General features: G+C 48.3%; 1 protein-coding gene across 5 annotated transcripts; it reads right to left on the bottom strand.

Annotated features, from left to right (window-relative positions):
• Window positions 1–51,148: 51,148 nt before the first annotated feature.
• DDX3X (DEAD-box helicase 3 X-linked) lies at window positions 51,149–140,356 on the bottom strand. Of its 5 annotated transcripts, none has more exons than XM_063955599.1 (19): window positions 140,052–140,356; window positions 138,259–138,310; window positions 117,080–117,130; window positions 116,391–116,462; window positions 115,673–115,795; window positions 77,269–77,395; window positions 76,031–76,189; window positions 75,855–75,954; window positions 75,361–75,496; window positions 68,982–69,067; window positions 68,671–68,769; window positions 61,870–62,030; window positions 61,549–61,693; window positions 55,662–55,806; window positions 55,236–55,417; window positions 55,045–55,162; window positions 54,500–54,653; window positions 54,269–54,390; window positions 51,149–53,626 (listed from the first exon to the last, which is right to left on the bottom strand). In XM_063955599.1, exons 1-19 carry the CDS (start codon window positions 140,094–140,096, stop codon window positions 53,544–53,546), a joined length of 2,160 nt encoding a protein of 719 aa, XP_063811669.1. In that variant the 5' UTR covers window positions 140,097–140,356; the 3' UTR covers window positions 51,149–53,543. The 5 variants fall into 5 exon arrangements, with proteins under 5 accessions (XP_063811669.1, XP_063811673.1, XP_063811674.1 ...); XM_063955603.1 differs by having other exon boundaries at window positions 54,311–54,390; window positions 140,052–140,354; XM_063955604.1 differs by lacking the exon at window positions 116,391–116,462 and having other exon boundaries at window positions 140,052–140,354.
• Window positions 140,357–144,179: the final 3,823 nt, after the last annotated feature.

Below are 144,179 nucleotides of genomic sequence, written 5' to 3'. Positions count from 1 at the left end.
CCTTTGCAGGAGATGGTCTCATCAAACAAACCTGATCGGATTTCGCACACAGACGAGTCTGAGATGGCATTTGAGAGACTTAAACAGTGCCTAACGCAGGCACCAGCATTAGGTATGCCAGATTATGGAAAACCCTTTGAGCTGTACGGAACAGAAAGTGCTGGGTGCGCGGCAGGTGTCTTAACCCAGAAGCATGGTGATGCCAGCAGGCCGGTAGCCTACTATAGCGCTCAGCTAGACACGGTAGCGCGATCCCTCCCCACGTGCTTGCGAAGTGTTGCAGCAATAGCATTGCTAGTAAGTAAAAGCGAAGATGTAGTGCTAGGACACAACCTCACAATTCATACACCACATGCAGTGTCAGCTTTACTGAATTCTGCTCAAACCAGACACGTCTCATCAGCGCGGTTTACAAGATGGGAATTGGCGTTGATGGCCCCCGTAAACATCACCATAAGGAGATGCAGCGCATTAAATCCTGCAACATATCTCCCAGGTGTGCCTGGACAGGCACAAAGGGTGGAGGATGAGAGTGATGGTGTAGGAGGATTTAGTAAGGAAAATGACACACATGATTGTATGGAATATTTGACCCAAAATTTCACGGCAAGGCCTGACATCAGTGACAAACCACTGGAAGATGTAGATTTCACTTTCTACACTGACGGCAGTTGTCACAGACAGACGGACTCGGGAGACTTGTGTACTGGATACGCAGTCGTAGATGATCAAGGTACCATAGAAGCGGAACCCCTAGGCCCACCACACTCAGCACAAGTTGCTGAACTGGTTGCCCTAACCAGAGCATGCGAATTGGCTAAAGGCAAGTCAGCCAATATCTACACAGATTCTAGGTACGCCTTCGGAGTAGTCCAAGATTTCGGAGCCCTATGGCGCCTCAGAAATTTCATGACGGCAGCTGGCACACCCGTAGCACATGCAGCCCACATCAAAAGACTTCCAACAGCGATACAAGAACCCGACAGAGTGGCTGTTATCAAGTGTAAAGCTCACACGTATAGCCAAGACCCGGTATCACTTGGTAACAGCCGAGCAGACGAAGCTGCTAAATCAGCAGCCAGTACCCCCATACAGACAGACAGCACACAACTGATGGTATTTAATACTGTAAACACACAGAAATTATATGAAATGCAAAATTTGTGTTCACCACAAGAAAAGGCAGTTTGGAGGTCAAAAGGATATGGCCAGGAGTCCTCAGGACTCTGGACAGATGGACAGGGTAAGCCAGTGGCACCCAGAGCATACCTTCCAAGTCTAGCGGAAGCGGCACATGGGCTGACTCATCTAGGCAAAGAAGGAATGTGTAAGTTGGTAAGAGCTTATTGGTGCGCCCCAGGATTTTCTTCCCATGCGGGTAAAAGAGCGATGACATGTCTCACCTGCTTGAGGAAGAATATCGGAAAGGCAATACCAACAGAGCCATCCCATATCCCTCCTACAGATGGTCCTTTCCAGGTAATACAAATTGATTTCATACAATTGCCACCTTGTAGAAATTTAAAGTATGTATTGGTTTGTATTGACGTGTTCTCAAATTGGGTTGAAGCATTTCCCGCGGCCACAAATACCGCTGTGTTTACTGCAAAGAAAATTGTGCAGGAATTTGTGTGTAGGTACGGTATCCCTAGAATCATTGAGAGTGATAGGGGTACCCATTTTACAGGTGAAGTTTTTCAAGCAATGTGTAAGTTGATGGGAATTAATAGTAAGCTGCACACTCTGTACCGCCCCCAGGCGAGTGCGAAAGTGGAAAGAGTAAACAGCACTATTAAAAACAAATTAAGCAAGGTAATGGCTGAAACAGGATTGTTGTGTCCCGAAGCTTTGCCAATCGTATTATACAGCATCAGAACAACTCCCAGGTCCCCTCATCATCTGTCTCCTTTTGAAATTCTGTTTGGTCGACAACCCCATGTTATGATTAACCCCCAGGATGATTTGAAATGTAACAATGAAGTAACTGTAAAGTATTTGGTTAAGATGAGTAAGCAATTGAGGAATCAGAATGATAATCTAAAGTTGGTGATTCCTGATTTGCCAGACAGTAATTGTCATGACATTGAACCTGGGAATTATGTAATGATACGGAATTTTCTACGCTCAGGTTGCCTTATTGACAGATGGGACCATATCAAGTCTTATTGACCAGCACGACAGCATTGAAGGTTGCCGAGAGAGAGACTTGGGTCCATTCGTCTCATTGTAAAAAGGTTGCTGACCCAGAGAGGTCCCGTGATAAAGAACAGACGGTAGAGGTTGTATCACTAGAGTGTCTGTTCCGGGAAGGTTGAGACGACACCTGAGCGCTGAGAATAATAAGACCGGAGGCGTTTGTCGAGCCAGATTTCTTTTTCCCTTTTGTTATTTTCTCCAGTTCCCATCTCCCTCCTATTCTCCTCCCCCCTTCTTATTTTTCTCCTTTTCCTCCTATAAGATGGACTTGCCCCAAGAGACTGTGATCCGGATTTTCCTGTTGACCATGATGTTGACCAGAGCAGTCTGTTTCGGTGAGAGTACCATGGAGGTCGAGAAAGGATCTGGAATGGGTTCTGATGACCAGGATGGAGGCGTAGTTTTCCAAGAGCAACATAATCACTGAGTAAAGGCGAGTATCAGAAAACGATCTGGTAGCATTGACAATAGAAGGAATTGTGAAGGATTGTTAGCTGAAGAGAACTGCATCTGTAGGCATTGTGACAATATAGTTGAGGATGGGTGCATCAAGAAATGTCAGTCCAGTTTTAATGTCCACATGGACCGGCATCCATTGAGTGACTATCACTCCTTAGTGGGTAAAGTGTTAAACCAGACAGACTGTTGGGTATGCTCTCAAGTACCTCAAGGTCATAGCAAATCAGGACTAGTACCATTCCCTTTAACTGAAGGAGAGGTACTTGAGTTAAGTGGTGGGAGGCCGGTGGACAAGAGGTTTAATATCTCTAGTCCTCCTAGTTTGAAGCTCCACCAGTATCATGTGGATAAGTCCTTAGTATGCTTTAACATTTCCAATCCCCGAAAGCCGGGAAATTGGGAAGTGTCATGGAGTAATCAAACCATGACATTTTCATATAGAGCCGATAGAATGCCCATAGACACAGAGCTTATACGCCAGATAGCCAACAGTGGAAGATATTTCCGGTATAGGTACACTCTAGGAAGTAGGACCATGCGAGTTGGAGAAATATCACCAGGATACTGTGCACATATCGTACAATCGGATACGTGTACTAGACAGATGGGAGAATTAGGGTTAGGAGATTTCACATGGAAAGTTTGTAACATGGTTATGTCATACTCCGTCCCATATGTTCTCCCCGATGATGCATATTTCATATGCGGGAGGAAGGCGTATAAGTGGCTTGCCCCAAACTCAGAGGGATTGTGTTACATTGGAAAAGTACTGCCTGAAGTAATGACTGTATCCCATATCAAAATGAAAGACATTCACCGCGGTGCCCAAGCTCCTTATACTCACACTCATTACGAGCACATTGTTAAAAGGCACCTGATAGAGAGGACAGAGCATCCGGCCTCTGATCTGATCCATGAATCCACCGGGATTCAATTCCTACTCGCGTTAGATATCACTCGTACCGCCAGAGGAGTGATAAATTATAGATATATATCTGCGCTAGCAAACTTGTTAGACAATATCACCGAAATGTATGACGACACGTTCAGGTACACTGGGAGAGAGTTACAAGCCTACAAAACAGAGCTGGTTCAGCATAGGATGATTCTCAATTATCTCACAGCAGTGACAGGCGGGTAATTGTGTTACCCTAGCAACTCAATATGGAGTAAAGTGCTGCACGTATATTACAAACAGCACTGAGGACCCGGCCGAGGTCATAGACCAAAAGATGGATGACATTTTGCAATTGAAGTGGGAGTTTCGAAGGAAACACAATCTCACACTCGCTGCTGTGGGTAATGAGCTGACCAGTTGGGTGTCATGGTTGAACCCACGAAATTGGTTCTCTGGTTTAGGAGAATGGGCCCAAGGTATTATAATGGATGTAGGGGAATTTCTCTTGTGTATTCTGGGAGTCGTCATATTGGTTGGTCTGATATTTAGATGCGTTCGGACTTTAACGAAGTGTAAAGGTAGTACCAGAGTGATGAGTCTGAGGAGCGAGGACACTGTAATAACAACAACTAATTTGATTTATGACCCAACAATAGAGACAATGTTGTGATGAAAATGTGATTCCATGGTCCGTTTCTTTCACCCGTTTCTCCTTTGTTTTCCTCCAAGGTACAAAGACATCCGCTTGGAAGAAGAATTTGACAACCTCTTCTATACAGACCATTGATTAACTATGTCACAGACCCCCAATATCCCTAGTGACTTTAACTTTTTACGAAAGCCCAATACTTTAGAGACTGTAATTTTATGGACACTGGAACAGCTTTTGCTCGCTATTTACAGCAAAAGCACCGAGAGACATCAGACAACATGTACATCAGACAAGACATCAGACAAGACCTCAATCGGCGACTGTTTATTTAAACTCACATAGTTTACGACTGCATTTATAACGATTGTTTCTTATCTTCATCTCTACAACCTCCAGGTAGTATCTCACATAGACGACAGGTGATTCTCACATATTAGCATTCACATGTTCCCCCCCTTCATGTATCATCAACTAAATGTGCTCCCCCATTTGTTGCAACCAAAAGCCGAAAAGAGCTCGGTAGAGTTTGACAGCCCATCCACAGACCCTTGATACGGGATAAGAAGGATTCAAATGTATACTTCGCAATACCTCGAAGCTTGATTTAGAACACGTACGGCACGATGATACATGACCCCTCAAACATGGATCTCATACACACATGCTTTTACTGTCTCACTAGGTCATACTTTTCCCACCTTCTCCTCTCCTCCCTTTACCCAATCGTAAAAAATAAGATTTTACTCACCGGTAAATCTATTTCTCGTAGTCCGTAGTGGATGCTGGGGACTCCGTAAGGACCATGGGGAATAGCGGCTCCGCAGGAGACTGGGCACAGCTAAGTAAGAATTAGGACTACCTGGTGTACACTGGCTCCTCCCACTATGACCCTCCTCCAGACTTCAGTAAGGATACTGTGCCCGGAAGAGCTGACACAATAAGGAAAGGATTTTGAATCCCGGGTAAGACTCATACCAGCCACACCAATCACACCGTATAACTCGTGATATTATACCCAGTTAACAGTATGAAATATAACTAAGCCTCTCAACAGATGGCTAAACCATAACCCTTTTAGTTAACAATAACTATATACAAGTATTGCAGACAGTCCGCACTTGGGACGGGCGCCCAGCATCCACTACGGACTACGAGAAATAGATTTACCGGTGAGTAAAATCTTATTTTCTCTAACGTCCTAGTGGATGCTGGGGACTCCGTAAGGACCATGGGGATTATACCAAAGCTCCCAAACGGGCGGGAGAGTGCGGATGACTCTGCAGCACCGAATGAGAGAACTCAAGGTCCTCCTCAGCCAGGGTATCAAATTTGTAGAATTTTGCAAACGTGTTTGCCCCTGACCAAGTAGCAGCTCGGCAAAGTTGTAAAGCCGAGACCCCTCGGGCAGCCGCCCAAGAAGAGCCCACTTTCCTCGTGGAATGGGCTTTTACAGATTTAGGCTGCGGCAGGCCAGCCACAGAATGCGCAAGCTGAATTGTGCTACAAATCCAGCGAGCAATAGTCTGCTTTGAAGCAGGAGCACCCATCTTGTTTGGTGCATACAGGATAAACAGCGAGTCAGTCTTCCTGACTCCAGCCGTCCTGGAAACATAAATTTTCAAGGCCCTGACTACGTCCAGTAACTTGGAGTCCTCCAAGTCCCTAGTAGCCGCAGGCACCACGATAGGTTGGTTCAAGTGAAAAGCTGATACTACCTTAGGAAGAAACTGGGGACTAGTCCTCAATTCTGCCCTATCCATATGGAAAATCCAATAGGGGCTTTTGCATGACAAAGCCGCCAATTTTGCCACCCGCCTTGCCGAAGCCAAGGCCAAAAGCATGACCACTTTCCACGTGAGATATTTTAAATCCACGGTTTTGAGTGGCTCAAACCAATGTGACTTTAGGAAACCCAACACCACGTTGAGGTCCCACGGTGCCACTGGAGGCACAAAAGGAGGCTGAATATGCAGCACTCCCTTGACAATGTCTGAACTTCAGGCAGTGAAGCCAGTTCCATTTTGGAAGAAAATCGATAGAGCCGAAATCTGGACCTTAATGGAACCCAATTGTAGGCCCATAGTCACCTCTGACTGTAGGAAGTGCAGAAATCGACCTAGCTGAAATTTCTCCTTTGGGGCCTTCCTGGCCTCACAGTACGCAACATATTTCCGCCATATGCGGTGATAATGGTTAGCGTTCACTTCTTTCCTAGCTTTAAATAGCGTAGGGATAACTTCCTCCGGAATTCCCTTTTCCTTCAGGATCCGGCGTTCAACCGCCATGCCATCAACGCAGCCGCGGTACGTCTTGAAACAGACAGGCCCACTGCTGCAGCAGGTCCTGTCTGAGCGGCAGAGGCCATAGGTCCTCTGAGATCATTTCTTGGAGTTCTGGTTACCAAGCTCTTCTTGGCCAACCCGGAACAATGAGTATAGTTCTTACTCCTCTCCTTCTTATTATTCTCATTACCCTGGGTAAGAGAGGCAGAGAAGGGAACACATACACCGACTGGTACACCCACGGGGTTACCAGAGCGTCCACAGCTATCGCCTGAGGGTCCTTGACCTGGCGCAATATCTTTGTAACTTTTAGTTGAGGCGGGACGCCATCATGTCCACCTGGGCCTTTCCCAACGGTGTACAATCATTTGGAAGACTTCTGGATGAAGTCCCCACTCTCCCGGGTGGAGGTCTGCTTCTCAGTTGTCCACTCCAGGAATGAACACTGCTGACAGTGCTAACACATGATTTTCCGCCCATCGGAGAATCCTTGTGGCTTCTGCCATCGCCATCCTGCTTCTTGTGCCGCCCTGTCGTGTACATGAGCGACCGCCGTGATGTTGTCTGACTGGATCAGCACCGGCCGGTGTTGAAGCAGGGGTCTAGCCTGACTTAGGGCATTGTAAATGGCCCTTAGTTCCAGAATATTTATGTGTAGGGAAGTCTCCTGACTTTTCCATAGCCTTGGTAGTTTCTTCCCTGTGTGACTGCCCCCCAGCCTCGAAGGCTGGCATCCGTGGTCACCAGGACCCAGTCCTGTATGCCGAATCTGCGGCCCCCTAGAAGATGAGCACTCTGCAGCCACCACAACAACGACACCCTGGCCCTTGGAGACAGGGTTATCCGCCGATGCATCTGAAGATGCGACCCGGACCACATGTCCAACAGATCCCACTGGAAAATCCTTGAATGGGACCTGGCGAATGGAATTTCTTCGTAAGAAGCTACCATCCTTCCCAGGGCTCGCGTGCATTGATGCACCGACACCTGTATACGTATTAGGAGATCTCTGTCTAGAGACGACAACTCCTTGGACTTCTCCTCCGGGAGAAACCCTTTTTATCCTGTTCTGTGTCCAGAACCATACTCAGGAACAGTAGACGCGTCGTAGGAACCAGCTGCGACTTTGGAATATTCAGAATTCAGCCGTGCTGTTGTAGCACTTCCCGAGATAGTGCTACTCCGCCGAACAACTGCTCCCTGGACCTCGCCTTTATAAGGAGATCGTCCAAGTACGGGATAATTATTTCGGCCATTACCTTGGTAAATACCTCGGTGCCGGGGACAGACCAACGGCAACGTCTGGAATTGGTAATGACAATCCTGTACCACAATTTTGAGGTACTCCTGGTGAAAAGGGTAAATAGGGACATGCAGGTAAGCATCCTTGATGTCCAGTGATACCCTCCAGGCTTGCAATAATCGCCCTGAGCGATTCCATTTCAAACTTGAACCTTCGTATATAAGTGTTCAAGGCTTTCAATTTTAGAATGGGTCTCACCGAACCGTCTGGTTTCGGTACCACAACATTTTGGAATAGTAACCCCGGCCTTGTTGAAGGAGGGGTACCTAGATTTCACCTGCTGGAAGTGCAGCTTGTGAATTGCCGCCAGTACTACCATTCTCCGAGGGCAGTAGGCAAGGCTGAGGTGAGGTAACGGCGAGGGGGAGTCGCCTCGAACTCCAGCCTGTATCCCTGTGATACTATTCGCAGAACCTAGGGATCCACCTGTGGGCAAGCCCTCTGGTCCCTGAAGTTCCCGAGACGCGCCCCTACCGCACACCTGTCTCCATGTGCCTTTTATAGGCAGCATCACCTGTCCACTGCCGGGTTTCTAATACCCTCCTGGCAGAATGGACATTGCATTAATTCTGGATGCCAGCCGGCAAATATCCCTCTGTGCATCCTTTATATATAAGACAACGTCTTTAATATGCTCTATGTTAGCAAACTATTTTCCCTGTCTTAGAGTATTAATATTATCTGACAGGGTATCAGACCACGCTGCAGCAGCACTATTTATGCTGAGGCGATTGCAGGTCTCAGTATATAACCTGAGTGTGTTTCAGGATAGTCTCCTGCTTTTTATCAGCAGGCTCCTTCAAGGTGGCCGTACCCTAAGATGGCAGTGCCACCTTTTTTGACAAACGTGTGAGCGCCTTATCCACCCTAAGGGATATCTCCCAACGTGACCTATCCTCTGACGGGAAAGGGTACGCCATCAGTAACTTTTTAGAAATTACCAGTTTCTTATTGGGGGAACCCACGCTACTTTACACACTTCATTCATTCATCTGATGGGGGAACAAAACACTGGCTGCTTTTTCTCCCCAAAAATAAAACCCCTTTTATGTGGTACTTGGGTTCATGTCAGAAATGTGTAACACATTTTTTATTGCCGAGATCATGTAACGGATGTTCCTAGTGGATTGTGTATATGTCTCAATCTCGTCGACACTGGAGTCAGACTCCGTGTCGACATCTGTGTCTGCCATCTGAGGTAACGGGCGCTTTTTTGAGCCCCTGATGGCCTTTGAGACGCCTGGGCAGGCGCGGGCTGAGAAGCCGGCTGTCCCACAGCTGTTTTACGTCATCCAGCCTTGTAAAGAGTTGATATTGTCGTTTAATACCTTCCACCTATCCATCCACTCTGGTGTCGGCCCCACAGGGGACGACATCCCATTTATCGGCCTCTGCTCCACCTCCACGTAACCTTCCTCATCCCACATGTCGACACAGCCGTACCGACACACAGCACACACACAGGGAATGCTCTGACTGAGGACAGGACCCCACAAAGTCCTTTGGGGAGACAGAGAGAGAGTATGCCAGCACACACCAGAGCGCTATATAATGCAGGGATTAACACTATAACTGAGTGATTTTTCCCCCAATAGCTGCTTGTATAAACAATATTGCACCTAAATTTAGTGCCCCCCCTCTCTTTTTAACCCTTTGAGCCTGAAAACTACAGGGGAGAGCCTGGGGAGCTGTCTTCCAGCTGCACTGTGAAGAGAAAATGGCGCCATTGTGCTGAGGGAGATAGCTCCGCCCCTTTTTCGCGGACTTTTCTCTCGTTTTTTTATGGATTCTGGCAGGGGTATTTATCACATATATAGCCTCTGGGGCTATATATTGTGATATATTTGCCAGCCAAGGTGTATTTATTGCTTCTCAGGGCGCCCCCCCCCGGCGCCCTGCACCCTCAGTGACCGGAGTGTGAAGTGTGTATGAGGAGCAATGGCGCACAGCTGCAGTGCTGTGCGCTACCTTGGTGAAGACTGATGTCTTCTGCCGCCGATTTTCCGGATTTCTTCTTGCTTCTGGCTCTGTAAGGGGGCCGGCGGCGCGGCTCCGGGACCGAACACCAATGGCCGGTTCCATGCGGTCGATCCCTCTGGAGCTAATGGTGTCCAGTAGCCTAAGAAGCCCAAGCTACCACCAGTTAGGTAGGTTCGCTTCTTCTCCCCTTAGTCCCTCGCTGCAGTGAGTCTGTTGCCAGCAGATCTCACTGTAAAATAAAAACGTATACTTTCTTTCTAGGAGCTCAGGAGAGCCCCTAGTGTGCATCCAGCTCGGCCGGGCACAGGATTCTAACTGAAGTCTGGAGGAGGGTCATAGTGGGAGGAGCCAGTGCACACCAGGTAGTCCTAATTCTTTCTTAGCTGTGCCCAGTCTCCTGCGGAGCCGCTATTCCCCATGGTCCTTACGGAGTCCCCAGCATCCACTAGGACATTAGAGAAATAAGATTTTACTCACCGGTAAATCTATTTCTCGTAGTCCGTAGTGGATGCTGGGAACTCCGAAAGGACCATGGGGAATAGCGGCTCCGCAGGAGTCTGGGCACAACTAAAAGAAAGCTTTTAGACTACCTGGTGTGCACTGGCTCCTCCCACTATGACCCTCCTCCAAGCCTCAGTTAGGACACTGTGCCCGGAAGAGCTGACACAATAAGGAAGGATTTTGAATCCCGGGTAAGACTCATACCAGCCACACCAATCACACCGTATAACACGTGATACCATATCCAGTTAACAGTATGAAACATAACTGAGCCTCTCAACAGATGGCTCATAACAATAACCCTTTAGTGAACAATAACTATGTACAAGTATTGCAGACAATCCGCACTTGGGACGGGCGCCCAGCATCCACTACGGACTACGAGAAATAGATTTACCGGTGAGTAAAATCTTATTTTCTCTAACGCCTAGTGGATGCTGGGAACTCCGAAAGGACCATGGGGATTATACCAAAGCTCCCAAACGGGCGGGAGAGTGTGGATGACTCTGCAGCACCGAATGAGAGAACTCAAGGTCCTCCTCAGCCAGGGTATCAAATTTGTAGAATTTTGCAAACGTGTTTGCCCCTGACCAAGTAGCAGCTCGGCAAAGTTGTAAAGCCGAGACCCCTCGGGCAGCCGCCCAAGATGAGCCCACCTTCCTTGTAGAATGGGCTTTAACTGATTTAGGATGCGGCAGTCCAGCCGCAGAATGCGCCAGCTGAATTGTGCTACAAATCCAGCGAGCAATAGTTTGCTTAGAAGCAGGAGCACCCAGTTTGTTGGGTGCATACAGGATAAATAGCGAGTCAGTTTTCCTGACTCCAGCCGTCCTGGAAACATAAATTTTTAAGGCCCTGACTACGTCCAGCAACTTGGAGTCCTCCAAGTCGCTAGTAGCCGCAGGCACTACAATAGGTTGGTTCAAGTGAAAAGCTGATACCACCTTAGGGAGAAACTGGGGACGAGTCCTCAATTCTGCCCTATCCATATGGAAAATCAGATAAGGGCTTTTAAATGACAAAGCCGCCAATTCTGATACACGCCTGGCCGAAGCCAAGGCCAATAACATGACCACTTTCCACGTGAGATATTTCAGATCCACGGTCTTTAGTGGCTCAAACCAATGTGATTTTAGAAAATTCAACACCACGTTGAGATCCCAGGGTGCCACTGGAGGCACAAAAGGGGGCTGAATATGCAGCACTCCTTTTACAAATGTCTGAACTTCAGGCAGTGAAGCTAGTTCTTTTTGGAAGAAAATCGACAGAGCCGATATCTGTACCTTAATGGAGCCTAATTTCAGGCCCATAGTCACTCCTGCCTGTAGGAAGTGCAGAAATCGACCCAGCTGAAATTCCTCTGTTGGGGCCTTATTGGCCTCACACCAAGCAACATATTTTCGCCATATGCGGTGATAATGTTTTACAGTTACATCTTTCCTGGCTTTAATCAGCGTAGGAATGACATCCTCCGGAATGCCCTTTTCCTTTAGGATCCGGCGTTCAACCGCCATGCCGTCAAACGCAGCCGCGGTAAGTCTTGGAACAGACAGGGCCCCTGCTGCAGCAGGTCCTGTCTGAGCGGCAGAGGCCATGGGTCCTCTGAGATCATCTCTTGAAGTTCCGGGTACCACGCTCTTCTTGGCCAATCCGGAACCACGAGTATTGTCCTTACTCCTCGTTTTCTTATTATTCTCAGTACCTTTGGTATGAGAGGCAGAGGAGGGAACACATAAACTGACTGGTACACCCACGGTGTCACTAGAGCGTCCACCGCTATCGCCTGAGGGTCCCTTGACCTGGCGCAATATCTCTCTAGTTTTTTGTTTAGGCGGGACGCCATCATGTCCACCTGTGGCGGTTCCCAACGATTTACAATCAGTGTGAAGACTTCTGGATGAAGTCCCCACTCTCCCGGGTGGAGGTCGTGTCTGCTGAGGAAGTCTGCTTCCCAGTTGTCCACTCCCGGAATGAACACTGCTGACAGTGCTAGCACGTGATTTTCCGCCCATTGGAGAATCCTTGTGGCTTCTGCCATTGCCGTCCTGCTCCTTGTGCCGCCCTGTCGGTTTACATGGGCGACCGCCGTGATGTTGTCTGACTGGATCAGTACCGGCTGGTTTTGAAGCAGGGGTTTTGCCTGACTTAGGGCATTGTAAATGGCCCTTAGTTCCAGAATATTTATGTGTAGGGAAGTCTCCTGACTCGACCATTGTCCTTGGAAGTTTCTTCCCTGTGTGACTGCCCCCCAGCCTCGAAGGCTGGCATCCGTGGTCACCAGGACCCAGTCCTGTATGCCGAATCTGCGTCCCTCTAGAAGATGAGCACTCTGCAGCCACCACAGCAGAGACACCCTGGTTCTTGGAGACAGGGTTATTAGCCGATGCATCTGAAGATGCGATCCGGACCATTGGTCCAACAGGTCCCACTGAAAGATTCTGGCATGGAACCTGCCGAAAGGAATTGCTTCGTAAGAAGCCACCATCTTTCCCAGGACTCGCGTGCAGTGATGCACCGACACCTGTTTTGGTTTCAGGAGGTCTCTGACTAGAGATGACAGCTCCGTGGCTTTCTCCTCCGGGAGAAACACTTTTTTCTGGACAGTGTCCAGAATCATTCCCAGGAACAGTAGACGTGTCGTCGGGACCAGCTGTGACTTTGGAATATTCAGAATCCAACCGTGCTGGTGTAGCACCTCCTGAGATAGTGCTACTCCTACCAACAACTGCTCCCTGGATCTCGCCTTTATTAGGAGATCGTCCAAGTACGGGATAATTAAAACTCCCTTTTTTCGAAGGAGTATCATCATTTCCGCCATTACCTTGGTAAACACCCTCGGTGCCGTGGACAGTCCAAACGGCAGCGTCTGGAATTGGTAATGGCAATTCTGTACCGCAAATCTGAGGTACTCCTGGTGAGGATGATAAATAGGGACATGCAGGTAAGCATCCTTGATGTCCAGGGATACCATGTAATCCCCCTCGTCCAGGCTTGCAATAACCGCCCTGAGCGATTCCATCTTGAACTTTAATTTTTTTATGTACGTGTTCAAGGATTTCAAATTTAAAATGGGTCTCACCGAACCGTCCGGTTTTGGTACCACAAACAGTGTGGAATAGTAACCCCGTCCTTGTTGAAGTAGGGGCACCTTGACTATCACCTGCTGGGAGTATAGCTTGTGAATTGCCTCTAGCACAGCCTCCCTGCTCGAGGGAGTTGTTGGCAAGGCCGATTTGAGGAAACGGCGGGGGGGAGACGCCTCGAATTCCAGCTTGTACCCCTGAGATACTACTTGAAAGATCCAGGGATCCACCCGTGAGCGAGCCCACTGATCGCTGAAATTTTTGAGGCGGCCCCCCACCGTACCTGGCTCCGCCTGTGGAGCCCCACCGTCATGCGGTGGACTTGGAAGAAGTGGGGGAGGACTTTTGCTCCTGGGAACCAGCTGTTTGTTGCAGCCTTTTTCCCCTACCTCTGCCTCTGGACAGAAAAGACCCGCCTTTTTCTCGCCTGTTTTTCTGGGTCCGAAAGGACTGTACCTGATAAAACGGCGCTTTTTTAGGCTGTGAGGGAACATGGGGTAAAAATGCTGACTTCCCAGCTGTTGCTGTGGAAACTAGGTCCGAGAGACCATCCCCGAATAACTCCTCACCCTTATAAGGCAAAACTTCCATGTGCCTTTTGGAATCTGCATCCCCTGTCCTCTGCCGAGTCCATAAGCCTCTCCTAGCAGAAATGGACAATGCACTTATTTTAGATGCCAGCCGGCAGATCTCCCTCTGTGCATCTCTCATGTATAAGACTGAGTCTTTAATATGCTCTATGGTTAGCAGAATAGTGTCCCTGTCTAGGGTGTCAATATTTTCTGACAGGGAATCTGACCATGCAGCGGCAGCACTGCACATCCATGCTGACGCAATAGCTGGTCTAAGAATAATGCCTGTGTGTGTATATATAGACTTCAGGATCGCCTCCTGCTTTCTATCCGCAGGCTCCTTCAGGGCGGCCGTATCCGGAGACGGAAGTGCCACCTTTTTAGACAAACGTGTGAGCGCTTTATCCACCCTAGGGGGTGTTTCCCAACGTGCCCTATCCTCTGGCGGGAAAGGGAACGCCATTAGTAATTTTTTTGAGATTATCAATCTTTTATCGGGGAAAGCCCACGCTTCTTCACACACTTCATTTAATTCTTCAGATGGGGGAAAAACTACGGGTAGTTTTTTCTCCCCAAACATAATACCCTTTTTAGTGGTACCTGGGTTTATATCCGAAATGTGTAACACCTCTTTCATTGCCTCAATCATGCAACGAATGGCCTTAGTGGACATTAGATGAGACTCATCGTCGTCGACACTGGTATCAGTATCCGTGTCGACATCTGCGTCTGCCATCTGAGGTAGCAAGCGTTTTAGAGCCCCTGATGGCCTTTGAGACACCTGGGCAGGCACGAGCTGAGAAGCTGGCTGTCCCGCATTTGGCATGTCGTCAAAATTTTTGTGTAAGGAGTCGACACTTGCACGTAATTCCTTCCATAAAACCATCCACTCAGGTGTCTGTCCCACAGGGGGTGACATCACTTCTATAGGCATCTGCTCCGCCTCCACATAATTTTCCTCCTCAAACATGTCGACCCAGCCGTACCGACACACCGCACACACACCGGGAATGCTCTAACAGAGGACAGGACCCCACAGAAGCCCTTTGGGGAGACAGAGAGAGAGTATGCCAGCACACACCAGAGCGCTATATAATGTAGGGACTAACTGAATTATGTCCCCTATAGCTGCTATAATATTTACTGCGCCTAAATTTAGTGCCCCCCCCTCTCTTTTTTACCCTTTTCTGTAGTGTAGACTGCAGGGGAGAGCCAGGGAGCTTCCTTCCAGCGGAACTGTGAGGGAAAAATGGCGCCAGTGTGCTGAGGGAGATAGCTCCGCCCCTTTTTCGCAGACTTTTCTCCCGCTTTTTTAAGGATTCTGGCAGGGGTAATTATCACATATATAGCCTCTGGGGCTATATATTGTGATTGTTTTGCCAGCCAAGGTGTTTTTATTGCTGCTCAGGGCGCCCCCCCGCAGCACCCTGCACCCTCAGTGACCGGAGTGTGAAGTGTGTATGAGGAGCAATGGCGCACAGCTGCAGTGCTGTGCGCTACCTTGGTGAAGACAGAAGTCTTCATGCCGCCGATTTTCCGGACTTCTTCTTGCTTCTGGCTCTGTAAGGGGGACGGCGGCGCGGCTCCGGGACCGAACACCAAGGCCAGTTCCATGCGGTCGATCCCTCTGGAGCTAATGGTGTCCAGTAGCCTAAGAAGCCCAAGCTAGCTGCAAGCAGGTAGGTTCGCTTCTTCTCCCCTTAGTCCCTCGTTGCAGTGAGCCTGTTGCCAGCAGGTCTCACTGTAAAATAAAAAACCTAAAATATACTTTCTTTCTAGGAGCTCAGAAGAGCCCCTAGTGTGCATCCAGCTCGGCCGGGCACAAAAATCTAACTGAGGCTTGGAGGAGGGTCATAGTGGGAGGAGCCAGTGCACACCAGGTAGTCTAAAAGCTTTCTTTTAGTTGTGCCCAGACTCCTGCGGAGCCGCTATTCCCCATGGTCCTTTCGGAGTTCCCAGCATCCACTAGGACGTTAGAGAAAAGGTATTTACATGATGACATATATTTTTCTGTTTGAATTGTTTAGGAAGTGGCAGTTATTGGTGACTGCCAAAGGGTGGACTGTCAAAGTCGAAAAATATAGCGACCTATGATGCCTTGTACTAACCCCATGCGCTTGCCCGCTGCACGTGCACATTCTCTCCCGTGCGTGCGCATATTTGCAGTTGCGTGACGGCGCCTCCACGGTCGTGCGCTCAGGCGCGTTATATGCGCATTTACGGTAGAGTTTGTGTGCGTCTGGCGGGCGACTCGATCGTTACATAGTTAATCTAAATAGTGTATTTTATAGGTTATGGTCCCCTTAATAATATCAGTGAGTTTGTTTAGTGTAACTGGTTCATGGACAGAGAGATCCCTCTTTACATGATACGAAGGGTCAGACAGGTTTTGAGCAGTGGTGTTTAGTATGCAACGGAAGAGTATATTATTAGTAACATTCCGGTGTTGGTTTAAATAAGATTTTACTTACCGATAAATCTATTTCTCGGAGTCCGTAGTGGATGCTGGGGTTCCTGAAAGGACCATGGGGAATAGCGGCTCCGCAGGAGACAGGGCACAAAAGGTAAAGCTTTTCCAGATCAGGTGGTGTGCACTGGCTCCTCCCCCTATGACCCTCCTCCAGACTCCAGTTAGGTACTGTGCCCGGACGAGCGTACACAATAAGGGAGGATTTTGAATCCCGGGTAAGACTCATACCAGCCACACCAATCACACCGTACAACTTGTGATCTAAACCCAGTTAACAGTATGATAACAGCGGAGCCTCTGAAAGATGGCTTCCTTCAACAATAACCCGAATTAGTTAACAATAACTATGTACAATTATTGCAGATAATCCGCACTTGGGATGGGCGCCCAGCATCCACTACGGACTCCGAGAAATAGATTTATCGGTAAGTAAAATCTTATTTTCTCTATCGTCCTAGTGGATGCTGGGGTTCCTGAAAGGACCATGGGGATTATACCAAAGCTCCCAAACGGGCGGGAGAGTGCGGATGACTCTGCAGCACCGAATGAGAGAACTCCAGGTCCTCCTTAGCCAGAGTATCAAATTTGTAAAATTTTACAAACGTGTTCTCCCCTGACCACGTAGCTGCTCGGCAAAGTTGTAATGCCGAGACCCCTCGGGCAGCCGCCCAAGATGAGCCCACCTTCCTTGTGGAGTGGGCCTTTACAGATTTAGGCTGTGGCAGGCCTGCCACAGAATGTGCAAGTTGGATTGTGCTACAGATCCAACGAGCAATCGTCTGCTTAGACGCAGGAGCACCCATCTTGTTGGGTGCATACAATATAAACAACGAGTCAGATTTTCTGACTCCAGCTGTCCTTGCAATATATATTTTTAATGCTCTGACAACGTCCAGTAACTTGGAGTCCTCCAAGTCACTTGTAGCCGCAGGCACTACAATAGGCTGGTTCAGATGAAATGCTGACACCACCTTAGGGAGAAAATGCGGACGAGTCCGCAGTTCTGCCCTGTCCGAATGGAAAATCAGATATGGGCTTTTGTAAGATAAAGCTGCCAGTTCTGACACTCTCCTGGCCGAAGCCAGGGCTAGAAGCATGGTCACTTTCCATGTGAGATATTTCAAATCCACCTTCTTTAGTGGTTCAAACCAATGAGATTTTAGAAAGTCCAAAACCACATTGAGATCCCACGGTGCCACTGGAGGCACCACAGGAGGCTGTATATGTAGCACTCCCTTAACAAAGGTCTGGACTTCAGGGACTGAAGCCAATTCTTTTTGAAAGAAAATCGACAGGGCCGAAATTTGAACCTTAATAGATCCCAATTTGAGACCCATAGACAATCCTGATTGCAGGAAATGTAGGAATCGACCCAGTTGAAATTCCTCCGTCGGAGCACTCCGATCTTCGCACCACGCAACATATTTTCGCCAAATTCGGTGATAATGTTGCACGGTTACTTCCTTCCTTGCTTTAATCAAAGTAGGAATGACTTCTTCCGGCATGCCTTTTTCCTTTAGGATCCGGCGTTCAACCGCCATGCCGTCAAACGCAGCCGCGGTAAGTCTTGAAACAGACAGGGACCCTGCTGAAGCAAGTCCCTCCTTAGAGGTAGAGGCCACGGATCTTCCGTGATCATCTCTTGAAGTTCCGGGTACCAAGTCCTTCTTGGCCAATCCGGAACCACTAGTATCGTCCTTACGCCTCTTTGCCGTATAATTCTCAATACTTTTGGTATGAGAGGCAGAGGAGGAAACACATACACCGACTGGTACACCCAAGGCGTTACCAGCGCGTCCACAGCTATTGCCTGCGGATCTCTTGACCTGGCGCAATACCTGTCCAGTTTTTTGTTGAGGCGAGACGCCATCATGTCCACCATTGGTCTTTCCCAACGGGTTACCAGCAAGTGGAAGACTTCTGGATGAAGTCCCCACTCTCCCGGGTGAAGATCGTGTCTGCTGAGGAAGTCTGCTTCCCAGTTGTCCACTCCCGGGATGAACACTGCTGACAGTGCTATCACATGATTCTCTGCCCAGCGAAGAATCCTTGCAGCTTCTGCCATTGCACTCCTGCTTCTTGTGCCGCCCTGTCTGTTCACATGGGCGACTGCCGTGATGTTGTCCGACTGGATCAACACCGGTTTTCCCTGAAGCAGAGGTTCTGCCTGGCTTAGAGCATTGTATATTGCTCTTAGTTCCAGAATGTTTATGTGAAGAGACGTTTCCAGGCTCGTCCATACTCCCTGGAAGTTTCTTCCTTGTGTGACTGCTCCCCAGCCTCTCAGGCTGGCGTCCGTGGTCACCAGGATCCAATCCTGTATGCCGAATCTGCGGCCCTCCAATAGATGAGCACTCTGCAACCACCACAGAAGAGACACCCTTGTCCTTGGAGACAGGGTTATCCGCAGGTGCATCTGAAGATGCGACCCTGACCATTTGTCCAACAGATCCCTTTGGAAAATTCTTGCGTGGAATCTGCCGAATGGAATTGCTTCGTAAGAAGCCACCATTTTTCCCAGGACTCTTGTGCATTGATGTACAGACACCTTTCCTGGTTTTAGGAGGTTCCTGACAAGCTCGGATAACTCCTTGGCTTTTTCCTCCGGGAGAAAAACCTTTTTCTGAACCGTGTCCAGAATCATCCCTAGGAACAGCAGACGAGTTGTCGGCATTAACTGGGATTTTGGAATATTCAGAATCCACCCGTGCTGTTTTAGCACTTCTTGAGACAGTGCTAATCCCATCTCTAGCTGTTCTCTGGACCTTGCCCTTATTAGGAGATCGTCCAAGTATGGGATAATTAATATGCCTTTTCTTCGAAGAAGAATCATCATCTCGGCCATTACCTTTGTAAAGACCCGAGGTGCCGTGGACAATCCGAACGGCAGCGTCTGAAACTGATAGTGACAGTTTTGTACAACGAACCTGAGGTACCCCTGGTGTGAGGGGTAAATTGGAACGTGGAGATACGCATCCTTGATGTCCAAGGATACCATAAAGTCCCCCTCTTCCAGGTTCGCTATCACTGCTCTGAGTGACTCCATCTTGAACTTGAACTTCTTTATGTACAGGTTCAAGGACTTCAGATTTAGAATAGGCCTTACCGAGCCATCCGGCTTCGGTACCACAAAAAGAGTGGAATAATACCCCTTCCCTTGTTGTAGAAGAGGTACCTTGACTATCACCTGCTGAGAGTACAGCTTGTGAATGGCTTCCAAAACCGTCTCCCTTTCGGAGGGGGACGTTGGTAAAGCAGACTTCAGGAAACGGCGAGGTGGATCTGTCTCTAATTCCAACCTGTACCCCTGAGATATTATCTGCAGGATCCAGGGATCTACCTGCGAGTGAGCCCACTGCGCGCTGTAATTTTTGAGACGACCACCCACCGTCCCCGAGTCCGCTTGAGAAGCCCCAGCGTCATGCTGAGGCTTTTGTAGAAGCCGGGGAAGGCTTCTGTTCCTGGGAAGGAGCTGCCTGTTGCTGTCTCTTCCCTCGACCTCTGCCTTGTGGCAGATATGAATAGCCCTTTGCTCTCTTATTTTTAAAGGAACGAAAGGGCTGCGGTTGAAAAGTCGGTGCCTTTTTCTGTTGGGGAGTGACTTGAGGTAGAAAGGTGGATTTCCCGGCTGTAGCCGTGGCCACCAAATCTGATAGACCGACTCCAAATAACTCCTCCCCTTTATACGGCAAAACTTCCATATGTCGTTTTGAATCCGCATCGCCTGTCCACTGTCGCGTCCATAAAGCTCTTCTGGCCGAAATGGACATAGCACTTACCCGTGATGCCAGTGTGCAGATATCCCTCTGTGCATCACGCATATAAAGAAATGCATCCTTTATTTGTTCTAACGACAGTAAAATATTGTCCCTGTCCAGGGTATCAATATTTTCAATCAGGGACTCTGACCAAACTACCCCAGCACTGCACATCCAGGCAGTCGCTATAGCTGGTCGTAGTATAACACCTGCATGTGTGTATATACTTTTTTGGATATTTTCCATCCTCCTATCTGATGGATCTTTAAGTGCGGCCGTCTCAGGAGAGGGTAACGCCACTTGTTTAGATAAGCGTGTTAGCGCCTTGTCCACCCTAGGAGGTGTTTCCCAGCGCTCCCTAACCTCTGGCGGGAAAGGGTATAATGCCAATAATTTCTTTGAAATTATCAGCTTTTTATCAGGGGCAACCCACGCTTCATTACACACGTCATTTAATTCTTCTGATTCAGGAAAAACTATAGGTAGTTTTTTCACACCCCACATAATACCCTGTTTAGTGGTACCTGTAGTATCAGCTAAATGTAACGCCTCCTTCATTGCCAAAATCATATAACGTGTGGCCCTACTGGAAAATACGGTTGATTCGTCACCGTCACCACTGGAGTCAGTGCCTGTGTCTGGGTCTGTGTCGACCGACTGAGGCAAAGGGCGTTTCACAGCCCCTGACGGTGTTTGAGTCGCCTGGACAGGCACTAATTGATTGTCCGGCCGTCTCATGTCGTCAAACGACAGCTTTAGCGTGTTGACACTATCCCGTAGTTCCATAAATAAAGGCATCCATTCTGGTGTCGACTCCCTAGGGGGTGACATCCTCATATTTGGCAATTGCTCCGCCTCCACACCAATATCGTCCTCATACATGTCGACACACACGTACCGACACACAGCAGACACACAGGGAATGCTCCTAACGAAGACAGGACCCACTAGCCCTTTGGGGAGACAGAGGGAGAGTTTGCCAGCACACACCAAAAGCGCTATATATAACAGGGATAGCCTTATAATAAGTGCTCCCTTATAGCTGCTTTATATATATCAAAATATCGCCATAAATTTGCCCCCCCTCTCTGTTTTACCCTGTTTCTGTAGTGCAGTGCAGGGGAGAGACCTGGGAGCCGTCCTGACCAGCGGAGCTGTGAGAGGAAATGGCGCCGTGTGCTGAGGAGATAGGCCCCGCCCCTTTTCCGGCGGGCTCGTCTCCCGCTATTTAGTGAATCCAGGCAGGGGTTAAATATCTCCATATAGCCTCTGGGGGCTATATGTGAGGTATTTTTAGCCTTTATATAGGTTACATTTGCCTCCCAGGGCGCCCCCCCCCAGCGCCCTGCACCCTCAGTGACTGCGTGTGAAGTGTGCTGAGAGGAAAATGGCGCACAGCTGCAGTGCTGTGCGCTACCTTTAGAAGACTGCAGGAGTCTTCAGCCGCCGATTCTGGACCTCTTCTGACTTCAGCATCTGCAAGGGGGCCGGCGGCGCGGCTCCGGTGACCATCCAGGCTGTACCTGTGATCGTCCCTCTGGAGCTGATGTCCAGTAGCCAAGAAGCCAATCCATCCTGCACGCAGGTGAGTTCACTTCTTCTCCCCTCAGTCCCTCGTTGCAGTGATCCTGTTGCCAGCAGGACTCACTGTAAAATAAAAAACCTAAGCTAAACTTTTTCTAAGCAGCTCTTTAGGAGAGCCACCTAGATTGCACCCTTCTCGGCCGGGCACAAAAATCTAACTGGAGTCTGGAGGAGGGTCATAGGGGGAGGAGCCAGTGCACACCACCTGATCTGGAAAAGCTTTACTTTTTGTGCCCTGTCTCCTGCGGAGCCGCTATTCCCCATGGTCCTTTCAGGAACCCCAGCATCCACTAGGACGATAGAGAAAAAGAGAGTAATCGCTCCTGCGTATAGTTATGTTCATAAGAAGTTTATGGACATTTACTGTATTTGCAGTTCATTATCCATGCGGCGGGAAACCTGAGATTCCCTCCCACCTGAGCAGTTTGAAATAGTCACAGCCCACCTGTTCGAATCAACCTATGACCTTTTGTTATAATGTGAAGACAGATTCCTGTGTCCAATGAACAATGAGATTGTAGGGCCCTTTGTAGTGTACTGTATGTAGTGTATATAAGAACAGCCAGCCTGGCCCAGCTCAGTCTACTCTCCACAACGGTTTTCATCATTGACTAACTAGAGAGCTGGTTCCAGGACTGCGCTAGCGATCATTCCCCACGTGTGTAAGTTCTCTGTGACAAACTTATTCTGTTTGTATTTGCCATACTCTCTCTCTCTCTCTCTCTCTCACTGTTATTGTTTAGGATTAAGACGCTGTTGTATATTTTCAGTTATTCTGTTTAGGTGTTTTATGTTAGTGCTGTAGTGTATAAGTTGTTAACTGTTTTCCCCTTTTTACATAGCTAAATCTCGTTAGTAAAAGTGTTGGAACCTCAGCAAGGTGTCTGTGTTTCACTAGCTAGTATAGAAGGTTTCTGAGCGTCTCAATCGCTCAAGCAGCTTTTATGTAATAGAGGTTAATCAGCGTTACATTGTGTTAACATTACAAGACCAAGGTTTACAGTATAAGCTCAGCCTTTCAGTGTGTTGCATACAAGGTTTACTGTGTGTCATCCTGTGAGCGTCTGCGCCGCTCGTGTTCCTCTCGTGGGCACAGCGTCCGCTACGCTAATAGCGTAGCATTACGGTGCTCGGGCGGCCTATAGCGTGCTCGATACCCAGCGTAAGCCGTGAGCGAACGTGCCGCTCGTGCGTCTCGACCACGGCCTAGCGTTTGCTACGCTAAGTGCGTACCATTACGGTACCCCATACGCCCATTGCGTACTGAGTCTCTTACCAATATATAGTGAATGTTATAAGATAAATAATTAGCTTTATCAAAACTTACCCGGTTAACAGTATGAACAACAACTGAGCATCTCTCAACCGATGCTACATAACCATAACCCTTTGTTAAGCAATAACTATATACACGTATTGCAGAAAGTCCGCACTTGGGACGGGCGCCCAGCATCCACTACGGACTACGAGAAATAGAATTACCGGTGAGTAAATTCTTATTTTCTCTAACGTCCTAGTGGATACTGGGGACTCCGTAAGGACCATGGGGATTATACCAAAGCTCCCAAACGGGTGGGAGAGTGCGGATGACTCTGCAGCACCGAATGGGCAAACACCAGGTCCTCCTCAGCCAGGGTATCAAACTTGTAGAACTTTGCAAATGTGTTTGAACCCGACCAAGTAGCAGCTCGGCAAAGCTGTAATGCCGAGACCCCTCGGGCAGCCGCCCAAGAAGAGCCCACCTTCCTTGTGGAATGGGCTTTCACTGATTTTGGATGCGGCAATCCAGCCGCAGAATGAGCCTGCTGAATCGTGTTACAGATCCAGCGAGCAATGGTTTGCTTTGAAGCAGGAGCACCCAGCTTGTTGGATGTATACAGGATAAACAGCGAGTCAGTTTTCCTGACTCCAGCTGTCCTGGCAACATAGATCTTCAAAGCCCTGACTACATCAAGCAACTTGGAATCCTCAAGTCACGAGTAGCCGCAGGCACTACAATGGGTTGGTTCAGATGAAAAGATGACACCACCTTTGGCAGAAACTGCGGACGAGTTCGCAATTCTGCCCTATCCATATGGAAAACCAGATAGGGGCTTTTACATGACAAAGCCGCCAATTCTGACACACGCCTAGCTGAGGCTAGGGCCAACAGCATGACCACTTTCCACGTGAGATACTTTAGCTCCACTGTCTTAAGTGGCTCAAACCAGTGGGATTTCGGGAAAGCCAAGACCACGTTAAGATCCCAAGGTGCCACTGGTGGCACAAAAGGAGGCTGAATATGCAGCACTCCCTTAACAAACGTCTGAACCTCAGGCAGTGAAGCCAGTTCTTTTTGAAAGAAAATGGATAGGGCCGAAATCTGGACCTCTATGGACCCTAATTTTAGGCCCATAGTCACACCTGACTGTAGGAAGAAGTGCAGGAATCGACCCAGCTGGAATTCCTCTGTAGGGGCCTTCCTGGCCTCACACCAAGCAACATATTTTCGCCATATACGGTGATAATGTTTTGCTGTCACGTCCTTCCTAGCCTTTATCAGCGTAGGAATAACTGCGTCCGGAATGCCCTTTTCTGCTAGGATCCGGCGTTCAACCGCCATGCCGTCAAACGCAGCCGCGGTAAGTCTTGGAACAGACAGGGCCCCTGTTGCAACAGGTCCTGTCTGAGAGGCAGAGGCCATGGGTCCTCTGTGAGCATTTCTTGCAGTTCCGGGTACCAAGTCCTTCTTGGCCAATCCGGAACACTAAGTATTGTTCTCACTCCTCTTTTTCTTACGATTCTCAGTACCCTGGGTATGAGAGGAAGAGGAGGAAACACATAGACCGACTGGAATACCCACGGTGTCACCAGTGCGTCCACAGCTATCGCCTGAGGGTCCCTTGACCTGGTGCAATACCTCTTTAATTTTTTGTTGAGGCGGGACGCCATCATGTCCACCTGTGGCAGATCCCATCGATTTACAATCTGCGTGAAGACTTCTTGATGAAGTCCCCACTCTCCCGGGTGGAGGTCGTGTCTGCTGAGGAAGTCTGCTTCCCAGTTGTCAACTCCCGGAATGAACACTGCTGACAGTGCTTGCACGTGATTCTCCGCCCAACGAAGAATCCTGGTGGCTTCCGCCATTGCCACCCTGCTTCTTGTGCCGCCCTGGCGGTTTACATGAGCGACTGCAGTGATGTTGTCTGACTGAATCAGCACTGGTTGGTCTCGAAGCAGAGGCTCCGCTTGACTCAGGGCGTTGTATATGGCCCGTAGCTCCAGGATATTTATGTGCAGACAAGTCTCCTGACTGTACCACAGCCCTTGGAAGTTTCTTCCTTGAGTGACTGCCCCCCACCCTCGGAGGCTTGCATCCGTGGTCACCAGGACCCAGTCCTGTATGCCGAATCTGCGGCCCTCGAGGAGGTAGCACTTTGTAGCCACCAAAGAAGAGACACCCTGGCCCTGCGGGACAGGGTGATCATCCGATGCATCTGAAGATGCGATCCGGACCACTTGTCTAGCAGATCCCACTGAAAGATCCTCGCATGGAACCTGCCGAAGGGAATGGCTTCGTATGACGCCACCATCTTTCTGAGGACTCGTGTGCAGTGATGCACCGACACCTGTTTTGGCTTTAGGAGGTCTCTGACCAGAGTCACGAGCTCCTGAGCCTTCTCCTCCGGGAGAAACACCTTCTTCTGGTCTGTGTCCAGAATCATGCCCAGGAAGGGCAGACGCGTCGCAGGAATCAGCTGCGACTTTGGAATGTTCAGAATCCAGCCGTGCTGACGCAACACTTCCTGAGAGCGTGCTACGCTGATCAGCAACTGCTCCCTGGACCTCGCCTTTATGAGGAGATCGTCCAAGTATGGGATAATTGTAACCCCTTGCTTCCGAAGGAGCACCATCATTTCCGCCATCACCTTGGTAAAAACTCTCGGTGCCGTGGACAGGCCAAGCGGCAACGTCTGGAATTGGTAATGACAGTCCCGTACCACAAACCTGAGGTACTCCTGATGAGGCGGATTCCATGGGGGAAGTTGGTAAGGCCGATTTTAGGTAACGGTGAGGGGGCGTCACCTCGAATTCCAGCTTGTATCCCTGAGACACAAACCCACTGGTGGCTGAAATGTCGGAGACGCGCCCCCACGGCTCCTGGCTCCGCCTGTGGAGCCCCAGCGTCATGCGGTGGATTTAGTGGAAGCCGGGGAAGACTTTTGTTCATGGGAACTAGCTGTATGGTGCAGCTTTTTTCCTCTACCCCTGTCTCTGGCAAGAAAGGACGCACCTCTGACCTTCTTGCTCTTCTGAAAATGAAAGGACTGCATTTGGTAATACGGTGCTTTCTTAGGCTGTGGAGGGACATAAGGCAAGAAATTTGACTTCCCAGCAGTAGCTGTGGAAACTAGGTTCGAGAGACCGTCCTCAAACAATTCCTCACCCTTATAAGGTAAAACCTCCATGTGTTTTTTAGAGTCAGTATCCCCTGTCCATTGCCGAGTCCATAAGACCCTTCTGGGAGAAATGGACATTGCGTTTACTCTAGAGCCCAGCAGGCAAATGTCCCTCTGGGCATCCCGCATATATAGGACCGCGTCCTTGATATGTGCCAGGGTCAGTAGAACAGTGTCCCTGTCCAGGGTATCTATCTCCTCAGACAGAGTATCCGTCCATGCAGCTACCGCACTACACATCCAGGCCGAAGCAATTGCTGGCCTCAGCAGTGTGCCAGAATGTGAATAAACAGACTTCAGGATAGCTTCCTGCTTTCTATCCGCAGGATCCTTTAGGGCGGCCATATCCTGAGATGGCAGGGCCACCTTCTTGGACAAGCGTGTCAACGCCTTGTCTACCCTAGGGGAGGATTCCCAGCGTAACCTGTCCGTTGGCGGGAAAGGATATGCCATAAGTAATCTCTTGGAAATTATCACCTTCCTGTCAGGGGAATCCCACGCTTTTTCACATAATTCATGTGAAAGGGGAAAAGTCACTTCATGCTTTTTCTCCCCATACATATAAATCCTCTTGTCAGGGACAGGATTTTCCTCAGAAATGTGTAATACATCCTTCATTGCTACAATCATGTAGCGGATGGCTTTAGTCATTTTAGGCTGCAACTTTGCCTCATCGTCATCGACACTGGAGTCCGATTCCGTGTCGACATCTGTGTCAACTATCTGTGATAGTGTGCGCTTTTGAGACCCTGACGGCCTCTGCGCTGTAGGATCAGGCAAGGGTTGAGACCCTGACTGTCCCAAGGTTATAGTTTTATCCAATCTGTTATGCAAGGAGTTTACATTATCATTTAACACCTTCCACATATCCATCCAATCAGGTGTCGGCACCGTCGGCGGCGACACCACACTCAGCTGCACTTGTTCTGCCTCCACGTATCCTTCCTCATCAAACATGTCGACACAGGCGTACCGACACACAGCACACACACAGGGAATGCTCCGACTGAGGACAGGACCCCACAAAGGCTTTTGGGGAGACAGAGAGAGAGTATGCCAGCATACACCCCAGCGCTATATAACCCAGGGATTACACTGTACCTTAGTGTTTACCCTGTAGCTGCTGTTAAATATATTTCTGCGCCTAAATTTATGTGCCCCCCCTCTCTTTTTTACCCTCTATTGCACCTGTATACTGCAGGGGAGAGCCTGGGGAGCGTCCTTTCAGCGGAGCTGTGAAGAGAAAATGGCGCTGGTGTGCTGAGGAAGAAGGCCCCGCCCCCTCAGCGGCGGGATTCTGTCCCGCTTTAATGTGTAAAAAATGGCGGGGGCTCGGGCATATATACAGTTCCAGACTGTATATATGTATATTTTTGCCAAAAAGGTAATTAATTGCTGCCCAGGGCACCCCCCCTGCGCCCTGCACCCTACAGTGACCGGAGTGTGCGGTGTGCTGTGGGAGCAATGGCGCACAGCTGCAGTGCTGTGCGCTACCTTAAGTAAAGACAGGAGTCTTCAGCCGCCGATTTCGATGTCTTCATGCTTCTGTTCTTCTGGCTCTGCGAGGGGGATGGCGGCGCGGCTCCGGGAACGAACGATCAAGGTTAGGTACCTGTGTTCGATCCCTCTGGAGATAATGGTGTCCAGTAGCCTAAGAAGCGCTACCTAGCTGCCGTGAGTAGGTTTGCTTCTCTCCCCTCAGTCCCTCGTAGCAGAGAGTCTGTTGCCAGCAGAAGCTCTCTGAAAATAAAAAACCTGACAAAATACTTTTTCTAGCAAGCTCAGGAGAGCCCACTAGGAGCACCCAGCTCTGGCCGGGCACAGATTCTAACTGGGGTCTGGAGGAGGGGCATAGAGGGAGGAGCCAGTGCACACCAGATAGTACTAAATCTTTCTTTAGAGTGCCCAGTCTCCTGCGGAGCCCGCTATTCCCCATGGTCCTTACGGAGTCCCCAGCTTCCACTAGGACGTTAGAGAAATTAATAATCTATTTCTTTTCCTTAAACATGTGTACCCTTGTGTCGGGGACCGAGGGTTCATCCTCAATATGCAAGACATCCCTAATAGCCACAATCATACACTGAATGGTTTTAGTCACCCTAGGGTGCAATTTTACTTCATCATAGTCGACACTGGAATCAGAGTCCGTGTCGGTAGTAGTATCTTATGTTAAGGGACGTTTTTGAGACCCCGACGGGCCCTGTGAATCGGTCCAATCCGAGGATTGACCCCCAGATGTTCCCCTTAATTCAGCCTTATCAAGCCTTTCATGTAAAGATGTCACACTTGCATTTAACCTATGCCACATGCTCATCCAATCCTGAGTCGGCACCAGCGACACACCACTCATTTGCTCCACCTCCTCCTTGGAGAAGCCTTCCGCTTCAGACATGTTGACACACACTTACCGACACCCCACACACACACACAGGGGGTTACCTATAAGGGGACAAAACCCCAACCAGGCCCTTAGGGGAGACAGAGAGATAGAATGCCAGCACACACCCAGCACCCAAACACTGGAATATATGACCAGATAGCGCTTTTATATATTTATAATGTTAATTTCCACTCACTGCGTCGCCACTGTGCCCCCCTTCTCTTTTTTTCCAGCCTGTGAAGCTCAGCAGGGGAGAGAACAGGGAGCCAGCGTTTTCTCATGCAGCCTCTGTGGAGAAAATGGCGCTGGTTAGTGCCGAGGATCAAGCCCCGCCCACCCAACGGCAGGCTTCGGTCCCCTCATGATATTGTAAGAAAATGGCGGGGGTCCGTGGATTTACTGTCCCACAGCCTAATCCAACATATTTATGCCCAAATAGAGGTTTATTGCTGCCCAGGGTGCCCCCCCCTGCGCCCTACAGTGCCTCTTGTGTGTGTGTGTCTGGGAGCAATGGCGCGCAGCTTACCGCTGCGCGCTTACCTCATGAAGATCTGATGTCTTCTGCCGCCTGAAGTCTTTTCCTCAATACTCACCCGGCTTCTATCTTCGGCATCTGTGAGGAGGACGGCGGCGCGGCTCCGGGACGAACCCCAGGTGAGACCTGTGTTCCGACTCCCTCTGGAGCTAATGGTGTCCAGTAGCCTAGAAGCAGTGCCCAACCTTACAAGCCAGCTCTGCTTCTCTCTCCTCAGTCCCACGATGCAGGGAACCTGTTGCCAACAGGACTCCCTGAAAATAAAAAACCTAACAAAATTATTTAAAACAGCAAACTCTTGAGAGCTCACTGCTTTGTACCCTTTCTCCTCTGGGCACAGAATCTAACTGAGGTCTGGAGGAGGGGCATAGAGGGAGGAGCCAGTGCACACCCCTAGTCAAAGTTCTTTTAGGTGCCCTATCTCCTGCAGAGCCTGTCTATACCCCATGGTCCTTACGGAGTCCCCAACATCCTCTAGGACGTAAGAGAAAAGGATTTACCGGTAGGTATTAAAATCCAGTTTTTTTTTCATACGTCCTAGAGGATGCTGGGGTCCACTTCATGACCATGGGTTTTATACCAAAGCTCCAGTACAGGCGGGAGAGTGCGGATGACCCTGCAGCACCAATTGACCGAACTTGAGGTCTTCATCGGCCAAGGTGTCAAACTTGTAGAACTTAGCAAATGTGTTTGACACTGACGAAGTAGCTGCTCTGCAAAGTTGTAATGCCGAGACCCCACCGGGCAGCCGCCCAGGATGATCCCACCTTCCTAGTAGAATGGGCCTTCACCGACGTAGGTAACAGCAATCCAGCCGTAGAATGTGCATGCTGAATCATACCTCTGACCCAGCGCGCAATAGTCTGCTTGGAAACAGGACACCCAACCTATTTGGGAGCAAACAGGACAAACAGAGCCTGTTTTCCGTATCCTAGCTGTTCTAGTGACATAAATCTTCAAAGCTCTAACCACATCTAGAGACTTTGACTCAGTGAAAGTGTCGGTAACTACTGGCACCACAATAGGTTGGTTTATGTGGAAAGATGAAACCACCTTTGGAAGAAAATGTTGGTGAGTTCTCAACTCTGCCCTATCTTCATAGAAGGCCAGGTAAGGGCTCTTGTGAGACAAGGTCCCCAATTCAGACACCCGCCTTCCGGATGCCAATGCCAAAAGCATCACCACTTTCCAAGTGAGAAACTTCCAACTCTATCTCCTGCAGAGGCTCAAACCAATCCGATTGAAGGAACTGCAACACCACATTAAGGTCCCGTGGTGCCACTGGAGGCTGAATGTGCAAAACCCCTTTCACAAAGGTCTGAACCTCTGGAAGAGCGGCCAATTGTTTTTGGAAGAAAATTGACACGGCCGAAATCTGGACCTTGACTGACCCCAATCGAAGGCCCGCCTCCACACCAGCCTGCAGAAAATGGAGAAAACGTCCCTACTGAAACTCTTCCGTAGGAGCCTTCTTGGATTCACACCAAGACACATTTTCTCCAAATACGGTGGTAATGTTTCGACGTTACTCCTTTCCTGGCCTGAATAAGTGTGGGAATGACTTCTTTTGGAATACCCTTTCGGGCTAAAATCCGGCGCTCAACAGCCATGCCATCAAACGTAGCCGCGGTAAGTCTTGATACATGCACGGCCCCTGCCGCAGCAGGTCGAGGTGTGTAGCCACCACAGGAGCAAGATCCTGGCTTTTGACGACAGGATTATCTTCCGGTGCATGTGTAGGTGGGATCACGACCACTTGTCCAACAGGTCCCACTGGAATACTCTGGCATGGAACCTGCCAAACTGTATGGCCTCGTAGGCCACCACCATCTTCCCCAACAACCGAATGCACTGATGGATCGACACTTGGTGGTTTCAATATCTGTTTTACCATTTTCTGGATTTCCAGAGCATTTTCCACCGGAAGAAATACTCTCTGAACTTCTGTGTCCAGAATCATCCCGAGAAAAGACAAATTTTGTCGTCGGTTCCAACTGTGACTTTTGAAAGTTTATGATCCAACCGTGTTGTTGGAGTATGGACAGGGAGAGCGTGATGTTCTGTAGCAACTGCTCCCTGGATCTCGCCTTTATCAGGAGATCGTCCAGATAAGGAATTATATTGACTCCTTTTTGACGGAGGACCATCATCTCTGCCATCACCTTGGTGAATACCCTCAGCGCCGTGGAGAGACAGAAAGGCAACGTCTGGAACTGGTAATGGCAATCCTGAACCACGAATCTCAGATAAGCCTGGTGAAGAGGATAAATGGGGACATGCAGGTAAGCATCCTTTCTCTAACGTCCTAGTGGATGCTGGGGACTCCGAAAGGACCATGGGGAATAGCGGCTCCGCAGGAGACTGGGCACAAAAGTAAAAAGCTTTAGGACTACCTGGTGTGCACTGGCTCCTCCCCCCATGACCCTCCTCCAAGCCTCAGTTAGATTTTTGTGCCCGAACGAGACGGGTGCAGGCTAAGGGGCTCTCCTGAGCTGCTTAGTGTAAAAGTTTAAAGTAGGTTTTTTATTTTCAGTGAGACCTGCTGGCAACAGGCTCACTGCACCGAGGGACTAAGGGGAGAAGAAGCGAACTCACCTGCGTGCAGAGTGGATTGGGCTTCTTAGGCTACTGGACATTAGCTCCAGAGGGACGATCACAGGCCCAGCCATGGATGGGTCCCAGAGCCGCGCCGCCGGCCCCCTTACAGAGCCAGAAGACTGAAGAGGTCCGGAAAATCGGCGGCAGAAGACGTCCTGTCTTCAATAAGGTAGCGCACAGCACCGCAGCTGTGCGCCATTGCTCTCAGCACACTTCACACTCCGGTCACTGAGGGTGCAGGGCGCTGGGGGGGGGGGGGGGGGGGGGGGCGCCCTGAGACGCAATAAAAACACCTTTTTTGGCAAAAAATACATCACATATAGCTCCTGGGCTATATGGATGCATTTAACCCCTGCCAATTTTTCCATAAAAAAGCGGGAGAAAGGCCGCCGAGAAGGGGGCGGAGCCTATCTCCTCAGCACACTGGCGCCATTTTTTCCTCACAGCTCCGTTGGAGGAAGGCTCCCTGACTCTCCCCTGCAGTCCTGCACTACAGAAACAGGGTAAAACAAGAGAGGGGGGGCACTAAATTGGCATATAAATATATACAGCAGCTATATTAGGGAAAAACACTTATATAAGGTTATCCCTATATATATATATATATATATAGCGCTCTGGTGTGTGCTGGCAATCTCTCCCTCTGTCTCCCCAAAGGGCTAGTGGGGTCCTGTCCTCTATCAGAGCATTCCCTGTGTGTGTGCTGTGTGTCGGTACGTTGTGTCGACATGTATGAGGAGGAAAATGGTGTGGAGGCGGAGCAATTGCCTGTGTTAGTGATGTCACCCCCTAGGGAGTCGACACCTGACTGGATGGTCTTATGGAAAGAATTACGTGATAGTGTCAGCACTTTACAAAAGACTGTTGACGACATGAGACAGCCGGCAAATCAGTTAATACCTGTACAGGCGTCTCAAACACCGTCAGGGGCTCTAAAGCGCCCGTTACCTCAGGTCGATACAGACACAGACACGGACACTGACTCCAGTGTCGACGGTGAGGAAACAAACGTATTTTCCAGTAGGGCCACACGTTACATGATCACGGCAATGAAGGAGGTTTTGAACATTTCTGATACTACAAGTACCACAAAAAAGGGTATTATGTGGGGTGTGAAAAAACTACCCGTAGTTTTTCCTGAATCAGATGAATTAAATGAGGTGTGTGATGAAGCGTGGGTTTCCCCCGATAAAAAACTGCTAATTTCTAAAAAGTTATTGGCATTATACCCTTTCCCGCCAGAGGTTAGGGCACGTTGGGAAACACCCCCTAGGGTAGATAAGGCGCTCACACGCTTAACAAAACAAGTGGCGTTACCGTCTCCTGATACGGCCGCCCTCAAGGAACCAGCTGATAGGAAGCTGGAAAATATCCTAAAAAGTATATACACACATACTGGTATTATACTGCGACCAGCAATCGCCTCAGCCTGGATGTGCAGTGCTGGGGTGGCTTGGTCGGATTCCCTGACTGAAAATATTGATACCCTGGACAGGGACAATATATTATTGACTATAGAGCATTTAAAGGATGCATTTCTATATATGCGAGATGCACAGAGGGATATTTGCACTCTGGCATCAAGAGTAAGTGCGATGTCCATTTCTGCCAGAAGAGGATTATGGACGCGACAGTGGTCAGGGGATGCGGATTCCAAACGGCATATGGAAGTATTGCCGTATAAAGGGGAGGAGTTATTTGGGGTCGGTCTATCGGACCTGGTGGCCACGGCAACGGCTGGGAAATCCACCTTTTTACCCCAAGTCACCTCGCAGCAGAAAAAGATACCGTCTTTTCAGGCTCAGTCCTTTCTTCCCCATAAGGGCAAGCGGGCAAAAGGCCACTCATATCTGCCCCGGGGCAGAGGAAGGGGAAAAAGACTGCAGCAGACAGCCTCTTCCCACGAGCAGAAGCCCTCCCCCGCTTCTGCCAAGTCCTCAGCATGACGCTGGGGCCTTACAAGCGGACTCAGGCACGGTGGGGGCCCGTCTCAAGAATTTCAGCGCGCAGTGGGCTCACTCGCAAGTGGACCCCTGGATCCTGCAGGTAGTATCTCAGGGGTACAAATTGGAATTCGAGACGTCTCCCCCTCGCCGGTTCCTGAAGTCTGCTTTACCAACGTCTCCCCCCGACAGGGAGGCGGTATTGGAAGCCATTCACAAGCTGTATTCCCAGCAGGTGATAATCAAGGTACCCCTCCTACAACAGGGAAAGGGGTATTATTCCACGCTGTTTGTGGTACCGAAGCCGGACGGCTCGGTGAGACCCATTTTAAATCTGAAATCCTTGAACACTTACATAAAAAGGTTCAAGTTCAAGATGGAGTCACTCAGAGCAGTGATAGCAAACCTGGAAGAAGGGGACTATATGGTGTCGCTGGACATCGAGGATGCTTACCTCCATGTCCCAATTTGCCCTTCTCACCAAGGGTACCTCAGGTTTGTGGTACAGAACTGTCACTATCAGTTTCAGACGCTGCCGTTTGGATTGTCCACGGCACCCCGGGTCTTTACCAAGGTAATGGCCGAAATGATGATTCTTCTTCGAAGAAAAGGCGTCTTAATTATCCCTTACTTGGACGATCTCCTGATAAGGGCAAGGTCCAGAGAACAGTTAGAGGTCGGAGTAGCACTATCTCAAGTAGTACTACGACAGCACGGATGGATTCTAAATATTCCAAAATCGCAGCTGATTCCGACGACACGTCTGCTGTTCCTAGGGATGATTCTGGACACAGTACAGAAAAAGGTGTTTCTCCCGGAAGAGAAAGCCAGGGAGTTATCCGACCTAGTCAGGAACCTCCTAAGACCAGGCCAAGTGTCAGTACATCAATGCACAAGGGTCCTGGGAAAGATGGTGGCTTCTTACGAAGCGATTCCATTCGGCAGATTCCACGCAAGAACTTTTCAGTGGGATCTGCTGGACAAATGGTCCGGATCGCATCTTCAAATGCATCAGCGGATAACCCTGTCTCCAAGGACAAGGGTGTCTCTCCTGTGGTGGTTACAGAGTGCTCATCTCCTAGAGGGCCGCAGATTCGGCATTCAGGATTGGGTCCTGGTGACCACGGATGCCAGCCTGAGAGGCTGGGGAGCAGTCACACAGGGAAGAAATTTCCAGGGCTTGTGGTCAAGCATGGAAACGTCACTTCACATAAATATCCTGGAACTAAGGGCCATTTACAATGCCCTAAGTCAGGCAAGACCTCTGCTTCAGGGTCAGCCGGTGTTGATACAGTCGGACAACATCACGGCAGTCGCCCACGTAAACAGAGAGGGCGGCACAAGAAGCAGGAGGGCAATGATGGAAGTGGCAAGGATTCTTCGCTGGGCGGAAAATCATGTGATAGCACTGTCAGCAGTGTTCATTCCGGGAGTGGACAACTGGGAAGCAGACTTCCTCAGCAGACACGATCTTCACCCGGGGGAGTGGGGACTTCACCCAGAAGTCTTCCACATGATTGTGAACCGTTGGGAAAAACCAAAGGTGGACATGATGGCGTCCCGCCTCAACAAAAAACTGGACAGATATTGCGCCAGGTCAAGGGACCCTCAGGCAATAGCTGTGGACGCTCTGGTAACACCGTGGGTGTACCAGTCGGTGTATGTGTTCCCTCCTCTTCCTCTCATACCAAAAGTACTGAGAATCATAAGAAGGAGAGGAGTAAAGACTATACTCGTGGCTCCGGATTGGCCAAGAAGGACTTGGTACCCGGAAATTCAAGAGATGCTCACGGAAGACCCGTGGCCTCTACCTCTAAGAAAGGACCTGCTCCAGCAGGGACCATGTCTGTTCCAAGACTTACCGCGGCTGCGTTTGACGGCATGGCGGTTGAACGCCGGATCCTGAAGGAAAAAGGCATTCCGGATGAAGTCATCCCTACCCTGATCAAAGCCAGGAAGGATGTAACCGTACAACATTATCACCGTATTTGGCGTAAATATGTTGCGTGGTGCGAGGCCAGGAAGGCCCCTACAGAGGAATTTCAACTGGGTCGATTCCTACATTTCCTGCAAACAGGACTGTCTATGGGCCTCAAATTAGGGTCCATTAAGGTTCAAATTTCGGCCCTGTCAATATTCTTCCAAAAAGAACTAGCTTCTGTTCCTGAAGTTCAGACGTTTGTCAAGGGAGTACTGCATATACAGCCTCCTTTTGTGCCTCCAGTGGCACCTTGGGATCTCAATGTAGTTTTGGGATTCCTAAAATCACATTGGTTTGAACCACTCACCACTGTGGACTTAAAATATCTCACATGGAAAGTGGTAATGCTGTTAGCCCTGGCTTCAGCCAGGCGTGTATCAGAATTGGCGGCTTTATCCTATAAAAGCCCTTACCTAATTTTTCATACGGACAGGGCAGAATTGAGGACTCGTCCTCAATTTCTCCCTAAGGTGGTTTCAGCCTTTCACTTAAACCAGCCTATTGTGGTGCCTGCGGCTACTAGGGACTTGGAGGATTCCAAGTTGCTGGACGTAGTCAGGGCCCTGAAAATATATGTTTCCAGGACGGCTGGAGTCAGAAAATCTGACTCGCTGTTTATCCTGTATGCACCCAACAAGCTGGGTGCTCCTGCTTCTAAGCAGACGATTGCTCGTTGGATTTGTAGTACAATTCAGCTTGCACATTCTGTGGCAGGCCTGCCACAGCCAAAATCTGTAAAAGCCCATTCCACACAGAAAGTGGGCTCATCTTGGGCGGCTGCCCGAGGGGTCTCGGCTTTACAACTTTGCCGAGCAGCTACTTGGTCAGGGGCAAACACGTTTGCTAAATTCTACAAATTTGATACCCTGGCTGAGGAGGACCTGGAGTTCTCTCATTCGGTGCTGCAGAGTCATCCGCACTCTCCCGCCCGTTTGGGAGCTTTGGTATAATCCCCATGGTCCTTTCGGAGTCCCCAGCATCCACTAGGACGTTAGAGAAAATAAGAATTTACTTACCGATAATTCTATTTCTCATAGTCCGTAGTGGATGCTGGGCGCCCATCCCAAGTGCGGATTGTCTGCATTACTTGTACATAGTTATTGTTACAAAAATCGGGTTATTGTTGTTGTGAGCCATCTTTTCAGAGGCTCCTTCTGTTATCATACTGTTAACTGGGTATAGTATCACGAGTTATATGGTGTGATTGGTGTGGCTGGTATGAGTCTTACCCGGGATTCAAAATCCTTCCTTATTGTGTACGCTCGTCCGGGCACAGTATCCTAACTGAGGCTTGGAGGAGGGTCATGGGGGGAGGAGCCAGTGCACACCAGGTAGTCCTAAAGCTTTTTACTTTTGTGCCAAGTCTCCTGCGGAGCCGCTATTCCCCATGGTCCTTTCGGAGTCCCCAGCATCCACTACGGACTATGAGAAATAGAATTATCGGTAAGTAAATTCTTATTTTATGTCTGACACCATGTAATCCCCCTCCTCCAGACTGGAAATCACTGCCCTGAGTGATTCCATCTTGAACCGTTTCAAGTAGAGATTCAGATTTTTTAGGTTTAGGATCAGTAACATAGTAACATAGTATCTGAGGTTGAAAAAAGACAATTGTCCATCGAGTTCAACCTATTTGTGGTCTCCTATGCATGATGATTTGACTAAAATTTCTGACTGATGCTGCTGTCACCCGTTGCATTTTATCCCTATTTATAGTAACTATAATGCATGACTATGCACCATACCCCTGGATATCCTTATCCATTAGGAATTTATCTAACCCATTCTTAAAGGTGTTGACAGATTCCGCCATTACAACTCCCTCGGGCAGGGAATTCCAAACACGTATTGTCCTTACCGTGAAAAAGCCTTTACGCCGTATTGTGCGGAATCTCCTCTCCTCTAACCTGAGCGAGTGTCCACGAGTCCTCTGTGTTGATCTAACCAAAAACAGGTCCCACGCAAGCTCTGTGTATTGTTCCCTTATATATTTGTAGATGTTGATCAGTATGACCGCGCCGTCCAGCTTCGGAACTACAAGGAGGCTGGAATAAAATTCCTCCCCTTGTTGTGACAAAAGGTACCAGGACTACAATCTGATCCCGACATAACTTTTGAATTACCGCTGTTCCTGCCTCTCATTCTGGAAGAGAAGCTGGCAAGGTCAATTTTAAAAATTGGCATGGGGGAACGTCTTGAAACTCCAGCTTGTACCCCTGGGATACTATCTGCAAAACCCAGGGGTCCAGGCCAGACTGAACACAACCTTGGCTGAACAGTTTGAGACGTGCCCCCACCCGAGCGGCCTCCCGCAAGCGAGCCCCAGAGTCATGCTGTAGATTTGGCAGAAGTAGGGGTAGACTTCAGCTCCTGGGAACCTGAAGCCGCTGCGGACTTCTTTCCCTTTCATGCAAAGAAGGGGGAACCTCTCGCTTTCTTGTATATATTGGGCCAAAAGGACTGCATGCGAGAGTGATATGTCTTTTTTCCCGGTGCAGGCGCAGAGGGCAAAAATGTCGACTTACCTGCGGTAGCCGCCGAGACTAACACATCCAATCCATCGCCAAATAAGGCCTCACCTTTATATGGGAGAGCCTCCATATTTCTTTTGGCATCTGCATCCGCGTTCCACTGGCGAATCCACAACGCCCTCCGAGCCAATACTGCCATAGTAGCTGCTTGTTAACTCGAGTCCAATATCTTTCATCGCCTCTAGCATGTATGCGGCAGCATCTTTGATATTCCCTAACTTGAGTATCTCCTCTTTATCAATCGTGTCAATTTCGGATGACACGCTGTCTGACCATTTCTCAATAGCACGATTCACCCATGCGCAAGCAATTGTGGGCCTGAGCAGTGTACCATTGGCAACGTAAAAGGATTTCAATGTAGTTTCCATTTTCCGGTCAGCCGGCTCCTTTAGTGAAGCCGTGCCAGGTGCAGGGAGAATTACCTTCTTTGTCAACCTGGACAGTGCACTGTCTAACACTGGGGGTGACTCCCATTTTTTTTATATCCTCTCCCGAGAAAGGATAAGCTATTTGAATTCTCTTGGGAATACAAAATTTTTCAGGATTCACCCACATCCCTTCAAAGAGTATTAAGCTCGTGGGAAGGAGGGAAAGGGACCTTAGATTTCTTTTCTTTATAGAAATAAACCTTCTCCTGAGGTACCGGAGTGGCTTCCGTGACTTCCAGAACTTTCCTTATAGCTACAATCATATATTGTATATTTTTTTCCAATTTATGATTTCCCTGGAGTCACTATCGTCGACACAGGAATCCGTGTCTGTGTCAGTATCATTATTCACAAATGGTCTCTTATGTGACCCAGAGGGGTCACCTGCGGATGGAAGAACAGAACCCTGAAAAATCACATCTTCCACAGATTTTCTCCAGCATTCAGCATGAGATTCAGACTTATCTAATCTCCTATTGATATAATGCATACTATCACGTATTTCTTACACCCATGCAGGCTCTTGGTGTGCCGGCAGCACAACACATCACAACTCTGTCTCCCTAAAAGTTTCCTCCGGGGAGGAACTCCCTGCCTCTGCCATGTCTTACACACATGTACAACAGACACACTGGGACTTCTAGGGGACAGACCCACAGTAAAATCAGTGTAGGAGCAGCCAGTTCACAACCCCAGCATCTAACGCCTGTGAACAGAATACCCACTGACATGCAGCGCTTTTTACACAGTAAAACACTTTTAAAGCACCAAATTCGCTTGTCCCCATCCCCCCCCCCCCATTTTGCACCCCAATACTTGTAGTCAGAAGTGAAGGACCAGCAATGTCTCTGCAGACTGAGGAGAGAAAATGGCGCTGAGCAGTGTGCTGGCGGGGGTAGGGCTGTGCCTGGGCATCTTATGCCCCCTTTCTCAGACGTCCTAGTGGATGCTGGGTACTCCGTAAGGACCATGGGGAATAGACAGGCTCCGCAGGAGACTGGGCCCTCTTAAAAGAAAGATTAGGTACTATATCTGGTGTGCACTGGCTCCTCCCTCTATGCTCCTCCCTCTATGCCCCTCCTCCAGACCTCAGTTAGAATCTGTGCCCGGCCCGAGCTGGATGCACCTAGTGGGCTCTCCTGAGCTTACTAGGAAAGAAAGTATTTGTTAGGTTTTTTATTTTCAGTGAGATCTGCTGGCAACAGACTCACTGCTACGAGGGACTGAGGGGAGAGAAGCAAACCTACCTGCTTGCAGCTAGCTTGTGCTTCTAAGGCTACTGGACACCATTAGCTCCAGAGGGATCGAACACAGGGCCCGACCTCGATCGTCCGTTCCCGGAGCCGCGCCGCCGTCCCCCTTGCAGAGCCAGAAGAACCAGGAGAAAATCGGCGGCTGAAGACTCCGGTCTTCAATAAGGTAGCGCACAGTACTGCAGCTGTGCGCCATTGCTCCCACAGCACACCACACGCTCCGGTCACTGGTGGGTGCAGGATGCTGGGGGGGGCGCCCTGGGCTGCAATAAGTATACCTTTTGGCAAATGTGCACATAATACAGTTATAAACTGTATATGTGCCTAATCCCCCGCCATTAACATTAAAAAAGTGGGAGAAGCCCGCCACAGAGGGGGCAGGGCTATCTCCCTCAGCACACCGGCGCCATTTTCTCTTCACAGCTCCGCTGGAAAGACGCTCCCCAGGCTCTCCCCTGCAGTATACACTACAAGAAGGGTAAAAAAGAGAGGGGGGGGCACATAAATTTAGGCGCAAAAGGTGATATAAGCAGCTATTGGGGGAAAATCCACTTTGTGTTAGTGTAAATCCCTCTGTTATATAGCGCTCTGGTGTGTGCTGGCATACTCTCTGTCTCCCCAAAGGACTTTGTGGGGTCCTGTCCTCAGTCAGAGAATTCCCTGTGTGTGTACGGTGTGTCGGTACAGCTGTATCAACATGTTTGATGAAGACGCTTACGCGGAGCAGGAGCCGATAAGTGTGATGTCGCCCCCTACGGGGCCGACAACAGAGTGGATGGATATGTGGAAGGTATTGACAGTGTCAACTCCTTGCATAAAAGGTTCGATGATGTAACAGCTTTGGGACAGCCGGCATCTCAGCCCGCGCCTGCCCAGGCATCTCAGAGGCCTTCAGGGGCTCAAAAACGCCCACTACCTCAGATGGCAGACACAGATGTCGACACGGAGTCTGACTCCAGTGTAGACAAGGATGAGACAAATGTACAGTCCACAATGGCCATCCGATGCATGATTACGGCAATGAAAAATGTGTTGCACATTTCTGACATTAACCCGGTTACCACTAAAAAGGGTATTATGTTTGGGGAGAAAAAGCAGCCAGTGACTTTTCCCCCATCTGATGAGTTAAATGAATTGTGTGAAGAAGCGTGGTGTTCCCCAGATAAGAAATTAGTGATTTCTAAGAGGTTACTAATGGCATACCCTTTCCCGCCAACAGACAGGTTACGTTGGGAAACATCCCCTAGGGTGGACAAGGCGCTCACACGCTTCTCAAAAAAGGCGGCACTGCCGTCTCAGGATACGGCCGCCTTAAAGGAGCCTGCAGGTAGAAAGCAGGAGGCTATCCTGAAGTCTGTGTATACACACTCAGGTACTATACTGAGACCTGCAATTGCTTCAGCATGGATGTGTAGTGCTGCAGCTGCTTGGTCTGATACCCTGTCAGATAACATTGATTCCCTTGACAGGGATACTATTTTGCTAACCATAGAGCATATTAAAGACGTCGTCTTATATATGAGGGATGCAGAGAGGGACATTTGCCGGCTGGCATCTAGAATTAATGCAATGTCCATTTCTGCCAGGAGAGTATTATGGACTCGGCAGTGGACAGGTGATGCTGATTCTAAAAAGGCACATAGAGGTTTTGCCTTATAAGGGTGAGGAATTGTTTGGGGACGGTCTCTCGGACCTCGTATCCACAGCAACAGCTGGGAAGTCGACTTTTATACCTCAGGTTCCCTCACAGCCTAAGAAAGCACCGTATTATCAAGTACAGTCCTTTCGGCCTCAGAAAAGCAAGCGGGTTAGAGACGCATCCTTTCTGCCCAGAGGCAGGGGTAGAGGGAAAAAGCTGCACCAGACAGCCAGTTCCCAGGAACAAAAATCCTCCCCTGCTTCCACTAAGTCCACAGCATGACGCTGGGGCTCCACGGGTGGAGCCAGGTGCGGTGGGGGCGCGTCTCCGGAACTTCAGCGACCAGTGGGTTCGCTCACAGGTAGATCTCTGGGTTCTACAAGTGGTATCTCAGGGATACAAGCTGGAGTTCGAGGCGTCTCCCCCTCGCCGTTACCTCAAATCAGCCTTGCCAGCTGCTCCCAAGGAAAGGGAGGTAGTACTGGCGGCAATTCACAAGCTGTACCTTCAGCAGGTGATAATCAAAGTTCTCCTCCTTCAACAGGGACGGGGTTACTATTCCACAATGTTAGTGGTAACGAAACCAGACGGTTCGGCGAGACCCATTCTAAATTTGAAATCCTTGAACACTTATATAAAGGAAGTTCAAAATGGAATCGCTCAGGGCGGTTATTGCAAGCCTGGAAGAGGGGGATTTTATGGTGTCACTGGACATCAAAGATGCTTACCTACATGTCCCCATTTACCCACCTCACCAGGAGTACCTCAGGTTTGTGGTACAGGACTGTCATTACCAATTCCAGACGTTGCCGTTTGGTCTGTCCACGGCCCCGAGGGTATTTACCAAGGTAATGGCCGAAATGATACTCCTTCGAAAGAAGGGAGTTATAATTATCCCGTACTTGGACGATCTCCTTATAAAGGCAAGGTCCAAAGAGCAGTTGTTAGTTGGAGTAGCACTATCTCGGGAAGTGCTACAACAGCACGGCTGGATTCTGAAAATCCCAAAGTCGCAGCTGATTCCTACGATGCGTCTGCTGTTCTTGGGCATGATTCTGAACACAGAACAGAAGAAGGTGTTTCTCCCGGAGGAGAAGGCCCAGGAATTGTCATCTCTGGTCAGGGACCTCCTGAAACCAAAACAGGTGTCTGTGCATCACTGCACGCGAGTCCTGGGAAAGATGGTAGCTTCTTACGAAGCAATTCCCTTCGGCAGGTTCCATGCAAGGATCTTTCAGTAGGATTTGTTAGAACTAACCGGTGCTGATTCAGTCAGACAACATCACGGCGGTCGCCCATGTAAACCGACAGGGCGGCACAAGAAGCAGGATGGCGATGGCAGAAGCCACAAGGATTCTTCGATGGGCGGAGAATCACGTGCTAGCACCATCAGCGGTGTTCATTCCGGGAGTGGACAACTGGGAAGCAGACTTCCTCAGCAGGCACGACCTCCACCCGGGAGAGTGGGGACTTCATCCAGAAGTCTTCAAGCCGATTGTAAATCGTTGGGAAAGGCCACAGGTGGACATGATGGCGTCCCGCCTCAACAAAAAGCTAAAAAGATATTGCACCAGGTCAAGGGACCCTCAGGCGATAGCTGTGGACGCTCTAGTGACACCGTGGGTGTACCAGTCGGTTTATGTGTTCCCTCCTCTTCCTCTCATACCAAAGGTACTGAGGATAATAAGAAAGAGGAGTAAGAACTATACTCATCGTTCCGGATTGGCCAAGAAGAACTTGGTGCCCGGAACTACAAGAAATGATCTCAGAGGACCCTTGGCCTCTGCCGCTCCGACAGGACCTGCTACAGCAGGGGCCCTGACTGTTCCAAGACTTACCGCGGCTGCGTTTGACGGCATGGCGATTGAACGCCGGATCCTAATGGAAAAGGGCATTCCAGATGAAGTCATTCCTACGCTGATAAAAGCTAGGAAGGATGCGACAGCAAAACATTATCACCGCATATGGCGGAAATATGTTGCTTGGTGTGAGGCCAGGAAGGCCCCAACAGAGGAATTTCAGCTGGGTCGATTTCTGCACTTCCTACAGTCAGGAGTGACTATGGGCCTAAAATTGGGATCCATTAAAGTCCAGATTTCGGCCCTGTCTGTTTTCTTTCAAAAAGAACTGGCTTCACTGCATGAAGTTCAGATGTTTGTTAAGGGAGTGCTGCATATTCAGCCCCCTTTTGTGCCTCCAGTGGCACCTTGGGATCTCAACGTTGTGTTGGATTTCCTAAAATCACATTGGTTTGAGCCACTTCAGACCGTGGAGTTGAAGTATCTCACGTGGAAGGTAGTCATGCTGTTGGCCTTGGCCTCAGCTAGGCGTGTGTCAGAATTGGCGGCTTTGTCCTGTAAAAGCCCATATCTGATTTTCCATATGGACAGGGCAGAATTGAGGACTCGTCCCCAATTTCTCACAAAGGTGGTATCAGCGTTTCATTTGAACCAACCTATTGTGGTGCCTGCGGCTACTCGGGACTTGAAGGATTCCAAGTTGCTGGACGTAGTCCAGCCCTGAAAATCTATGTTTCCAGGACGGCTAGAGTCAGGAAAACTGAATCGCTGTTTATCCTGCATGCACCCAACAAGCTGGGTGCTCCTGCTTCAAAGCAGACTATTGCTCGCTGGATCTGTAGCACGATTCAACTTGCACATTCTGCGGCTGGACTGCCGCATCCTAAATCAGTAAAAGCCCATTCCACGAGGAAGGTGGGCTCTTCTTGGGCGGCTGCCCGAGGGGTCTCGGCTTTACAACTTTGCCGAGCTGCTACTTGGTCGGGATCAAACACTTTTGCAAAATTCTACAAGTTTGATACCCTGGCTGAGGAGTACCTTGAGTTTGCTCATTCGGTGCTGCAGAGTCATCCGCACTCTCCCGCCCGTTTGGGAGCTTTGGTATAATCCCCATGGTCCTTACGGAGTACCCAGCATCCACTAAGACGTCAGAGAAAAATAAGATTTTACTCACCGGTAAATCTATTTCTCGTAGTCCGTAGTGGATGCTGGGAACTCCGAAAGGACCATGGGGAATAGCGGCTCCGCAGGAGACTGGGCACAACTAAAGAAAGCTTTTAGGCCACCTGGTGTGCACTGGCCCCTCCCACTATGACCCTCCTCCAAGCCTCAGTTAGGACACTGTGCCCGGACGAGCTGACATAAGGAAGGATTTTGAATCCCGGGTAAGACTCTTACCAGCCACACCAATCACACCGTATAACTCGTGATACTATACCCAGTTAACAGTATGAAACAACTGAGCCTCTCAACAGATGGCTCAACAATAACCCTTTAGTTAACAATAACTATGTACAAGTATTGCAGACAATCCGCACTTGGGACGGGCGCCCAGCATCCACTACGGACTACGAGAAATAGATTTACCGGTGAGTAAAATCTTATTTTCTCTGACGTCCTAGTGGATGCTGGGAACTCCAAAAGGACCATGGGGATTATACCAAAGCTCCCAAACGGGCGGGAGAGTGCGGATGACTCTGCAGCACCGAATGAGAGAACTCCAGGTCCTCCTCAGCCAGGGTATCAAATTTGTAGAATTTTGCAAACGTGTTTGCCCCTGACCAAGTAGCAGCTCGGCAAAGTTGTAAAGCCGAGACCCCCTCGGGCAGCCGCCCAAGATGAGTCCCCCTTCCTTATGGAATGGGCTTTTACCGATTTAGGATGCGGCAGTCCAGCCGCAGAATGCGCCAGCTGAATTGTGCTACAAATCCAGCGAGCAATAGTCTGCTTAGAAGCAGGAGCACCCAGCTTGTTGGGTGCATACAGGATAAATAGCGAGTCAGTTTTCCTGACTCTAGCCGTCCTGGAAACATAAATTTTCAAGGCCCTGACTACGTCCAGCAACTTGGAATCCTCCAAGTCCCTAGTAGCCGCAGGCACCACAATAGGTTGGGTCAAGTGAAAAGCTGATACCACCCTAGGGAGAAACTGGGGACGAGTCCTCAATTCTGCCCTAACCATATGGAAAATCAGATGAGGGCTTTTACAGCCGCCAATTCTGACACACGCCTGGCTGAAGCCAAGGCCAATAACATGACCACTTTCCACGTGAGATATTTTAGATCCACGGTTTTAAGTGGCTCAAACCAATGTGATTTTAAGAAACTCAACACCACGTTGAGATCCCAAGGTGCCACTGGAGGCACAAAAGGGGGCTGAATATGCAGCACTCCCTTAACAAACGTCTGAACTTCAGGTAGTGAAGCTAGTTCTTTCTGGAAGAAAATCGACAGAGCCGAGATCTGTACCTTAATGAAGCCTAATTTCAGGCCCATAGTCACTCCTGCTTGTAGGAAATGCAGAAATCGACCCAGTTGAAATTCCTCTGTTGGGGCCTTTTTTTGGCCTCACACCAAGCAACATCCATCCGCCATATGCGGTGATAATGCTTTGCAGTTACATCTTTCCTGGCTTTAATCAGCGTAGGAATGACTTCCTCCGGAATGCCCTTTTCCTTCAGGATCCGGCGTTCAACCGCCATGCCGTCAAACGCAGCCACGGTAAGTCTTGGAACAGACAGGGCCCCTGCTGTAGCAGATCCTGTCTGAGCGGCAGAGGCCATGGGTCCTCTGAGATCATCTCTTGAAGTTCCGGGTACCACGCTAGTCTTGGCCAATCCGGAACCACGAGTATTGTTCTTACTCCTCGTTTTCTTATTATTCTCAGTACCCTTGGTATGAGAGGCAGAGGAGGGAACACATAACTGACTGGTACACCCACGGTGTCACTAGAGCGTCCACAGCTATCGCCTGAGGGTCCCTTGACCTGGCGCAATATCTCTCTAGTTTTTTGTTTAGGCGGGACGCCATCATGTCCACCCGTGGCCTTTCCCAACGGTTTACCAAAAGTTGGAAGACTTCTGGATGAAGTCCCCACTCTCCCGGGTGTAGGTCGTGTCCGCTGAGGAAGTCTGCTTCCCAGTTGTCCACTCCCGGAACGAACACTGCTGACAGTGCTAAGACGTGATTTTCCGCCCATCGGAGAATCCTTGTGGCTTCTACCATCGCCATCCTGCTTCTTGTGTCGCCCTGTCGGTTTACATGGGCAACTGCCGTGATGTTGTCTGATTGGATCAGTACCGGCTGGTTTTGAAGCAGAGGCCTTGCCAGACTTAGGGCATTGTAAATGGCCCTCAGTTCCAGAATATTTATGTGTAGGGACGACTCCCGACTTGACCAAAGTCCTTGGAAATTTCTTCCCTGTGTGACTGCCCCCCAGCCTCGAAGGCTGGCATCCGTGGTTACCAGGACCCAGTCCTGTATGCCGAATCTGCGGCCCTCTTGAAGATGAGCACTCTGCAGCCACCACAGTAGAGATAACCCTGTCTCCAAGGACCAGGGTATCAGCCGATGCATCTGAAGATGCGATCCCGACCACTTCTCCAAGAGGTCCCACTGAAAGGTTCTTGCATGGAACCTGCCGAATGGAATTTTGCTTCGTAAGAAGCTACCATTTTTCCCAGGACTCGTGTGCAGTGATGCACCGATACCTGTTTTGGTTTCAGGAGGTCTCTGACTAGAGATGACAGCTCCTTGGCTTTCTCCTGCGGGAGAAACACTTTTTTCTGTTCTGTCCAGAACCATCCCCAGGAACAGTAGGCGTGTGGTAGGAACCAGCTGTGACTTTGGAATGTATAGAATCCATCCGTGCTGTTGTAGCACTTTGCTACTCCGACCAACAACTGCTCCTTGGACCTCGCCTTTATAAGGAGATCGTCCAAGTACGGGATAATTAAAACTTCCTTTCTCGAAGGAGTATAATCATTTCTGCCATTACCTTGGTAAAGACCCTCGGTGCCGTGGACAGTCCAAACGGCAGTGTTTGGAATTGGTAATGGCAATCCTGTACCACAAATCTGAGGTACTCCTGGTGAGGATGGTAAATGGGGACATGTAGGTAAGCCTCCTTGATGTCCAGGGATACCATGTAATCCCCCTCCTCCAGGCTTGCAATAATCGCCCTGAGCGATTACATCTTGAACTTGAATTTTTTTATGTATGTGTTCAAGGATTTCAAATATAAAATGGGTCTCACCGAACCGTCCGGTTTCGGTATGTGGAATAGTAACCCCGTCCTTGTTGAAGTAGGGGTACTTTGACTATCACCTGCTGGGAATACAGCTTGTGAATTGCCTCTAGCACAGTCTCCCTGCTTGAGGGAGTTGTCGGCAAGGCAGATTTGAGGAAACGGCGGGGGGGAGATGCCTCGAATTCCAGCTTGTACCCCTGAAATACTACTTGAAGGATCTAGGGATCCACCTGTGAGCGAGCCCACTGATCGCTGAAATTTTTGAGGCGGCCCCCCACCGTACCTGGCTACGCCTGTGGAGCCCCCGCGTCATGCGGTGGACTCAGAGGAAGCGGGGGAAGAATTTTGATTCTGGGAACTGGCTGACTGGTGCAGCTTTTTCCCTCTTCCCTCGTTTTACACGCTTGCATTTCTGAAGCCGAAAGGACTGTACCTGATAATAGTGCTTTCTGAGGCTGTGAGGAAACCTGAGGTAAAAAAATTTCTTCCCAGCTGTTGCTGTGGATAAGAGGTCCCAGAGACCATCCCCAAACAATTCCTCACCCTTATAAGGCTCTATGTGCCTTTTAAAGTCAGCATCACCTGTCCAGTGTCGGGTCTCTAATAACCTCCTGACCGAACGGACATTGCATTAATTCTGGATGCCAGCCGGCAAAATATCCCTCTGTGCATCCCTCATATATAAGACGACGTCTTATGTTCGCAAACTAGTATCCCTGTTTGACAGGGTTACAGACCACGCTGCAGCAGCACTATCTGCAGGTCTCAGTCTAGTACCTGAGTGTGTAAATACAGACTTCAGGATAGCCTCCTGCTTTTTTATCAGCAGGTACCTTCAAAGTGGCCGTATCCTAAGACGGCAGTGCCACCTTTTTTGACAAACGTGTGAGCGCCTTATCCACCCTAGGGGATATCTCCCAGCGTAACTTATCCTCTGGCGGGAAAGGGTACGCCATCAGTAACTTTTTAGAAATTACCAGTTTCTTATCGGGGGAACCCACGCTTTTTCACCCTTCATTCACTCATTTGATGGGGGAACAAAACACTGCCTGCTTTTTCTCCCCAAACATAAAACCCTTTTTTAGTGGTACTTGGGTTAATGTCAGAAATGTGTAACACATTTTTTATTGCCGGGATCATGTAACGGATGTTCCTAGTGGATTGTGTATATGTCTCAACCTCGTTGACACTGGAGTCAGACTCCGTGTCGACATCTGTGTCTGCCATCTGAGGGAGCGGGCGTTTTTGAGCCCCTGATGGCCTTTGAGACGCCTGGGCAGGCGCGGGCTGAGAAGCCGGCTGTCCCATAGCTGTTACGTCATCCAGCCTTTTATGTAAGGAGTTGACACTGTCGGTTTATACCTTCCACCTATCCATCCACTCTGGTGTCGGCCCCACAGGGGGCGACATCCCATTTATCGGCATCTGCTCTGCCATCACATAAGCCTCATCAAACGTGTCGACACAGCCGTACCGACACCGCACACACACACAGGGAATGCTCTGACTGAGGACAGGACCCCACACAGCCCTTTGGGGAGACAGAGAGAGAGAGTATGCCAGCACACACCAGAGCGCTATATAATTTAGGGATTAACACTATATTGAGTGAATTTTTCCCAATAGCTGCTTGTATATACAATATTGCGCCTAAATTTAGTGCCCCTCTCTCTTTTTAACCCTTTGAGCCTGAAAACTACAGGGGAGAGCCTGGGGAGCTGTCTTCCAGTTGCACTGTGAAGAGAAAATGGTGCCAGTGTGCTGAGAGCTCCGCCCCTTTTTCGCAGACTTTTCTCCCGCATTTTTATGGATTCTGGCAGGGGTATTTATCACATATATAGCCTCTGGGGCTATATATTGTGATATATATGCCAGCCAAGGTGTTTTTATTGCTGCTCAGGGCGCCCCCCCCCCCCAGCGCCCTGCACCCTCAGTGACCGGAGTGTGAAGTGTGCATGAGGAGCAATGGCGCACAGCTGCAGTGCTGTGCGCTACCTTGGTGAAGACTGATGTCTTCTGCCGCCGATTTTACGGACCTCTTCTTGTTTCTGGCTCTGTAAGGGGGACGGCGGCGCGGCTCCGGGACCGAACACCAAGGCCAGTTCCATGCGGTCGATCCCTCTGGAGCTAATGGTGTCCAGTAGCCTAAGAAGCCCAAGCTAGCTGCAAGCAGGTAGGTTCGCTTCTTCTCCCCTTAGTCCCTCGCTGCAGTGAGCCTGTTGCCAGCAGGTCTCACTGTAAAATAAAAAACCTAATTATATACTTTCTTTCTAGAAGCTCAGGAGAGCCCCTAGTGTGCATCCAACCTCGGCCGGGCACAAAATCTAACTGAGGCTTGGAGGAGGGTCATAGTGGGAGGGGCCAGTGCACACCAGGTGACCTAAAAGCTCTCTTTAGTTGTGCCCAGTCTCCTGCGGAGCCGCTATTCCCCATGGTCCTTTCGGAGTTCCCAGCATCCACTAGGACGTCAGAGAAATAAGAATTTACTCACCGGTAATTCTATTTCTCGTAGTTCATAGTGGATGCTGGGATCCCGTCCCAAGTGCGGACTTTCTGCAATACATGTATATAGTTATTGCTTAACTATAGGGTTATTGTTATGAGCCATCTGTTGAATGAGGCTCAGTTGTTCATACTGTTAACTGGGTATAGTTATCACAAGTTGTACGGTGTGATTGGTGTGGCTGGTATGAGTCTTACCCTGGATTCCAAATCCTTTCCTAGTAATGTCAGCTCTTCCGGGCACAGTTTCCCTAACTGAGGTCTGGAGGAGAGGCATAGAGGGAGGAGCCAGTGCACACCAGATATAGTACCTAATCTTTCTTTTAAGAGTGCCCAGTCTCCTGCGGAGCGTCTATTCCCCATGGTCCTTACGGAGTACCCAGCATCCGCTACGGACTACGAGAAATAGAATTACCGGTGAGTAAATTCTTATTTTTTGCCAGTTTATAGAGGTGTTTTAGCTGCCCCCCCCCCCCCCCCCCACCCTGCAGTGCCCGTGTGTGGGCAGCAATGGCATGCTGCGGTACCGCAGCCGTCACTTTACTTGATAGAAGATCTGTCTTCTACTCACCCGTCTTCTGGCTCTGAGATGGGCGACGGCGTGCTGTGGGAGCATATAGACACGGCTAGTGTTCAGTACCCTTCAGGAGCTAATGGTGTCCTGTCAGCCAGAAGCAGAGCCATGAAACTCTTCAGGAAGTTGGTTCCTACTTCTGCCCCCTCAGTCCCACGAAGCAGGGAGACTGTTGCCAGCAGTTCTCCCTGAAAATAAAAAACCTAACATAAAAGTCTTTTCAGAGAAGCTCAGTAGAGCTCCCCTGGAGTGCATCCAGTCTGCCTGGGGACATTTCTAAAACTGAGGTCTGGAGGAGAGGCATAGAGGAAGGAGCCAGTTCACACCCATTGGAAAGTCTTAAGAGTGCCCATGGCTCCAGCGGAACAGTCTATACCCCATGGTCATGAAGTGGACCCCAGCATCCTCTAGGAGGTATGAGAAATATGACTTCTCACTGCATGAAATCTTAAATACCTGCATTAATCCACTGCACAAATTATTTTCTAAATGGATTGATGCAGGCAACACATCCTCTCAATAACTATGCAACAGCCCAAAATAAAGCCAGAAGACCTTCATTGTTTGCCATTCAACTTTTATTTTAATAAAACCAGTAATGCACAGCACATGCAGTGCTAAGCATCTAAACTAGTACAATAAGCAATTACTAAACTAGAGCGACTTGAGGGTCAATTTTGACATATAGCAAGTTCAAATCTATTATTTGCATATAAATTTATGAACCTTATCTTGTTAAAAAGGTATTGCCAAAAAATACTTGCTAATATGTAATCATTGAATACACAAGTCACCAATTTTACCAGTATGACAAAGATAACCACATGTTTGAGGATTGCAATGTGCCAGACATTCACTGAAATAAAAATAAAAAAAATTTAAACCACACAACTAAACAAAACTCACGCAACAAACATCTGAGAATCTGGACACTTCACATCAATGTTCTGAAGTGTTTCATTAATATCTTAAGACAAGTGTATCAAAACCTTGGCATGTTTAATTTTAAATTGCCAATTTTATTTTAATTACACCAGAAAGTTATGGCTGCTCAGCCAATACTGGGTCTGCTTAATTTGACTTAAGAGTTTAATATGACTTAACATTAAAAGCTCACACTACCCCGAAATATATAATTTCACGCATACGTTGACATTCAACATTCAAGTGCCAGTGTTTTTGTACTGTCTTTTGGTCAAGTTTCTTTAAGCTTTCAAAGAATCACTTAGGCTTACAAAAATAAATATTTGTCAAAATGTTCAATAAATATTACACAAAACTAGCAGCAAAAAGTATCTAGAAATCCATTGTGTGCAAAATAGTTTGCTTCCCCATCTATCATTCCCATGGTCCCAATAAGTCTCAATCTTGCCCTAGACTCTAAGCAGTGTATTTGCCATTGCAAAGAGATAAAAATAAGATTTGAGGTTAAGGACACGTACACAAGACTTGTATAAAAATTCTTTGAATGTGCAATAAAAGACGTTTAGTATAAAGTTATGGGCAAAAATGTACAAGGGCCACCTATATTTTAAATAGCACCATAACAATGACCTCAATACTGTCAAGTGCACCTACAAAAAGCTTTAGAGCAAGGCACAACACTTGTGAAATCTATTGCACTTTAGATTTATACCATCCCTATGCCACATAAGTTGTTTAAATTCAACTACATCTAGAGTAAGCTAAATTTCAAGTGGCAGAGATGTTAGAAGGTGGGAATTACTCTTTGGCCAGATTTAGCATTGACATACTAAATACAATGGAAACCTATGCAACTAAAACTGACTAAACTGCACACGTTTACAGATATTACACCTTGTGCAGTCATGTACATTTTTTCCACCATTGATCTTAAGATTTAAATTTACTCATCTGGAGCCATTTTACAAAGTCTACTGTAAGCCAAGTATGTTTATATCCTTTCAACGCAGCTTGAACAGAGTAATGTGAATCTGCATTAAAATAAAGCCTGCTGCATAATTCTTTCTGTTCATACCCTCTTGACCAAAAAACATTAACACTAGCATGCGTTATTAGACCAAAATCAGCCAGGCCTGTCACAGAACCACATACTGCTGTGGTCAGCCATTCTGACATTATTCATGACAGGCGCAAGTAAATTTAATGATGATACCTCCTAAAAACTATTTCAAGTTTCAGATCGTTAACGTTCCCTGTAATGTTTGGCCCATTTGTGGCTAGCTCACAAGTTACTCTTCTGCCTAAACATTGTTAAAGGAATAGCTGTATTGCGTCCTCTGAAAACAGTGTTGTGTATGAATAATCTCATACACCTATGTGACTGGAATGGCTTATTGAAAAAGACTTCAGGTTCTAAGTACCTTTCCAGGATAGAGTGAGCAAATCAGAACTTAACTTTGTACAGTTTGCCACATTAGAACTATTCTGATATGCTTCAAGGTCTTGCCTCAAATGGCAAAGTTAACAGAAGCCCTAATGCAGGCTTACTGCACAAGTTTATTTTATGCTTATAATATTAATGCATGGATGAAACGATTCCTGTTTTGTGTTGTATCACACCTGTGTGCCAAGGTTTGATTCGCCCAAGTTCAATAGATTTATTTTCTCTTTGCATTTTATGTCTTGAGCAATACTGAGCCAACAGGACATCAAAATAAAACGTTGTCTAAAGTTAAAGGCACAGTACATAAACAAATTATCCTCAGTCAAAATAAATGCAGTTGTTGGGAGAGGGGTGGACTTGGGAAATAATCCAAAACTACAGCAATGAAATCTTCCAACATCTTCAGAGTAGGGCTCTCTTTTTCACGTCATTGTTTTCTTCATGGCCCAGAGCTCCCTTGAAAATAAAATTCAGTGGAGAATCACAGCTGGTAATGTACAAGTTCTTGAAGCTACACAAGGTATAGTCTGGCTAGGTTACATGTGGTTTCCATATTAGCTGTTGAGTCATTTCTGTTGCGGACAGTTTTAGTTGCCCCACCAATCCACACTGGAGCTGCCGCCATAGTTTCCTCCATAGCCATCACTGTTATAGAATCCACCGTATCCACCTGTAGGTACAAACACCAGTTAAATAAGCAGCAGAAAGAACTTGAGGTAAGCACCAGTAACGTCAGTTGCATCACAAGTATTCACGTAGTTCCTGTATCTTCATTTAAAACATGTACCTTAACTACAGTTGTGCATACAATCCATGTAATTCTGTGGCAAAATAACCTGAACAAGTTCTGATGATCATGTTACATCACTGGCACATGTAATATCATGCACAGCAGCACAGTACACCTGCATGAAAGTTTTTCCCTATGGAAGTTTAGTTTCCAGGGTATACATATAGCCTCAACAGGGCAAAGCTCCCAAAAAAGTTAAAAATGTGTGTGCGCTGCTGTAACAAGCAGCTTGCCATGTCACTTATAGCCAGTGGTTAAGCAGTCCGTACAATCAAAAACTGCAGAAAGATACTGTACCATGAACATTAGAACTTCATGCTTGTAAACAAGCCTTTGCAAAAGCCATCTTTTTAGCCACATTTAACAGAGAATACTGCACAGCAAGGACAAAACCACTGTAGAGAACAAACATTTTCCAAAACAACCCATAAGTGCCAATATGCTGCGGTATGCATTTCAAACCTGTCCTATTAATGGTCCATGGATACCATCTAGTCCAGTTGAGTATATGAAATGCCTTACCTCCGCCAAATCCCCTGCTGCCACCATGACCACTGCTCCTACCTCCACGGCTGCTACCAAAGCCGCTGCTAGCGCCACTGCTCTGCCTGTAGTCTCTGGCGCCAAACCCACCACTAAATCGACTGAAAGAAAAGAAAAAAAAAAAAAAAACACATTCAGTAGTGACAATCAAGCACACAGGACAGCTCATGGAATACAATATGTAGCTAGGGACTAATCCCGACAACATACCTCTTGGAACGGCCACGACTACTAGTCTTGTGATGTTGATCATAGGCCATGCCCTCCAGCCAAGAAGGTACTTCTTGCTTTGCTTCTACTAGTAGATCCAGTAAGTCTTTTGTTATATTTATATTCTTTTCATTGAAAAAGGACGTTGCAAGACCTAAAACCCACCAAAACAAAGTTAATATCCAAGTCTTAAACCATGATAAAGTGGTTAAGGGTTTTCATCAACGTGCAGCATATTAAAGCAGTGTTAAGAACTAGGCTACACATTGGTGCACGTAGTTTATATATATAAAAAAAAAAAAACACAAACGCCACACAGGTTTTTTGACCTTGGGGAGAATAATGCATGATATGTTTCCTGCAGTTATCAATAAAGCATACTGCGATAATACTTTTAATATTGAAGCATTTATGTGCAAGTGTGTAATTGTAAGACCCTTACTGACCATTTTTTTTATTCATTATATACATATATGAAAGTTAGATTCCAGTCTTAAACTATCCATTGCCAGGAGACAAAAAAGTTTGCATAAGGTAATGCTTACCCAAATTACCCACACGGCCTGTACGGCCAATTCGATGTACATATTCTTCAATGTCGCTAGGCAAGTCAAAATTTATAACATGCTTGACATTTGAAATATCAAGTCCTCTGGCTGCAACCTATATGAAAAAATTAAAAAAGTTTAACACAATAAAAAAAGAAAAAAGGACATACTGCTATGCAAATACGTACAGCAGTGGCAACAAGGATTGGGCTTTTTCCAGAACGGAACTGATGAAGTGCTTCTTCTCTGTCTCTTTGTGACCTATCTCCATGGATACTTGTGCAAGCATATCCTTCATGGTAGAGAAAGTCCTCAAGTGCATCAGCACCCTTTTTAGTTTCCACAAACACCAGCGTTAATGAATCTTTTCCTAAAATAAAAAAGTCGATAGTAGCATGTAGGAGTTAATACAGAATCCATGGAAAATCACGAATTCAGGTTAAACAATTGGTTGCGGCACCAATACACACTAGTTATCTGATTTTTCAAACCGCTGAGGCAGGTAAAACAAATATATTCCTTGCTTTGTAGCCAATTGGATAGGATCATGTGATCAGTTAGCTTTCAGTAATATAGCACAGCTAATTAAAATCCGGCCTTGGTGGATGAAATACCTGTTGCATTGAGAAGATCCAATAAAAATGAGCGTTTATCAGTTTCCTCCACCCAGACAACTTTTTGTGTTATATTTTCAGATGTGGAGCCAACTCTTCCTACTGCCAAGAATATGTATTCATCCAGGAAATCACGAGCAAGAATCTTAAAAAATAAAAAAATAAGATTTTACTTACCGATAAATCTATTTCTCGTAGTCCGTAGTGGATGCTGGGGACTCCGTCAGTACCATGGGGATTAGCGGCTCCGCAGGAGACAGGGCACAAAAATAAAGCTTTAGGATCAGGTGGTGTGCACTGGCTCCTCCCCCTATGACCCTCCTCCAAGCCTCAGTTAGGATACTGTGCCCGGACGAGCGTACACAATAAGGAAGGATTTTGAATCCCGGGTAAGACTCATACCAGCCACACCAATCACACCGTACAACTTGTGATCTGAACCCAGTTAACAGTATGACAACGTAGGAGCCTCTGAACAGACGGCTCACAACAAGAACCCGATTTTTTTGAAACAATAACTATGTACAAGTATTGCAGACAATCCGCACTTGGGATGGGCGCCCAGCATCCACTACGGACTACGAGAAATAGATTTATCGGTAAGTAAAATCTTATTTTCTCTAACGTCCTAGTGGATGCTGGGGACTCCGTCAGGACCATGGGGATTATACCAAAGCTCCCAAACGGGCGGGAGAGTGCGGATGACTCTGCAGCACTGAATGAGAGAACTCCAGGTCCTCTTTAGCCAGGGTATCAAATTTGTAGAATTTTACAAACGTGTTCTCCACCGACCACGTAGCTGCTCGGCAGAGTTGGAATGCCGAGACCCCTCGGGCAGCCGCCCAGGATGAGCCCACCTTCCTTGTGGAATGGGCCTTGACAGATTTAGGCTGTGGCAGGCCTGCCACAGAATGTGCAAGTTGAATTGTGCTACAAATCCAACGAGCAATCGTCTGCTTAGAAGCAGGAGCACCCAGCTTGTTGGGTGCATACAGTATAAACAGCGAGTCAGATTTTCTGACTCCAGCCGTCCTTGAAATATATATTTTCAGTGCCCTGACAACGTCCAGCAACTTGGAATCCTCCAAATCGCTAGTAGCCGCAGGCACCACAATAGGCTGGTTCAGGTGAAACGCTGACACCACCTTAGGCAGAAAATGAGGACGCGTCCGCAGTTCTGCCCTGTCCGAATGGAAAATCAGATATGGGCTTTTATACGATAAAGCCGCCAATTCTGACACTCTCCTGGCTGAAGCCAGGGCCAGTAGCATGGTTACTTTCCATGTAAGATATTTCAAATCCGCCGATTTGAGTGGCTCAAACCAATGGGATTTGAGAAAATCCAAAACTACATTAAGGTCCCACGGAGCCACTGGGGGCACAACCGGGGGCTGTATATGTAGTACTCCTTTTACAAAAGTCTGGACTTCAGGAACTGAAGCCAATTCTTTCTGGAAGAAAATCGACAGGGCCGAAATTTGAACCTTAATGGACCCCAACTTGAGGCCCATAGACAATCCTGTTTGCAGGAAATGTAGGAATCGACCCAATTGAAATTCCTCCGTGGGGGCCTTCCTGGCCTCGCACCACGCAACATATTTTCTCCAAATGCGGTGATAATGTTGTGCAGTCACCTCCTTCCTGGCTTTTACCAGTGTAGGAATGACCTCTTCCGGAATGCCTTTTTCCCTTAGAATTCGGCGTTCAACCGCCACGCCGTCAAACGCAGCCGCGGTAAGTCTTGGAATAGACACGGTCCCTGCTGAATCAGGTCCCGTCTTAGAGGTAGAGGTAGAGGCCACGGATTTTCCGTGAGCATCTCCTGAAGTTCCGGGTACCAAGTTCTTCTTGGCCAATCCGGAGCCACGAGTATCGTTCTTACTCCCCTTTGCCGTATAATTCTCAGTAACTTTGGGTATGAGAGGCAGAGGAGGAAACACATACACTGACTGGAACACCCACGGTGTTACCAGAGCGTCCACAGCTATTGCCTGAGGGACTCTTGACCTGGCGCAATACCTGTCCAGTTTTTTGTTGAGGCGAGACGCCATCATATCCACCTTTGGTTTTTCCCAACGGTTCACAATCATGTGGAAGACTTCTGGATGAAGTCCCCACTCTCCCGGGTGTAGATCGTGTCTGCTGAGGAAGTCTGCTTCCCAGTTGTCCACTCCCGGAATGAACACTGCTGACCGTGCTATCACATGATCTTCCGCCCAGCGAAGAATCCTTGCAGCTTCTGCCATTGCTCTCCTGCTTCTTGTGCCGCCCTGTCTGTTTACGTGGGCGACTGCCGTGATGTTGTCCGACTGGATCAACACCGGCTGACCCTGAAGCAGGTGTTTTGCCAGGCTTAGAGCATTGTAAATCGCTCTTAGCTCCAGTATATTTATGTGAAGAGACATCTCCAGGCTTGACCATACTCCCTGGAAGTTTCTTCCCTGTGTGACCGCTCCCCAGCCTCTCAGACTGGCATCCGTGGTCACCAGGACCCAGTCCTGTATGCCGAATCTGCGGCCTTCTAACAGATGAGCACTCTGCAACCACCACAGAAGAGACACCCTTGTCCGTGGCGATAAGGTTATCCGCTGATGCATCTGCAGATGCGATCCGGACCATTTGTCCAGCAGATCCCACTGAAAAGTTCGTGCGTGGAATCTGCCGAATGGGATTGCTTCGTAAGAAGCCACCATCTTTCCCAGGACTCTTGTGCATTGATGCACAGACACTTTTCCTGGTTTTAGGAGGTTCCTGACAAGTTCGGATAACTCCTTGGCTTTCTCCTCCGGAAGAAACACCTTTTTCTGAACCGTGTCCAGAATCATTCCCAGGAACAGCAGACGTGTTGTCGGGGTCAACTGAGATTTTGGGAAATTCAGAATCCACCCGTGTTGTTGCAGCACTACTTGGGTTAGTGCTACTCCGTCCTCCAGCTGTTCTCTGGACCTTGCCCTTATCAGGAGATCGTCCAAGTAAGGGATAATTAATACGCCTGTTCTTCGCAGAAGAATCATCATTTCGGCCATTACCTTGGTAAAGACCCGAGGTGCCGTGGACAATCCAAACGGCAGCGTCTGAAACTGATAATGACAGTTTTGCACCACGAACCTGAGGTACCCTTGATGTGAAGGGCAAATTGGGACATGCAGGTAAGCATCTTTTATGTCCAGGGACACCATAAAGTCCCCTTCTTCCAGATTCGCTATCACTGCTCTGAGTGATTCCATCTTGAACTTGAATTTTTGTATGTACAGGTTCAAAGATTTCAGATTTAGAATAGGTCTTACCGAGCCGTCCGGCTTCGGTACCACAAATAGCGTGGAGTAATACCCCTTTCCCTGTTGTAGGAGGGGTACCTTGACTATCACCTGCTGAGAAAACAGCTTGTGAATGGCTTCCAATACCGTCGCCCTGTCTGAGGGAGACGTTGGCAAAGCAGACTTTAGGAACCGGCGAGGGGGAGACTTCTCGAATTCCAACCTGTAACCCTGAGATACTACCTGCAGGATCCAGGGGTCCACCTGTGAGCAAGCCCACTGCGCGCTGAAATTCTTGAGTCGACCCCCCACCGCTCCTGAGTCCGCTTGTAAAGCCCCAGCGTCATGCTGAGGGCTTTGCAGAACCCGCGGAGGGCTTCTGTTCCTGGGAAGGAGCTGCTTGCTGCCCTCTCTTACCCTTTCCTCTGCCTCGGGGCAGATATGACTGTCCTTTTGCCCGCTTGTTCTTATAGGACCGAAAGGACTGCGGCTGAAAAGACGGTGTCTTTTTCTGTTGGGAGGGGGTCTGAGGTAAAAAGGTGGTTTTCCCGGCAGTTGCCGTGGCCACCAAATCCGATAGACCGACGCCAAATAATTCCTCCCCTTTATACGGCAATACTTCCATATGCAGTTTGGAATCCGCATCACCTGACCACTGTCGTGTCCATAAACTTCTTCTGGCAGATATGGACATCGCACTTACTCTCGATGCCAGAGTGCAAATATCCCTCTGAGCATCTCGCATATAAAGAAAAGCATCCTTTAATTGCTCTAAAGTCTGTAAAATACTGTCCCTATCCAGGGTATCAATATTTTCAGTCAGGGAATCCGACCAGACCACTCCAGCACTGCACATCCAGGCTGAGGCGATGGCTGGTCGCAGTATAACACCAGTATGTGTGTATATACTTTTTAGAGTAGTTTCCAGCCTCCTATCAGCTGGATCCTTGAGGTCGGCCGTATCAGGAGACGGTAACGCCACTTGTTTTGATAAGCGTGTGAGCCCCTTTTCCACCTTAGGGGGTGTTTCCCAGCGCGCCCTAACCTCTGGCGGGAAAGGGTATAATGCCAATAACTTTTTAGAAATTAGCACTTTTCTATCTGGGTTAACCCACGCTTCATCACATACATCATTCAATTCCTCTGATTCAGGAAAAACTACAGGTAGTTTTTTCACCCCCCACATAATACCCCTTTTTGTGGTACTTGTAGTATCAGAGATATGCAGTCTCCTTCATTGCCGTGATCATATAACGTGTGGCCCTACTGGAAAATACGTTTGTTTCTTCACCGTCGACACTAGATTCAGTGTCCGTGTCTGGGTCTGTATCGACCGACTGAGGTAAAGGGCGTTTTACAGCCCCTGACGGTGTCTGAGATGCCTGGGCAGGTACCAACTGGTTTGACGGCCGTCTCATGTCGTCAACTGATTTTTGTAATGTGCTGACATTATCACGTAATTCCATAAACAAAGCCATCCATTCCGGTGTCGACTCCCTAGGGGGTGACAGCACCATTACCGGCAATTGCTCTGCCTCCACACCAACATCGTCCTCATACATGTCGACACACACGTACCGACACACAGCAGACACACAGGGAATGCTCTATTGAAGACAGGACCCCACTAGCCCTTTGGGGAGACAGAGGGAGAGTTTGCCAGCACACACCCAAGCGCTATAATATATATGGGAACAACCCAATATAAGTGTTGTATCCTTATAGCAGCTTAAATATATTAATATCGCCAAAAAAAGTGCCCCCCCTCTGTTTTACCCTGTTTCTGTAGTGCAGTGCAGGGGAGAGTCCTGGGAGCCTACCTCACAGCGGAGCTGAGCAGGAAAATGGCGCTGTGTGCTGAGAATAAGCCCCGCCCCCTATTTCGGCGGGCTCTTCTCCGGAATCTGAGATCTGGCAGGGGTTAAATACATCCATATAGCCTCAAGGGCTATATGTGATGTATTTTTAGCCATAAAAAGGTATTATACATTGCTGCCCAGGGCGCCCCCCCCAACGCCCTGCACCCTCCGTGACCGCTGTGTGAAGTGTGCTGACAACAATGGCGCACAGCTGCAGTGCTGTGCGCTACCTCAGGAAGACTGAAAAGTCTTCTGCCGCCTGCATCTGGACCTCTTCCATCTTCGGCATCTGCAAGGGGGTCGGCGGCGCGGCTCCGGGACGAACCCCAGGGTGAGACCTGTGTTCCGACTCCCTCTGGAGCTAATGGTGTCCAGTAGCCTAAGAAGCCAATCCATCCTGCACGCAGGTGAGTTCACTTCTCTCCCCTAAGTCCCTCGATGCAGTGAGCCTGTTGCCAGCAGGACTCACTGAAAATAAAAAACCTAAAAAACTTTTTCTAAGCAGCTCTTTAGGAGAGCCACCTAGATTGCACCCTGCTCGGACGGGCACAAAAACCTAACTGAGGCTTGCAGGAGGGTCATAGGGGGAGGAGCCAGTGCACACCACCTGATCCTAAAGCTTTATTTTTGTGCCCTGTCTCCTGCGGAGCCGCTAATCCCCATGGTCCCGACGGAGTCCCCAGCATCCACTAGGACGTTAGAGAAATAAAGTAAGTATCTTGAGAGTCTATGGTATGTGATACTTAAGACCACACGTCAGCATTTCTCTACCTGGATTTCCTTGGGGAAGGTAGCACTAAACATCATGGTCTGACGAACACCCTTTGGAGGCATTGTGTCTTGCTCGACAATTCTCCTAATTTGAGGCTCAAACCCCATGTCAAGCATTCTGTCTGCTTCATCCAGCACTAGATATCTAAAAAGGATTCATTTAAATAATTTGAAAATTAAAACCATGAACCACCACAAGCAGTTTGTTGAAAGAAATTATTTTAATAACGCAAGTTACGTAATTTGAAGCAGTATACATGAAACGGTCAAAAAATATTGGATGTACATTGACCAGAAAAAGAAGCCCTACATTTCACTTACTTGCAACAGTCCAACCCAATTTTTCCCCGTTCCATCATGTCAACAAGGCGGCCAGGTGTGGCAACAAGCAAGTGGCAACCCCGTTCTAAGTCTCGAATCTGTTGCCCAATGTCTGCTCCACCATAAACAACGCATGGACGAACTTTGGATCTGTATGCAAACTAAGAAACAATGCATCTGAGTACCTCCAAAGTATTAAAAATAAGATTTTACTCACCGGTAAATCTATTTCTTGTAGTCCGTAGTGGATGCTGGGAACTCCGTAAGGACCATGGGGAATAGACGGGCTACGCAGGAGACTGGGCACTCTCAAAGAAAGATTAGGTACTATCTGGTGTGCACTGGCTCCTCCCACTATGACCCTCCTCCAGACCTCAGTTAGGATACTGTGCCCGGAAGAGCTGACACAATAAGGAAGGATTTTGAATCCCGGGTAAGACTCATACCAGCCACACCAATCACACCGTATAACTCGTGATACTATACCCAGTTAACAGTATGAAATATAACAGCCTCTCAACAATAACCCTTAGTTAGGCAACAACTACATACAAGTATTGCAGACAATCCGCACTTGGGATGGGCGCCCAGCATCCACTACGGACTACGAGAAATAGATTTACCGGTGAGTAAAATCTTACTTTCTGACGTCCTAGTGGATGCTGGGGACTCCGTAAGGACCATGGGGATTATACCAAAGCTCCCAAACGGGTGGGAGAGTGCGGATGACTCTGCAGCACCGAATGAGAGAACTCAAGGTCCTCCTCAGCCAGGGTATCAAATTTGTAGAATTTAGCAAACGTGTTTGCCCCTGACCAAGTTGCAAAGCCGAGACCCCTCGGGCAGCCGCCCAAGATGAGCCCACTTTCCTCGTGGAATGGGCTTTTACTGATTTAGGATGCGGCAATCCAGCTGCAGAATGCTCCAGCTGAATTGTGCTACAAATTCAGCGAGCAATAGTCTGCTTAGAAGCAGGAGCACCTATTTTGTTGGGTGCCTACAGGATAAAAAGCGGGTCAGTTTTCCTGACTCCAGCCGTCCTGGAAATATACATTTTTAAGGCCCTGACTACGTCCAGTAACTTAGAATCTTCCAAGTCCCTAGTAACCGCAGGCACTACAATAGGTTGGTTCAAGTGAAAAGCTGATACCACCTTAGGGAGAAACTGGGGACGAGTCCTCAATTCTGCCCTATCCATATGGAAAATCAGATAAGGGCTTTTACATGACAAAGCCGCCAATTCTGACACGCCTGGCCGAAGCCAAGGCCAATAACATGACCACTTTCCACGTGAGATATTTCAAATCCACAGTTTTAAGTGGCTCAAACCAATGTGATTTTAAGAAACTCAACACCACGTTGAGATCCCAAAGGTGCCACAGGAGGCACAAAAGGGGGCTGAATATGTAGCACTCCCTTTACAAATGTCTGAACTCCAGGCAGTGAAGCCAGTTCTTTCTGGAAGAAAAATCGACAGAGCCGAAATCTGGACCTTAATGGAACCCAAGTTTAGGCCCATAGTCACTCCTGACTGTAGGAAGTGCAGAAAACGACCCAGCTGAAATTCCTCTGTTGGGGCCTTCCTGGCCTCACACCACGCAACATATTTTCGCCAAATACGGTGATAATGGTTTGCGGTTACTTCTTTCCTGGCTTTTATCAGCGTAGGAATGACTTCCTCCGGAATGCCCTTTTCCTTTAGGATCCGGAATTCAACCGCCATGCCGTCAAACGCAGCCGCGGTAAGTCTTGGAACAGACAGGGCCCCTGCTGTAGCAGATCCTGTCTGAGCGGTAGAGGCCATGGTCCTCTGATATCATTTCTTGAAGTTCTGGGTACCAAGCTCTTCTTGGCCCATCCGGAACCACGAGTATCGTTCTTACTCCTCATTTTCTTATTATTCTCAGTACCTTTGGTATGAGAGGCAGAGGAGGGAATACATAAACCGACTGGTACACCCACGGTGTCACTAGAGCGTCCACAGCTATTGCCTGAGGGTCCCTTGACCTGGCGCAATATCTAGTTTTTTGTTTAGGCGGGACGCCATCATGTCCACCTGTGGCCTTTCCCAACGGTTTACCAACAGTTGGAAGACTTCTGGATGAAGTCCCCACTCTCCCGGGTGTCGGTCGTGTCTGCTGAGGAAGTCTGCTTCCCAGTTGTCCACTCCCGGAATGAACACTGCTGACAGTGCTAAGACGTGATTCTCCGCCCATCGGAGAATCCTTGTGGCTTCTGCCATCGCCATCCTGCTTCTTGTGCCGCCCTGTCTGTTTACAAGGGCGACTGCCGTGATGTTGTCTGATTGGATCAGTACCGGCTGGTTTTGAAGCAGAGGCCTTGCCAGACTTAGGGCATTGTAAATGGCCCTCAGTTCCAGAATATTTATGTGTAGGGACGACTCCTGACTTGACCAAAGTCCTTGGAAATTTCTTCCCTGTGTGACTGCCCCCCAGCCTCGAAGGCTGGCATCCGTGGTTACCAGGACCCAGTCCTGTATGCCGAATCTGCGGCCCTCTTGAAGATGAGCACTCTGCAGCCACCACAGTAGAGATACCCTGGTCCTTGGAGACAGGGTTATCAGCCGATGCATCTGAAGATGCGATCACGACCACTTGTCCAAGAGGTCCCACTGAAAGGTTCTTGCATGGAACCTGCCGAATGGAATTTTGCTTCGTAAGAAGCTACCATTTTTCCCAGGACTCGTGTGCAGTGATGCACCGATACCTGTTTTGGTTTCAGGAGGTCTCTGACTAGAGATGACAGCTCCTTGGCTTTCTCCTGCGGGAGAAACACTTTTTTCTGTTCTGTGTCGAGAACCATCCCCAGGAACAGTAGGCGTGTGGTAGGAACCAGCTGTGACTTTGGAATGTATAGAATCTATCCGTGCTGTTGTAGCACTTCCCGAGATAGTGCTACTCCGAACAACAACTGCTCCTTGGACCTCGCCTTTATAAGGAGATCGCCCAAGTACGGGATAATTAAAACTCCCTTTTTTCGAATGAGTATCATCATTTCTGCCATTACCTTGGTAAAGACCCTCGGTGCCGTGGACAGTCCAAACGGCAGTGTTTGGAATTGGTAATGGCAATCCTGTACCACAAATCTGAGGTACTCCTGGTGAGGATGGTAAATGGGGACATGTAGGTAAGCATCCTTGATGTCCAGGGATACCATGTAATCCATCTCCTCCAGGCTTGCAATAACCGCCCTGAGCGATTCCATCTTGAACTTGAATTTTTTTATGTATGTGTCCAAGGATTTCAAATTTAAAATGGGTCTCACTGAACCGTCCGGTTTCGGTACCACAAACAGTGTGGAATAGTAACCCCGTCCTTGTTGAAGTAGGGGCACCTCGACTATCACCTGCTGGGAATACAGCTTGTGAATTGCCTCTAGCACAGCCTCCCTGCCTGAGGGAGTTGTCGGCAAGGCAGATTTGAGGAATTCCAGCTTGTACCCCTGAGATACTACTTGAAGGATCCAGGGATCCACCTGTGAGCGAACCCACTGATCGCTGACATTTTTGAGGCGGCCCCCCACCGTACCTGGCTACGCCTGTGGAGCCCCCGCGTCCATGCGGTGGTCTCAGAGGAAGCGGGGGAAGAATTTTGATTCTGGGAACTGGCTGACTGGTGCAGCTTTTTCCCTCGTCTCTGTGCAGAAAGGAAGCGCCTTTGACCCGCTTGCTTTTCTGAAGCCGAAAGGACTGTACCTGATAATACAGTGCTTTCTTAGGCTGTGAGGAAACCTGAGGTAAAAAAATTTCTTCCCAGCTGTTGCTGTGGATACGAGGTCCCAGAGACCATCCCCAAACAATTCCTCACCCTTATAAGGCTCTATGTGCCTTTTAAAGTCAGCATCACCTGTCCAGTGTCGGGTCTCTAATACCCTCCTGACAGAATGGACATTGCATTAATTCTGGATGCCAGCCGGCAAAATATCCCTCTGTGCATCCCTCATATATAAGACGACGTCTTATGTTCGCAAAATAGTATCCCTGTTTGACAGGGTTACAGACCACGCTGCAGCAGCACTATCTGCAGGTCTCAGTCTAGTACCTGAGTGTGTAAATACAGACTTCAGGCTAGCCTCCTGCTTTTTATCAGCAGGTATCTTCAAAGTGGCCGTATCCTAAGACGGCAGTGCCACCTTTTTTGACAAACGTGTGAGCGCCTTATCCACCCTAGGGGATATCTCCCAGCGTAACTTATCCTCTGGCGGGAAAGGGTACGCCATCAGTAACTTTTTAGAAATTACCAGTTTCTTATCGGGGGAACCCACGCTTTTTCACACTTCATTCACTCATTTGATGGGGGAACAAAACACTGCCTGCTTTTTCTCCCCAAACATAAAACCCTTTTTTAGTGGTACTTGGGTTAATGTCAGAAATGTGTAACACATTTTTTATTGCCGGGATCATGTAACGGATGTTCCTAGTGGATTGTGTATATGTCTCAACCTCGTCGACACTGGAGTCAGACTCCGTGTCGACATCTGTGTCTGCCATCTGAGGGAGCGGGCGTTTTTGAGCCCCTGATGGCCTTTGAGACGCCTGGGCAGGCGCGGGCTGAGAAGCCGGCTGTCCCATAGCTGTTACGTCATCCAGCCTTTTATGTAAGGAGTTGACACTGTCGGTTTATACCTTCCACCTATCCATACACTCTGGTGTCGGCCCCACAGGGGGCGACATCACATTTATCGGCATCTGCTCTGCCATCACATAAGCCTCCTCATCAAACGTGTCGACACAGCTGTACCGACACACCGCACACACACAGGGAATGCTCTGACTGAGGACAGGACCCCACACAGCCCTTTGGGGAGACAGTATGCCAGCACACACCAGAGCGCTATATAATTTAGGGATTAACACTATATTGAGTGAATTTTTCCCAATAGCTGCTTGTATATACAATATTGCGCCTAAATTTAGTGCCCCCCCTCTCTTTTTAACCCTTTGAGCCTGAAAACTACAGGGGAGAGCCTGGGGAGCTGTCTTCCAGCTGCACTGTGAAGAGAAAATGGCGCCAGTGTGCTGAGGGAGATAGCTCCGCCCCTTTTTCGCAGACTTTTCTCCCGCTTTTTTATGGATTCTGGCAGGGGTATTTATCACATATATAGCCTCTGGGGCTATATATTGTGATATATTTGCCAGCCAAGGTGTTTTTATTGCTGCTCAGGGCGCCCCCCCCCCCCCCCCCCAGCGCCCTGCACCCTCAGTGACCGGAGTGTGAAGTGTGCATGAGGAGCAATGGCGCACAGCTGCAGTGCTGTGCGCTACCTTGGTGAAGACTGATGTCTTCTGCCGCCGATTTTCCGGACCTCTTCTTGCTTCTGGCTCTGTAAGGGGGACGGCGGCGCGGCTCCGGGAACGAACACCAAGGCCAGTTCCATGCGGTCGATCCCTCTGGAGCTAATGGTGTCCAGTAGCCTAAGAAGCCCAAGCTAGCTGCAAGCAGGTAGGTTCGCTTCTTCTCCCCTTAGTCCCTCGATGCAGTGAGCCTGTTGCCAGCAGGTCTCACTGTAAAATAAAAAACCTAAAATAAACTCTTTCTAGGAGCTCAGGAGAGCCCCTAGTGTGCATCCAGCTCGGCCGGGCACAGAAATCCAACCGAGGTCTGGAGGAGGGTCATAGTGGGAGGAGCCAGTGCACACCAGATAGTACCAAATCTTTCTTTTAGAGTGCCCAGTCTCCTGCGGAGCCCGTCTATTCCCCATGGTCCTTATGGAGTTCCCAGCATCCACTAGGACGTCAGAGAAATAGGAGTACAGATTGTATGATGCACTCAGCTGATTATGATCTACAGATCCTCTCTCCTCATATTACAACTGAACTTTTGTTGGATCTGCATTGAATTTGCTCACCATCACAGGCACTTAGCTAGCTGTAGGATCACTTTCTAGAATAAGCTCTTTATTGTAAAAGGTTAATACCAAACTAAAATTAACTAGCCTACACTTCAAAATAAAATTCTTAAGAGGGAATTCCACTTAATCCAATTGTTATAAATGCAGTTTTACATTTATAATTCTAGTCCAGAACCATTTTAGGGCAACCTTAAATGTTGAATTTTACATTTCCCTGGAATTAATGTTTTGGAATTTCTACTCTAACAAAGTGATACTCTAACGTTCTGAGACTTTGACTAAAGCTGCTGATGCAGCAAAGAGAATTATAGTAGTTGATTGCGCACCACGTGTATAGGGTGCTCATACACTTTGTGCGATTGGCTGCGATGAGATCTCGCTGCGATTTCCCCGGCAGGCAAGGCTGCAATAAATTGCATCTGAAGAGTTTTTTTTTTTTTTTTTACACTCGATGTGCATGCGAACGATAAATTGCATGCCCCTTGCGATCTGAAATCGGTGTAGCCTGCATACCTTGTTTATTGCAGAGCAGTGTGCTTCCTCACTTTTACTGAATCCTCAGCACAATGGGTGGAGGGGAATGTCCAAAAAGTGAGCTCAAAATACAGATCGCACATCGCAGGGCGATAAATCGCATGTGCTTAAAAACCACATGCAATGTAATAAATATCTTTCACCCCAAAAAGGGCATGCAACTATTGGCCAACTAAACTTCTAAGCCCATATTAGTCAGTCAATCTGGGGGGTGTCTCAGCGGTTCGGAACTAAATCACAACTTAATAGGGATTTCTCCTAACGTCATCTGCCCAGAGGTGGTGAATTGAAATTCAGGCTTTGTGGAGTAAAAAAAAACAACCCCCCCCCCCCCCCCCCAAAAGCCTGAATTCAACATAACATTACTTAAATTAGGTGTGGGAGACTCAAACACACCTTTCGTGCTTCCTCATAGATTTGAACTGCCAGCTCTCTTGTTGGAGCCAATACAAGAGATAGTGGAAACTGTTTGCGCCGTCCATATCTTCCATTATCCTGCAAAGAACAGGAAAGTTTATCAATTGCAAGATACCAAATGAAACTTGAAGAAAAAGTGAAAAAACAAACAAAAACCACACACCTTAAAGTTACTGGTAAAAACAATTGATGTTCTCATAATACAGGTGTACCCATACCAAACATCTAAGTAGATGCGCCCTTCTGAGGATCATTCAATGCCAAGTCAAAAGTTAGTTACAATGTAATACCTTTAAGTGCTTCATTGTGTCTCCAGGACCTTCTGCATATATCTGACTTAAAATGGGCAACAGAAATGCTGCAGTTTTTCCAGAACCTTAAAAACAAAAAAATTTAGTAAATGACCCAAACTAATGAAATGGCCTTAAGAAATAAACAAATTATAAGTACATGAAGTAGCCCTAAAATGCTGCTGTCAAATATTTCATATTGATCAAATTAGTTTATAAACAGATTTACCCAGCATACCAAGATCGTTTGCAAATGGTCTAGACCAGGCATTCCCAACCACGGTCCTCAAGGCACACCAACAGTGCAGGTTTTAGTGATATCCAGGCTTCAGCACAGATGATTAAAATAAGATTTTACTCACCGGTAAATCTATTTCTCGTAGTCCGTAGTGGATGCTGGGTACTCCGTAACGACCATGGGGAATAGACGGGCTCTGCAGGAGACTGGGCACTTCTTTAAAGAAAAGATTAGGTACTACATCTGGTGTGCACTGGCTCCTCCCTCTATGCCCCTCCTCCAGACCTAAGTTAGGGAAACTGTGCCCGGAAGAGCTGACATTACAAGGAAAGGATTTGGAATCCAGGGTAAGACTCATACCAGCCACACCGTACAACTCGTGATAACTATACCCAGTTAACAGTATGAACAACTGAGCCTCATTAAACTGATGGCTCAGAACAAAAAACCCTATAGTTAAGCAATAACTATATACAAGTATCGCAGAATTCCGCACTTGGGACGGGCTCCCAGCATCCACTACGGGACTACGAGAAATAGATTTACCGGTGAGTAAAATCTTATTTTCTCCGACGTCCTAGTGGATGCTGGGTACTCTGTAAGGACCATGGGGATTATACCAAAGCTCCCAAACGGGCGGGAGAGTGTGGATGACTCTGCAGCACCGAATGAGCAAAGGCAAGGTCCTCCTCAGCCAGGCTATCAAACTTGTAGAATTTTGCAAACGTGTTTGATCCCGACCAGGTAGCAGCTCGGCAAAGTTGTAAAGCCGAGACCCCTCGGGCAGCCGCCCAAGAAGAGCCCACCTTCCTCGTGGAGTGGGCTTTGACCGATTTAGGATGCGGCAGTCCAGCCGCAGAATGTGCAAGTTGAATCGTGCTACAGATCCAGCGAGCAATAGTCTGCTTAGAAGCAGGAGCACCCAGCTTGTTGGATGCATGCAGGATAAACAGCGAGTCAGTTTTTCTGACTCTAGCCGTCCTGGAAACATAGATTTTCAGGGCCCGGACTACATCCAGCAACTTGGAAGTAGAGATGAGCGGATTCGGTTTTACTCTGTTCTCAAAACGGCATCTTATTGGCTATCCAAAACACGTGACATCCGTGAGCCAATAAGATGCCGTTTTGAGAACCGAGTAAAACCGAATCCGCTCATCTCTACTTGGAAGCCTCCAAGTCCCGAGTAGCCGCAGGCACCACAATAGGTTGGTTCAAATGAAAAGCTGATACCACCTTAGGGAGAAATTGGGGACGAGTCCTCAATTCTGCCCTGTCCATATGGAAGATCAGATATGGGCTTTTACAGGATAAAGCCACCAATTCTGACACACGCCTAGCCGAAGCCAAAAGCATGACCACTTTCCACGTGAGATATTTCAACTCCACGGTCTGAAGTGGCTCAAACCAATGTGATTTTAGGAAATCCAACACAACGTTGAGATCCCAAGGTGCCACTGGAGGCACAAAAGGGGGCTGAATATGCAGCACTCCCTTAACAAACGTCTGAACTTCAGGCAGTGAAGCCAGTTCTTTTTGAAAGAAAACAAACAGGGCCGAAATCTGAACTTTAATGGATCCCAATTTTAGGCCCATAGTCATTCCTGACTGTAGGAAGTGCAGAAGTCGACCCAGCTGAAATTCTTCTGTTGGGGCCTTCATAGCCTCACACCAAGCAACATTTTCGCCATATGCGGTGATAATGTTTTGCGGTCACATCCTTCCTAGCTTTTATCAGCGTAGGAATGACTTCAACCGGAATGCCCTTTTCCATCAGGATCTGGCGTTCAACCGCCATGCCGTCAAACGCAGCCGCGGTAAGTCTTGGAACAGACAGGGCCCCTGCTGTAGCAGGTCCTGTCTGAGAGGCAGAGGCCAAGGGTCCTCTGAGATCATTTCTTGTAGTTCCGGGTACCAAGTCCTTCTTGGCCAATCCGGAACGATGAGTATAGTTCTTACTCCTCTCTTTCTTCTTATTATCCTCAGTACCTTTGGTATGAGAGGAAGAGGAGGGAACACATAAACCGACTGGTACACCCACGGAGTAACTAGAGCGTCCACAGTTATCGCCTGAGGGTCCCTTGACCTGGCGCAATATCTTTTTAGCTTGTTGAGGCGGGACGCCATCATGTCCACCTGTGGCCTTTCCCAACGATTTACAATCAGCTGGAAGACTTCTGGATGGAGTCCCCACTCTACCGGGTGGAGGTCGTGCCTGCTGAGGAAGTCTGCTTCCCAGTTGTCCACTCCTGGAATGAACACTGCCGACAGTGCTATCGCGTGATTTTCCGCCCAACGGAGAATCCTTGTGGCTTCTGCCAAAGCCATCCTGCTTCTTGTGCCGCCCTGTCGGTTTACATGGGCGACCGCCGTGATGTTGTCTGACTGAATCAGCACCGGCTGGTTTTGAAGCAGGGGTTTTGCTTGACTTAGGGCATTGTAAATGGCCCTTAGTTCCAGAATATTTGTGTAGGGAAGCCTCCTGACTCGACCATTGTCCTTGGAAGTTTCTACCCTAAGTGACTGCCCCCCAACCTCGGAGGCTTGCATCCGTGGTCACCAGGACCCAGTCCTGTATGCCGAATCTGCGGCCCTCGAGAAGATGAGCACTCTGCAGCCACCACAGCAGAGACACCCTGGCCCTCGGGGACAGGGTGATCAGCCGATGCATCTGAAGATGCGATCCGGACCACTTGTCCAACAGATCCCACTGAAAGATCCTTGCATGGAACCTGCCGAATGGAATTGCCTCGTAAGAAGCTACCATCTTTCCCAGGACTCGCGTGCAGTGATGCACCGACACCTGTTTTGGTTTCAGGAGGTCTCTGACCAGAGATGACAACTCCTTGGCCTTCTCCTCCGGGAGAAAAACCTTCTTCTGTTCTGTGTCCAGAATCATACCCAGGAACAGCAGACGCATCGTAGGAACCAGCTGCGACTTTGGGATATTCAGAATCCAGCCGTGCTGTTGTAGCACTTCCTGAGATAGTGCTACTCCGACCAACAACTGCTCCCTGGACCTCGCCTTTATAAGGAGATCGTCCAAGTACGGGATAATTATAACTCCCTTCTTCCGAAGGAGTATCATTTCGGCCATTACTTTGGTAAATACCCTCGGTGCCGTTGACAGACCAAACGGCAACGTCTGGAATTGGTAATGTCAGTACTGTACCACAAAACGGAGGTACACCTGGTGAGGTGGGTAAATGGGGACATGTAGGTAAGCATCCTTGATGTCCAGTGATACCATGTAATCCCCCTCTTCCATGCTTGCAATAACCGCCCTGAGCGATTCCATTTTGAACTTGAACTTCCTTATATAAGTGTTCAAGGATTTCAAATTTAGAATGCGTCTCACCGAACAGTCTGGTTTCGGTACCACAAACATTGTGGAATAGTAACCCCGTCCCTGTTGGAGGGGAACTTTGATTATCACCTGCTGGAGGTACAGCTTGTGAATTGCCGCCAGTACTACCTCCCTGTCCTGGGGAGTAGCTGGCAAGGCTGATTTGAGGTAACGGCGAGGGGGAGACGTCTCGAACTCCAGCTTGAATCCCTGAGATACCACTTGTAGAACCCAGAGATCCACCTGTGAGCGAACCCACTGGTCGCTGAAGTTCCGGAGACGGGCCCCCACCGCACCTGGCTCCACATGTGGAGCCCCAGCGTCATGCGGTGGACTTAGTGGAAGCAGGGGAGGATTTTTGTTCTTGGGAACTGGCTGTATGGTGCAGCATTTTCCCTCTACCCCTGCCTCTGGGCAGAAAGGACGCGCCTCTAACCCGCTTGCCTTTCTGAGGCCGAAAGGACTGTACTTGATAATACGGTGCTTTCTTAGGCTGTGAGAGAACCTGAGGTAAAAAAAGTCGACTTCCCAGCTGTTGCTGTGGATACGAGGTCCGAAAGACCGTCCCCAAACAATTCCTCACCCTTATAAGGCAAAATTTCCATGTGCCTTTTAGAGTCAGCATCACCTGTCCACTGCCGAGTCCATAATACTCTCCGGGCAGAAATGGACATCGCATTAATTCTAGATGCCAGCCGGCAAATGTCCCTCTGCATCTCTCATATATAAGACTACGTCTTTAATATGCTCTATGGTTAGCAATATAGTGTCCCTGTCCAGGGAATCAATGTTATCAGACAGGGAATCAGACCACGCTGCCGCAGAACTACACATCCATGCTGAAGCAATAGCAGGTCTCAGTATAGTACCTGAGTGTGTATACACAGACTTCAGGATAGCCTCCTGCTTTCTATCTGCAGGCTCCTTTAAAGGCGGCCGTATCATGAGAAGGCAGTGCCACCTTTTTTGATAAGCGTGTGAGCGCCTTGTCCACCTTAGGGGATGTCTACCAGCGTAACCTATCTGTTGGCGGGAAAGGGTACGCCATTAGTAACCGCTTAGAAATCACTAATTTCTTATCTGGGGAACCCCACGCTTCTTCACACAATTCACATAACTCATCAAATGGGGGAAAAGTCACTGGCTGCTTTTTCTCCCCAAACATAATACCCTTTTTTGTGGTAACCGGGTTAATGTCAGAAATGTGCAACACATTTTTCATTGCCGTAATCATGCATCGGATGGCCCTTGTGGATTGTACATTTGTCTCATGCTCGTCGACACTTGAGTCAGACTCCGTGTCGACATCTGTGTCTGCCATCTGAGGTAGCGGGCATTTGAGCCCCTGATGGCCTCTGAGACGCTTGGGCAGGCGCGGGCTGAGATGACGGCTGTCCCAAAGCTGTTATGTCATCAAACCTTTTATCCAAGGAGTTGACACTGTTGGTTAATACCTTCCACATATCCATCCACTCTGGTGTCGGCCCCGCAGGGGGCGACATCACACTTATCGGCTCCAGCTCAGCCTCCACGTAAGCGTCCTCATAAAACATGTCGACACAGCCGTACCGACACCGCACACATACACATGGAATGCTCTGACTGAGGACAGGACCCCACAAAGTCCTTTGGGGAGACAGAGTATGCCAGCACACACCACAGCGCTATATAACCAGGGATTTACACTAAAGTGAGTGATTTTTCTCTATAGCAGATTATACACAGTTTGCGCCTAAATTTAGTGCCCCCCCTCTCTTTTTTACCCTTGAAGCCTGGAAACTGCAGGGGAGAGCCTGGGGAGCTGCCTTCCAGCGGAGCTGTGAAGAGAAAATGGTGCCCGTGTGCTGAGGTAGATAGCCCCGCCCCTTTCTCGGCGGACTTCTCCAGCTTTTTTATATGCTTTATGGCGGGGGATTATGCACATATACAGTTTATTAGCTGTATTATGTGCTATTTAGCCATGGAAGGTACTCTAATTGCTGCCCAGGGCGCCCCCCCCCCCCCCGCGCCCTGCACCCCATCAGTGACCGGAGTGTGTGGTGTGCAGAGGGAGCAATGGCGCACAGCTGCAGTGCTGTGCGCTACCTTAATGAAGACCGGAGTCTTCAGCCGCCGATTTTCAACTTCTCTTCGGTCCTTCTGGCTCTGCAAGGGGGACGGCGGCGCGGCTCCGGGACCGGACGACCGAGGACTGGGCCTGTGTTCGATCCCTCTGGAGCTAATGGTGTCCAGTAGCCTAAGAAGCCCAAGCTAGCTGCAAGCAGGTAGTTTCGCTTCTCTCCCCTCAGTCCCACGTAGCAGTGAGTCTGTTGCCAGCAGATCTCACTGAAAATAAAAACCTAACAAAAACTTTTCTTTATAGTGAATTCAGGAGAGCCCACTTAGTGCATCCAGTTCAGGCCGGGCACAGATTCTAACTGAGGTCTGGAGGAGGGGCATAGAGGGAGGAGCCAGTGCACACCAGATGTAGTACCTAATCTTTTCTTTAAAGAAGTGCCCAGTCTCCTGCGGAGCCCGTCTATTCTCCATGGTCCTTACGGAGTACCCAGCATCCACTAGGACGTCAGAGAAATCAAATAACCGAGATACTAATTAAGTCACCTGTGTTCAAGCCTGGATATCACTAAAACCTGCACTGTTTGTGTGCCTTGAGGACCGTGGTTGGGAATGCCTGGTCTAGACTACCACAAATCTCAGTCAGAACGCAGCATGTTTGCCATATTCAGTGACCATCATTGCAGAGGTAACAGCGCTGCACCTGCAGGACACCCTATTTGCATTTGTCAATATTTTATCACCTGTCTGGGCACAAGCCATCAAGTCCCTCTTCCCTATGATGATGGGAATGGCATGCTTCTGTACTGGAGTTGGTCGGGTATAACGGGTGAGTTGAATATTTCCCATAATTATCTCTCCCATGTGGACATCCTGGAACTTTTAAGAAAAAAATAAAACACCAAGACATTGGCATAAAGCATCTATTCAGGAACAATTCGAGGAAGCTAGAAATCAAGTGGTAAATATACAAACATACCAGTTTCCTGAACTCTAATTACAGTCCAGGCTGCAAGGCCAGCCATGTTTGAGCACAGGTGACTTAATTTGTATGTCAGTCAATTTAATTTAGCCATCTGGACTCGAGCATGGATATCCTTGTTACCTTGACTGCAACAGCAGACTTTGAAAGACTGCCATATACAATTGTAACTGTAAAGGCACTTAACAGGCAGAAGTACTTTGAAATAGCACACCCAAATAAACCCAAAACAAAATATGTACACCAGATACATACAATATCGATATGTGGCGGGCAGTTATTGCCTGTTGCTTCAACTGGAATGTCATCATACTTTTCAAAGTTAATGCCGGTGTTGCTTCCGGAGAAGAGTTCTCTGGAAAATAGAAGGGAGATGTTTAATAAAATGCACAAGTAGGGCATAAAGGACAGTACACAGTCAAAATACTTACTGTTCCGTACGTTCATTTGCTGCAAGAGGTTTTGACCAGTCATCTTCTTCATTTCTCTCATCTGCCCAACGACTGTTCCCTCGATCATATCTACCAAAACCACTTTTGTCACCACGATTAGAACCACTATCAAAGCCATCTGTGCGACGATCATCAGATCTACATTAACAGAGTTATTCTTTAATTTCAATAACCTTCAGAGTCAAGGGGACAAGTTGATTTTACATACTGTAAGAAGTGGTTAAGTGTCAGCATAGTAAGTCTCAGCATAGAGCAGATTAAAAGAAAGTTGTGGGAAGTAGGTGGTAGTGCTCCTTCATACACTGCAGCTCAATGTTCTGTGGTGTAGTGAAAGCTTACCTGAGGTGCAATAGGTCCTTTACCAGTTTATGCTCTGGTTTCCAAGGTGCGAGAACAGCACACAGGACTACCCCTCAGGTTTATTGGGAGTGGAAAGTGATCACCTTACTTGTGTGCACAAAAACACAGGGTGTTTAAAAACCATTTAAGAAAAAACAAAATATCCCTCCAAACAATCTCTCCAATAATCAAACATACAAGTTTTTTGTTATAATAGACAACTACATGTTGGCTTACCATACTATCCCTGTAAAGAGGGAGACCTATATCCCTTTCACACCAGAATCTCTGAACATGGGTTTTTGGCACATGAACGTGCATAACCCGTGTTCATGTGCAGTGTGAATGGGTGCCGGGGTTTAAATACCGGATCCAGTGACCCGGTAATTCAACCTTGCTCTTGAGTTACTAATCACCACTTCAAACATGTTAAGCTGGACAACTTTTGGTTGGGAATGGAAATATGAAGTGTCAATTCATACTAGAAAAAGGCTAACATAACTTGTCAATACTAAAAGCTCAAATTAAGCAGAAGTGTTGAAGTAACTCCAGTTTTTAGGTTGTTTACATAAAAGGGCTTGAAGAGTAATATTTTCAACCGATCTGTTCCAATGGGTTTTTCATCTACACAGCTGGCTTGCAGCAAGATAAGCAAGCTTTAACAATACAAACTGTATTGCCACAAAGCCATAACAAGCCTATGCTTCTCAGAACAGATTTTGTTGATTAGTATACACAGGTTGTGCACATACAATAGAAATATAACATTTTATGTGCTGCAATATAAGTATTAGCTTTCTACACTACAGGGTACATTTTACAGGAAGTGTTACACTGAATATTCAATCGTTAATGTGTTGAAAATCAGTCAAACTCACCTCCTAGTTCCATTTCCTCTATCGCTAAATACACCTGATTTACCACGGTCACTACGCGACCCGAAACTGCTGTATGCGTCTTTGTCTCTCCCTGAATTCCACCCAGAGTTATCTCTGTCATAAAAGCCTACAAGTGGGGAGAGAAAAAAAAAAAAAAAGTTAGTTAGTTAAAGCTGAACCAGAAAACAAAAACCACACACCAGATCAGAGGTACCAAAGAGCACAAAATTATTTTGAATGTGGCTGTCTCTATGCAGTGTTTAAGTCTTCAGGATTCATGTTTGTCCCCTCATGTCCTTGCTTGGAGCATTTAACAATGGTGAAAGTATTTTGAGCATGCTGGCAGAATTAAGCTGATCAGAGACATGCCTATCTTCACAATGCAGTGCCCTGTTTTTTCTTCAGTCAATGAAAGCCCAGACTAAAGCATCACAAGTTTGCAGCACCGAACTACATTTTAAAAATGACAGTTTTAGAAGTCCAACTACAGATTAAAATACACACACAAAACAAGGAACAAAGGGCTTAGGGAGCCAGTAAGAACTGGGCAGTTAAGAACTTCAAAATCTATAAAGAAGCTACTATACATTCCTTCTAGGTAAAAGTTGCAATGCCTTGTTGGATCTTGAAATTTTTGCAATCTTACATTTGTGGTGTAATCTTATTCTTCTATTAAAGGCCAATCACAAAAATTTTTAAAAAATAAAATAAAAATAAAAAAGTCTTGGGTTTATGATTAGGAAGTCAGATGTGCAATTTAAACACTTCCTGCTTACATTAACAATTATAAATTAATAAGCACTTTTCAAAGTTATTTGGAGTTTAGTGGATGTTTAAACTGTTAAGGAGAGAAGGTCATGATATTTTTATGTTTTACCTAACCCTGCGTGTTGGACATTATCTCATTACATGTCTGATGACCCCACTGTCCTGCACCCCCAGGAATTCTCTTTTCCTAGATATCATGTATTCTACTAATACACTTGCTCTTCAATCAATATATTTTTAAACAAAACTGTTTAAACCAGGTTTTTTTTAAATTAATGTTTTAATGAAAACAAATCCAGCTTATAATAATACTGTGCAACGTTGCTATGTATTAGAAACCATTAAAACATGGTTCAGCAAGGTTTCTAACATGAAGGGGGGGAATTCAATTGCTTTTGGCATCTAGATTTCAAATCTAAACAGGACTGTTTAGACACCCAAACAATTGGCAGCGTTAAGTTGTGTTTGGGCACCCATGCATATCACTTCCAAACACACAGGGTTTAGCCACGTAGAACTGCTAAGCCAGGCTAGAGTCATGCTTTGGGCATCCAAACACGTTTTTCTTGCTCCTCAAGGGGCTGCAAGAAGAAAACATGTCTTCTGTGCCTAATGGGCACCCGAACAGCAGTACTGAACTGCAGCCATCAGGCGCCATCCAGTGGCGGCTGCATAAAAACTATTTCATCCAAAAATAAGGTTGATAGAATTTTAAATATTTCAATAAAAACCTATTTCTCTAGCATCCATAAGGGATATTGGGGACACATTAATACAATGAGTATAGACGGGGTCCAAAAGGAGCCAGCGCACTTTAAATTTCTTCCACTGGGTGCGCTGGCTCCTCCCCTCTATGCCCCCTCCCATAGGCAGTTTAGAAAAGTGCCCTCAGGAGGAGATGTACACTCTGGAGCTCCAGAGAGATTTGTTCAATTTATTTTAACTTTATTATTTTCAGTATGCTGTTTGGGCAACAGCATGCCTGCACCGTGGGAGTTAGAAGGGGAAGGGGGTTCAGCGGGGCACTGCGCCTTAGATGTCGCACACCCCTAACGCTGCCTGAAGGTGATAGTTGGTGGTGAGTACACACCGGGGGCCCCCACGGTTCATGGTGCGGCAAAAGCACGGTTGAGGCATACGGGTCCCTCCTGGGGGGGACCCGCTATAGCCCCTGAGTGACACTGGCTGACATTAACTGTACTTAACATTTATGTGATACTACAGCGTATTTAGGAGACATAGCCAGTACAAATACGTAAAAGTAGCTCTGGCACCATTACGGGGGGCAGAGCTATATCAGAGCGGGCTTAGCGGCATTTTGGCGCCTTCCTCTGCATAAGCAGCAGCCGCCTCACACAGCTCCTCTGTCACACGCTGGATCACTGGTACAGGGTGTTTGAGTAGGGGGGAGAGCGCCGCTATTTGTGCACAATATTCCTCTAGGGCAGTAATTGTCAGCCTTTAACTCTCGGCACACCAAACAATATTTTAAAATTGCCAAAGCACACCATCAGTTCCCCACAAAAAAAACCACACACATTGGCCCTCACAGTAAAAAATAATAATCCATACATTGTTTTTTCTGTGAGGGCCAATCGCATTGCTCCCCACATAAACCATGTTGCTCCCTACATAAATTATTCCCCCCCATAAATCCTATTGCCCTCCACAGGAGAAATAAAATAACTATTAACCCCTTCCTGTCAGCTGTCCTCCCTGTCCCTCAGTGGTGAGGGATGTTCATAGTGGAGTGCTGCAAATACTGAGCAGTGGGCGGTCAGGCAAGCGTGGATGAGGGTGGGAACTGGAAGATGTGTATGCAGGCGAGTGGGCTGGCTGGGTGGTGAGACGCGGTGGAAGTGACCTATGATGTCACACCGCCACATCTTCAAGGCATAGGTCACAGGCAGGGCACAACTGATCCTAGAAGAGCCTGGGCCACAGTTTGCTCTAAAGGTGCAGGCAGCAACCGACTCCGCGGCACACTAGAGTGCCACGGCACACTGGTTGAAAAAGCCTGCTCTAGGGGAATCCTAGTTCGAGACAGTTTAACCGATATATCTATATAAAACCACTGACCGCATCACTGGGGCTCTGCAGCGATCGTGTGCTGGTGTCCTCTTACTATTTGTCTCCTCTCACATGCAATAGGGCAGGCTTGTTTGTAACTCAGTCTGTGTTGTATGTGTTCGTGTTACTCCATAATGGCAAAACAAAAATGATGCAGTGTATGTAATGCCAGATTCTCTCCTCCCTCATCTGGCTCCTTATCATGTGAGCAGTGTAGTCCAAAAAGGCGGTACTCCCTGCCTCAGGATCCTTTACAGTAAAGGACTCGGGGGATAGGAAAATTGAGGCCACAATAAAATCTATCTACACTGCTGCAGGTGTATCTCAAAGACCAGTCATTGCAGGTTGCTGGATGACATGCAATTCATTCCTGGGCTACTCAAATTCAGTATGGTCTCTCGGGGGATATGACCCTGGTTACTACAGTTACTTTCCTCAAACACATTCAGGACACTGCTAGAGTCCTCTGATTTCCTAAAAGATTGCCAATATTAATGCTAGGACCACTGCTATGGCTGTATCTGTATGCAGAGCCATATGGTTGCGTCCGTGGATTCCAGACGCTGACTGCAAACGCAATGTGGAATCTCTTCCCTTTACAGGTGAATGGCTCTTCGGAGGTGAATTGGACGCATGGATTTCCAAGGCTACTGCTGGAAAATTCATGTTTCTTCCCTCTGGGGATCCCCCTGCTAGACGTACCTACCTGGGACAGTCTACCCATTCCTTTCAGTCCACCAGATTTCGATCAAGATCCAGGGGTGCTTCCAACGCAGCTAGAGGCACCAAAGGTAAGCCTAAGAAACCAGCCGTTGCAGGCTCTCAGGAACAGAGCACCAGTTCAGCATAACAGTGCTCGCCTTCCCTGAGAGAATCCTGTGGTGGGAGCTCAGTTATGTCACTTCAGCCACATCTGGGAAGGTTCCTGCCAGGATGTCTGGGTAAGAGACCTCATCTCTCAGGGTTACAAGCTGGAGTTAGACAGTGCTCCTCCCCAACAATTTTTCCAATCAAGCTTACCAGCTTTGGAAAATGTGTTACGCTGCTACTGGCCATCTCAAAGTTGGCCCAGTCCCAGGTCATTGTTCCAGTGCCCCTGCATCAATAGGGACAACGTTACTACTCCAGCCTATTCGTAGTAACAAAACCAGACAGATCTGTGAGACCCATTTTGAATCTGAAGTCCTTGAATCTTTACCTGAAGGTTTCAAAATCAAAATGGAAAGCGGTGATTGCAGGCCTGGAACCACAGGAATTCCTGTTATACCTGGATATCAAAGACCCCAGAAGTCCTACTTGGACCAGTCTCAGCGGCTCCTGTTTCTGGGTATGCTACTGGATACTGTGGCACAATGAGTATTCCTCCCAGAGGACAAAGCAAAAACGCTCCAGGAAATGGTTCACATGGTTCTCCGACCTGCTCAAAAATCCATTCTTTGCTTAAAATTGTTGGGAAAGATGGTGGCCTCGTACGAGGCGATACAGTATGGAAGGTTCCATGCCAGACCCTTCCAATTGGACATCATGAACAAATGGTCCGGGTCACATATCCAGAAGCTGTCACCCCAGGCCAGGATCTCTCTCCTGTGGTGGCTAGTCTTCCAATCTACTGGAAGGTCGGCACTTCAGGATTCAGTCCTCCTCACGACAGATGCAAGTCTAAGAGGATGGCGAGCTGTCACCCAGGGAGCAATTCCAGGGCAGGTGGTCTGCCCAAGAGGCCCTACTTCCAATCAACATCATGGAACTTCAGGCTATCTGCAATGCTCTGATTCAGTGGCGTACATCAATCGTCAAGGAGGGACAAAAAGCAGGGCTTGCAAGCGAGAAGTGTCAAGGATACGCCTCTGGGCGGAAAGAAATGAGAGCACTGCCCGCAATCTTCATTCCGGGAGTGGACAACTGGGAAGTGGACTTCCTGAGTCACCACCATCTCCACCCAGGGGAGTGGGTACTCCACCCTCAGGTGTTTCAACAGATCAACATGATGGCGTCTCACCTCAACAAGAAGCTTCGGTGCTATTGCATGTAGACCAGAGACTCAGACAAGCACTGACATCGCCTTGGCCTTACCAACTGGTCTACCTATTTACTCCGGTTCAGTTGATCCCAAAAGGTCGGTATCGGTAAGTAAATTATTTTCTCTAACTTACTAAGTGGATGCTGGGGACTCCGTAAGGACCATGGGGATTATACCAAAGCTCCCAAACGGGCGGGAGAGTGCGGATGACTCTGCAGCACCAAATGAGAGAACTCCAGGTCCTCCTCAGCCAGGATATCAATTTTGTAGAATTTTACAAACGTATTTGCTCCTGACCAAGTAGCTGCTCGGCAAAGTTGTAAAGCCGAGACCCCTCGGGCAGCCGCCCAAGATGAGCCCACCTTCCTTGTGGAGTGGGCATTTACAGATTTTTGGCTGTGGCAGGCCTGCCACAGAATGTGCAAGCTGAATTGTACTACAAATCCAACGAGCAATAGTCTGCTTAGAAGCAGGAGCACCCAGCTTGTTGGGTGCACACAGGATAAACAGCGAGTCAGATTTCCTGACTCCAGCCGTCCTGGAAACATATATTTTCAGGGCACTGACAACGTCTAGCAACTTGGAGGCCTCCAAGTCCCTAGTAGCGGCAGGCACCACCAATAGGTTGGTTCAGGTGAGACGCTGAAACCACCTTGGGGAGAAACTGAGGACGAGTCCTCAATTCCGCCCTGTCCGAATGGAAAATCAGATAAGGGCTTTTTCAGGATAAAGCCGCCAATTCTGACACGCGCCTGGCCCAGGCCAGGGCCAACAGCATGACCACTTTCCATGTGAGATATTTTAACTCCACATATTTAAGTGGTTCAAACCAATGTGACTTTTGGAACCCAAAACTACATTGAGATCCCAAAGTGCCACTGGAGGCACAAAAGGAGGCTGTATATGCAGTACCCCTTTTACAAACGTCTGAACTTCAGGGACTGAAGCTAGTTTTTGGAAGAAAATTGACAGGGCCGAAATTTGAACCTTAATGGACCACAATTTCAGGCCCATAGACACTCCTGTTTGCAGGAAATGTAGGAATCGACCCAGTTGAATTTCCTCCGTCGGGCCTTACTGGCCTCGCACCACGCAACATATTTTCGCCAATTGCGGTGATAATGTTTTTGCGGTTACATCCTTCCTGGCTTTGATCAGGATAGGGATGACTTCATCCGGAATGCCTTTTTTCCTTCAGGATCCGGCGTTCAACCGCCATGCCGTCAAACGCAGCCGCGGTAAGTCTTGGAACAGACAGGGTCCTTGCTGGAGCAGGTCCCTTCTTAGAGGTAGAGGCCACGGATCCTCCGTGAGCATCTCTTGAAGTTCCGGTTACCAAGTCCTTCTTGGCCCATCCGGAGCCACGAATATAGTGCTTTCTCCTCTCCATCTTATCAATCTCAGTACCTTGGGAACACATACTGACTGGTACACCCACGGTGTTACCAGAGCGTCTACAACTATTGCCTGAGGGTCTCTTGACCTGGCGCAATACCTGTCGAGTTTTTTAATCATGTGGACGACTTCTGGGTGAAGTCCCCACTCTCCCGGGTGGAGGTCGTGCTGAGGAAGTCTGCTTCCCAGTTGTCCACTCCCGGAATGAATACTGTTGACAGTGCTATCACATGATTTTCCGCCCAGCGAAGAATCCCTGCAGCTTCTGCCATTGCCCTTCTGCTTCTTGTGCCACCCTGTCTGTTTACGTGGGTGACTGCCATGATGTTGTCCGACTGGATCAACACCGGCTGACCTTGAAGCAGAGGTCTTGCTAAGCTTAGAGCATTGTAAATGGCCCTTAGCTTCAGGATATTTATGTGAAGTGATGTATCCAGGCTTGACCCTAAGCCCTGGATATATTTCTTCCCTGTGTGACTGCTCCCCAGCCTCGCAGGCTGGCATCCGTGGTCACCAGGACCCAGTCCTGAATGCCGAATCTGCGGCCCTCTAGAAGATGAGCACTCTGCAACCACCACATGATGGATACCCTTGTCCTTGGTGACAGGGTTATCCGCTGATGCATCTGAAAATGCGACCCGGACCATTTGTCCAGTAGGTTCCACTGGAAAGTTCTTGCGTGGAATCTAACGAATGGGATTGCTTCGTAGGAAGCCACCATTTTTACCCAGAACCCTTGTGCATTGATGCACTGAGACTTGGTTCGGTTTTAGGAGGTTCCTGACTAGCTCGGATAACTCCCTGGTTTTCTCTTCCGGGAGAAACCTTTTTTCTGGACTGTGTCCAGGAACATCCCTAGGAAACAGAAGACAAGTCGTTGGAACCAGCTGCGATTTTGGAATATTGAGAATCCAATCGTGCTGCCGCAACACTACCTGAGATAGTGCTACATCGACTTCCAACTGTTCCCTGGATCTTACCCTTATCAGGGAATCGTCCAAGTAAGGGATAACTAAAATTCCCTTCCTTCGAAGGGATATCATTTAGGCCATTACCTTGGTAAAGACCCGGGGTGCCGTGGACCATCCCTACGGCAGCGTCTGAACTGATAGCGACAGTTCTGTACCATAACCTGAGGTACCCTTGGTGAGAAGGGTAAACTTTGACATGAAGGTAAGCATCCTTGATGTCCCAAAACATCATGTAGTCCCCTTCTTCCAGGTTCGCAATCACTGCTCTGAGTGACTCAATCTTGAATTTGAACCTCTGTATGTAAGTGTTCAAAGATTTTAGATTTAGAATCGGTTTCACCGGGCCGTCTGGCTTCGGTACCACAATAGTGTGGAATAATACCCCGTTCCCTGTTGCAGGAGGGGTACCTTGATTATCACCTGCTGGGTGAATGGCTTCCAAAACTGCCTCCCTGTCAGAGGGAGACGTCGGTAAAGCCGACTTTTGGAAACGGCGAGGGGGAGACGTCTCGAATTTCAATATGTACCCTTGAGATATTACCTGAAGGATCCAGGGGTCTACTTGCGAGTGAGCCCACTGCGCACTGAAATTCATTGAGAACGGGCCCCCACCGTGCCTGAGTTTGTAAGGCCCTAGCGTCATACTGAGGGCTTTTGCAGAGGCGGGAAAGGATTTCTGTTCCTGGGAACTGGGTAATCTCTTCAGCCTTTTTCCTCTCCCTCTGTCACGAGCAGAAAAGAGGAACCTTTTGTCCGCTTGCCAACAAAGGACTGCGCCTGATAATACGGCGTCTTATTTTGAGAGGCGACCTGGGGTACAAACGTGGATTTCCCAGTTGTTGCCGTGGCCACCAGGTCTAAAAGACCGACCCCAAATGTCCCCTTTTAAAGGCAATACTTCCAAATGCCGTTTGGAATCCGCATCACCTGACCATTTTACTGGTAGAATTGGACAACGCACTTATACTTGATGCCAGTCGGCAAATATTCCGCTGTGCATCATGCATATATAGAAATGCATCTTTTAAATGCTCTATAGGCAATAATATACTATCCTTATCTAGGATATCAATATTTCCAGTCAGGGAATCCGACCATGCCAACCCAGCACTGCACCTCCAGGCTGAGGCGATTGCTGGTCGCAGTATAACACCAGTATGTGTGTGAATACATTTTTGGATACCCTCCTGCTTTCTATCAGCAGGATCCTTAAGGGCGGCCATCTCATGAGAAGGTAGAGCCCTTGTTCTTACAAGCGTGTGAGCGCCTTATCCCCCCTAGGGGGTGTTTCCCAACGCACCCTAACCTCTGGCGGGAAAGGGTATACAGCCAATACTTTAAGAAATTATCAATTGTTATCGGGGGGAAACCCACGTATCATCACACACACACCTCATTTTATTTTTCAGATTCAGGAAAACTACAGGTAGTTTTTCCCTCACCGAACATAATACCCCTTTTTGGTGGTACTCGTATTATCAGAAATGTATAAAACATTTTCCATTGTCTCAATCATGTAACGTGTGGCCCTACTGGAAATCACGGTCGTCTCTTCACCGTCGACACTGGAGTCAGTATCCGTGTCGGCGTCTATATCTGCCATCTGAGGTAACGGGCGCTTTAGAGCCCCTGACGGCCTATGAGACGTCTGGACAGGCACAAGCTGAGTAGCCGGCTGTCTCATGTCAACCACTGTTTTTTTTATACAGAGCTGACACGGTCACGTAATCTTCAACAGTACATCCACTCAGGTGTCGACCCCCTAGGTGGTGACATCACTGTTACAGACTCTGCTCCGTCTCCACATCTTTTCTCCTCATACATGTCGACACAAACGTACCGACACACAGCACACACACAGGGAATGCTCTGATAGAGGACAGGACCCCACTAGCCCTTTGGGGAGACAGAGGGAGAGTATGCCAGCACACACCAGAGCGATATATATATATATATATATATATATATATATATATATATATATATATATATATATATATATATATATATACACACACACACACACACACATACACACAGGGATAACCTTATATAAGTGTTTTTCCCCTTATAGCTGCTGTATGTTTTAATACTGCGCCTAATTAGTGCCCCCCTCTTTTTTTAACCCTTTCTGTAGTGCAGGGAGGAGCCAGGGAGCTTCCCTCCAACTGAGCTGTGAGGGAAAATGGCGCCAGTGTGCTGAGGAGATAAGGCCGCCGAAAAGGGGGCGGAGCCTATCACCCGGTTTTCTGTATATTCTGGCAGGGGTTAAATGCATCCATATAGCCCAGGAGCTATATGTGATGCATTTTTTGCCATGTAAGGTATTTTTATCGGTTTTATTGCGTCTCAGGGCACCCCCCCCAGCGCCCTGCACCCTCAGTGACCGGAGTATGAAGTGTGCTGAGAGCAATGGCGCACAGCTGCAGTGCTGTGCGCTACCTTATTGAAGACAGGAACGTCTTCTGCCGCCGATTTTTCCGGACCTCTTCGCTCTTCTGGCTCTGTAAGGGGGCCGGCGGCGCGGCTCCGGGACCCATCCAGGCTGAACCTGTGATCGTCCCTCTGGAGCTAATGTCCAGTAGCCAAGAAGCCCAATCCACTCTGCACGCAGGTGAGTTCGCTTCTTCTCCCCTTAGTCCCTCGATGCAGTGAGCCTGTTGCCAGCAGGTCTCACTAAAAATAACAAACCTAAACTAAAACTTTCACTAAGAAGCTCAGGAGAGCCCCTAGTGTGCACCCTTCTCGTCGGGCACAGAAATCTAACTGAGGCTTGGAGGAGGGTCATAGGGGGAGGAGCCAGTGCACACCAGTTAGTCCTAAAGCTTTCTTTAGATGTGCCCAGTCTCCTGCGGAGCCGCTATTCCCCATGGTCCTTACGGAGTCCCCAGCATCCACTTAGGACGTTAGAGAAATTATATATATATATATATATATATATATATATATATATATATATATATATATATATAAATAATATATATATATATATATATATATATATATATATATATATATATATATATATATATATATATATATATATATATATATATATATATATATTAATTATATATTATATATTATATAACAGACCAATTGGCAACACATTGAATTCAGCCTCAGCGGTAAAATGATTGAGGTCTGACTTTACTAAATAGGGACAGCAGTGCTGTAGAAAATGGTGGCAATAGATCAGAACAAATTTCTTTCCAACCAGTTGGCTGGATGGAATAACTGCAGTGTGTTGGGAGCTAACGATAGTCATTTGCACACACTGAAAGGTTTATCCAGCTACTTGGGGTAAGAGAAAAAAAATAAGAATTTACTTACCGATAATTCTATTTCTCGGAGTCCGTAGTGGATGCTGGGGTTCCTGAAAGGACCATGGGGAATAGCGGCTCCGCAGGAGACAGGGCACAAAAGTTAAGCTTTAGGATCAGGTGGTGTGCACTGGCTCCTCCCCCTATGACCCTCCTCCAAGCCTCAGTTAGGATACTGTGCCCGGACGAGCGTACATAATAAGGAAGGATTTTGAATCACGGGTAAGACTCATACCAGCCACACCAATCACACTGTACAACCTGTGATCTGAACCCAGTTAACAGTATGAGAACAGAGGAGCCTCTGAAAGATGGCTCACTACAACAATAACCCGATTTAGTTAACAATAACTATGTACAAGTATTGCAGATAATCCGCACTTGGGATGGGCGCCCAGCATCCACTACGGACTCCGAGAAATAGAATTATCGGTAAGTAAATTCTTATTTTCTCTATCGTCCTAGTGGATGCTGGGGTTCCTGAAAGGACCATGGGGATTATACCAAAGCTCCCAAACGGGCGGGAGAGTGCGGATGACTCTGCAGCACCGAATGAGAGAACTCCAGGTCCTCCTTAGCCAGGGTATCAAATTTGTAGGATTTTACAAACGTGTTCTCCCCCGACCACATAGCCGCTCGGCAAAGTTGTAAAGCCGAGACCCCTCGGGCAGCAGCCCAAGATGAGCCCACCTTCCTTGTGGAATGGGCATTTACATATTTTTGGCTGTGGCAAGCCTGCCACAGAATGTGCAAGCTGAATTGTACTACAAATCCAACGAGCAATAGTCTGCTTAGAAGCAGGGGCACCCAGCTTGTTGGGTGCATACAGGATAAAACAGCAAGTCAGATTTCCTGACTCCAGCCGACCTGGAAAACTATATTTTCAGGGCCCTGACAACATCCAGCAACTTGGAGTCCTCCAAGTCCCTAGTAGCCGCAGGTACCACAATAAGCTGGTTCAGGTAAAACGCTGACACCACCCTAGGGATAAACTGGGTACGAGTCCGCAGCTTTGCTCTGTCCGAATGGACAATCAGATATGGCTTTGTGAGACAAAGCCGCCAATTTTGACACTCGCCTGGCCGAGGCCAGGACCAACCGCATGTTCACTTTCCATGTGAGATATATCAAATCCACAGATTTGAGTGGTTTAAACCAATGTGATTTTTGGAATCCCCAAAACTACGTTGAGATCCCCCAGTGCCACTGGAGACATCAAAAGGGGTTGTATATGCAGTACTCCCTTGACAAACTTCTGGACTTCAGGAACTGAAGCCAATTCTTTCTGGAAGAAAATCGACAGGCCGAAATTTGAACCTTAATGGACCCCAATTTGAGGCCCATAGACACTCCTGTTTGCAGGAAATATAGGAATTAACCTAGTTGAAATTCTTCCGTGGAGCCTTCCAGGCCTCACACCATGGAACATATTTTCACCTAAACTGTGATAATGTTGTGCGGTCACCTCCTTCCTGGCTCTGACCAGGGTAGGGATGACCTCTTCCGGAATGCCTTTTTCCCTTAGGATCCGGCGTTCACCCGCCCCTGCGTCAACGCAGCTGCGGTAAGTCTTGGAACAGACATGATTCTTGCTGAATCAAGACCCTTCTTATCTCTTGAAGTTCCGGTTACCAAGTCCTTCTTGGCCAAACCGGAGCCACGAGCATAATTCTTACTCCTCTCCTTCCTATAATTCTCAATACCCTGGGTATGAGAGGCAGAGGAGGGAACACATACCCGACTGGTACACCCACGGTGTTACCAGAGCGACCCAGCTATTGCCTGAGGGTCTCTTGACCTGGCGCTTCAGGTGGGACGCCATCTTATGACCACCTTTGGTCTTTCCCACGGTTTACAATCATGTGGAAACTTCCAGATGAAGTTCCCACTTTTCCGAGTGGAATTCATTCCTGCTGAGGAAATTCAGTTTTCCACTCCCGGAATGAACACTGCTGACAGTGTTATCACATGATTTTTTGCTCAGCGAAAAGTTCTTGCTGTCATTGCCCTCCTGCTTCTTGTGCCGCCCCGTCTGTTTACGTGGGCGACTGCCATGATGATGTCCGACCAGATCAGCACCGACTGACTTTGAAGCAGAGGTCTTCCTAGGCTTAGAGCATTGGAAATTGCTCTTAGCTCCAGTATATTCATGTGGAGAAAAGTCTCCAGACTTGACCACATTCCTTGGAAATTTCTTCCCTGTGTGACTGCTTCCCAGCCTCTCAGGCTGGCATCCGTGGTCACCAGAACACAGTCCTGAATGCTGAATGTGCTGTCCTCTAGAAGATGAGCACTCTGCAGCCCCCACAGAAGAGACACCCTTGTCCTTGGAGACAGGATTATCTGCTGATGCATCTGAAGATGCGATCCGGACCATTCGTCCAGCAAATCCCCCTGAAAATTTTTTGCGTGAGATCTGCCGAATGGAATTGCTTCGTAAGAAGCCACCATTTTTCCCAGGACTCCTGTGCATTGATGCACTGATACTTGGCCTGGTTTTAGGAGGTTTCTGACTAGTTCGGATAGCTCCCTGGCTTTCTCCTCCAGGAGAAACACCTTTTTCTGGACTATGCCCAGAATCATTCCTAGGAACAGCAGACGTATCGTCGGAAAAACGCTGCGATTTTTGGAATATTTAGAATCCACTCGTGCTGTCATAGAACTACTTTAGATAGTGCTATTCCGACCTCCAACTGTTCTCTGGACCTTTCCCTTTTCAGGATATCGTCCAAGTAAGGGATAATTAAGATGCCCTTTTCTTTGAAGAGAATCATCTTTTCAGCCATTACCTTGGTAAAGGCCCGGGGTGCCGTGGATAATTCAACGGCAGCGTCAGAAACTGATATTGACAGTTCTGTACCACAAACCATAGGTACCCTTGTTGAGAAGGGCAAATTTGGACATGGAGGTAATCCTTGATGTCCAAGGACACCATATAGTCCCCTTTTTTCCGGTTCGCTATCACTGTCTGAGTGACTCCATCTTGATTTGAACCTTTGTATGTAAGTGTTCAAAAATTTCAGATTTAGAATATGTCTCACCAAGCCGTCTGGCTTCAGTACCACAATATAGTGTGGAAGACTAATACCCTTTTCCTTGATTGTAGGAGGGGTACTTTGATTATCACCTGCTGGAAATACAGCTTGTGAATTTTTTTCCCAATACTGCCTCCCTGTCGGAGGGAGCCTTTGGTAAAGCAGACTTCAGGAACCTGCGAGGAAAAGATGTCTCGAATCTCCAAACTGTACCCCTGGGATAATACTTTGTACGATCTAGGGGTCAACTTGCAAGTGATCCCACTGCACGCTGAGACTCTTGAGACGACCCCCCACCTCACCTGAGTCAGCTTGCACGGCCCCAGCGTCCTGCTGAGGACTTGGCAGACTCGGTGGAGGGCTTCTGTTCCTGGAAAGGGGCTGCCTTCTGCAGTCTACTTCCCTTTCCTCTATGTCTGGGCAGATATGACTGGCCTTTTGCCCGCATGCCCTTATGGGAACGGAAGGATTGAGGCTGAAAAGACTGTCTTTTTCTGCTGAGATGTGACTTGGGGTAAAAAGGTTGGATTTCCCAACTGTTGCCGTGGCCCCCAGGTCCGATGGACCGACCCCAAGTACCTACTTTCCTTTATACGACCATACTTTCATGTGCCGTATGGGATCTGCATCACCTGACCACTGTCGTGTCCATAACATCTTCTGGCAGATATGGACAACGCACTTATTTTGATGCCAGAGTGCAAATATCCCTCTGTGCATCTCATATATATATACATACATACATACATACATACTGCATCCTATTAAATGCTCTTTATCACTAAAATATTTTCAGTCAGGGAATCCGACCAAGCCAACCCAGCACTGCATTTCCAGGCTGAGGCGATCGCTGGTCGCTGTATAACCACCGTATGTGTGTATATATTTTTTAGGATATTACTCCAGCTTCATATCAGCTGGCTCCTTCATTTTATTTTATCTGATTCAGGAAAAACTACGGTAGTTTTTTCACTGCCACATAATACCCATCTTTGTGGTACTTGTAGTATCAGAAATATGTAACACCTCCTTCATTGCCCTTAACGTGTGGCCCTTAATGAGGAATACGTTTGTTTATTCACCGTCGACACTGGATTCAGTGTCTGTGTCGACCGACTAAGGTAAACGGGCGTTTTAAACCCCTGACGGTGTTTTTGAGACGTCTGGACCGGTACTAATTGTTTGTCGGCCGTCTCATGTCGTCAACCGACCTTGCAGCGTGTTGACATTATCACGTAATTCCCTAAATAAGCCATCCATTCCGGTGTCGACTCCCTAGAGAGTGACATCACCATTACAGGCAATTGCTCCGCCTCCTCACCAACATCGTCCTCATACATGTCGACACACACGTCCCGACACACAGCACACACACAGGGAATGCTGTGATAGAGGACAGGACCCACTAGCCCTTTGGAGAGACAGAGGGAGAGTTTGCCAGCACACACCAAAAACGCTATAATTATATAGGGACAACCTTATATAAGTGTTTTCCCTTATAGCATCTTTATATATATGTCTAACGCCAAATTAGTGCCCCCCCTCTCTGTTTTAACCCTGTTTCTGTAGTGCAGTGCAGGGGAGAGCCTGGGAGCCTTCCCTCCAGCCTTTCTGTGAGGGAAAATGGCGCTGTGTGCTGAGGAGATAGGCCCCGCCCCCTTTTCGGCAGGCTCGTCTCCCGCTCTTCAACGGATTCTGGCAGGGGTTAAATATCTCCATATAGCCCCCGGAGGCTATATGTGAGGTATTTTTTGCCAAATAACAGGTTTCCATTGCTGCCCAGGGCGCCCCCCCCAGCGCCCTGCACCCTCAGTGACTGCCGTGTGAAGTGTGCTGAGAGCAATGGCGCACAGCTGCAGTGCTGTGCGCTACCTTAAGAAGACTGAAGAGTCTTCTGCCGCCGATTTCTGGACCTCTTCTCTTTTCGGCATCTGCAAGGGGGCCGGCGGCGCGGCTCCGGTGACCCATCCAGGCTGTACCTGTGATCGTCCCTCTGGAGCTAATGTCCAGTAGCCTAAGAAGCCAATCCATCCTGCACGCAGGTGAGTTCACTTCTTCTCCCCTAAGTCCCTCGATGCAGTGATCCTGTTGCCAGCAGGACTCACTAAAATAAAAAACCTAAAACTAAACTTTTCTAAGCAGCTCTTTAGGAGAGCCACCTAGATTGCACCCTTCTCGGCCGGGCACAAAAACCTAACTGAGGCTTGGAGGAGGGTCATAGGGGGAGGAGCCAGTGCACACCACCTGATCCTAAAGCTTAACTTTTGTGCCCTGTCTCCTGCGGAGCCGCTATTCCCCATGGTCCTTTCAGGAACCCCAGCATCCACTAGGACGATAGAGAAATAAGATTTTACTTACCGATAAATCTATTTCTCGCAGTCCGTAGTGGATGCTGGGACTCCGTAAGGACCATGGGGAATAGCGGCTCCGCAGGAGACAGGGCACAAGAATAAAAGCTTTAGGATCAGGTGGTGTGCACTGGCTCCTCCCCCTATGACCCTCCTCCAAGCCTCAGTTAGGATACGGTGCCCGGACGAGCGTACATAATAAGGAAGGATATTGAATCCCGGGTAAGACTCATACCAGCCACACCAATCACACCGTACAACTTGTGATCTGAACCCAGTTAACAGTATGATAACAACGAAGGAGCCTCTGAAAAGATGGCTCACAACAATAACCCGATTTAGTTAACAATAACTATGTACAAGTATTGCAGACAATCCGCACTTGGGATGGGCGCCCAGCATCCACTACGGACTACGAGAAATAGATTTATCGGTAAGTAAAATCTTATTTTCTCTGACGTCCTAGTGGATGCTGGGACTCCGTAAGGACCATGGGGATTATACCAAAGCTCCCAAACGGGCGGGAGAGTGCGGATGACTCTGCAGCACCGAATGAGAGAACTCCAGGTCCTCCTCAGCCAGGGTATCAAATTTGTAGAATTTAGCAAACGTGTTTGCCCCTGACCAAGTAGCTGCTCGGCAAAGTTGTAAAGCCGAGACCCCTCGGGCAGCCGCCCAAGATGAGCCCACTTTCCTTGTGGAATGGGCTTTTACAGATTTTGGCTGTGGCAGGCCTGCCACAGAATGTGCAAGCTGAATTGTACTACAAATCCAACGAGCAATAGTCTGCTTAGAAGCAGGAGCACCCAGCTTGTTGGGTGCATACAGGATAAACAGCGAGTCAGACTTTCTGACTCCAGCCGTCCTGGAAACATATATTTTCAGGGCCCTGACAACGTCAAGTAACTTGGAGTCCTCCAAGTCCCTAGTAGCCGCAGGCACCACAATAGGTTGGTTCATGTGAAAAGCAGAAACCACCTTAGGGAGAAATTGAGGACGAGTCCTCAATTCCGCCCTGTCAGAATGAAAAATTAAGTAAGGGCTTTTATATGATAAAGCCGCCAATTCTGACACACGCCTGGCTGAAGCCAGGGCTAACAGCATCGTCACCTTCCATGTGAGATATTTTAAGTCCACAGTGGTGAGTGGTTCAAACCAATGTGACTTAAGGAACCTCAAAACATTGAGATCCCAAGGTGCCACTGGAGGCACAAAAGGAGGTTGTATATGCAGTACCCCTTTTACAAATGTCTGAACTTCAGGTACTGAAGCCAGTTCTTTCTGGAAGAAAATCGACAGGGCCGAAATTTGAACCTTAAATGGAGGAAACGACCCAGTTGAAATTCCTCTGTAGGGGCCTTCTTGGCCTCACACCACGCAACATATTTTCGCCAAATGCGGTGATAATGTTTTGCGGTTACATCCTTCCTGGCTTTGACCAGGGTAGGGATGACTTCATCTGGAATGCCTTTTTCCTTCAGGATCCGGCGTTCAACCGCCATGCTGTCAAACGCAGCCGCGGTAAGTCTTGGAACAGACAAGGCCCCTACTGGAGCAGGTCCTTTCTTAGAGGTAGAGGCCACGGGTCTTCCGTGAGCATCTCTTGAAGTTCCGGGTACCAAGTCCTTCTTGGCCAATCCGGAACCACGAGTATCGTTCTTACTCCTCTCCTTCTTATGATTCTCAGTACTTTTGGTATGAGAGGCAGAGGAGGGAACACATACACTGACTGGTACACCCACGGTGTCACCAGAGCGTCCACCGCTATTGCCTGAGGGTCCCTTGACCTGGCGCAATATCTGTTTAGTTTTTTGTTTAGACGTGACGCCATCATGTCCACCTTTGGTTTTTCCCAACGGTTTACAATCAGGTGGAAGACTTCTGGGTGAAGTCCCCACTCTCCCGGGTGAAGGTCGTGTCTGCTGAGGAAGTCTGCTTCCCAGTTGTCGACTCCCGGAATGAACACTGCTGACAGAGCTATCACATGATTTTCCGCCCAGCGAAGAATCCTTGCAGCTTCTGCCATTGCCCTCCTGCTTCTCGTGCCGCCCTGTCTGTTTACGTGGGCGACTGACGTGATGTTGTCCGATTGGATCAATACCGCCTGACCCTGAAGCAGGGGTTTCGCTTGACTTAGGGCATTGTAAATGGCCCGTAGTTCCAGAATGTTTATATGAAGAGATGTTTCCATGCTTGACCACAAGCCCTGGAAGTTTTTTCCCTGTGTGACTGCTCCCCAGCCTCTCAGGCTTGCATCCGTGGTCTCCAGGATCCAATCCTGAATGCCGAATCTGCGGCCCTCTAGAAGATGAGCACTCTGCAACCACCACAGGAGGGACACCCTTGTCTTTGGTGACAGGGTTATCCGCTGCTGCATCTGAAGATGCGAACCGGACCATTTGTCCAGTAGATCCCACTGAAACGTTCTTGCATGGAATCTTCCGAATGGAATTGCTTCGTAAGAAGCCACCATTTTTCCCAGGACCCTCGTGCACTGATGCACTGACACCTGGCCTGGTTTTAGGAGGTTCCTGACTAGCTCGGATAACTCCTTGGCCTTCTCCTCTGGGAGAAAAACCTTCTTCTGGACTGTGTCCAGAATCATTCCTAGGAACAGAAGACGTGTCGTTGGAATCAGCTGCGATTTTGGAATATTTAGGATCCACCCGTGCTGACGTAACACTATCTGAGATAGTGCTACTCCGACTTCTAACTGTTCCCTGGACCTTGCCCTTATCAGGAGATCGTCCAAGTAAGGGATAATTAATACGCCTTTTCTTCGAAGAAGAATCATTTCGGCCATTACCTTGGTAAAGACCCGAGGTGCCGTGGACAACCCAAACGGCAGCGTCTGAAACTGATAATGACAGTCTTGTACTACAAACCTGAGATACCCTTGGTGAGAAGGGTATATTGGGACGTGGAGATAAGCATCTTTGATGTCCAGAGACACCATATAGTCCCCTTCTTCCAGGTTCGCTATCACCGCTCTGAGTGATTCCATCTTGAATTTGAACCTTTTTATGTAAGTGTTCAAGGATTTCAGATTTAAAATTGGTCTCACCGAGCCGTCCGGCTTCGGTACCACAAACAGCGTGGAATAATACCCCTTTCCTTGTTGTAGGAGGGGTACCTTGATTATCACCTGCTGGGAATACAGCTTGTGAATGGCTTCCAGAACTGCCTCCCTGTCGGAGGGAGACTTTGGCAGAGCAGACTTCAGGAACCGGCGAGGGGGAAACGCCTCGAATTCCAGTTTGTACCCCTGCGATACTACCTGTAGAATCCAGGGATCCACTTGCGAGTGAGCCCACTGCGCGTTGAAATTCTTGAGACGGGCCCCCACCAAGTCTGAGTCTGCTTGTAAAGCCCCAGCGTCATGCTGAAGACTTGGCAGAAGCAGGGGAAGGCTTCTGATCCTGGGAAGCGGCTGCATGGTGCAGTCTTTTTCCCCTTCCTCTGCCCCGGGGCAGAAAGGAATGGCCTTTTGCTCGCTTGTATTTATGGGAACGAAAGGACTGAGTTTGAAAAGACGGTGTCTTTTTCTGTTGATGTGAAGTGACCTGGGGTAAGAAGGTGGACTTTCCAGCCGTTGCCACCAGGTCCGAAAGACCAGCCCCAAATAACTCCTCCCCTTTATACGGCAATACTTCCATATGTCGTTTGGAATCCGCATCCCCTGACCACTGACGCGTCCATAACGTTCTTCTGGCAGAGATGGACATAGCACTTACTCTTGATGCCAGGGTGCAAATATCCCTCTGTGCATCACGCATATATAGTAATGCATCCTTCAAATGCTCTATAGTTAACAATATATTGTCCCTATCCAGGGTATCAATATTTTCAGTCAGGGAATCCGACCACGCGACTCCAGCACTGCACATCCAGGCTGAAGCGATTGCTGGTCGCAGTATAACACCAGTATGTGTGTATATACTTTTTAGGATATTTTCCAGCCTTCTATCAGCTGGTTCTTTGAGGGTGGCCGTATCAGGAGACGGTAACGCTACTTGTTTAGATAAACGTGTGAGCGCCTTATCTACCCTAGGGGGTGTTTCCCAACGTGTCCTAACCTCTGATGGGAAAGGATATAGTGCCAATAATTTATTAGAAATTAGCAGTTTTTTGTCGGGAGAAACCCACGCTTTATCACATACCTCATTCAATTCATCTGACTCAGGAAAAACAATGGTAGTTTTTTCACCCCCCACATAATACCCTTAGCGGTATTTGTAGTGTCAGAAATGTGCAATGCTTCCTTCATTGCCGTGATCATGTAACGTGTGGCCCTACTGGACATTACGTTCGACTCATCACAGTCGACACTAGACTCAGTATCTGTGTCTGGGTCTGTGTCGACCCACTGAGGTAACGGGCGTTTTAGGGCCCCTGACGGTGTCTGAGACGCCTGGACAGGCACTAATTGATTTGCCGGCTGTCTCATGTCGTCAGTTTTTTGCAAAGTGTTAACATTATCACTTAATTGTTTGAACACGATCATCCAGTCAGGTGTCGACTCCCTAGGGGGTGACATCACTAACGCAGGCAATTGCTCCGCCTCCACATCATTTTCCTCCTCATACATGTCGACACACACGTACCAACACACAGCACACACACAGGGAATGCTCTGATAGAGGACAGGACCCCACGAGCCCTTTGGAGAGACAGAGGGAGAGTCTGCCAGCACACACCCAGCGCGCTATAGATAGAATATATAAATATATAAATATATTATATATATATATATATATATATATATATATATATATATATATATATATATATATATATATATATATATATATATATATACACACACACATATATACACATATATATATACATATATACACACACAGGGATAACCTTATATAAGTGTTGTTCCCGTATAGCTGCTGTTTATATTGTCATTTGCTGCCAATAGTGCCCCCCCTTCTCTTTTTTTACCCTGATTCTGAAGCAGGACTGCAGGGGAGAGTCAGGGAGCCGTCCTTCCAGCGGAACTGTGAGGGAAAATGGCGCTTGTGTGCTGAGGAGGTAGGCTCCGCCCCTTCACGACATCCTTATCTCCCGCTCTTTTGTGTAAAAATGGCAGGGGTTAAAATACATCCATATAGCCCAGGAGCTATATGTGATGTATTCTTTTGCCACCTAAGGTATTATCATTTATATTGCGTCTCAGGGCGCTCCCCCCCAAGCGCCCTGCACCCTCAGTGACCGGAGTGTGAAGTGTGCTGAGAGCAATGGCGCACAGCTGCAGTGCTGTGCGCTACCTTAGTCTGAAGACAGGATTGTCTTCTGCCGCCGACTTCACCAGACCTCTTAGTCTCTTCTGGCTCTGTAAGGGGGACGGCGGCGCGGCTCCGGTGACCCATCCAGGCTGTACCTGTGATCGTCCCTCTGGAGCTAATGTCCAGTAGCCTAAGAAGCCCAATCCACTCTGCACGCAGGTGAGTTCGCTTCTTCTCCCCTTAGTCCCACGATGCAGTGAGCCTGTTGCCAGCAGGACTCACTGAAAATAAAAAACCTAAATTAAACTTTTATTCTAAGCAGCTCAGGAGAGCCACCTAGCCTGCACCCTTCTCGTTCGGGCACAAAAATCTAACTGAGGCTTGGAGGAGGGTCATAGGGGGAGGAGCCAGTGCACACCACCTGATCCTAAAGCTTTTATTCTTGTGCCCTGTCTCCTGCGGAGCCGCTATTCCCCACGGTCCTTACAGAGTCCCAGCATCCACTAGGACGTCAGAGAAATAAGAATTTACTCACCGGTAATTCTATTTCTCGTAGTCCGTAGTGGATGCTGGGGACTCCGTAAGGACCATGGGGAATAGACGGCTCCACAGGAGACTGGGCACATCTAAAGAAAGATTTAGGACTATCTGGTGTGCACTGGCTCCTCCCCCCATGACCCTCCTCCAAGCCTCAGTTAGGAACTGTGCCCGGAAGAGCTGACACAATAAGGAAGGATTTTTGAATCCCGGGTAAGACTCATACCAGCCACACCATATAACACGTGATAGAAACCCCGGTTAACAGTATGATAACAAATGGAGCCTCTGAAGAGATGGCTCACAACAAAACCCGATTTTTGTAACAATAACTATGTACAGGTATTGCAGACAATCCGCACTTGGGATGGGCGCCCAGCATCCACTACGGACTACGAGAAATAGAATTACCGGTGAGTAAATTCTTATTTTCTCTGACGTCCTAGTGGATGCTGGGGACTCCGTAAGGACCATGGGGATTATACCAAAGCTCCCAAACGGGCGGGAGAGTGCAGATGACTCTGCAGCACCGAATGAGAGAATTCCAGGTCCTCCTCAGCCAGGGTATCAAATTTGTAGAATTTTGCAAACGTGTTTGCCCCCGACCAAGTAGCTGCTCGGCAAAGTTGTAAAGCCGAGACCCCTCGGGCAGCCGCCCAAGATGAGCCCACCTTCCGTGTGGAATGGGCTTTTACAGATTTAGGCTGCGGTAAGCCTACCGCAGAATGCGCCAGCTGAATAGTGCTACAAATCCAGCGCGCAATAGACTGCTTAGAAGCAGGAGCACCCAGCTTGGTGGGTGCATACAGGATAAACAGCGAGTCAGTCTTTCTGACTCCAGCCGTCCTGGAAATATATATTTTTAGGGCCCTGACTACGTCCAGCAACTTGGAATCCTCCAAGTCCCTAGTAGCCGCAGGCACCACAATAGGTTGGTTCAAGTGAAAAGCTGAGACCACCTTTGGGAGAAACTGAGGACGAGTCCTCAATTCTGCCCTATCCATATGGAAAATCAGATAAAGGCTTTTACAAGACAAAGCCACCAATTCTGTAACCCGCCTGGCCGACGCCAAGGCCAACAGCATGACCACTTTCCACGTGAGATATTTTAAAACCACAGTCTTAAGTGGTTCGAACCAATGTGATTTCAGGAATGCCAAAACCACATTGAGATCCCAAGGTGCCACTGGGGGCACAAAAGGAGGCTGAATATGCAGTACTCCTTTGACAAAAGTCTGAACTTCGGGCAGTGAAGCCAGTTCTTTTTGGAAGAAAATCGACAGAGCCGAAATCTGGACCTTTATGGACCCCAATTTGAGGCCCAACGTCACCCCTGCTTGCAGGAAGTGCAGGAATCGACCCAGTTGAAATTCCTCCGTCGGGGCCTTCATGGCCTCACACCAAGCAACATATTTTCGCCAAATGCGGTGATAATGTCTTGCGGTGACATCCTTCCTGGCTTTGATCAGGGTAGGGATGACTTCCTCCGGAATACCCTTTTCCTTCAGGATCCGGTGTTCAACCGCCATGCCGTCAAACGCAGCCGCGTTAAGTCTTGGAACAGACAGGGTCCTTGCTGCAGCAGGTCTTGTCTGAGCGGCAGAGGCCAAGGGTCCCCTGTAAGCATCTCTTGAAATTCCGGGTACCAAGCTCTTCTTGGCCAATCCGGAACCACGAGTATGGTTTTCACTCCTCGCCTTATTATTCTCAGTACCTCGGGTATGAGAGGTAGAGGAGGAAACACAAACCGACTGGTACACCCATGGTGTCACTAGAGCGTCCACCGCTATCGCCTGAGGGTCTCTTGACCGGGCGCAATATCTTTTCAACTTCTTGTTGAGGCGGGACGCCATCATGTCTACCTGTGGTTTTTCCCACCGGTTGACCAGCATTTGGAAGACTTCTGGATGAAGTCCCCATTCTCCCGGGTGGAGGTCGTGCCTGCTGAGGAAGTCTGCTTCCCAGTTGTCCACTCCCGGAATGAACACTGCCGTCAGTGCTAACACATGATTCTCTGCCAATCGGAGAATCCTTGTGGCTTCTGCCATCGCCATCCTGCTTCTCGTACCACCCTGTCTGTTTACATGGGCGACCGCCGTGATGTTGTCTGACTGGATCAGTACCGGCTGGTTTTGAAGCAGGGGTCTTGCCTGGCTTAGGGCATTGTAAATGGCCCTTAGCTCCAGGATATTTATGTGAAGAGAAATCTCCCGATTTGACCAGTCCTTGGAAATTTCTTCCCTTTGTGACTGCCCCCCAGCCCCGAAGGCTGGCATCCGTGGTCACCAGGACCCAGTCCTGTATTCCGAATCTGCGGCCCTCTAGTAGATGAGCCCTCTGCAGCCACCACAGCAGCGACACCCTGGTTCTGGCCGATAGGGTTATCCGCTGTTGCATCTGGAGATGGGACCCGGACCATTTGTCCAACAGGTCCCACTGGAACGTCCTTGCGTGGAACCTTCCGAATGGAATTGCTTCGTACAAAGCTACCATTTTTCCCAGGACTCGTGTGCATTGATGCACCGACACTTTTCCTGGTTTTAGGATGTCTCTGACCAGAGACGACAATTCCTCGGCTTTTTCCAGTGGAAGAAACACTTTTCTGGTCTGTGTCCAGAATCATTCCCAGGAACAGAAGACGTGTCGTCGGGACCAGCTGTGACTTTGGAATGTTTAGAATCCAGCCGTGCTGTTGTAGCACTTCCTGAGAAAGTGCCACCCCCCCTATCAACTGTTCTTTGGACATCGCCTTTATCAGGAGATCGTCCAAGTACGGGATAATTAAAACTCCCTTCTTGCGAAGGAGTATCATCATTTCGGCCATTACCTTGGTAAAGACCCTCGGTGCCGTGGATAACCCAAACGGCAGCGTCTGGAACTGATAGTGACAGTCCTGTACCACAAATCTGAGGTACTCCTGGTGCGGAGGGTAAATGGGGACATGCAGGTACGCATCCTTGATGTCCAGGGATACCATGTAATCCCCCTCCTCCAGGCTCGCAATAACCGCCCTGAGCGATTCCATCTTGAACTTGAACCTTTTGATATAAGTGTTCAAGGCTTTTAAATTTAAGATGGGTCTCACCGAACCGTCCGGTTTCGGTACCACAAACATTGTGGAGTAGTAACCCTTTCCTTGCTGAAGGAGGGGTACCTTGACGATCACTTTCTGTGAATACAGTTTTTGAATAGCCACCAACACTGCCTCCCTGGCAGAGGGAGTTGCCGGCAAGGCAGATTTTAGGAAACGGCGGGGGGGAGACGTCTTGAATTCCAGCCTGTACCCCTGAGATACTCTGCCCCTCGGCAGAAAGGATGAGCCTCTAGCCCGCTTATTTTTCTGGGGCCGAAAGGACTGTAACTGATAATACGGTGCTTTCTTTTGCTATGGGGTAGCCTGTGGCAAAAAGGTCGATTTCCCAGCAGTAGCTGTGGAAACAAGGTCTGAAAGACCTTCCCCAAAAAGTTCCACCCCTTTATAGGGTAAAACTTCCATGTGCCGCTTGGAGTCGGCATCACCTGACCATTGCCTAGTCCATAACCCCCGTCTGGCGGCAATGGACATAGCGCTTATTTTTGATGCCAGCCGGCAAATATCCCTCTGTGCATCACGCATGTATAAGACCGCGTCTTTTATATGGTCAATAGTTAGCAAAATATTGTCCCTATCCATGGTATCAATGTTTTCAGACAGGGAGTCTGACCACGCAGCAGCAGCACTGCACATCCAAGCTGATGCAATAGCGGGTCTCAATATAATGCCAGTGTGTGTGTATATAGCTTTTAGGGTACTTTCCAGCTTTCTATCAGCAGGTTCTTTTAGGACGGCAGTATCCGGAGACGGTAGTGCCACCTTCTTTGATAAGCGTGTCAGTGCTTTATCTACCCTAGGGGGTGTTTCCCAGCGTGACCTATCCTCTGGCAGGAAAGGGTACGCAGCCATTAACCGTTTAGAAATGATCAATTTCTTATCTGGGGAAGTCCACGCTTCCTCACACACCTCATTTAATTCGTCAGATGCAGGAAAAAAATAAGAATTTACTTACCGATAATTCTATTTCTCGGAGTCCGTAGTGGATGCTGGGGTTCCTGAAAGGACCATGGGGAATAGCGGCTCCGCAGGAGACAGGGCACAAAAAAGTAAAGCTTTACTAGGTCAGGTGGTGTGCACTGGCTCCTCCCCCTATGACCCTCCTCCAGACTCCAGTTAGGTACTGTGCCCGGACGAGCATACACAATAAGGGAGGCATTTTGAATCCCGGGTAAGACTCATACCAGCCACACCAATCACACCGTACAACTTGTGATCTAAACCCAGTTAACAGTATGACAACAGAAAGGGCCTCTTAAAGATGGCTCCTTAACAATAACCCGAATTAGTTAACAATAACTATGTACAAGTATTGCAGATAATCCGCACTTGGGATGGGCGCCCAGCATCCACTACGGACTCCGAGAAATAGAATTATCGGTAAGTAAATTCTTATTTTCTCTATCGTCCTAAGTGGATGCTGGGGTTCCTGAAAGGACCATGGGGATTATACCAAAGCTCCCAAACGGGCGGGAGAGTGCGGATGACTCTGCAGCACCGAATGAGAGAACTCCAGGTCCTCCTTTGCCAGGGTATCAAATTTGTAAAATTTTACAAACGTGTTCTCCCCCGACCACGTAGCTGCTCGGCAGAGTTGTAATGCCGAGACCCCTCGGGCAGCCGCCCAAGATGAGCCCACCTTCCTTGTGGAGTGGGCTTTTACAGTTTTAGGCTGTGGCAGGCCTGCCACAGAATGTGCAAGTTGAATTGTGTTACAAATCCAACGAGCAATCGACTGCTTAGAAGCAGGTGCGCCCAACTTGTTGGGTGCATACAATATAAACAGCGAGTCAGATTTTCTGACTCCAGCCGTCCTTGCAATGTATATTTTTAAGGCTCTGACAACGTCCAACAACTTGGAGTCCTCCAAGTCGCTAGTGGCCGCAGGCACCACAATAGGTTGGTTCAGATGAAATGCTGATACCACTTTAGGGAGAAAATGCGGACGAGTCCGCAGTTCTGCCCTATCCGAATGGAAGATTAGATAAGGACTTTTATAAGATAAAGCCGCCAATTCAGATACTCTCCTGGCAGAGGCCAGGGCTAGTAACATAGTCACTTTCAATGTGAGATATTTCAAATCCACCTTTTTCAATGGTTCAAACCAATGGGATTTGAGGAAATCTAAAACTACATTTAGATCCCACGGTGCCACCGGAGGCACCACAGGAGGCTGTATATGCAGTACTCCCTTGACAAAAGTCTGGACCTCAGGGACAGAGGCCAATTCTTTTTGGAAGAATATTGACAGGGCCGAAATTTGAACCTTAATGGATCCCAATTTGAGACCCATAGATAATCCTGATTGCAGGAAATGTAGGAAACGACCCAGTTGGAATTCCTCCGTCGGAACCCTCCGATCCTCGCACCACGCTACATATTTTCGCCAAATGCGGTGATAATGTTTCACGGTGACTTCCTTCCGTGCCTTAATCAAGGTAGGAATGACTTCTTCTGGAATGCCTTTCCCTTTTAGGATCTGGCGTTCAACCGCCATGCCGTCAAACGCAGCCGCGGTAAGTCTTGAAAAAGACAGGGACCCTGCTGTAGCAGGTCCCTTCTCAGAGGTAGAGGCCACGGTTCGTCCGTGAGCATCTCTTGAAGTTCCGGATACCAAGTCCTTCTCGGCCAATCCGGAACCACTAGTATTGTTCTTACTCTTCTTTGCCGTATGATCTTCAATACCTTTGGTATGAGCGGCAGAGGAGGAAACACATACACTGACTGGTACACCCAAGGAGTTACCAGTGCGTCCACAGCTATTGCCTGTGGATCTCTTGACCTGGCGCAATATTTGTCCAGTTTCTTGTTGAGGCGAGACGCCATCATGTCTACAATTGGTCTTTCCCAACGGTCTATTAACATGTTGAAGACTTCTGGATGTAGACCCCACTCTCCCGGATGAAGATCGTGTCTGCTGAGGAAGTCTGCTTCCCAGTTGTCCACGCCCGGGATGAACACTGCTGACAGTGCTATCACGTGATTCTCCGCCCAGCGAAGAATCTTGGCAGCTTCTGCCATTGCACTCCTGCTTCTTGTGCCGCCCTGCCTGTTTACATGGGCGACCGCCGTGATGTTGTCCGACTGAATCAACACCGGCTTTCCTTGCAGGAGAAGTTCCGCCTGGCTTAGAGCATTGTAGATTGCTCTTAGTTCCAGAATGTTTATGTGAAGAGACTTTTCCAGACTCGTCCATACTCCCTGGAAGTTTCTTCCTTGTGTGACTGCTCCCCAGCCTCTCAGGCTGGCGTCCGTGGTCACCAGGATCCAATCCTGAATGCCGAATCTGCGGCCTTCTAATAGGTGAGCCTTCTGCAACCACCACAGAAGTGACACCCTTGTCTTTGGTGACAGGGTTATTCGCAGGTGCATCTGCAGATGCGACCCTGACCATTTGTCCAACAGATCCCTTTGGAATATTCTTGCATGGAATCTGCCGAATGGAATTGCTTCGTAAGAAGCCACCATTTTTCCCAGGACTCTTGTGCATTGATGTACTGACACTTTTCCTGGTTTTAGGAGGTTCCTGACCAGATCGGATAACTCCTTGGCTTTTTCCTCTGGAAGGAAAACCTTTTTCTGAACCGTGTCCAGAATCATTCCTAGGAACAGCAGACGAGTTGTCGGGATTAAATGGGATTTTGGAATATTCAGAATCCACCCGTGTTGTCTTAGCACCTCTTGAGATAGTGCTAAAGCTGTCTCCAGCTGTTCTCTGGACCTTGCCCTTATTAGGAGATCGTCCAAGTATGGGATAACTAATACGCCTTTTCTTCGAAGAAGAATCATCATCTCGGCCATTACCTTGGTAAAGACCCGAGGCGCCGTGGACAATCCGAACGGCAGCGTCTGAAACTGATAGTGACAGTTTTGAACAATGAACCTGAGGTACCCCTGGTGTGCGGGGTAAATCGGAACGTGTAGATACGCATCCTTGATGTCCAAGGATACCATAAAGTCCCCTTCTTCCAGGTTCGCTATCACTGCTCTGAGTGACTCCATCTTGAACTTGAACTTTTTTATGTAGAGGTTCAAGGACTTCAGATTTAGAATAGGCCTTACCGAGCCATCCGGCTTCGGTACCACAAATAGAGTGGAATAATACCCCTTTCCTTGTTGTAATAGGGGTACTTTGACTATCACCTGCTGAGCGTACAGCTTGTGAATGGCTTCCAACACCCTCTCCCTTTCGGAAGAGACGGTTGGTAAGGCAGACTTCAGGAAACGATGAGGAGGATCCGTCTCTAATTCCAACCTGTACCCCTGAGATATTATCTGCAGGATCCAGGGGTCTACCTGCGAGTGAGCCCACTGCGCGCTGTAATTTTTGAGACGGCCCCCCACTGTCCCCGAGTCCGCTTGAGAGGCCCCAGCGTCATGCTGAGGTTTTTGCAGGAGCCGGGGAGGGCTTCTGTTCCTGGGAAGGAGCTGCCTGTTGGTGTCTCTTCCCTCTGCCTCGTGGCAGGTACGACAAGCCCTTTGCTCTCTTATTTTTGTAGGAGCGAAAAGGCTGCGGTTGAAAGGTCGGTGCCTTTCTCTGTTGGGGAGTGACTTGAGGTAAAAAAGTGGATTTCCCGGCAGTAGCCGTGGCCACCAAGTCTGATAGACCAACTCCAAATAACTCCTCCCCTTTATACGGCAAAACCTCCATGTGACGTTTTGAATCCGCATCGCCTGTCCACTGTCGTGTCCATAAGGCTCTTCTGGCTGAAATGGACATAGCACTCACCCGAGATGCCAGTGTGCAAATATCCCTCTGTGCATCACGCATATAGATAAATGCATCCTTTATTTGTTCTAACGACAGTAAAACATTGTCCCTATCTAGGGTATCAATATTTTCAATCAGGGATTCTGACCAAACTACTCCAGCACTGCACATCCAGGCAGTTGCTATAGCTGGTCGTAGTATAACACCTGCATGTGTGTATATATTCTTTTGAATAACTTCCATCTTTCTATCTGATGGATCCTTAAGTGCGGCCGTCTCAGGAGAGGGTAACGCCACTTGTTTGGATAAGCGTGTGAGCGCCTTGTCCACCTTAGGGGGTGTTTCCCAGCGCGCCCTAACCTCTGGCGGGAAAGGGTATAATGCCAATAACTTTTTTGAAATTATCAACTTTTTATCAGGAGCAACCCACGCTTCATCACACACGTCATTTAATTCTTCTGATTCAGGAAAAACTGTTTGTAGTTTTTTCACACCATACATAATACCCTGTTTTACGGTATCTGTAGTATCAGCTAAATGTAACGTCTCCTTCATTGCCAAAATCATATAACGTGTGGCCCTACTGGAAAATACGTTTGAATTTCTACCGTCGTCACTGGAATCAGTGCCCGTGTCTGGGTCTGTGTCGACCGACTGAGGCAAAGGGCGTTTTACAGCCCCTGACGGTGTTTGAGGCGCCTGGACAGGCATTAATTGATTGTCCGGCCGCCTCATGTCCTCAACTGACTGTTTAAGGGAAGATAAACCATCACGTAATTCCACAAATAAAGGCATCCATTCTGGTGTCGACCCCCTGGGGGGTGACATCTGCATATTTGGCAATTGCTCCGCCTCCACACCAATATCGTCCTCATACATGTCGACACCACGTACCGACACACACCGCAAACTCACAGGGAATGCTCTAATGAAGACAGGACCCACTAGCCCTTTTGGGGAGACAGAGGGAGAGTCTGCCAGCACACACCACAAAGCGCTATATATACAAGGGATATCCTTATATTAAGTGCTCCCTTATAGCTGCTTTAATATATATATATATAGCCATTAATGTGCCCCCCCTCTCTGTTTTACCCTGTTTCTGTAGTGCAGTGCAGGGGAGAGACCTGGGAGCCGTTCTGACCAGCGGAGCTGTGACAGAAAATGGCGCCGTGTGCTGAGGAGATAGGCCCCGCCCCTTTTTCGGCGGGTTCTTCTCCCGCTATTTTTCCAGTCAGGCAGGGGTTAAATATCTCCATATAGCCCCTATGGGCTATATGTGAGGTATTTTTAGCCTTGTATAAGGTTTATATTTGCCTCTCAGAGCGCCCCCCCCCAGCGCTCTGCACCCTCAGTGACTGCCCAGTGAAGTGTGCTGAGAGGAAAATGGCGCACAGCTGCAGTGCTGTGCGCTACCTTATGAAGACTGAGGAGTCTTCAGCCGCCGGTTTCCGGACCTCTTCACGCTTCAGCATCTGCAAGGGGGTCGGCGGCGCGGCTCCGGGACCGGACTCCACGGCTGGGCCTGTGTTCGATCCCTCTGGAGCTAATGGTGTCCAGTAGCCAAGCAGCAAATCCACTCTGCATGCAGGTGAGTTTACTACTTTCCCCCTAAGTCCCACGTTGCAGTGATCCTGTTGCCAGCAGGACTCACTGTAAAGAAAAAAAAAACCTAAACTAAACTTTCTCTAAGCAGCTCTTTAGGAGAGCCACCTAGATTGCACCCTTCTCGTTCGGGCACAAAATCTAACTGGAGTCTGGAGGAGGGTCATAGGGGGAGGAGCCAGTGCACACCACCTGACCTAGTAAAGCTTTACTTTTTTGTGCCCTGTCTCCTGCGGAGCCGCTATTCCCCATGGTCCTTTCAGGAACCCCAGCATCCACTTAGGACGATAGAGAAATAAGATTTTACTCACCGGTAAATCTATTTCTTGTAGTCTGTAGTGGATGCTGGGAACTCCGTAAGGACCATGGGGAATAGACTGGCTCCACAGGAGACTGGGCACTCTAAAAGAAAGATTAGGTACTATCTGGTGTGCACTGGCTCCTCCCTCTATGCCCCTCCTCCAGACCTCAGTTAGGATACTGTGCCCGGAAGAGCTGACACAATAAGGAAGGATTTTGAATCCCGGGTAAGACTCATACCAGCCACACCGTATAACTTGTGATACTATACCCAGTTAACAGTATGAAATATAACTGAGCCTCTCAACAGATGGCTCAACAATAACCCTTTAATTAGGCAATAACTATATACAAGTATTGCAGACAATCCGCACTTGGGATGGGTGCCCAGCATCCACTACGGACTACGAGAAATAGATTTACCGGTGAGTAAAATCTTATTTTCTCTGACGTCCTAGTGGATGCTGGGAACTCCGTAAGGACCATGGGGATTATACCAAAGCTCCCAAACGGGCGGGAGAGTGCGGATGACTCTGCAGCACCGAATGAGAGAACTCAAGGTCCTCCTCAGCCAGGGTATCAAATTTGTAGAATTTAGCAAACGTGTTTGCCCCTGACCAAGTTGCAGCTCGGCAAAGTTGTAAAGCCGAGACCCCTCGGGCAGCCGCCCAAGATGAGCCCACTTTCCTCGTGGAATGGGCTGTTACTGATTTAGGATGCGGCAATCCAGCCGCAGAATGCTCCAGCTGAATTGTGCTACAAATTCAGCCAATAGTCTGCTTAGAAGCAGGAGCACCTATTTTGTTGGGTGCTACAGGATAAAAAACGAGTCAGTTTTCCTGACTCCAGCCGTCCTGGAAATATAATTTTTTAAGGCCCTGACTACGTCCAGTAACTTGGAATCTTCCAAGTCCCTAGTAGCCACAGGCACTACAATAGGTTGGTTCAAGTGAAAAGCTGATACCACCTTAGGGAGAAACTGGGGACAAGTCCTTAATTCTGCCCTATCCATATGGAAAATCAGATAAGGGCTTTCACATGACAAAGCCGCCAATTCTGACACACGCATGGCCGAAGCCAAGGCCAATAACATGACCACTTTCCACGTGAGATATTTCAAATCCACAGTTTTAAGTGGCTCAAACCAATGTGATTTTAAGAAACTCAACACCACGTTGAGATCCCAAGGTGCCACAGAAGGCACAAAAAAGGGGCTGAATATGTAGCACTCCCTTTACAAATGTCTGAACTCCAGGCAGTGAAGCCAGTTCTTTCTGGAAGAAAATCGACAGAGCCGAAATCTGGACCTTAATGGAACCCAAATTTAGGCCCATAGTCACTCCTGACTGTAGGAAGTGCAGAAAACGACCCAGCTGAAATTCCTCTGTTGGGGCCTTCCTGGCCTCACACCACGCAACATATTTTCGCCAAATACGGTGATAATGGTTTGCGGTTACTTCTTTCCTGGCTTTTATCAGCGTAGGAATGACTTCCTCCGGAATGCCCTTTTGCTTTAGGATCCGGAATTCAACCGCCATGCCGTCCAACGCAGCCGCGGTAAGTCTTGGAACAGACAGGGCCCCTGCTGTAGCAGATCCTGTCTGAGCGGTAGATGCCATGGGTCCTCTGATATTATTTCTTGAAGTTCTGGGTACCAAGCTCTTCTTGGCCCATCCGGAACCACGAGTATCGTTCTTACTCCTCGTTTTCTTATTATTCTCAGTACCTTTGGTATGAGAGGCAGAGGAGGGAATACATAAACCGACTGGTACACCCACGGTGTCACTAGAGCGTCCACAACTATTGCCTGAGGGTCCCTTGACCTGGCGCAATATCTAGTTTTTAGTTTAGGCGGGACGCCATCATGTCCACCTGTGGCCTTTCCCAACGGTTTACCAACAGTTGGAAGACTTCTGGATGAAGTCCCCACTCTCCCGGGTGTCGGTCGTGTCTGCTGAGGAAGTCTGCTTCCCAGTTGTCCACTCCCGGAATGAACACTGCTGACAGTGCTAAGACGTGATTCTCCGCCCATCGGAGAATCCTTGTGGCTTCTGCCATCGCCATCCTGCTTCTTGTGCCGCCCTGTCTGTTTACAAGGGCGACTGCCGTGATGTTGTCTGATTGGATCAGTACCGGCTGGTTTTGAAGCAGAGGCCTTGCCAGACTTAGGGCATTGTAAATGGCCCTCAGTTCCAGAATATTTATGTGTAGGGACGACTCCTGACTTGACCAAAGTCCTTAGAAATTTCTTCCCTGTGTGACTGCCCCCCAGCCTCGAAGGCTGGCATCCGTGGTTACCAGGACCCAGTCCTGTATGCCGAATCTGCGGCCCTCTTGAAGATGAGCACTCTGCAGCCACCACAGTAGAGATAACCCTGTCTCCAAGGACCAGGGTATCAGCCGATGCATCTGAAGATGCGATTCCGACCACTTGTCCAAGAGGTCCCACTGAGAGGTTCTTGCATGGAACCTGCCGAATGGAATTTTGCTTCGTAAGAAGCTACCATTTTTCCCAGGACTCGTGTGCAGCGATGCACCGATACCTGTTTTGGTTTCAGGAGGTCTCTGACTAGAGATAACAGCTCCTTGGCTTTCTCCTGCGGGAGAAACACTTTTTTCTGTTCTGTGTCCAGAACCATCCCCAGGAACAGCAGGCGTGTGGTAGGAACCAGCTGTGACTTTGGAATGTATAGAATCCATCCGTGCTGTTGTAGCACTTCCCGAGAGTGCTACTCCGACCAACTGCTCCATGGACCTCGCCTTTATAAGGAGATCGTCCAAGTACGGGATAATTAAAAACTCCCTTTTTTCGAATGAGTATCATTTCTGCCATTACCTTGGTAAAGACCCTCGGTGCCGTGGACAGTCCAAACGGCAGTGTTTGGAATTGGTAATGGCAATCCTGTACCACAAATCTGAGGTACTCCTGGTGAGGATGGTAAATGGGGACATGTAGGTAAGCATCCTTGATGTCCAGGGATACCATGTAATCCATCTCCTCCAGGCTTGCAATAACCGCCCTGAGCGATTCCATCTTGAACTTGAATTTTTTTATGTATGTGTTCAAGGATTTCAAATTTAAAATGGGTCTCACCGAACCGTCCGGTTTCGGTACCACAAACAGTGTGGAATAGTAACCCCGTCCTTGTTGAAGTAGGGGCACCTTGACTATCACCTGCTGGGAATACAGCTTGTGAATTGCCTCTAGCACAGCCTCCCTGCCTGAGGGAGTTGTCGGCAAGGCAGATTTGAGGAAACGGCGGGGGGGAGACGCCTCGAATTCCAGCCTGTACCCCTGAGATACTACTTGAAGGATCCAGGGATCCACCTGTGAGCGAGCCCACTGATCGCTGAAATTTTTGAGGCGGCCCCCCACCGTACCTGGCTACGCCTGTGGAGCCCCCGCGTCATGCGGTGGACTCAGAGGAAGCGGGAGAAGAATTTTGATTCTGGGAACTGGCTGACTGGTGCAGCTTTTTCCCTCTTCCCTCGTCTCTGTGCAGAAAGGAAGCGCCTTTGACCCGCTTGCTTTTCTGAAGCCGAAAGGACTGTACCTGATAATACAGTGCTTTCTTAGGCTGTGAGGAAACCTGAGGTAAAAAAATTTCTTCCCAGCTGTTGCTGTGGATACGAGGTCCCAGAGACCATCCCCAAACAATTCCTCACCCTTATAAGGCTCTATGTGCCTTTTAAAGTCAGCATCACCTGTCCAGTGTCGGGTCTCTAATACCCTCCTGACAGAATGGACATTGCATTAATTCTGGATGCCAGCCGGCAAAATATCCCTCTGTGCATCAGTCATATATAAGACGACGTCTTATGTTCGCAAAATAGTATCCCTGTTTGACAGGGTTACAGACCACGCTGCAGCAGCACTATCTGCAGGTCTCAGTCTAGTACCTGAGTGTGTAAATACAGACTTCAGGATAGCCTCCTGCTTTTTATCAGCAGGTACCTTCAAAGTGGCCGTATCCTAAGACGGCAGTGCCACCTTTTTTGACAAACGTGTGAGCGCCTTATCCACCCTAGGGGATATCTCCCAGCGTAACTTATCCTCTGGCGGGAAAAGGTACGCCATCAGTAACTTTTTAGAAATGACCAGTTTCTTATCGGGGGAACCCACGCTTTTTCACACTTCATTCACATTTGATGGGGGAACAAAACACTGCCTGCTTTTTCTCCCCAAACATAAAACCCTTTAGTGGTACTTGGGTTAATGTCAGAAATGTGTAACACATTTTTTATTGCCGGGATCATGTAACGGATGTTCCTAGTGGATTGTGTGACACTGGAGTCAGACTCCGTGTCGACATCTGTGTCTGCCATCTGAGGGAGCGGGCGTTTTTGAGCCCCTGATGGCCTTTGAGACGCCTGGGCAGGCGCGGGCTGAGAAGCCGGCTGTCCCATAGCTGTTACGTCATCCAGCCTTTTATGTAAGGAGTTGACACTGTCGGTTAATACCTTCCACCTATCCATCCACTCTGGTGTCGGCCCACAGGGGACGACATCCCATTTATCGGCATCTGCTCCGCCTCCACATAAGCCTCATCAAACATGTCGACACAGCCGTACCGACACACCGCGCACACACACAGGGAATGCTCTGACTGAGGACAGGACCACACACAGCCCTTTGGGGAGACAGTATGCCAGCACACACCAGAGCGCTATATAATGTAGAGATAAACACGATCACTGAGTGAATTTTCCCCAATAGCTGCTTGTATAAACAATACTGCGCCTAAATTTAGTGCCCCCCCTCTTTTTAACCCTTTGAGCCTGAAAACTACAGGGGAGAGCCTGGGGAGCTGTCTTCCAGCTACACTGTGAAGAGAAAATAGCCTCTGGGGCTATATATTGTGATTTTGCCAGCCAAGGTGTTTTTATTGCTGCTCAGGGTGCCCCCCCCCAGCGCCCTGCACCCTCAGTGACCGGAGTGTGAAGTGTGTATGAGGAGCAATGGCGCACAGCTGCAGTGCTGTGCGCTACCTTGGTGAAGACTGAAGTCTTCTGCCGCCGATTATCCGGACCATCTTCATGCTTCTGGCTCTGTAAGGGAGACGGCGGCGCAGCTCCGGGAACGAACACCAAGGACGGGTCCTGCGGTCGATCCCTCTGGAGCTAATGGTGTCCAGTAGCCTAAGAAGCCCAAGCTAGCTGCAAGCAGGTAGGTTCGCTTCTTCTCCCCTTAGTCCCTCGTTGCAGTGAGCCTGTTGCCAGCAGGTCTCACTGTAAAATAAAAAACCTAACATATACTTTCTTTCTAGGAGCTCAGGAGAGCCCCTAGTGTGCATCCAGCTCGGCCGGGCACAGAAATCTAACTGAGGTCTGGAGGAGGGGCATAGAGGGAGGAGCCAGTGCACACCAGATAGTACCTAATCTTTCTTTTAGAGTGCCCAGTCTCCTGCGGAGCCTGTCTATTCCCCATGGTCCTTACGGAGTTCCCAGCATCCACTAGGACATCAGAGAAACTACTGGTAGTTTTTTCTCACCAAACATAATACCCTTTTTTGTGGTACCTGGGGTATCAGAAATGTGTAATACATTTTTCATAGCCTCAATCATATAACGGGTGGATCTATTGGAGGGTACACTCGTCTCATCGTCGACACTGGAGTCGGTATCCGTGTCGACATCTGTATCTGTCATCTGAGGTAGCGGGCGTTTTATAGCCCCTGATGACATTTGAGACGCTTGGACAGGCACAAGCCGAGTAGCCGGCTGTCCTATGTCGTCAAACCTTTTATGTAAGGAGCTGACACTGTCACGTAATTCCTTCCATAAGTCCATCCACACTGGTGTCTACCCCGCAGGGGGTGACATCACATTCACAGGCATTTGCTCCGCCTCCACATCATTATCCTCATCATACATGTCGACACAGCAGTACCGACACAGGGAATGCTCTTAGAGGACAGGACCCCACAAAGCCCTTTGGGGAGACAGAGGGAGAGTATGCCAGCACACACCAGGGCGCTATATAACACAGGGATATCACTATACAGTGTTTTCCCCTATAGCTGCCTATAATATATATACATACACACTGCGCCTAAATTGTGCCCCCCCTCTTTTTTACCCTTTCTGTAGTGCAGGACTGCAGGGGAGAGCCAGGGAGCTTCCTTCCAGCGAAGCTGTGAGGGAATAATGGCGCCAGTGTGCCGAGGGAGTTGGCTCCGCCCCTTTTTCGGCGGGCTTTCTCCCGCTATTTTATCGTTTCTGGCAGGGGTTAATATACACCTATATAGCCTCTGGGGCTATATATGGTGTTAGTTTTGCCAGCCAAGGTGTTACTATTGCTGCTCAGGGCGCCCCCCCCAGCGCCCTGCACCCATCAGTGACCGCAGTGTGTGGTGTGCATGAGGAGCAATGGCGCACAGTGCTGTGCGCTACCTTGGAGAAGACAGAAGTCTTCAGCCGCCGATTTTCCGGACCACCTTGTTTCTGGCTCTGTAAGGGGGACGGCGGCGCGGCTCCGGGAACGGACGACGGTCGGGTCCTGTGTTCGATCCCTCTGGAGCTAATGGTGTCCAGTAGCCTAAGAAGCCCAAGCTACCACCACTTAGGTAGGTTTGCTTCTTCTCCCCTTAGTCCCTTGTTGCAGTGAGCCTGTTGCCAGCAGGTCTCACTGAAAATAAAAAACCTAAACTATACTTTCTTCTAGGAGCTCAGGAGAGCCCCTAGTGTGCATCCAGCTCAGCCGGGCACAGAAATCTAACTGAGGCTTGGAGGAGGGTCATGGGGGGAGGAGCCAGTGCACACCAGATAGTCCTAAATCTTTCTTTAGATGTGCCCAGTCTCCTGCGGAGCCGTCTATTCCCCATGGTCCTTACGGAGTCCCCAGCATCCACTAGGACGTCAGAGAAACTAAAATACAGTAAGAAAAACTAAACCCTGTTTGATAATTTTTCACCAACTAATCATTCTAGTGTAGGAGGTACTTAAGGAACCCTTTGTATTCCAATTATTGTAATTAATAAAGTACAAAGATACCTCTGTCAGTGCGACCAGTAGTACCCCTACTGGCATATCCAGTTCGATCACACCCATTCACCCGGTCATCACTAGCTCCATTTATGTAGCCATTTCCTCCCCGACCAGAATCCCAGTTTGAATCTTTAAGGGAAAGAAAACAATTTGAGTATCACATGGAGTATTCAGAGAAAGATGGTCATGTCTGATAGTTTCAGTAGAAAGTAACTTGTGGACAAAAATCACCCAAGCCAACCACTTAACTAGTGTATAAAAGCAAGCTAAAGCAAGCTGATAAACCCCAGTGTAATGCATGTTACATGCACATTAGTATAAATGACTTAATGCCAGATTCTCACGCATGACAAAATAAATCGTTAAATTGATAAAATCAATGGAGCATAGATTGAGATTTATCTACCCTCTACAAACCCTGTATTGAAGTCTGTAATATAACAATTGTGACAACACAGGAATTAAGGTCTCATCACAGAACAAATGCAGGCTTATCTTTATATTAAAAAAAATAAAAAAAAATAAAAAAATAAAAAAAACCTCTATCACGAAATAAATTAAGCTGTGGAGTGCTAAAATACCTTAGCAGTGTGCAGAGAAGAAATCAATTTAAATTGACAGCAATTTAATTAGAATTCCACTGCAATTCAGACAGCTCAATGGCTAGCTTATGCAGGCCAAGCTATTGTGCAGCCAACACACCAAGACAGGTAACCAACCGTACCATTTCTTTGGGACCACCAATCACCGTAGCCCTTATACACATCTACAGCTGGGTACTGACACCTTGGATAACCTACATGATAATAAATCATTCATAACAGTTTACCAACCTCTGAACAAATTAAAAAACATGGTGAGAATAGAAAGTGTAAGCCAACTATAGTAGCTTTCAAAGTATTTCTGCTTCTCAACATTCCCACACTCATTAATTGACAGTGGCGGATGAGTATAGGCAAGGTATTAGAAAGGAAATCTGGTCTTTTGAAAAAAAAAAAAAAAAAAATTTTTATATATATATATATATATATATATATATATATATATATATATATATATATATATATATATATATATATCTATATCTATATCTATATCTATATCTATCTATCCAGGCATGTCCAAACTGCGGCCCTCCAGCTGTTGAGAAACTACACATCCCAGCATGCCCTGACAGTTTTGCTGTCAGGGAATGCCAAAGCTGTGTCAGGGCATGCTGGGATGTGTAGTTTCTCAACAGCTGGAGGGCCACAGTTTGGACATGCCTGAAAAATTATAATTATAATATATATATATATATATATATATATATATATATATATATATATATATATACACATATATATATACATATACACACACATATATATACATATATACACACACACACATACATACATACACGCCACTTACCAAGTCTTGAAGCTTCTTTGTTTCTTAAGTGAGGAGGAATATATCGGCCTTCTAGGATTTAAGAAAAAAAAAATAAGATTTTACTCACCGGTAAATCTATTTCTCGTAATCCGTAGTGGATGCTGGGGACTCCGTAAGGACCATGGGGAATAGACAGGCTCCGCAGGAGACTGGGCACTCTAAGAAAGCTTTAGTACTACTGGTGTGCACTGGCTCCTCCCTCTATGCCCCTCCTCCAGACCTCAGTTAAGGAAACTGTGCCCGAGAGCTGACATTACAAGGAAAGGATTTTGGAATCCAGGGTAAGACTCATACCAGCCACACCAATCACACCGTATAACTTGTGATAAACTTACCCAGTCAACAGTATGAACAACAGAGCATCAAACAATGGATGCCAACATAACATAACCCTTTATTAAGCAATAACTATATAGACGTATTGCAGAAAGTCCGCACTTGGGACGGGCGCCCAGCATCCACTACGGACTACAAGAAATAGAGATTTACCGGTAAGTAAAATCTTATTTTCTCTAACGTCCTAGTGGATGCTGGGGACTCCGTAAGGACCATGGGGATTATACCAAAGCTCCCAAACGGGCGGGAGTGTGCGGATGACTCTGCAGCACCGAATGGGCAAACACAAGGTCCTCCTCAGCCAGGGTATCAAACTTGTAGAACTTAGCAAATGTGTTTGAACCCGACTAAGTAGCTGCTCTGCAAAGCTGTAATGCCGAGACACCTCAGGCAGCCGCCCAAGAAGAGCCCACTTTCCTTGTGGAATGGGCTTTCACTGACTTTGGATGCGGCAATCCAGCCGCAAAATGAGCCTGCTGAATCGTGTTACAGATCCAGCGAGCAATGGTTTGCTTTGAAGCAGGAGCACCCAGCTTGTTGGATGCATACAGGATAAACAGCGAGTCAGTTTTCCCGACTCCAGCCGTCCTGGCTACATAGATCTTCAAAGCCCTGACTACATCAAGCAACTTGGAATCCTCCAAGTCACGAGTAGCCGCAGGCACCACAATAGGTTGGTTCAAATGAAAAGACGACACCACCTTCGGCAGAAATTGCGGACGAGTCCGTTATTCTGCCCTGTCCATATGGAAAACCAGATAGGGGCTTTTACATGACAAAGCCGCCAATTCTGACACACGCCTAGCCGAAGCTAAGGCCAATAGCATGACCACCTTCCACGTGAGATACTTTAGCTCCACGGTCTTAAGTGGCTCAAACCAGTGTGATTTCAGGAAACCCAACACCACGTTGAGATCCCAAGGTGCCACTGGTGGCACAAAAGGGGGCTGAATATGCAGCACTCCCCTAACAAACGTCTGAACTTCAGGAAGAGAAGCCAGTTCCTTTTGAAAGAAAATGGATAGGGCTGAAATCTGGACCTTTATGGACCCCAACTTAAAGCCCATATTCACTCCAGACTGTAGGAAGTGCAGGAACCGACCCAGCTGGAATTCCTCTGTGGGGGCCTTCCTGGCCTCACACCAGGCAACATATTTTCGCCATATACGGTGATAGTGTTTTGCTGTCACGTCCTTTCTAGCCTTTATCAGCGTAGGAATAACTTCATCCAGAATGCCTTTTTCCGCTAGGATCCTGCGTTCAACCGCCATGCCGTCAAACGCAGCAAGTCTTGGAACAGACAGGGCCCCTGTTGCAACAGGTCCTGTCTGAGAGGCAGAGGCCATGGGTCCTCTGTGAGCATTTCTTGCAGTTCCGGGTACCAAGTCCTTCTTGGCCAATCTGGAACAATGAGTATTGTTCTCATTCCTCTTTCTTACGATTCTCAGCACCTTGGGTATGAGAGGAAGAGGAGGAAACAGACCGACTGGAACACCCACGGTGTTACTAGTGCGTCCACAGCTATCGCCTGAGGGTCTCTTGACCTGGCGCAACACCTTTGTAGATTTTTGTTGAGACGGGATGCCATCATGTCCACCTGTGGCAGTTCCCATCAATTTGTAATCTGAGTGAAGACTTCGCGATGAAGTCCCCACTCTCCCGGGTGGAGGTCGTGCCTGCTGAGGAAGTCTGCTTCCCAGTTGTCCACTCCTGGAATGAACACTGCTGACAGTGCTTGCACGTGATTCTCCGCCCAACGAAGAATCCTAGTGGCTTCCGCCATCGCCACTCTGCTTCTTGTGCCGCCCTGGCGGTTTACATGAGCCACTGCGGTGATGTTGTCTGACTGAATCAGCACCGGTTGGTTGCGAAGCAGAGGCTCCGCTTGACTCAGGGCGTTGTATATGGCCCTTAGTTCCAGGATATTTATGTGCAGACAAGCCTTCTGACTTGACCACAACCCTTGGAAGTTTCTTCCCTGAGTGACTGCCCCCCATCCTTGGAGGCTCGCATCCGTGGTCACCAGGACCCAGTCCTGTATGCCGAACCTGCAGCCCTCGAGAAGGTGAGCACTCTGCAGCCACCACAGAAGAGACACCCTGGCCCTTGGGGACAGGGTGATCAGCCGATGCATCTGAAGATGCGATCTGGACCACTTGTCCAACAGATCCCACTGAAAGATCCTCGCATGGAACCTTCCCGAAGGAAATGGCTTCGTACGATGCCACCATCTATCCCAGGACTCGCTTGCAGTGATGCACCGACACCTGTTTCGGTTTTAAGAGGTCTCTGACTAGAGTCACGAGCTCCTGAGTCTTCTCCGCCGGGAGAAACACCTTCTTCTGGTCTGTGTACAGTATCATGCCCAGAAAGGGCAGACGCGTCGTAGGAATCAGCTGCGACTTTGGGATATTCAGACTCCAGCCATGCTGCTGCAACACTTCCTGAGAGTGTGCTACGCTGATCAGCAACTGCTATCTGGACCACGCCTTTATGAGGAGATCGTCCAAGTATGGGATAACTGACTCCTTGCTTTCTCAGGATCACCATCATTTCTGCCATTACCTTGGTAAATATTCTCGGTGCCGTGGAGAGCCCAAACGGCAACGTCTGGAATTGGTAATGACAGTCCTGTACCACAAATCTGAGGTACTCCTGATGAGGTGGATAAATGGGGACATGCAAGTAAGCATCCTTGATGTCCAGAGACACCATAAAATCCCCCTCTTCCAGGCTTGCAATGACCGCTCTGAGCGATTCCATTTTGAACTTGAATCTTTTCAGATAAATGTTCAGGGACTTTAAATTCAATATGGGTCTGACCGAACCGTCGGGGTTCTGTACCACAAACATTGTGGAACAGTATCCCCTTCCCTGTTGAAGGAGGGGAACCTTTACCACCACCTGCTGGAGATATAACTTGTGAATTGCCGCTAACACTACTTCCCTTTCCATGGGGGAAGCTGGCAGGGCCGATTTGAGGTAACAGTGAGGGGGCATCACTTCGAATTCCAGCTTGCATCCCTGAGACACAATCTGTATAGCCCAGGGATCCACCTGTGAGCAAACCCACTGGTGGCTGAAATTTCGGAGATGCACCCCTACCGTTCCTGGCTCCACCTGTGGAGCCCCAGCGTCATGCGGTGGATTTAGTGGAAGCCAGGGAGGACTTCTGTTCCTGGGAACTAGCTGTATGGTGCAGCTTCTTTCCTCTACCCCTGCCTCTGGCAAGAAAGGATGCACCTGACTTTATTGCTTCTTTGTGATCGAAAGGACTGCATTTGGTAATACAGTGCTTTCTTAGGCTGTGAGGGAATATATGGCAAAAAATTTGACTTCCCAGCCGTAGCTGTGGAAACTAGGTCCGAGAGACCGTCTCCAAACAATTCCTCACCCTTGTAAGGTAAAACCTCCATGTGCTTTTTGGAGTCGGCCTCACCTGTCCATTGTCGAGTCCACAGGACCCTTCTTCTGGCAGAAATTGACATTGCATTTATTCTAGAGCCCAGTAAGCAAATGTCCCTCTGGGCATTCCTCATATATAGGACAGCGTCTTTTATATGCCCCAGGGTCAGTAAAATGGTATCCTTGTCTAAGGTATCCATTTGCTCAGACAGATTATCTGTCCATGCTGCTGCAGCACTACACATCCAGGCCGACCCAATCACCGGCCTCAGTAGAGTACCTGAATGTGTATAAACAGACTTCAGGATACTTTCCTACTTCCTATCGGCAGGAACCTTTAGGGAGGCCGTTTCCTGTGACGGCAGGGCCACCTTCTTAGATAAGCGTGTCAGAGCTTTATCTACCCTAGGGGAGGATTCCCAGCGCATCCTGTCCGTTGGCGGGAAAGGGTACGCCATAAGTAACCTTTTGAAAATCAGCACTTTCCTATCGGGGGAATCCCACGCTTTTTCACATAACCGATTTAACTCATGTGAAGGGGGAAAAGTCACCTCTTGCTATTTCTCCCCATACATATATACCCTCTTGTCAGGGACAGGATTTACCTCTGATATGTGCAATACATCCTTCATTGCTATAATCATGTAGCGGATGGCTTTAGCCATTTTAGGCTGCAATTTTGCATAGTCATCGACACTGGAGTCAGAATCAGTGTCGATATCCGTGTCAACAATTTTGGATAGCGGGCGCTTCTGAGACCCTGACGGCCTCTGCGCTGTAGGATCAGGCATGGGCTGAGACCCTGACTGTCCCAAGGCATCAGCTTTATCCAACCTTTTATGCAAGGAGTTTACATCATTTAACACCTTCCACATATCCATCCAATCAGGTGTCGGCGCAGTCGGCGGAGACACGTCATTCATCTGCACCTGCTCTGCCTCCACATAGCCCTCCTCGTCAAACACACAGGGGATGCTCTATATGAGAACAGGACCCCCACAAGGCCTTTTGGAGAGACAGAGTATGCCAGCACACACCCCAGCGCTATATGACCCAGGAATCACACAGTAACTTAGTGTTTACCCAGTAGCTGCTGTATATATGATTAATGCGCTAAATTTATGTGCCACCCCCCCCCTCTCTCTCTTTTTACCCTCTTTCTACCGTGAGTCTGCAGGGGAGAGCCTGGGGAGCTTCCTCTCAGCGGAGCTGTGGAGAGAAAATGGCGCTGGTGAGTGCTGAGGAAGAAGGCCCCGCCCCCTCAGCGGCGGGCTTCTGTCCCGCGATTTTGTGTAAAATTAATGGCAGGGGCTCATGCATAATACAGTGCCCAGCTGTATATATGCTGCTTTTTTGCCAGGAGGTAATCAATTGCTGCCCAGGGCGCCCCCCCCTGCACCCTACAGTGACCGGAGTGTGTGGGTTAGTGTGGGTGCAATGGCGCACAGCTGCAGTGCTGTGCTCTACCTCATATGAAGACAGGAGTCTTCTGTCACCGATTTTGAAGTCTTCTTGCTTCAACCCACCAGCTTCTGTCTTCTGGCTCTGCGAGGGGGACGGCGGCGCGGCTCCGGGAACGGACGACCAAGGTTAGGTTCCTGTGTTCGATCCCTCTGGAGCTAATGGTGTCCAGTAGCCTAAGAAGCGCAACCTAGCCGCAGTTAGTAGGTTTGCTTCTCTCCCCTCAGTCCCACGTAGCAGAGAGTCTGTTGCCAGCAGAAGCTCTCTGAAAATAAAAAACCTAACTAAAATACTTTCTTATTAGCAAGCTCAGGAGAGCTCACTAAAATGCACCCAGCTCTGTCCGGGCACAGATTCTAACTGAGGTCTGGAGGAGGGGAATAGAGGGAGGAGCCAGTGCACACCAGTAGTACCAAATCTTTCTTAGAGTGCCCAGTCTCCTGTGGAGCCCGTCTATTCCCCATGGTCCTTACGGAGTCCCCAGCATCCACTAGGACGTTCGAGAAAAAAAGATTACATTACAAAAAAAAAAAGTTTAGATGGTGTACACTGTAGAGCAGGCTTTTTCAACTAGTGTGCCGCTACCAGTTTCAAGGTGTGCCACAGAGCCAGAGCAGCTTCCTTCACCTTCAGAGTGAACTGTTGGCCTGGGCTCTTCATAGAGGATCAGTCATGCTCCAGCCATGACGACACAGCGGTATGATATAGGTCACGGCCGCTGTATCACCACCCAGCCAGCCCACCCGCCTGCATACACATCTTCCAGTTCCCGCATGCATACACAGTTTTCCTTGCACTCCACTATGAATAATCACCGCCACTGAGGAACAGGGAGGATGACAGCTGACCGGTAGGGGCTAATATTTGTTAATTGTTTTTCTCCTGTGGGCAATAGGATTTATGTGGGGAGAATAAGGATTTAGGGGGGAGGAGGGGGGATTTTTTTTTTTTGTTTTTTTTTTTTTACTATGAGGGCCAATGTGTGCTTTTTGTTTTTTTCTGTGGGGAACCGATGTGCCTTGGCAATTTTTAAATATTGTTTGGTGTGCCACGAGTAAAAAAAAATAAAAAATAAGATTTTACTTACCGGTAAATCTATTTCTCGTAGTCCGTAGTGGATGCTGGGGACTCCGTAAGGACTATGGGGGATAGACGGGCTCCGCAGGAGACCGGGCACTTTAAGAATTTGGATACTGGTGTGCTCTGGCTCCTCCCTCTATGTCCGTCCTCCAGACCTCAGTTAGAGAAACTGTGCCCGGAAGAGCTGACAGTACAAGGAAAGGATTTTGGAATCCAGGGCAAGACTCATACCAGTCACACCGTATAACTAGTGATAAACTTACCCAGTTAACAGTATGAACAACGGAGCATCAGATCAACCCTGATGCAACCAACATAACCCTTATTGAAGCAATAACTATATACAAGTATTGCAGAAGAAGTCCGCACTTGGGATGGGCGCCCAGCATCCACTAATGACTACGAGAAATAGATTTACCGGTAAGTAAAATCTTATTTTCTCTAACGTCCTAGTGGATACTGGGGACTCCGTAAGGACCATGGGGATTATACTAAAGCTCCCAAACGGGCGGGAGAGTGCGGATGACTCTGCAGCACCGAATGAGCAAACACAAGGTCCTCCTCAGCCAGGGTATCAAACCTGTAGAACTTTGCAAAGGTGTTTGTACCTGACCAAGTAGCCGCTCGGCAAAACTGTAATGCCGAGACCCCTCGGGCAGCCGCCCAAGAAGAGCCCACCTTCCCTGTGGAATAGGCCTTAACTTATTTAGACAGCAGCAACCCAGCCGCAGAATGAGCCTGCTGAATCGTGTTACAGATCCAGCGAGCAATAGTTTGCTTTGAAGCAGGAGCACCAAGCTTGTTGGAAGCATACAGGATAAACAAAGACTGTTTTCCTGACCCTAGCCGTTCTGGCTACATAAACTTTCAAAGCCCTGACCACATCTAGTAACTCGGAATCCTCCAAGTCACGAGTAGCCACAAGGCACCACAATAGGTTGGTTCATATGAAAGGATGACACCACTCTTTGCAGAAATTGTGGACTGGTCCGCAATTCTGCCCTGTCCATATGGAAAACCAGATAGGGGCTTTTATGTGACAAAGCCGCCAATTCTGACACACGCCTAGCTGAAGCCAAGGCTAATAGCAAGACCACCTTCAACGTGAGAAATTTTAACTCCACGGTTTTGAGTGGCTCAAACCAGTGTGACTTCAGGAAACTCAACACCACGTTAAGATCCCAAGGTGCCACTGGAGGCACAAAAGGGGGCTGAATATGCAGCACTCCCTTTACAAACGTCTGGACTTCAGGAAGAGAAGCCAGTTCTTTTTGAAAGAAAATGGATAGAGCTGAAATCTGGACCTTAATGGAAGCCAATTTCAGGCCCAAAGTCACTCCAGACTGTAGGAAGTGAAGGAAACGGCCATATACGGTGATAATGTTTAGCCGTCACGTCCTTCCTAGCCTTTATCAGCATAGGAATAACCTCATCCGGAATGCCTTTTTCTGCTAGGATCCGGCGTTCAACCGCCATGCAGTCAAACACAGCCGCGGTAAGTCTTGGAACAGACAGGGCCCCTGTTGCAACAAGTCCTGTCTTAGAGGCAGAGGCCATGGGTCCTCTGTGAGCATTTCTTGCAGATGCAGATACCAAGTCCTTCTTGGCCAATCCGGAACAATGAGTATTGTTCTCACTCTCTTATGATTCTCAGCACCTTTGGTATGAGAGGAAGAGGAGGAAATACATAAACCGACTGGAACACCCACGGTGTCACTAGTGCGGCTACAGCTATCGCCTGAGGGTCTCTTGACCTGGCGCAATATCTCTGTAGCTTTTTGTTGAGGCGGGATGCCATCATGTCCACCTGTGGCAGTTCCCACCGCCTTGCAATCTGCGTGAAGACTTCCTGAGGAAGTCCCCACTCTCCCGGGTGGAGGTCGTGCCTGCTGAGGAAGTCTGCTTCCCAGTTGTCCACTCCCAGAATGAACACTGCTGACAGTGCTCTTACGTGATTCTCCGCCCAGCAAAGAATTCTGTTGGCTTCTACCATCGCCACCCTGCTCCTTGTGCCGCCTTGGCGGTTTACATGAGCCACTGCGGTGATATTGTCTGACTGAATCAGAACCGGTTGGTCGTGAAGCAGGGACTCCGCTTGACGTAGGGCGTTGTATATGGCCCTTAGTTCCAGGATGTTAATGTGAAGGCAAGTCTCCTGACTTGACCACAGCCCTTGGAAATTTCTTCCCTATGTGACTGCCCCCCACCCTCGGAGGCTTGCATCCGTGGTCACCAGGACCCAGTCCTGAATGCCGAATCTGCGACCTTCGAGAAGGTGAGCACTCTGCAGCCACCACAGGAGAGACACCCTGGCCCTGGGGGATAGGGTGATTAACCGATGCATCTGAAGATGTGATCCGGACCACTTGTCCAGTAAGTCCCATTGGAAGGTCCTCGCATGGAACCTGCCGAAGGGAATGGCCTCGTATGATGCCACCATCTTTCCCAGGACTCGAGTGCAGTGATGCACTAACGCCTGTTTTGGTTTTAATAGATTCCTGACCAGTGTCACGAGCTCCTGAGCTCTCTCTAATCGGGAGATAAACCCTTTTCTGGTCTGTGTCTAGGATCATGCCTAGGAGAGGCAGATGAGCTGTAGGAACCAACTGCGACTTTGGAATATATAGAATCCAGCCGTGTTGCCGTTACACTTCCAGAGAAAGTGATACGCTGTTCAGCAACTGCTCTTGATCTCGCTTTTATGAGGAGATCGTCCAAGTACGTGATAATAGCGACACCTTGCTTCCGCAGGAGCACCATCATTTCCGCCATTACCTTGGTGAACATTTTCGGGGCCGTGGAGAGACCAAACGGCAACATCTGAAATTGATAATGACAATCCCGTACCGCAATTCTGAGGTACGCCTGATGAGGTGGATAAATGGGGACATGAAGGTATGCATCCTTTATGTCCCGAGTCACCATAAAATCTCCCCCTTTCAGGCTTGCAATGACCGCTCTTAGCGATTCCATCTTGAACTTGAACCTTTTCAGATATATGTTCAGGGATTTTAAATTCAATATGGGTCTGACCGAACAGTCCGGTTTCGGGACTACCACATGGTCGAATAATAACCCCCCCCCTTGTTGAAGGAGGGGAACCTTGACCACCACCTGTTGAAGATACAATTTGTGAATTGCAGTTAACACTGTTTCCCTCTCTGTGGGGGGAAGCCGGCAGGGCCGTCGGTGAGGGGGCATCTTCACAAAGTCCAGCTTGTATCCCTGAGACACAATATCTATTGCCCAGGGATCTAACAGGGAGTGAACCCACTTGTGGCTGAACTTACAAAAGGTGTGTCCCCACCGGGCCTAGCTCCGCCTGTGGAGCCCCAGCGACATGCGGTGGATTTTTGTAGAGGTCAGGGAGGACTTCTGTTCCTGGGAACTAGCTGTGTTGTGCAGCTTCTTTCCTCTGCCCCCGCCTCTGGCAAGAAAGGACGCACCTCGGATTTGCTTGTTTCTTTGTTTGAAAGGCTGCATTTGATAATGTCGTGCTTTCCTAGGCTGTGCAGGAATATAAGGCAAAATATCAGAATTACCAGCTATAGCTGTGGAGACCAGGTCCGAGAACCCTTCTCCACACAATCCTCAGCCTTCCATATGCCTCTTAAGTCGGCATCATCTGTCCATTGCATATTCTACAGGACACGTCAAGCAGAAATCGACATAGCTTTGACTCTAGGACCCAGTAGACTCATGTCTCTTTGGAGATCGATATATACATACTAGGGTCTCAATCTCTGCTGATAAGGTACCTGTCCACGCTGCCACAGCGCTATAAACCCATGCCGACACAATCGCCGGACTGAGTAGTGTACCAGAATGTGCACACTATCTGCAGGATCCCTGAGAATAGCTGTTACGTCAGGGCTACCTTTTGGGCAAACGTGACACCCTAGGGAAAGATTCCCATCCTATCCTGGCCCTAGTGGGGAAAGGATACTGCCTGTGAATTCTTTGTGGGAAACTGCAGTCTCTTGTCTGGAGATTCCCGCTCTTTCATCATTAGAGGAGGGAAATTTACCTCCGCTTTCTTCCCCTTAAACATGTGTACCCTTGTGTCAGGGACAGATGAGTCATCAGGGATATGCAAATCATCTTTTATTACAATAATCATATATTGCATACTTTTCTGCCATTTGGCTGTAACTTTGCATTATCGTAGTCAACACTGGAGCCAAACTCCGTGTCTATTTCAGGGTCTATTATTTTGGATAGTGAGCTTTGAGAGACTCTGAAGGTCTCTGCGACATAGGGACAGACATGGGTAGATTTCCTGCCTGTTTTCTAATCTTTTGTGCAATAAATTCACCTTAGCACTTAATTACACATATCCAAACAGGTGTCGGCGTTGTCGACGGAGACACAATCACACACACATATTTGCTCTATCTCCTTAGGGGAGCCTTTTACCTCAGACATGTCGACACACACCAGACACTCAGGGAATGCTCATCTGAAGACAATTCCCCCATAAGGCCCTTTGGAGAGACAGAGAGAGTATGCCAGCACTATTAACCCAGGAATAACACAGTAACTTAATGTTAACCCAGTAGCTGCTGTTTATATTGATTTTTGCGCCTAATTATGTGCCCCCCCCCCCCCCCCCTCTTTTTACCCTCTTCTACCGTGTAACTGCAGGGGAGAGACTGGGGAGCTCCCTCTCAGCGATGCTGTGGAGAAAAAACATGGCGCTGGTGAGTGCTGAGGAAGAAGCCCCGCCCCCTCAACAGCAGGCTTCTGTCCCGCTTTCATGTACAATTTTGGCGGGGGCTCATACATATATACAGTGCCCAACTGTATATTATGCAAACTTTTGCCAAGAGGTTCTTTAATAGCTGCCCAGGACGCACCCCCCCCCCCCCCCCCCCACCCACAGTGACTGGAGTATGTGGGTTTAGTGTGGGAGCAATGGTGCACAGCTGCAGTGCGCTACCTCATATGAAGACTGGAGTCTTCTGCCGCCGATTTCGAAGTCTTCTTGATTCTGTCACCGGCTTCTGTCTTCCGGCTCTGCAAAGGGGACGGCGGCGCGGCTCCGGGATTGGACGACCAAGCGTGCGATCCTGTGTACGATCCCTCTGGAGCTAATTGTGTCCAGTAGCCTAAGAAGCAGGACCTATCTTCAGTGAGTAGGGCTGCTTCTCTCCCCTCAGTCCCACGTAGCAGAGAGTCTGTTGCCAGCAGATCTCTGAAAATAAAATAAAAAATCTAAACAAAATACTTTCTTTTTAGCAAGCTCAGGAGAGCTCACTAAGTAGCACCCAGCTCGTCCGGGCACAGATTCAAAACTGAGGTCTGGAGGAGGGACATAGAGGGAGGAGCCAGAGCACACCAGTATTTAAATTATTTCTTAAAGTGCCCTGTCTCCTGCGGAGCCCGTCTATCCCCCATGGTCCTTACGGAGTCACCAGCATCCACTAGGACGTTAGAGAAAAAAAAAAGTTTCAAATCACTGCTGTAGAGACTGAGGGGCAATTCCATTTTTGGGGCACCCATCAAAGCAATTAGATTGTTGCTCTGATCAGGTGCCTATTGCTTTATACGCACCAAAACAGACAAGCTTACGCAGTGAATAGCAATTAATCCAGTCTATAAAACTCTGGTTAAGGTGCCCGAACTACAGACTTTGCACACAATTCTTCTCGCAAGATGCAAGAATGTCACCTGAGGTTTACGGGCATAGAAACTGAGCATTGGTTGGCTGTATGTCACAGATTTTAATATGATCAGGGATCACACTTGTTATATTGCATATTTTATCCTGAAGTGGCTGTAGCACCCACTTTTAGAAAATGAGCACGTCCCATCGGACATGCTATGGTCTGGCTGTGTGCTCGCTCGACAGCCATCCACCTGCAATGTGCCAGAGCACTGCTATTTTAATCTAGTTCTCTAGCAGTGCCTCCGCACACCACCTTTACAGTCCACATCCGGCTTCTTCACCCAGTAAGGTGGACGCAGACAGGAAAGAGCTGGAGCTCTGCACCCAGGTGCTGAGGGATAAGCTGGCTTAACAGTATCCCAGATGCTGCCTTTGTGACAATCAATGGCTCCCAGCAGGAAGGAGGCCACTGCTGTACCCTATCCTTAATCTTCTCCTTAGCCTTTTTATGGCCCCTGTTATTATATACTGTTACACCATCCCTAATCAAACTGCTGCCTGCCCTCACCAACTTCTGCCCCCGAGATCAAAGCGATGTATTTATAAGCATTACCTGTACAACTTCCTATGGTTGATGTGTAGGGCAGGTGGGGTGGTCCGATATGTGGAGAGGCATATAGCGAACCCAAGCATAAATTGCAATGGGACCCAGTTTTTTTCTGAAGTGAGGGGTCCCTGAGAGGCACTTTTTTCACACATGCAATCATTATTATACACTGCTCAAAAAAATAAAGGGAACACTAAAATAACACATCCTAGATCTGAATGAATGAAAATAAGATTTTACTCACCGGTAAATCTATTTCTCGTAGTCCGTAGTGGATGCTGGGGACTCCATAAGGACCATGGGGAATAGCGGCTCCGCAGGAGACTGGGCACAGCTAAGAAAGATTTAGGACTACCTGGTGTGCACTGGCTCCTCCCACTATGACCCTCCTCCAGACCTCAGTTAGGATACTGTGCCCGGAAGAGCGGACACAATAAGGAAGGATTTTGAATCCCGGGTAAGACTCATACCAGCCACACCAATATCACCGTATAACTCGTGATATGATACCCAGTTAACAGTATGAACATAACAGAGCCTCAACAGATGGCTCAACAATAACCCTTTTAGTTAACGATAACTATATACAAGTATTGCAGACAGTCCGCACTTGGGACGGGCGCCCAGCATCCACTACGGACTACGAGAAATAGATTTACCGGTGAGTATAATCTTATTTTCTCTGACGTCCTAGTGGATGCTGGGGACTCCGTAAGGACCATGGGGATTATACCAAAGCTCCCAAACGGGCGGGAGAGTGCGGATGACTCTGCAGCACCGAATGAGAGAACTCCAGGTCCTCCTCAGCCAGGGTATCAAATTTGTAGAATTTTGCAAACGTGTTTGCCCCTGACCAAGTAGCAGCTCGGCAAAGTTGTAAAGCCGAGACCCCTCGGGCAGCCGCCCAAGAAGAGCCCACTTTCCTCGTGGAATGGGCTTTTACAGATTTAGGGTGCGGCAGTCCAGCCGCAGAATGTGCAAGTTGAATCGTGCTACAGATCCAGCGAGCAATCGTCTGCTTAGAAGCAGGAGCACCCAGCTTGTTGGGTGCATACAGGATAAATAGCGAGTCAGTCTTCCCGACTCCAGCTGTCCTGGAAACACTTTTTAGGGCCCTGACTACATCCAGTAACTTGGAATCCTCCAAGTCCCAAGTAGCCGCAGGCACCACAATAGGTTGGTTCACATAAAAAACTGATACCACCTTAGGAAGGAAATGGGAACAAGTCCTCAATACCGCCTTTCCCATATAAAATACAGATCAGGGCTTTTGTATGACAAAACCGCCGATTCTGACACACGCCTGGCCGACGCCAAGGCCCACAGAATGACCACTTTCCACGTGAGGTATTATAGCTCCACGGATTTAAGTGGCTCAACCCAATGCGACTTCAGGAAAATCCAACACCACGTTGAGATCCCACGGTGCCACTGGAGGCACAAACGGGGGCTGACTATGCAGCACTCCCTTAACAAAAGTCTGAACTTCAGGCAGTGAAGCCAGTTCCATTTTGGAAGAAAATCGATAGAGCCGAAATCTGGACCTTAATGGAACCCAATTGTAGGCCCATAGTCACCTCTGACTGTAGGAAGTGCAGAAATCGACCTAGCTGAAATTTCTCCTTTGGGGCCTTCCTGGCCTCACAGTACGCAACATATTTCCGCCATATGCGGTGATAATGGTTAGCGTTCACTTCTTTCCTAGCTTTAAATAGCGTAGGGATAACTTCCTCCGGAATTCCCTTTTCCTTCAGGATCCGGCGTTCAACCGCCGTGCCGTCCAACGCAGCCGCGGTACGTCTCGGAACAGACAGGCCCCCTGCTGCAGCAGGTCCTGTCTGAGCCGCAGAGGCCATGGGTCCTCAGATCATTTGTTGGAGTTCTGGTTACCAAGCTCTTCTTGGCCAACCCGGAACAATGAGTATAGTTCTTACTCCTCTCATTCTCATTACCCTGGGTAAGAGAGGCAGAGAAGGGAACACATACACCGACTGGTACACCCACGGTGTTACCAGAGCGTCCACAGCTATCGCCTGAGGGTCCTTGACCTGGCGCAATATCTTTGTAACTTTTAGTTGAGGCGGGATGCCATCATGTCCACCTGTGGCCTTTCCCAACGGTGTACAATCATTTGGAAGACTTCTGGATGAAGTCCCCACTCTCCCGGGTGGAGGTCGTGTCTTCTGAGAAAGTCTGCTTCTCAGTTGTCCACTCCGGGAATGAACACTGCTGACAGTGCTAACACATGATTTTCCGCCCATCGGAGAATCCTTGTGGCTTCTGCCATCGCCATCCTGCTTTTTGTGCTGCCCTGTCGTTTACATGAGCAACCGCCGTGATGTTGTCTGACTGGATCAGCACCAGCCGGTGTTGAAGCAGGGGTCTAGCCTGACTTAGGGCATTTAGTTCCAGAATATTTATGTGTAGGGAAGTCTGCTGACTTTTCCATAGCCTTGGAAGATTCTTCCCTGTGTGACTGCCCCCCAGCCTCGAAGGCTGGCATCCGTGGTCACCAGGACCCAGTCCTGTATGCCGAATTTGCGGCCCCCTAGAAGATGAGCACTCTGCAGCCACCACAACAGCGACACCCTGGCCCTTGGAGACAGGGTTATCCGCCGATGCATCTGAAGATGCGACCCGGACCACATGTCCAACAGATCCCACTGGAAAATCCTTGCATGGGACCTGGCGAATGGAATTTCTTCATAAGAAGCTACCATCCTTCCCAGGGCTCGCGTGCATTGATGCACCGACACCTGTATACGTATGAGGAGGTCTCTGTCTAGAGACGATAACTCCTTGGACGTCTCCTCCGGGAGAAACCCTTTTTATCCTGTTCTGTGTCCAGAACCATACTCAGGAACAGTAGACGCATCGTAGGAACCAGCTGCGACTTTGGAATATTCAGAATCCAGCCGTGCTGTTGTAGCACTTCCCGAGATAGTGCTACTCCGCCGAACTGCTCCCTGGACCTCGCCTTTATAAGGAGATCGTCCAAGTACGGGATAATTATTTCAGCCATTACCTTGGTAAATACCTCGGTGCCGGGGACAGACCAACGGCAACGTCTGGAATTGGTAATGACAATCCTGTACCACAATTTTGAGGTACTCCTGGTGAAGAGGGTAAATAGGGACATGCAGGTAAGCATCCTTGATGTCCAGTGATACCATGAAATTCTCCAGGCTTGCAATAATCGCCCTGAGCGATTCCATTTGGAACTTGAACCTTCGTATATAAGTGTTCAAGGCTTTCAATTTTAGAATGGGTCTCACCGAAACGTCTGGTTTCGGTACCACAACATTTTGGAATAGTAACCCCGGCCTTGTTGGAGGGGTACCTTGATTTCACCTGCTGGAAGTACAGCTTGTGAATTGCCGCCAGTACTACCTTTCTCCGAAGGCAGCAGGCAAGGCTGATGTGAGGTAACAGCGAGGGGGAGTCGCCTCGAACTCCAGCCTGTATCCCTGTGATACTATTTGCAGAACCTAGGGATCCACCTGTGGGCAAACCCACTGGTCCCTGAAGTTCCCGAGACGTGCCCCTACCGCACCTGTCTCCACCTGTGGAGCCCCAACGTCATGCGGTGGACTCAGAGGAAGTGGGGGAAGATTTTTGATCCTGGGAATTGGCTGCTGGTGCAGCTTTTTCCTTCTTCCCTTGTCTGTGCAGAAAGGAAGCGCCTTTGACCCGCTTACTTTTCTGAAGCCGAAAGGACTGTACCTGAAAATACGGTGCTTTCTTAGGCTGTGAGGAAACCTGAGGTAAAAAAAAAATTCTTCCCAGCTGTTGCTGTGGATACGAGGTCCCAGAGACCATCCCCAAACAATTCCTCACCCTTATAAGGCAGAATCTCCATGTGCCTTTTATAGGCAGCATCACCTGTCCACTGCCGGGTTTCTAATACCCTCCTGGCAGAATGGACAGTGCATTAATTCTGGATGCCAGCCGGCAAATATCCCTCTGTGCATCCTTTATATATAAGACGACGTCTTTAATATGCTCTATGTTAGCAAACTATTATCCCTGTCTTAGAGTATAAATATTATCTGACAGGGTATCAGACCACGCTGCAGCAGCACTATTTATGCTGCGGCAATTGCAGGTCTCAGTATATAACCTGAGTGTGTATATACAGACTTCAGGATAGCCTCCTGCTTTTTATCAGCAGGCTCCTTCAAGGTGGCCGTATCCTAAGACGGCAGTGCCACCTTTTTTGACAAACGTGTGAGCGCCTTATCCACCCTAAGGGATATCTCCCAACGTGACCTATCCTCTGGCAGGAAAGGGTACGCCATCAGTAACTTTTTAGAAATTACCAGTTTCTTATTGGGGGAACCCACGCTACTTTACACACTTCATTCATTCATCTGATGGGGGAACAAAACACTGGCTGCTTTTTCTCCCCAAAAATAAAACCCCTTTTATGTGGTAATTGGGTTCATGTCAGAAATGCGTAACATTTTTTATTGCAGAGATCATGTAACGGATGTTCCTAGTGGATTGTGTATGTCTCAACCTCGTCGACACTGGAGTCAGACTCCGTGTCGACATCTGTGTCTGCCATCTGAGGTAACAGGCGTTTTTTGAGCCCCTGATGGCCTTTGAGATGCCTGGGCAGGCGCGGGCTGAGAAGCCGGCTGTCCCACAGCTGTTTTACGTCATCCAGCCTTGTAAGGAGTTGACATTGTCGGTTAATACCTTCCACCTATCCATCCACTCTGGTGTCGGCCCCACAGGGGACGACATCCCATTTATCGGCCTCTGCTCCACCTCACCTTCCTCATCTCACATGTCGACACAGCCGTACCGACACAGCACACACACAGGGAATGCTCTGACTGAGGACAGGACCCCACAAAGTCCTTTGGGGAGACAGAGAGTATGCCAGCACACACCAGAGCGCTATATAATGCAGGGATTAACACTATAACTGAGTGACTTTTCCCCCAATAGCTGCTTGTATAAACAATATTGCGCCTACATTTTGTGCCCCCCCTCTCTTTTTAACCCTTTGAGCCTGAAAACTACAGGGGAGAGCTGTCTTTAAGCTGCACTGCGAAGAGAAAATGGCGCCAGTGTGCTGAGGGAGATAGCTCCGCCCCTTTTTCGCGGATTTTTCTCCCGCTTTTTTATGGATTCTGGCAGGGGTATTTATCACATATATAGCCTCTGGGGCTATATATTGTGATATATTTGCCAGCCAAGGTGTTTTTATTGCTGCTCAGGGCGCCCCCTCCCAGCACCCTGCACCCTCAGTGACCGGAGTGTGAAGTGTGTATGAGGGGCAATGGCGCACAGCTGCAGTGCTGTGCGCTACCTTGGTGAAGACTGATGCCTTCTGCCGCCGATTTTCCGGACTCTTCTTGCTTCTGGCTCTGTAAGGGGGCCGGCGGCGCGGCTCTGGAGCTAATGGTGTCCAGTAGCCTAAGAAGCCCAAGCTACCACCAGTTAGGTAGGTTCGCTTCTTCTCCCCTTAGTCCCTCGCTGCAGTGAGTCTGTTGCCAGCAGATCTCACTGTAAAATAAAAAAACCTAAATATACTTTCTCTCTAGGAGCTCAGGAAAGCCCCTAGTGTGCATCCAGCTCAGCCGGGCACAGGATTCTAACTGAGGTCTGGAGGAGGGTCATAGTGGGAGGAGCCAGTGCACACCAGGTAGTCCTAAATCTTTCTTAGCTGTGCCCAGTCTCCTGCAGAGCCGCTATTCCCCATGGTCCTTACGGAGTCCCCAGCATCCACTAGGACGTCAGAGAAATATTGTTATTTAATACTTTGGGGTCGATTCTATTCGGCAACTAATGAATAGTGCCGGGAATTAGCTCCCGACGCTATTCAATTCAGCAACTAATTACCTGCAATTGTCGGGAATTCTTCTCTCATCCCCGGGGGATGAGAAGAGAAACCCGACAAAAGTGCTGCCTCGCGGCCGGCGCGAGGCTGTTTCTGTCGGGAATCAGCCTCGCGCCGGGGAGTTAAGTCGGAGAAAGCCCGTTCTCCCGACAATTCAACCTGTTTTGTCGGCGAGAACAGGCCATCGCCGACGTAACTAGTTGCTGAATTGAATAGCGTCGGGAGCCAATTCCCGGCGCTATTCATTAGTTGCCGAATAGAATCGACCCCTTTGTTCTTTACATAGTTGAATGTGCTGACAACAAAATCACACAAAAATGATCAATGGAAATCAAATTTATTAACCCATGGAGGTCTGGATTTGGAGACACTCAAAATTAAAGTGGAAAAACACACTACAGGCTGATCCAACATTGATGTAATGTCCTTAAAACAAGTCAAAATGAGGCTCAGAAGTGTGTGTGGCCTCCACGTGCCTGTATGACCTCCCTACAACACCTGGCCATGCTACTGATGAGGTGGCAGATGGTCTCCTGAGGGATCTCCTCCCAGACCTGGACTAAAGCATCCCCCAACTCCTGGACAGTCTGTGGTGCAATGTGGCGTTGGTGGATGGAGCGAGACATGATGTCCCAGATGTGCCCAATTGGATTCAGGTCTGGGGAACGGGCGGGCCAGTCCATAGCACCAATGCCTTCGTCTTGCAGGAACTGCTGACACACCCCAGCCACATGAGGTCTAGCATTAGGAGGAACCCAGGGCCAACCGCACCAGCATATGGTCTCACAAGGGGTCTGAGGATCTCATCTCGGTACCTAATGGCAGTCAGGCTACCTCTGGCGAGCACATGGAGGGCTGTGCAGACACCCAAAGAAATGCCACCCCACACCATTACTGACCCACTGCCAAACCGGTCATGCTGGAGGATGTTGCAGGCAGCAGAACGTTCTCCTTGGAGTCTCCAGACTCTGTCACATGTGCTCAGTGAGAACCTGCTTTCATCTGTGAAGAGCACTGGGCGTCAGTGGCGAATTTGCCAATCTTGGTGTTCTCTGGCAAATGCCAAACATCCTGCACGGTGTTGGGCTGTAAGCACAACCCCCACCTGTGGAAGTCGGGCCCTCATACCACCCTCATGGAGTCTGTTTCTGATCGTTTGAGTAGACATGCACATTTGTGGCTTGGTGGAGGTCATTTTGCAGGGCTCTGGCAGTGCTCCTCCATTTCCTCCTTGCACAAAGGTGGAGGTAGCGGTCCTGCTGCTGGGTTGTTGCCCTCCTATGGCCTCCTCCACGTCTCCTGATGTACTGGCCTGTCTCCTGGTAGCGCCTCCATGCTCTGGACACTACGCTGACAGACACAGCAAACCTTCTTGCCACAGCTTGCATTGATGTGCCATCCTGGATGAGCTGCACTACCTGAGCCACTTGTGTGGGTTGTAGACTCCGTCATGCTACCACTAGAGTGAAAGCACCGCCAGCTTTCAAAAGTGACCAAAACATAAGCCAGAAAGCATAGGAGCCGAGAAGTGGTCTGTGGTCACCACCTGCAGAACAACTTTATTGGGGGCGTCTTGCTAATTGCCTATAATTCCCACCTGTTGTCTATTCCATTTGCACAACACCATGGGGTCAATTCAATTCGGCAACTTATGAATAGCGCCGGGAATTAGCTCCCGACGCTATTCAATTCAGCTGCTAGTTAGCCGCAATTGTCGGGAATTCTTCTCTCATCCCCAGGGGGGTGAGAGAAGAAAACCGACAAAAGTGTTGCCGCGCGGCCGGCGCGAGGCTGATTGTCGGCAATCAGCATCGCCGCGGGTAGTTAAGTCGGAGAATGCCCATTCTCCCGACAAAACTACCTGTTAAGTCAGCGAGAACTGGCATTCGTCGACTTAACTTTAGCTGAATTGAATAGCGTCGGGAGCTAATTCCCAGCGCTATTCATAAATTGCTGAATTGAATCGACCCCCATGTGAAATTGATTGTCAATCAGTGTTGCTTCCTAAGTGGACAGTTTGATTTCACAGAAGTGTGATTGACTTGGAATTGTTTAAGTGTTCCCTTTATTTTTTTTTGAGCAGTGTACTTTTACCATACAAGGCCATAAATAAAACTACACCAACATCTCCTCCCTTAACTCAAGATCACCCATGCAAAATCTTCATCTTACTCCATAACAGGACTTTCTGGATCGTACAAACTAGGTCTATGCAATGCACTACCTAGCAACACTTCAGCCTCCAAACATTCAAGCGTTCCCTGACCTTTTCAGCAAGTTTATCAGATTAATGAACTACCCATGTAGCCTCCATAAGGTTCTTTCCAAAGACATCCATAAACACAGGTCAAACAATCTACACATGTACTCACTCTCACAATATTCTGACATCAAAGACTTCAGTGTAACTGGATCATATTACCCAATATTCACTTTTTACTCTTGTAAACTAGCTGTGCCATTTTGCAATCCATAACACATTCATTAAACCCCTGATATTCTACAGATAGTGAGCACAACCCTCTTATTTTTAAGTCTTCTAGTAATATATTGTCATCAATTGTAAAGTGCATAGAAACATGCAGAAAAGAAAATGTATATGTATATATATGTATATGTATATGTATATGTATATGTATATGTATATGTATATATATATGTATATATATATGTATATATATATGTATATATATATATATATATATATATATATATATATATATATATATATATATATATATATATATATTTTTTTTTTTTTTTTTTTTTTTAATTAAAAAAAAAAATTATTTTTTTTTAGAAATACTTACTAGTTGAACTACCACCCTCTGCGTCAGCAGAATTCAAGTCCAGGCCAGCAAACTGAAAAATGGGGAGAGAAGAAGAAAAAAAAAGTTGTGATTTAATAGTTCCCCCCCCCTTTTTATTCAACAGGAAACAAACTAATCACCTGGCTTATACTTTTACTGGAGTGTAAAACATTCAATTTGAAACAGCATGGCTCACCAACCAATACTGCAGGGGTTATTCCTTACAAATACATTACTTCATGATTTTTTACTGCAATGCATCTCAAAACAGTAAACAAGACATCTACTGGCTACATTTGGTACTGCAACTAAAGATACATGCAAGACATTACGAAAGACAAAATGGAGTCCTGTCGAAAAACATTTCCAAGAGTGCCACCACCTTATCAGACCACACAAAGATGTATGGATGTTAAACTAAAGTCATAGATGAAGCAGTTCTATATATTAAAGGGATATTTTCTTTAAGACTTTCCCCTCTTTCAAAACTTTTGCCATTCATGACACTGGTCAGCGTGAACACTACTATTTTAGTATACCACAGAATTCTTTCAGCATCTCATTGCAGTCTTTACATTACCCCTCCAGAAACAAGTGAGTAACCCAGAAGTTAATAAACGCAGTACTCAAGGTACCCCAACAGTTCAGGTTTTAGGTATATCCATGGCTCAGTACAGATTGTTAAAACAAAATAAGGTGCTAATTAAGTCACCTGTAGCCAAGCATGGATATAATAAAAACTGGACTGATGGGGTGCCTTTGGGACCACATTTGAAACCCTCTGGCTTAACCATTATTGTGGGGTACATTTACAACAGCTAGTAGTAAGACATTACAAAGAGAAACTTTACTACACTAAAGTCCGATTAAGTATTGCCCAAAAGAGTGACCTGTATACTTTGACAAGCATTGGCCAACTTAGAAACAGCATGTAGCATTTCTAGAGATATGGCCCTGTATGAGCCCTCAGCTCACAAAGGTCAGACACATGAGACCATTGCCAAGCTGTATAAAAAAAAAAAAAAAGGTATATATATATATATATATATATATATATATATATATATATATATATATATACACACACACACACCCCAGATCAATACTGAGAAAAGCACCTACTGTAGGTACTATATAAAGTGACCTAGACAGGAAGTAAAGCCGATCAGGTACACTAATATATCACTAAAGCTACCGGCCTGACACAGAAGCAATGACATCTATATGGCAGGGAAAGGGGGCATGAGGTGATTCCTAGCTAGGCCTGTGGCACACAACACAAGCCATCCTGTATACTCTGGGTGTACGGCTGGGTCGGGATGGATATGAGGAGCGCAGCAGGTAGCCATATTAGGAGGAGCAGCGGCCAGCGTGTAATCGGGGATGTGGGATGAGTAAACCGGCTGCGTGTCTTCCCCCTCCCCCTTTCCTCTCACACAAAGACCGCCATTGTGAGGATGCGACAACTAGGCCCCGACACCAGATATTCCCCACTACACTGTCAGAGCCACAAACCGGGAAAGGTGGGAGCAATCGGCAACATCGGGACTGCGTCACCCAGTCGCCGGACAGTGAGTCACCCGCCTGGCCCTGATGACGCACCAGGATGGCCACGCGCGGCCTCCGGACGTGCTCCCATGAGAGCGATGATGCGGACTCGCCCCGGTGACTGACGGTCGAAAGAGAGGGGGGAATTATGTAACTGCGCACACGGGCGCCTCACCGCCAGACTAGGCCGCCATTGTCTGCTCCGCTGCCCCCGCTTCCCCTCTCCCACACTCTCTCGCACTCACCTGCTGGTCTAGACCGTGAACATTTTCGACGGCCACATGACTCATAACTAAGCGGTAAGGAGGCCGGGATCCCTCGAGCAGGAAAATGGTCGCTGTCTTTCGGTATACGGATGACAGGGGGAGGATTACGCCGGTTTCGGGTTTCTCACACTCGGTAACACTTCACAATTTACAAAAAAAAAAAAAACACAATAACTATGTCAACGGGATGGTTGCTGCCGCTTGTATATCGGTGAAATGACGATTACTTGCGACGCGAACAGTACGAGAGATTGCTCCCAACTGAACGCCCGGGCGAGCCGGCCCGTCCTCTTAAATAGAGACGACGTGAGAGTGACGTCAACGCGTAGTGACGGTTCAGGGAAGTGGGTGGGGCGGAGCTGGCGCGAGTGTGTGTGAGAGAAGGAGAACCTGGCTGAGCTCGCGGCTCTTCTTGTTTCTGGGCAGCCTGAGTCCACACGCGCCTATAGCCGGCCAGCGCGAGTCTCGCAGAGAAACTCGCGAGAGCCGAAGTACGTACGGCCAGCCAGCTGCAGGTTCTTCTCGGCCGCTATAAACATGCACACAGTGCTGGTGCTGCGGAGAGAGCCCCGGATAGTGTGACGCATTCGCTATGACGTCTTTGGAAAGAGGCATGGTTACGTTGCTTTGTTGCGATAAAACATTGGTGTGATTCGCGTGCACAGTGCATTAAGGAGACCTGTCACATATTTTGCCGGTTTCTACACAACCAACAGAACAACCCAAGTCTGCATGAGCACTAGCGAAATTTTGCAACATTCGGCCACCTTGGGTGGTATATTTTCTAAAGTGCGGATTTTTAGAAGTGATGTTGCTCATAGCAACCAATTACATTCTATTCATTTATCTAGCACCATTTGGAAGTTAATAACTAGAATCAGGTTGCTATGGGCAACATCTCCACTTCTATAAACCTGCACTTTATTTAATACACCTCTATGGGGTCTATTCATGAAGCAGTGAAAAGAGTGGAGAAGTGAGCCTGTGGAGAAGTTGCCCATGACAACCAATCAGCTGCTCAGTACAATTGTATAGTATTCAAATTACTATACTTAAATTCTGATTGGTTGCCATGAGCAACTTCTCCACTGGCGCACTTCACTCTTTTCACTGCTTCATGAATAGACCCCTATGCCTCCATGAGGCCTCTACCTCGACCCGATAAAATAAAACTGATAATCTTTTCACACTTCAAAATCCTGGATTTTTTCACATAAACACGCATCAACCTGGGATTTTGTTAAGTGTGAAAGGAAGTCCTCAACCCTACTCTTTTGGGCTGAAGGCTCTAAGGTGATGTTAACGATATCGCTCATTTATACCCTCCTGCGCGATATTGTTTGCTATATTAGCCAGTGTGTATGCTGCTGATGATGGCCTATGCGCGGCCCCTTGGGTCGTTAACGACCCTTTGTCTCGGCTGTGCATGCAGCTGCATGCACGGCTCAGCTGCGGCATGACGTCACTGTGCAATATCACTAGTGATATCGCACAGTGTGTGCCCACTTCGGGCAGCCCGGACCGGGAGGGTGACACACTAGGCAATGTCGCTCATGGAGCACATCGCTTAGTGTGTAAGCACCTTACTTAGGGATTTGCTGTCATAATAATAGACCTGGTCGTAAGTCTGAAAAGGGTAACATTCCTTTTGCTTCATCCTTTAATTATTATTTTATTTATTTATTAGCAGTTTCTTATATAGCGAAGCATATTCCGTTGTGCTTTACAGTTAGAACAACAGTTATAAAACAAAACTGGGCAAAGACAGACAGACATAGAGGTAGGATGGCCCTGCTCGCAAGCTTACAATCTATAGGGAAATAGGCATTGATACACAAGGATAGATGCTACCTGTTACATAATGGTCCACCAGATTGCTAGGTTCTTAATGGGTTGTATGATATGATCACCCAATCCTTTCTAGTGATACAGCAACATCACTCTAGTCTCTGCCTCCACTTTCTTCCGAAGGGGTCTATTTATTTCTATCCCTATTTTTAATGCGGCCATGATAAAAAAAATTCAGTTATTTCACAATGTGAAAATTAATTTCATGCAAATTTACTGTTCTGCTATTGCCAGTAGACGAACACTGATAAGATCCCATACTTCCGAAAAGCTGGAAGCAGTGTAATAGTGCAGTGGCTCTCAAACTATGTGCCTAGGCACCATAGGGTGTCTCAGGGCACTTGCAAGGGTGCCCTGGATTCAGTAGCGGCTTTTGCCCGGGGCACCGCTACCCCAAGGGCGCCGCCGTGGCAAGAGCCGCTACTCCTGACCCCCTCTCCCCAGCTGCAGAGGGCGCCGTGGGCTGTGTGGGCGCCCACTGCAGCCGGCGTCGCTGACTGACGCTAGAGGTCATAATTGACCCCTAATGTCAGTGCGGCGCTGCTATGGGAGAGACGTCATGACGTCTCTCCCATAGAGAGGAGCCGGCAGCAGTCAGGAAGCAGGAGTGGGGCTGGTAAGTATTGTTTTTTTGTTTGTTTATAGTCTTTGCAAACGGCGCTACTACAGGGGGCAAACTACAGGGGGCACATACTGGGGGCACTACTACAGAGGGCACTGCTACGGGGGGAACAGCTACTGGGGCAAATCAACTGGCGGCACAGCTACTGGGGGCACTACTACAGGGGCACTGCTACTGGGGGCACAGCTACTGGGGGAAAATCTACAGGGGGCACATACTGGGGGCACTACTACAGGGGGCACAGCTACTAAGGGTAAATCTACAGGGGGCACAAACTGGGGGCACTGCTACAGGGGTACAGCTACAGGGGCAAATCAATTGGGGCACTACTACAGGGGGCACAGCTACTGGGGGCAAATCTACAGGGGGCACAACTACTGGGGGCACTGCTACAGGGGGAACAGCTACTGGGGGCGAATCAACTGGGAGCACAGTTACTGGGGACACTACTACAGGGGGCACAGCTACTGGGGGCAAATCTGCTGGGGGTACAGCTACTGGGGGAACATCTACAGGGGGCACAGCTACAGGGGGATAACTGTGGCCATGCCCCTTCCCAATGAAGAAGCCACGCCCCTATTTTCCGGGTGAGGGGGGACGTCACAGGAAACTTTCGCCCTGGGCGCCACAAGGTCTAGAACCAGCCCTGCCTGGATTGGTGGTCCAGGACAAATTCAAAATGTTTATAGTCAATTTAATAGGCAAAACCAGTGTTTGTGGCTGGCAATCATAAAATATGTGGACAAACAAAAGCAAATCCTGTCCCTCACCACATAACTGACTCTAAGGATGACCAGGGCCAGCGCTACCCGCTCAGTAAAGGGATGCAAAGCAGGGAGGTGCCAGACTGCTCTGCATCCCTATATATGAGGAAGACACCCAGCGCAAACTTTTGAACAATAATGTGAGAAACTGTATAAATTAAAATCAATGAGTTTATTCAGTTGAGTTCTGGTTTTCTAGTATATAGCACTTACATCAGGTAAAAAATTACTGGTAATATCCTTAAAAACAAGACGTCACAATATGTTTTCACATATATATTTAATGAAGTATGTGAATGCAGGGTGGTGCCTATTACCAGTAAACATAGATACAGGACAAACCATAAAAACTCAAATCATAAAATTGATTTAAAAATTAAAAAAAGCCACAATAAATAACCCCACCCCCCATCCCACACAAGTTTTAGTGCTCACAATTTCAGACATTGTGAACACTGCTTCAGCTAAAGTGCTCACTTGGAAAAATCAGCTAACAACGTATATTCGGGGTCATTCTGACCTGATCGCACGCTGCCGTTTATTGCAGCGCACCGATCAGGTCACTACTGCGCATGCGTATGCACCACAATTCGCAGGCGTATTGCACGGGTGCAAAGTGGATCGTTGCTGGGCGTGGATTGTACAAAGAATCCATTCGCACAGCCGATCGCAAGGAGATTGACAGGAAGAAGGCGTTCATGGGTGTCAACTGACCGTTTTTGGGAGTGTTTGGAAAAACGGAGGCGTGTCCAAGCGTTTGCAGTACGGGTGTCTGACGTCAATTCCCGGACCGGAGAGGCTGAAGTGATCACAGTGGCTGAGTAAGTTCAGACCTACTCAGAAACTGCACAAACTGTTTTTGTGCTGCTCGGC

The sequence above is a fragment of the Pseudophryne corroboree genome, chromosome 2 (assembly GCF_028390025.1).
Source record: "Pseudophryne corroboree isolate aPseCor3 chromosome 2, aPseCor3.hap2, whole genome shotgun sequence".
In the NCBI taxonomy this organism is placed as follows: Eukaryota; Metazoa; Chordata; class Amphibia; order Anura; family Myobatrachidae; genus Pseudophryne; species Pseudophryne corroboree.
The sequence above is the reverse complement of the archived record's forward strand: the minus strand, read 5'-3'. Positions and strand labels throughout refer to the sequence as shown.

What these genes read in the sequence shown, in the direction of transcription:
- DDX3X (XM_063955599.1), bottom strand. Translation starts at nt 140,096, where the DNA reads ATGAGTCATGTGGCCGTCGAAAATGTTCACGGTCTAGACCAGCAG. An exon ending in TTGGTGGTCCCAAAGAAATG is followed by an intron (nt 115,796 to 116,390) that starts GTACGGTTGGTT and finishes TTTCCCTTAAAG; the next exon opens with ATTCAAACTGGGATTCTGGT. An exon ending in CAATCCTTGTTGCCACTGCT is followed by an intron (nt 55,163 to 55,235) that starts GTACGTATTTGC and finishes TTTTTCATATAG; the next exon opens with GTTGCAGCCAGAGGACTTGA.